The 120180-nt window shown below is 42.2% G+C and overlaps 2 protein-coding genes and 1 long non-coding RNA gene across 4 annotated transcripts; 2 read left to right on the forward strand and 1 right to left on the reverse strand.

Annotated features, from left to right (window-relative positions):
• Positions 1 to 20781: 20781 nt before the first annotated feature.
• Positions 20782 to 37637, reverse strand: LOC142604639 (uncharacterized). Its single transcript, XR_012838492.1, has 3 exons — positions 37562 to 37637; positions 30493 to 30591; positions 20782 to 20951 (listed from the first exon to the last, which is right to left on the reverse strand). It is a non-coding gene; the product is annotated as an uncharacterized LOC142604639 (long non-coding RNA).
• An 86-nt stretch (positions 37638 to 37723) lies between these two features.
• BACE2 (beta-secretase 2) lies at positions 37724 to 86036 on the forward strand. Its single transcript, XM_075772443.1, has 9 exons — positions 37724 to 38233; positions 60198 to 60286; positions 66952 to 67168; positions 68748 to 68876; positions 70108 to 70242; positions 73113 to 73214; positions 76683 to 76832; positions 78015 to 78183; positions 85325 to 86036. Exons 1-9 carry the CDS (start codon positions 37916 to 37918, stop codon positions 85576 to 85578), a joined length of 1563 nt encoding a protein of 520 aa, XP_075628558.1. The 5' UTR covers positions 37724 to 37915; the 3' UTR covers positions 85579 to 86036.
• An 8776-nt stretch (positions 86037 to 94812) lies between these two features.
• FAM3B (FAM3 metabolism regulating signaling molecule B) lies at positions 94813 to 110732 on the forward strand. Of its 2 annotated transcripts, none has more exons than XM_075772366.1 (8): positions 94813 to 94893; positions 101971 to 102114; positions 102921 to 103044; positions 103788 to 103846; positions 106139 to 106189; positions 107397 to 107484; positions 108224 to 108356; positions 109253 to 110732. In XM_075772366.1, the coding sequence occupies exons 1-8, from the start codon at positions 94827 to 94829 to the stop codon at positions 109340 to 109342; spliced, it is 756 nt and encodes a 251-aa protein (XP_075628481.1). In that variant the 5' UTR covers positions 94813 to 94826; the 3' UTR covers positions 109343 to 110732. The 2 variants fall into 2 exon arrangements, with proteins under 2 accessions (XP_075628481.1, XP_075628489.1); XM_075772374.1 differs by lacking the exon at positions 94813 to 94893 and adding an exon at positions 98376 to 98727.
• Positions 110733 to 120180: the final 9448 nt, after the last annotated feature.

Here is a 120180-nt window from a genome sequence, read left to right on the forward strand (position 1 = left end):
GCAAGATTTTAAAGCTGTACTGAACTCCTGTGTCAAATACAGCCAAAAACTTGACATTTTTTCCTTGCCTGGTTGCTTAGTGCTAGGAGGGGAGGAAACACACATTTATTTGTTATTCTGCCATTAAGAAAAATAATTTAATATCCTGACAAAGTATATCTCAGAGATGTTAACTTGGGAACCCTAGCCAAATAATCATTTCCCAAAAATTAGGAATATTCAGATGAAAACTCCAGGCTGGGCAGAGCAGAGAGAAAAGTCTGCAATACCATCAGTCAGATTAGCTTGGAAGACTGGCATAGGAAGCAGATTGCTCTGATGGAACTGGCGCTTGGCTTTTTCAGAAAACAGGTAAGTTCTTCTGTCTAATGGGGCTAAAGATGCACACAGCTAAGGTAAGGACTGCTTGCAGGACGCCACGTGCCTAGGGAGATGCCTTCCCTTTAGCTGAAGAACAGAGGGAGATTCTTCCTGCTTTGGGAGGGAGAGATGGCTTCAAGGTGTGAGACAAAACCAACTTGCTGTTGATATTCCCTGATTCCAAACAAGAATTTCAGAACCCATCAATAAAATTCGTGTTCCTGGCTTCATGTCTAAGCTCCTAAGTAGAAATGCTCTGAGATGCAGAGCATCTGCAAATCTTCCTTATGCTAACAGGAGCTGCAGGAATTCTGTATCTTTTACATAGCCACCTTTCAACAAATTGAAGCAATTAATATTTTAAATGCATTTTTATATTATTATTTTGACTAATATTTGAGAGCTGCAAAGTCCTTCTTCTCTAACTATGGCAAATTGGGCAGACCTCACATGGTTCATCACCTCTAACTTGTCAACATTCTTTTGTTAAAGCGCTGACATCCGAACAGATGGTATTCCCGGAGTGATCTCGCTAATAATCAGCAGTACTGCCCCCTGCCTCCTTTTTTCATTGCTATTTAGCTATGCCGCTGCACTGCAGCTCATGCTTGATTCATTACCTGCTATTGCCTCTGCCTCCTTTGCAGATCTACTGCCTCAGGAACGCACTGCCCCATCTTACAAGTGAGATCTCCTTTCTTTGTCCCTGGATGCGTGCCCTGGCATGTCACATTAGTAAAATGCATGTTGCTCAGATGAACCCAACTCCTCAAGAGATCAAGGCAAGTCTCTATCAGTAACCAGTTCTCTTTCCTGTTTATTCATGTCTGTGTCATCACCTGGGATTTATTGTGATTAGCTCTGAAGATACTAAACAAACAGCACTGAACTAAGAACTGATTCCTGCAGAAACCGTATGTTAACACTCTCATTACCTGCATTACTCCCATGGTCCCTGAGCAAGGCCAATTTTACCCCACCTTACTGCTGCCTTCATATTGTCTTAAATTTTTCTTTTATCAAAGGGGCAGGTGGGAGCCATTCAGATATCTCTAAGAAATCAGAGTAAACCACATCATCAATGACTTCTGGCTTTATTAAAAGCTGTGAGGTTGGAGAATACTTATTCTACCTGGACATAGTGTTGAATGACATCATTATATAACCATACTTTAATTTTTGCCCCACCCAAGGTAAGGCAAAAGGTTTTCCAGGAGTTGTCTTGGAATCAGTATTAAATGAGCCAGTTTGAAATGTCTGGGGTTAAACCAATTACTGTTTCTAAAAATTAGCATATCATTAGCTTCTTCCAGTAGTGTGCAACTTCCTTGCTAAAAGTCAACAGTGAATGTTCATCAAAAGTGTCAGCCAGTTTTTGTTTTGCCAACAAAGCAGAAAACAGTAGCACGCATCATATTTACCAGCTGTTTTCCTTCTCTCTTCATCAATTTGGCCTTTTTTTTATTTTTTTACAACTGGTTTATGAAAAGTTGTCCTTCTTAAATCCCTCCCTGACACCAATCTTTCTTTCTTTCTCTGGCCTCTCTTCCTGTCTGCAGTCTTCCCACTCCAAGTTTTATTTACCCAAATGCCTTAGGGTTGGTTTGTTGGGATTTTTTTCCTCTGATAATTACTTTACAAGCAGGAACTGCCATACTTGATGAGATACAAAGCCCTCCTGTTTCAGCCTCTTGTCTCCAACACCAGTTAGCATCAACCGCTTCGGAGGCAGATATTGGCTAGCCTGCTGCCCAAGGAGTCTTTTTCTGATTCTGATGCTTAAGGGGTGTTTTAAACTCCATACTTTCTCTCTTCTCTTTTTCCAGAATCATATTTTTAAAGCACACTTCAATACAACTAGAGGCAGGATAATGAGAGTAAAATCCAATCACCTGTTTTTCATGGGGATCAACCGTGAATCTTCTGAGCCAAGCCTTTGACAGAGAAATAGGCAGTTTCCATAATGGAACTGTGAATCAAAACATATCCCATTGATGGTGGGTGGGATTATTATTGAGCTACCATCCTATAAACTGGAAATGTATTTTTGAACTATTGCTTTTAGTACCTATTACTTCATATTCACTATACTTAAGCCCAGAGCATTCCTTGGTAACAAGAGACAATTCATTACTGCTGTGTGAAATTTCACTGGTTACTGTTAGAGCAATACCTAACATATGCGACTCTAAAACTTTCTCAATTTGTTATATTAAATGCATACAGTTGAAATGAATAGGATTTATTATACAGATAATGCATTATGCATAATGAATATCATACATGAATGATACACAGCAATAACATATCATGCTCCTGAAAGCATTCCTATATATTCATGCCAGCCTTTCTGACAGATTGAATGGCTACACATACTAAATACTGGACATCTTCTAAGTAATAGTGACCGAAGACATGACACCAAGTTAATTGTTCTAAATGTAGTAGAAAAACAATAACAATAACAGTATGAATGAACAAAAAAATGCAAGGAAATTTTTGAGTATTTTTCTTCATTCAGGAAGGAAACACACCATCTCAGACCTCAAGAAACTGCAGAGAAGATCCAGGAGAAGAACAGGTCACACAGCTGAAATGGTGCCACTGTGCCCTGGCCGTGGGCTGCCCTCCTTGTTAGAAGGCTGTTAACAATGCCAGAGCTACTGCGTAGAGCTGCAGCTGATTTTTTGAGGCACCCAGCATCAGCAGCAGTTTTCAGCTTGTCCTGCTTAGCCTTGGTGTTTTCCATTGCATCTCAAGTCCTGGAGGCAAGCAACCATATCACTACCTTAACTTACTTGTTTTTTCAAAACAATTTCTAGCCTCCAAGTTTGCAGAGAAGCGCCTAACAAATGTGCTGTGAATAACTCAGAAGCTAGAAGGCAAATGTGAAAGATTTTTAACTTATTTTCCCAAGTCTTATGCATTGCTCTTCGATGCCTATTTTAGCCTGACTCGACTAAAAGCTTGGCAATAGCAAAGGTTGCCAGTAACTCTAAACAACACTTGAGTGAGAAACTAGAAGGCTGGCAGAGGTAGCAGAGTTTGCTGGTAAAAAAATAAATCTCCCAATTTATCTGCAGTGTCATGTACGAAGTAGCCTCACCGCTTGAACCCCAGGCATGCTGGATGGCATGGCATGGAGTGGAGGAGCAGAGCAGGGAAGGGAAGCTGCTGGAGTGAGCCCAAGCATCAGGCATCATGCTGCCATGACAGCTCACCTGCCACAGCTCCAGGGAACACACCACTGAAACCTGCAGTTCAGCACACAAGAAGTGATTTGAGCTATAATTTATTCTTTGCTCTGGCCCCAGTTTAGCAAAGCTGCTAAGCGGCTGCCCAACTGCTTGCAGGATCAAGCCACTCCAACCAATGAGTCAGCCTCAACGGGGGCACAACTGAAATGCCTCTATGCAAATGCACAGAGCATGGGGAATAAACAAGAGGAGCTGGAGACGTGTGTGCCTGCAAGGCTATGACCTTATTGGCATTACAGAGACGTGGTGGGATAACTCCTATGACTGGAGTGTTGGGATGGAAGGGTACAGGCTCTTTAGGAAGGACAGGCAGGGCAAATGAGGAGAGGTCATCGCCCTCTACGTCAGTGACCAGCTGGAGTGCATGGAGCTCCCCCTGGGGATGGATGAAGAGCCGACCGAGAGCCTATGGGTCAGGATTAAAGGGAGCGCTGGGACAGGCGACATCATAGCGAGTGTCAGCTACAAGCCACCTGACTAGGGGGACCAAGCAGATGAAGCCCTCTATAGGCAGATAGGAGCAGCCTCACGCTCACAAGCCCTGGTCCTTATGGGGGACTTCAACCACCCCGACATCTGTTGGAGGCACAACGCAGTAGAGCACAAGCAATCTAGGAAGTTCCTGGAATGTGTCGATGACAGCTTTCTCCTCCAAGTGATAGAGGACCCCACGAGGAGAGGTGCCATGCTGGACCTTATTCTCACCAATAAGGAGGGCCTGGTAGGGGATGTCAAGCTCAAGGGCAGCCTTGGCTGCAGTGACCACAAAATGGTGGAATTCAGCATCTTCAGGACAGCGAGGAGGGCACACAGCAAGCTCACTACCCTGGACTTCAGGAGAACAGACTTTGCCCTCTTCAGGGATCTACTTGGTAGAGTACCACGGGACAAAGCCCTGGAAGGAAGAGGGGCCCAAGCTGGCTAATAGTCAAGCATCACCTCCTCCAAGCTCAGGAGCGATGCATCCCAACAAAGAGGAAGTCAAGCAAAAACACCAAGAGGCCCCCATGGATGAACAAGGAGCTCCTGGGCAGAGGGTGTAAGCAAGGGCAGGTAGCCTGGGAGGAATACAGAGAAACTGTCCGAGCAGCCAGGGATCAGGTTAGGAAAGCCAAAGCCCTGATAGAAATTAGTCTGGCCAGGGATGTCAAGGGCAACAAAAAAAGCTTCTATAGGTATGTTAGTGATAAGAGGAGGATGAGGGAAAATATGCGTCCCCTCCGGAATGAAACAGGCAACCTGGTTACCCAGGATATGCAGAAGGCTGAGGTACTCAATGACTTTTTTGCCTCAGTCTTCACCAGCAAGTGCCAAGTCACACTGCCCAAGCCCCAGAAGGCAAAGGCAGGGGCTGGGAGAATGCAGAACCGCCCACGGTAGGAGAAAATCAGGGTCGAGACCATCTAAGGAACCTGAAGGTGCACAAATCCATGGGACCTGATGAGATGCATCCGTGGGTCTTGAGGGAACTGGCAGATGAAGTGGCCAGGCCACTTGCCATCATATTTGAGAAGTCCTGGCAGTCTGGCAAAGTTCTCACCGACTGGAAAAGGGTGAACATAACCCCCATTTTTTAGAAGGCTAAAAAGGAAGACCCAGGGAACTACAGGCCAGTCAGTCTCACCTCCATGCCTGGCAAGATTATGGAGCAACCCTCCTGGAGACTATGCTCAGGCACATGGAAAACAATGAGGTCATTGGTGACAGCCAACATGGCTTCACTAAGGGCAAATCGTGCCTGACAAATCTGTGGGCCTTCTATGATGGGGTTACAGCGTTGGTGGACAAGGGAAGGGCAACTGACATCACCTATCTGGACTTGTGCAAGGCTTTGATACTGTCCCACACAACATCCTTGTCTCTAAATTCGAGAGACATGGATTAGATGGATGAACCTCTCGGTGGATAAGGAATTGGCTGGATGGTTGCACTCAAAGAGTTGTGGTCAACAGCTCAATGTCCAGGTGGAGATCAGTGATGAGTGGCGTTCCTCAAGGGTCAGTACTGGGACCGGCACTGTTCAACATCTTTGTCGGCAACATGGACAGTGGGATCGAGGGCACCCTCAGCAAGTTTGTCAATGACACCAAGCTGTGTGGTGTGGTTGACACACTGGAGGGAAGGGATGCCATCCAGAGGGACCTTGACAGGCTGGAGAGGTGGTGCCATGCAAAATGCATGAAGTTCAACAAGGCCAAGTGCAAGGTCCTGCACGTGGGTCAGGGCAATCCCAAGCACAGGTATAGGCTGGGCAGCAAATGGATTGAGAGCAGCCCTCAGGAGAAGGACTTGGGTGTTGGTCAATAAAAAACTCAACATGATCCGGCAGTGTGCGCTTGCAGCCCAGAAAGCCAACCATGTCCTGGGCTGCATCAAAAGAGGCGTGACCAGCAGGTCGAGGGAGGTGATCCTGCCCCTCTACTCTGCTCTTGTGAGACCCCACCTGGAGTACTGCGTCCAGCTCTGGGGGCCCCAGTACAGGAGAGACATTGAGCTGTTGGAGCGAGTCCAGAGGAGGGCCACGAAGCTGATCAGAGGGCTGGAGCACCTCTGCTATGAGGACAGGCTGGGAGAGTTGGGGTTGTTCAGCCTGGAGAAAAGGTGGCTCCGGGGAGATCTAATTGCGGCTTACCAGTACCTGAAGGGGCCTACAGGAAAGATGGCAAGGGACTGTTTATCAGGGAGTGTAGTGACAGGACAAGGGGTAACGGGTTTAAGCTGAAGGAGGGTCGATTTAGATTAGATGTTAAAAAGAAATTCTTTACTGTTAGAGTGGTGAGGCACTGGAACAGGTTGCCCAGAGAGGTTGTGGAGGCCCCATCCCTGGAAGTGTTCAAGGCCAGGCTGGATGGGGCTTTGGGCAACATGGTCTAGTGGAGAGTGTCCCTGCCCATGGCAGGGGGGTTGGAACTAGAAGATCTTTGAGGTCCCTTCCAACCCAAACCATTCTGTGATTCTATGAATCCTGAGGACTGTTAAACAGGGGTTTTAATAGGTGGCAAGATAAGAGATCTCAAGGATTTGCTCCCGGCATTGACCATGACTTTTCTGCCAAGCGTCCCACCTTTCCTTGGGTTCCCTGAGCACTTTCATTCCCCACTGTGTTCTGGCAGGGAGGGCAGTTGAAGGGGGAGACATTCAGCTGCTCTAGTAAGGGCAGGAGGTCAGACACACATGTGCCAGTAGATGTACAGTACTGATGCACCAGAAATTAAACAGTCCCAAGAAATCCACCCCAATGGCAAAAACTTTCATAAAGGAAAAATAAAGACTTAAAGTCTGTGGAACAGTGTGATCAATTAGCATTTTTTTTGCCTTGTGGATTTGTTTTAGTTTTGCATTTGCAATTACTTAAATGCAGTGTTCTTCACAACAGACATAATTCACAGGCCTTTAATGCTGTGCCTTTCAAAACAAACATGAGTCACAGCCCCTAGGTAAACTTCCCGGGCTGGCAGAGAATATCATTATTGTGTGATAGAGTGCAGCAAGCTGTTTGCCAGATTACTCAAGCTCCTAAAGCTAGCAAAATGCATTGCCATTTATTTATTATGCTCATGATAATTGTAATTATCATCACTGCAGTGCCAATCTGTTTGCGGCAGAATGAAGGCCTCTTCATGATGTCTCCAAGGATTCAATGTTAGGCCTGAGTAGTTAGCCAAATTATGGGGCCTTGCAGGAATTTGTTTTTTTCTGCAGGAATGAGGACTTACTAAGAGGTATCAAGCAGCATACTCCTGTTCATTTAACAACAATATGCAGGAACGCCAGGAAACCCCTGCTACAAACCTCCCCTTCTGTACAAAGTACTGTTCTGGTCTCTGCTTTGGGCCCTAAAAATCTTCCAAGACAATATTGAAGCACAGGTTCCAGCTCCATATCATGTGCACTGAACTTAAAAATCAGTATGTATTTCCATTTCCCCACAAATATGTCATTTTTTGTATATATATAAGGATCCATAGAAATTACATAATGTCTGAGTATGTGTACAAAGTAAACATGAATCTGTCTCTGCCTTTATTTCTAGCCCGTTCTTCAGTACGTCTTGGCACTAAGAAGGAGGAGTCAGAACATACTGAGACATTAGGCCAGTGAGAGTAGCAAAACCCAGATTGTGAGCAGAGGGGGTGGAAACATACAGTGTAGGCAGGTGAGAAATGTGAGATCATTTATCCAACCCTGCAGCAGTCTAAAAGAATACTTAGCCTCATATGGTGCTTTAAATCTTCAAAATCCTCAACTAACATTAGTCAAACTAATGAAATTAGTCATCTAAGGTCATATTCTTTTTATTTTCATTTTAAAGGAATTTTTCTTAGATGATTTTGATGAGTTGCATTCATTTAAAACTCTACAAATGAGTTCTCTTAACTTGCCTTGCATTTCCCTTCAAATGTCTTCTGGCAGAGTATCTCCGGGTTATCTGAGCATTGGTTCCTTGAAAGCTCTTGACATGATCAAACGATATGTTTCCTGGTAACACGTTACAATATCAGGTGACATTTCTCAAACAAGATAGGACTAGATCTTTGGGTTTCACTTTAGCTAATTGGGTTTAGAGTTGTCTTGTCACTGTACCTTCACTTTACTGATGTGCAAGTATGTTCAGTACAAATGCATTAATCTCTTTCATTTTCATACACAATGAGATGCTGAATTACAGCACTTAATAGAAGCCACCACGCTCACCTCAGTGGGAGTTGCAGATAATTGTCATTAGGGTAAAACCATTGCAGATTATCTTACCACACTGAATCTTGGTAGTTCAGCTACGGATCTGAAACTGAACTGCAGATTGAAATCAGGTCTGGGATTGTATTAGTGTTGTTATTAGTCCTTTGTGTTGTCTTAATTACGAACCACTGGATACTATGATATGTGGTACCGATAGCACTTTTGATCTCTCTTCGGACCCGGAGCACTAGCAAGGGTCTATCTCTGCAAGAAGAGTAGACTAAACCATAGGTCACTCTACTTCTAAACATACTGAGGAACTTTTTTATAGGCATTTGTTATTATGAATGTGAGCGGAGAAAATTGAGTCCTGAACATTCACCTTGTCAAATCTCCCAAAATTAGGAATGATATTCTCAGTAACTGACACTTATTGCATGGTAGTAATTTAGGCAAAAATTATCAAGAGCTGAAACTGTTTATCCTTCATTTCACCACCATCCATAATAGACCAATTAAGATACATCATGAGCTGCTCATTGATGTCAGACATAAGACAGAGGAACACAATAGATGAAAACTAAATCAGATTGCCAAGGACAAGTATAAAAGAATAACATAAGCACATAAGGATAAAGGAGAAAGCAATGAGCATGAGACATAGAGGGTAACAAGAATCTTTCCATAAATAAATTAATAGTAAGGGAGAGACTGAGAAAAGCTTTGTTCACTGTAAACAGGGAAAGTGTTACTCTGCTATTTAACAGGCAGGGAAAGTCACTGACAGATGATGCTGAGAAGACCACGATGGTTAATGCCCTTTTTGCATCAAGTCTTCCCTAGAAAAGTGTAACCTGTAAACTAACCTGTTACTATTAGTAACAAAAGGACATAATAAAAGAGAGAACCAAGGATCCTTCCCTTACAGAGAAAGAAGACAGTAATTAGCTCGGCCTGATGGACTTCATTCTAGGATTTCTACAGAACTGTCACAAGCAACCTCAAAAGCACTAGCAGTCATCTCTGAGGACAGGAGGAGGAGAAGTGAGGTGAGTAAAAGACTGCAATAGTACAAACAGTGCCCATCATTAAAAGGAAAAAACAGAAGAAACAGGAAACTGCAGACTGGGCTTTGTAACTACCACCCCTATAAATATTCTGGAGCAAATGCACGTACTCATAAGCTTCCAAATATTTTTATTTCAAATCAGTTTAATTTCTATCTGTAAAAGGATTAGGAGTCTTATTAATATAGGACAGGCAGAAGATGTCCTTTGTTGTGACTTTAATAAGATTTTTTCATATGGTCTGACATACCATTTACACAAGCAAGTTATAAAACCCAGTCTAGAAAGAACTGTCTACATATATATCCTAGATTGATTCCTGTTCAGTGTTTTCATTAATAACTATGACCATGGAATAAGGCTAGAAGAAACCAGAGGCACATAGGGATAGAATGCAAAGTTATATTTGTGAATTAGCAAAATATTGGGGGGAAAAAAACGTTCAACAGATGCAATTGCAATATCCTACACTCAACAGATTGTGCAAATACAGCATGGGGACAAACAGGTTAGGTAACAGCTCTGCAAAGAAGGATGTAGGTGTTACAGTCAATGACAAGCCGAGCATGAGTCAGCAGCGTCACATTGTTGTGAAAATGGCAAGTGTCATACTGAGATACAGAAACAGAAATAAGGTTTTTGAGACATAAATTGATCCTTCTAGTCTGTTCAGCACCGGCAAGAACACAGCTGGGCTAAGGCACTGCACTCCAGGAAAGTGTGGACTGAAAGAAAAGAGTCCGGAGGGGAGGAAACACTCAAATAACTGAGATATTCAGCTGAAAATAAGGAGTAAAGACATACAGGGTAGCCACCTTCAAATAAATAGAAAGATGTCACAAAGAGGAAAGGAATAATCTGTTCTTCATGGAAATAGTAGCTAGGAGAGAAGGTTTAATTCCAGCAAGAGCGAGCTGGATTAGACAGTAGGAAAAACATTTTACTGGAAAGCCTAGTGAAGCAGTGAAGTAGATTTCCTGCTGAGGCTGTCTCTCCATCACTAGAGGTCTAGTAATATGTTAGAAAAACATCTGTCAGAAATCATATAGGTTTACTTGATTGTCTTTAGGGCAATGGACTAGATGACCTCTGGAAGTCCCTTCCAACTATGACTATCCTTCAGTTGACATCTGTGTCATTTACATTGTGTAAGATGACCATAGCAAATGAACCCTAATTTTAATGAGCGATCTTGCTCTGCCTATTGTACATCACTCCCCACTTCACCATCAATACGTTTTCTGAACATAAACAAATTCTGTAGCACATGTTACAGCTCCCTCTTCTAAGTAAGCAACTGCTGATTTTGAATTCTGAGTCCTTTTTTAATCACTTCTCCTTCCATTATTGGCAAAGTTGTGTCTTGTGTTTAAATAGTCTTGTTTCAGAAAATGTCTACATACTTCTCCCTTAAACAACAAATAATCCTCTGTTTTAAATGCATTCCGAATAGATGTAATATTTTACTAGAACTTTCCGTCCCTTTAAGGAACACCACAAAGATCAAAATTTACTGCTAAGTAACTTTAACAGGAAAAAAAAAAAAAACAACCAAGAAAATGCTGGATCATTTAATTCCTAACAAGGATTTATCTGTAAGAAACCTAAATCAATCAAATTAGAAAACCAAGTTACTTTACATCATGTGCAAGTTCCCTCACAATGCTGACTCCTGTTCCTGTGGGAAAGCTATGAACTGAATTCTGCTCCAGCCAACATTTATAACACAACTGCTACAATCAATACTTGCTTAGCGCCTTCCATCAGGGACCCTCACATAACTGATCAAAACCTGATGCTATTCTCATTTTACCAATGGGAAAATACCAGCAGCCCTGCCTTCATCAAATACTGAAAGTGATTTCTCAAGGTCAAAGAGGAAATCAGTGCCAAAGTCAGGAATTTTGCCCTTCAGCCCCTACCCTTCTTAATGGGTCTGGCTCTAACACTGTCGTTTTGTGATGCCATGTTTCTTCTACATTATGCAGATGCCAAATGCCCAGTTTTAGACTGAGTTCCCTTCTATGCATAACTATAGAATCACAACAAGCACCCCCATAGTTTGGGGTTTTTTTCAGAATAAACTGTACAGTGTTAACCATTGATGTTTTATTGTCATTGATTTAGTAGCTGCCAGAGAGTTACAGCAGGAGATAGATTGCTGTTATTTTAGCCTATAAAAGGTCTTATGCCTCTGTCAGCAAACACTTTGGTTCCTTAAAATAAATAAGTAATCTGAAAGAAAATACACAAGATGGAGAAATCTTTTAAAAAAACTTTTTTTTTCTTTCCTCTTTTTTTTTTTAAGAAGCGCTGCATTGACTATTTCTTTCTGGATAACAGAGCTGTGTAAAGCTTTCTGTGTTTTATAAGCACGTGGAGACTAAGCCAGGACATTCTTCGTGCCCCAGTGGGAATACTTGTACTGGGCATAGCTGGCAGGGTTTGGGTAGCAGAGGACTTGCAGGGGTGACCTGTGTGGGAGCAGGCCATGAACTGCCGTGGGCTGATCGCAGCCACATCCAGACAGCTCTGAAACGTGAAAACAACCCATACCTCAAAATTTCAACCAGAGGAACCCATGGCTCCTCTGCTCAGACATATTTAAGAAATAGTGGTAAGCACTGGGGGCAGGAGGCACAGGAGGACACACCAAAGAAGGCCTGTGAAGAGAAAGCAGAGATGGATTTGGAGGAATGGAAGTGGAGAGGGCACATGGAAGATGCTGCTGGGGACACAGCTGGAGATGCACTCCTGGAAGGAGGCACTCCCTGCCAGAAGCAGTTTCCCTCTGAGGGACTGCAGCCCATGGGTGACCCACACTGGGGCAGGGACACCCTGGAGAGACTGTGGCTATGGGTGAGCCATGCTGGAGCAGCAACACTCCAAAGAGACTGTGGCTGCGGGTGACTCACACTACAATGAGGACACTGAAGCGGGCCTGCGGCTACGGGTGACCCACGCCAGGGTAGGGACAACCCTCGGGGACTGCAGCCTGCAGGCAACACACACTGAGGCAGGGACAGCCCCAATGTATGGCAGCTTGCAGGTAAGTCATGCCAGAGCAAGAGCATCCCTGAAGGAACGGTAGCTCATGGAGGATCCCAGGCCAGAGCAGACAGAAGCAAAGAGCAGTAGAGGAAAAGAGCAAGAAGCAAGTATTAGCTGAAAGAAACCATTACACGCTGACCCAACCTCCTGTGCTGCCTGTTGCAGGCACACAGGAGTCAGTGGGGACTGACTGTAGCACGCAGGGACAAGGGACATGGAGACTAGGCAGAAGGGAGGAGAGGTGCTAGACTGAAGTTTATCCTGGGGAAGGGAAGGAAAAGTGTTTTCCTAAGTGTTTCATTCTTTGTCTTCCCATCTGTTCTCAATGTCTGAATCAGTAATTTATAGCTTATATTACATGACAATAAATTAGGTGAAATTCCTTGAGTAGAGACATTTTGCCTCTGACAATACTTTGTGCTCTCAGTACTCTGAACAACTTTCCACACACAGTCATGTAAGCAAATCCGCTTTCAGTTTCCTACTTTCTAACTCGGGTTTTAAATTCAGCCCTGCTACAGCATAGGCCAGGTTTTGGTCTGTGAATCCAAATTGGCCACTGACGTCAGAAGGACACTCAAGAAAAAATACACCCATTCAGAGCATCAGCAAGAAATGCTATTGTGTTGCAACTAGCTGTGTTTTTCCAGCTGTGCTCAAAATGACAACATGCACTTACATTCCTGTTCCTGTACCTCCAACGAATAAGAAAACTCACCAGCACTAGGAATGTCTGCACGGCGTAAGTACACAGAGAGTAGTAGAGTGTTATCGGTGCTTTCATGAGGCATCAACTCTGAACAGTTAGCATTTAGCCAAAAGCTAAGGACTTGGCCAACATACCTCAATTATCTAATTTGTAGGGTTATGTTTCATATATGTTTTAGATTGATTTGATTAGTGTTAATTAACATATCTTTATGTATTATGAGAGACAGCAGATACCCATAAAGATTTTTATATTGAGCCATATGGCAGCCTGCAATACACTAGCCAAAAAAAGTATAATGAGGCATATAAAAAAGTCTGCTGCACAACACTCCTTGGTAATTTTGAAAAATGAATGTCAGAGTTTGCACAATACAAGAGATACCATCCTGTTCCTGTCTTACCCAGTCTGGCTATGGGAGCTGGATCAAGCTCTGGTTAGGATTATGGAAGATGCAGATTCTGTAGTACCGAGGCTGATCTGAGTCAGTTCACATCTCTGGATTTTCCTTTTCTCCACAAAAGAGAGTAGATGAAAGTGCTTCCTTTAAGGTTAGGTAGGCTCCAGATGGAAGATATGCCCTGAAATCCTTCCCTAGGATCAGGAGACAGGCAGTTATCTCTTTTGATCTTTTTTGTGAAGTCTCAAAGGTTTTGCATCATTTGCTGTTATCCAGTTAAGACAGTGACCTTGAGATCCTGCCTGGTCCTTTCCAAGCCTACCTTGCTAAAACAGGGCCAAATGGAGCTTTGTGTGAAGGAGGTGACCAATCTCCACCTCCATCCATGACCTGTCACCTGTCACAGGACAGGAAGGAGCCCAAAGCATGAAGCTGTGAGAAAAGCCAAAGAGGCTGGGGAACAGCAGACACATACTCCCAGATAGCATGAGAAACAAACAAAATGGTAAGGACAGCAATAAACTTTCCTTATGTCCCACAGTAAATGTCCACCCATCAATCCCAGGCACAGTCATCTCTGGACAGGAATCTTGTCCTATGCAGAAAAAAATAGGCCTTCATTCCTGCATGGAATGAATGTCTTTCACATAGACATATCTTCATTTTCAGATTATTTTAAGGCCGATTTCAGAGATGAGGTAGGGGGAAGAGATGTTGGAGTAATATAGGAAAAACTGGAAAATGGGAGCATTGCAAGGACAAAAGGTTCCAATTAACTGTCATTACTGCTCTACAGATATAAGCTTCAAGAGGGTGCTGAAGAGATGAAGAAGCAGAGGGGTTTTTCTCACATTGTGGCCACAGGAATGTATCATGACAAACAGTCAAACCAGAAAACCCAAGATACTCATAAACAAATGCAATCTCCTCCCTGCCACTTGCCTTAATTAGTGAACGTCTCTACACTCCAGACTCTGCCCTGAGTTCAAAATCAGAGACTCGACCTTGGCATTTCGGCATCCTGGGTGAGTGCCAGCACCACCGAGTAAGGGCTGCTCCTTATAGACTCCATTATCCTGGACCTGAGGAGAAATGAATGTGCCTTACAAGACTGCCATGACTAATGAATCCTGGCAGAAAAGCGTTGCAGAGCTGGAATATTTCTTCTTGCACTGGTGCCTCTCTTTATCTATATCATACTGACATCTGGTGGGAACGGGCATGAATTGACCTACATGAGAGGGCTTGGAGTGTTCCTGCTGTAATGCAATGGCGGACAGGAATGCATCCTGAAATGTGAACAAGTTATGTGAGCAGAAGGTGCAAATTCACAATCAGACTTATTTTTAACAATGTAAAGACTTGAAAATGTAGCTTCTTTAGAGAAATCTATGAAAGATTTTTTTTTATCAGGGTTTATTTTGTGACAAAATAGCTAAAAATTTAATGCACACAGTTGACATGGGATGTGTGGTTATTACTCAAATATAATTTTTCACGATGTTTACTATTTTTTATAATGAAACAATGCCAAAATACAAACACTCTTCCACATAGACCTGGTGCTCGGTCTTTTCGATTCCAAATCAAAGATTGGAAATAAGCTTAACAAAAGGCATTCCTACCTTGTCGGTTTGTTCAAATGTGTAAACAGAATTAAATTGCTGTACAGATAAACAGTATTTCTTCTGAAAGAGAAAGCATTCAAGTTACAAGGACAAGATTATACAGTGAGTGTCTGAGCTCTATATCAGCTGCCCCGGTTATCTCATTTACATATCTCAGGACAATGTTCAACTAGAAAGATAATTAGTGGTCAGAAAGACCAGAACTTGAAGAAGTCAACATTCCCAGGGAGAGAGCTCTCAGCATTTATAGATGGTAACTTGTACACAACTGAATGTAACTGCAGTCAAGATCAGAGATATAATCTTCTCAATAAACAATATCACAGTAACTATTCTGGATTGAAATCTTTTGTATTTAACGTGTTTGACAGTAGGATGCCCACTTTCAGTATCACAGACACTTCCCCATCTTGACTGAATTACCAACAGCAGACCATAACAAGTGTGTCAGGTTCCTCACTTGACCTGGTACCAGCAACATCTCTAGTTTTGCTAGGCCTCTGAGGACTCAGCTAGCCCCAAAAGAAAAAGGAAAGCTTTTTCCTCTTCAAAAACAAAGAATGTATGTGACCAGTTATTCCATATAGTTTCTACTAGATCTGATACAGTTGCTGGTCTGGGAGTTTTATGACTGAGACAATTAATGGTCCAGCCTTCTTGTCCTCTGCTACAACAGCATTTTCAAGTTCTGTATCAACACATTGACACCTCATTGGGCTTAAAATCTTTCTCCACAAATCACAGCATATAAAAAAATGCTAACTGGAAAATATTCCAGATAGTACAGAAATGAAATCTTGCTTCATACACATAACATTATCTTCATCAAAGGAAAAGTACTGTTGTAAGTAGTTTCATGATTTGAATGAGGGACTGAGGTGGGTGACTTGATACATCAGCATGCAAGGAGTCTATGTTTCCTACACCATTTTTCACTGAGAATGCCTTAAAATGCAAAGTCCTTCGTAACCTTCATCATTAGTCATTTCACTGACTACAACAGCTATCTTTCACTTTGTTCTCAGATCTGATTCACTCAGTAATATAAATATCTGTAAACTATGCAGCATACATGACTGGTAACCCCTTGAAATTTCATCAGCATACTTTGCACAAGCATGGAGGAACTGACAGACTGAGGAACCCTCTCTCATAGATCACAGAGTTACCCCCGCACAAGTTCAAGCCCAGTTCTCTGCAGCTTTCAGCTATCCTAGCTCTACAATTTATGACTGTCCTCTCAAAGCAGACCCTCCTCACTTTAAATGTGTTGTGATCTGTGCAAGTGGTTAATGATTTATTAATTTCTTTACATGGTCAAAGAACAATGTTGCATATTTTGCAGAACAAAGATTCTCAATTTTCCGAGCTGTTCTCTAAATAAAGTTGATAAAAATGTTCAAGACTGAAGCCAGAGACAACACTACCTTGCATTTAATTTATTCTTTAATGGCAGCGGCTCTACAAGGTAATGTTATGTCTTTATGTGCTGGCCCTAACGAAGACTCTAAATATTACCTTTTCAGCTTTCAGAGTGATCTGGTGACATCTGGCCTGTCACAGCAGAGAATTTATAAAGCCGAGCAAGCACATGACCCGGACAGTCACGAACCACCATCACCCAAATGAATATCCCACTGGATGTGGGGTACAGACTACCCTGTGGTCAGATGGCTGCACTGTTGCAGGGTGATTAGAGGTTACACCAGGGCTCTTCTCCTGTGGCTTCACTTTTACAGCAGCTGAAGCAAATCAAAAGTCCACCATCCCGTATTTCTTTTTCTGTGACAGTTAACTGCTGTCCAGTCATTGCTTAGGTAACCCACTTGGACTTTCCACCTAGTAACCTTTTTTACTTACATAAGAAAGCAGCCAACCATGTATTCTAAATACGCTAAACATATTTTAGTTTCCCTCTAGCCATTGCAGTCTAACCCCCAAAAAGAAAGTTTTTTACTCATCTGCCTCTTTTGTACTCAGAACAAACATTATTAAACTTTTCCCCCTGTGTATGCAGATATAACATCCTCCCAAGCTTTTTGATATCCAGAAGTCCTTTCTGCAAAGAAAGCTTACAGTTTAGGCCAGCACTTCCAAAATTAAATATTATTTATAAAGTAATTTTTGTATGTGTCGTGGTTTTACCCCAGCCGGCAGCTGAGCACCACGCAGCCGCTTGTTCACTTCCCCCCCGCCCCCCGCCCCAGTGGGATGGGGAGGAGAATGGGAAGGAAAAAGACAAGACCTGGTGGGTTGGTATAAGGACAGTTTACTAGGATTGCAAAGGGAGAGGGGAAGACAAGACAAAACAAAACAAAACAGTACTTAACAGAGTATACGAAACTGGTGATACAGAATGCAGTTTCTCACCCGAGGACCGTATAACTCAGACCGCACGCTCAGACCTGCCCCGAAACCGGACTGTCCCCGAGCCACGCGTCCTGAAGCTGCTGCCGCCCCTCCCCGGCTAGCCCCCTTTTATGCTGAGCATGATGTCACATAGTATGGAATACCCCCTTTGGCTCGTTTGGGTCACCTGTACTGTCTTTGTCCCCTCCCAACTCCTTGTGCACCCCCAGCCATCCCGCTGGCAGGGCAGTGCGAGGAGCAGAAAAGGCCTTGGCCCCGCGTAAACACTGCTCAACAACAGGTCCATAGAACAAAAACATCTCTATATTATCAGTGCTGCCTCCAGCACAAATCCAAAACATATCCCCACACTAGCTACTACGAAGAAAAAATCAACCCTCTCAGCTGAAACCAGGACAGTATGCTACTGTGGAAATCATTGGGATGTAAAAAGACTAAAGTTTAATTTATGGTCTGTCCTCTCTAATTGGACTTACAAGAGCTCAGTAGTTTGCAGGCAAGGGATCTTGGATATTTCATACAGTGTTAGTCTTGAGAAGTTGCTCAGACTAGTTTTAAATGACTTAATTCTGCTACAGCCCTTGAAGTCTTGCAATGAAAAGCTTCCATCATCTGTCCTAAACCTTCCTCTTCATTTCATACTGTTGTATCTAATTACACAGTAATTGTCTTCCTAGCCTGATATTTATGTTGTTTAAGAACATGCTAAAAGTGTGTTTAGACAAGACAGATAACATAATACAAAGCAATGTTTCTCTGATAAGAGGAGAAAAAATGTAGAGTAAAATTTCAGTTCCCATGATTTTAGAGATGAGGTAAAGTCTATGAGAGAAAAATCAAGGCTGAATAAAGAAACTGTGCAACGCAGAGATGAGACTCCAGCTATTATGCTCTTTGGAATTCTGCCCTGCAGCCCAAATAGGAAACAGATATTAACCTCATGACTTATGCCCTCTGCTTTTTCCCTGGGGACAACTCTCTCAGCACTTAGAATCATAGAAAGATTTGGATTAGATGGGACTTATGGTCTGCACTACTCCTCAGGGCATGGCCAACTTCACAGAGAGATCAGGTTGCTCCAGGACCCATCCAGAAGAGTTTTGAAATCCCTGAGGATGGAGATATCACAACCCTCTCCAGGCGCCTGTTCCAGTACTGAACCACTCTCCTGCATGGAATATTCCTTCCCAGTTCCAGTATTTCCTGCTTCACCAAAGAATCATGAGATGCGTGATAAGTCTGCATGTAACTTATTAATCAAACTACACCATGCTCCAAGTATGATATTTGCAGTCCAAACTACCCAGTTTGGCCAGCGGCCAGCTTCAAGTTACTTTCTGTTCTTCTCAGTCTCTCCATGGCAGTCTGATGCAACTTGGGAAATTCCACATAAACAAACCAAAAATCAGCACATAGCTCTCCCCAGCCTTCTTTTAGAGTCCCTCAACAGGTGGCAATTTACTTGAACTCTCTGATCCCAGGGTCATTCACCCAGTCAAACAGTTTCAAGATAAGTTTTGTGAAGAGAGAATATGAAAAAAGTTTTGTCTCCTATAAAGGATGGCAGCCATTTTTAAGGTCTGGATTCCCCTTCCCAGTTGCCTGCGGTTCTGAGCAGTCCCCTAGATTACAACCCCTAGCTGACATAAATATTTGAAGAAAAACAGAAACTTAGAACACTTTGCCATCCCAAATGTTCAGTGCATATATCACCAGAATATTAAATAGTAAGCAGAGAGACAGCATTGACACTTGGCCTAAGGCTGGCACAGCCAAGTGATGTTTAAGAATGTCTCTTTGAATTCTGAAGCACTCTTATGCTCTTTTCTGTTCATGTACCCCTGCTTTGAAGTTCATAAACATTCCAGTGAATAGCTTTTTGATTCATGTGAATGCTGGAAAAATATCTATTCTCTGCAAAATGCCTGCACATAATTGAGTTTTTCAATGCAACAGCACAAATATTTACTATTAAATATTCTACTGCCTAAAAGTCTTGTCCTTCAGTCCAGGAAGAACTATATAGCCACGCAACCAGCCAAATAGTCAAACTAAATAGTTTGCACATGTAAATTGAAAATTGTTCATCTATATGATCCACTGAACAGATTTGCAGAATCCAGATACAGTTTATAAACAGTTCATGAACAGCAAAAAGTATTGTCACAGTAATCAGTATTTTCACTTTTTGGACCATTATGCTTTATTACCTTTTGTTTAAAGGTATGAAAACTACCAGATATCTAAGTGCTTTTTTTTTTTTTTTTCATGTGCATTGATGACAATGAATAACGAAAGTCTGCTGCATTTCTCACCTGCAGATGAGTTTGGTACTGCAAATCATCACAACATTGCCTTGGAGCAAATACCCCAGCACACTAATTACCTCACATAGAGCTTGCTAGACATTTATTCAGTCAGGGAAGTCTTAATTATTAAAGAAATCAAAGTGTTTTGCAATCTTCACACACTAGTCTTACACAGACAAAAAAAGAAGAGTTGTGACTCAAGATCCAGCATTTATGACAACTACTAAGCTTCAGGTATTCCCAAGATAAAAATGAAATCCACAGCATACCCAACTGTTAATATAGTCCTGTGGCTGAAAGTACTCCTTGCGAGCTTAATTCTGCATGTTAAACTTGTGTCCTGAAACAACAAGTTATATTCCCAGCTGTATTTTTAGCATGGATACAAACCTTACCTTTTGATGTTGTGAAATGGCAAAAATAGCACAAGGCAGCATTACACAAGGCTCATTTTCCACCAGGAAAAGCTAATACAATGGCCTTTTGTTGGCATTTCTCCCAATCCCTGCTGAAGGACGGTCCATTGAGACGATGCTGGCACGTGGGACACAAAAGGGAGCAGCGTGGCTTGTAGATCCAGCCTCTTCCTCCTTTACACAGCTACAAGGGACCCAGGGACCTTGCAGGTAACTAAAGCTTCCTAGGAGGTCACTAACCACCCCAACTTACGCCAGGCATTGGGTGGATGTTTGCGAGGTTCTGAGGTCAGAAGGCACACAGTCCGGTACGGCTTCCCCAACAGTGTCCAGTTCTGGCGCTATGAGGAAATGAGCCCTTCATCTCTCTTGCCTGCAGCAGGTCAACTGTTACACAAAGCACTTGTGGTTTGACTTGTTATGAATTCACCACCTTTCATTCTTGTAAGGAAACTTCTTGTTCTTTGAAGTGGGAAAGAGGTTTTGGGGAAAAAAAATAAGGCTTGTTTCATAATCTTTTAATCTGAACTCTTTACCAAGTTACACAAGCACTGTGTTTAAGGGTCCCATTGTGCAGAAGCATGCCTTCATCCTGCAGTTCTGGTCGACCTTCATCAAATTCTTCTGATCGCTCAGATAATTTCATTATCTCTTGTTTCAAATGACAGAAGACTAGCCCAGTCAATTCTTGTTTGGATCATTACCTACCAGTAGAAGTCAAACAAGGGAGAATGTCAGTCTCACACGGTTCTGTTGCCCTTGCCCTGGTAGGAACACAAATACACTAAGCATGACAAATTTCCTCAGTGTGAAGACAAGTCTGCCTCCCTCCACATTACTTTTCTGCAGCCCCCTCCAAAGCACTCTGAGGACTACATTGCATTGCAACTTAACAAATTACCATGTACCAGCTGAGCCATGGTCATTATATCGGCATTACTGTGCTCTGAAACCATATAAAACCTCAAGAAAAGCATTTAACACTGATGCACATTCTTTTGCATTAGATGCAGTTGTAGAGCATGATTGTTTCATCAAAATGAAGGCTGCCTGAGACATTTTCAACAGACATTTTCAGACAGAACGCACTGCACCTCAGCTAAGACACAGTTTTGAGTACTACAAACAGGGCCAATCGGCCACAATGCAAAGCTGTTATTTTTTAAATCAGCAGCAGCAGTTTACACTAACAATTCTCTGAGAACATCCCAACAATACCTGCACAGACAGAGTGTACTTCAGCGCAGGCACAGAGATGGACAGTGCAAAAAGTGGCAACATATTAAATGCTTATTTTTTTCCTTAGTCTTCAAAGTTAAAGCCTTGTTCGATTCCTTTGTGCTTACCACAGAGTTTAGGGAGGAGGACAGCCAGCAGTGGGAGAGCAACTGGTTGCAGATTATGCAGAAAAGCTAACCCAGATCTGCAGAATTTACCAAAGAATGCTGAAAAGTCTGCTGATGTGATAGCAGGGATGCTGTCTACTGTCTACACAAAATCATGACAATCAGGGAAGGTGACCTGACTACCAGAAGAAGGGGAGTAGTTGACATGATGAATGGCAGAGCTTTAATCCAAAGGAACCTTGTAGAATAGAAGGATTAGGCCAACAGAAACCTCATGGCATTCAACAAGGAGAAGCACAAAGTTTTGTAGCTGAGAGGAGACAGCTCCGTGCATCAGGACAGACTGGGAAGCAACCGAAAAGGACTCAGAAGGGCTTGGGGTGATGGTGGATACCAGGCTGAATGACAGCCAACACCATATTCACCCTGTGCATGCAGCAAATTCCACACCAGGCCACATTTGGAGGGCCACCAAAGAAGACATTCTCACCATCTGGTCAGCACTGGTGAGACCACACCTGGAATAGACTGTGGCCAGCTGTGGGAATCCAGCTCAACAGGGATCTGGAGAAAGAGAGAGGGACTGGCAGAGGGCTACCAGATAGGTCAGGGTCCACAAACACAGGACCTGCGATGAGAAGCTGAGAGGAGCTAGGCTTCAGTTTTTCAAGAGATCTCACAGCAGCTTACAACAACTTGACAGACAGTTACAAAGATGACACAGCCAAACCTTTCTCTGCAGTGCCAGACAATAACACTAGGGGCAACACTCTGCGAGGTCCAGGTTGGACATTAGGAAGTATTTCCTCCACAGGAGAGTGTGGCGCAGCACTGAAACACTCTGCTCAGAGAGAGCATGGATTCTCCATCCTCAGAGGTTTACAGGAGGAGTTGGCTGGGCAGAGCCACAGTTGACCTAGTGTCAGGAATATTATGACTGCAAGTGGGAGCCTGATCTCTGTAACCTCCAGAAGTCCTTTCCAACCAGCTTTTCCATGATTCTATGATATTGAAGTGATATACTTCAGAGAGATTTTTCTCCTGGAGAGCAGTTCCTTCCAGAGCTATTTTGAGAGTGCAGACAATACAACATCCTGCAGTGCAGGAGACAGAAAAAGGTCCATATGTTGAGTCCAGCATGCAGACCGGTTTCATCAGTCTACATCCATCTCATAGTTTCAGGTCTGTCTACATCTTTCAGAGGACCACTGGACAGATGTTCCCCAGGCCAACTAATCTGCCTGGTTCTGCATAGCAGCACCCACACATACTGGTCAAGGTCCAAAAGCACTATAGCTGTGTTCTGCAATCTGACATTCAAACTGAAGAATTCCCCTACATGGGCTGAACTACTTCTGCATCTAGGCAGTCTCCTGAGGTGTCAAGGAAGCAGTTGGCTATCAGAGCCCCTGAACTAGGCCCACTGTTTTAATAACACACTGAAAGTGGCCACAGGCTGGTCTCACCTTCCAGGATAACGAGCATCATGACATCCTACTGAGAAATCTTCTGACCAGCCCTTATTATTTGACTCCCCAATCTGTCCCTTCCTCCCCCCACAAAAAGCCCAGGGCAGCTCTATACAATGAAGACCAGGATCCTTCAGGCTTCCCTTTCCTGAAGCATATCCTGTCCTTTTCTGAGAAGCACTGTCATTCTCCCCCCTCTTTCTATGCCAGTTCCTATAAGCCAGGCAGGAAATCAAATGCTTGGTCTAAATCCCTGCAGCTGTGCATCACTGAATTGCGCAGCGGAGCCAGCCATCCTTCCAGGTCTTTAAAGAGCCTGTGTGCCCTATTACAGGTCTCCAAGCTTGACACCTCTGAACCAGAGACATAAGCCCACTCCAGACTTAGCTAAAGCTAAGAGCTTTTTAAGAGATCTTTATCCTCTCAGACATGCCTCCACATGAAACAGTTTCTCATAACTCTCTCCTAGCTTCCTCAGTTTGTACGTGACAAGGCCTTTCCTCCAGTAATTATATCACATAAATCCAGCTTCTTCAGTGATTTTCCCATGGATATATGCCTCTCCCCCATTGTTCCTCCTATTACAGAGGCCTGCCAAAAGAAACGATCCTTCCACATTTCCCCACCTCTTGTAGGAATGAGAGGCATTTCCATTCAGTACTGTCAGACTCTGATTGTGATGGCAAATGACAAATCACCTGTCCTCCAAATCAAGAAGATGGATTTAAAAATCATAATATGATTTTAAAAAACATCACAAATTTTAAGATTTCGTACAACACCCACATTTTGGTTTATGAACCTTTTAGACATAGTCACATCAAATGTTCTTTCCTGTAGAGATGTAGAGGATAGAAAAATGGGGGTTTTTTGCTGAAAGGGGAGACTTACACAGAGAGTATCTGTCTGCAGGAGCTGAGTGTTACATCAAATACAGTAAGACTCGAGATGAAATCAGGACCCTGAACAATATGGTGAATCCCCAAACCAGAAGTATTTTACTTTGACTTTCACAGTTGGGTTCTGCCTCCAGGCTTCCAGGCACCCATGAAGCACAATTTTATAGTCCTTTTCTTTCTCCTCATGCCTCATTCAGCACTTCTGAAATCTGTGACCAACTGTATTTGGCACATGGGGTGAAAATGCGTAGAATAAAAAAAGGCCAAGAAACTGTCTGCAGCCCAAGGTGTTACATTTAGCTGGGCCTTGAACCCTCTCCAATGTTTTCGTCTCCCTTCCACAGCTGGATTGCCCAATGTAGTATTTTTTCAGGCACTAAAGAAGATGCTTGTGAGTTCTTAAATCTTTGATCCCTTTCAAAAGAAGTCATCTTGTATTTTTGTCTTTCTGGGAAATATAATCCTAAAATTACCCTGGTTCTGAGCAGAAACAGAATAATGATGAATCTGGAAGTAAAATGCCCATACCCCTTGTAATGGTTTCCAATATGACACTTGGAGGAGGATTACATAAAGAAACAAACAACAAAAACATAGAAACATCAGGCAAGCTCAATACCTTCCAGGGTAGTATAGCTTAGTAAAGAAAACAAGCAATGCTGATCCATGAGAGACAGTATGCTTGGGATTAAGTAGCAAAACACAGAAACTGCTTGAAAGAAGAGATTTAAACTGCGGAAACAAACAAAAAGTGAAAGGAGTTAATGAAAAAATTCCAAAGGACAAGACAAGAAAAGCAAGATGTAGGAAAAGCAAGGAATAAGAAAAGTGTGCTAAAATGAAAACTTTGAATTGGCAGGCGGTGAGGGAGCTAAGAAGAATAAGCAGAATTGCCATAATAAGGATAAGGTAAGAATATTAGACTAACAATAGGTAGTCTTCAGAAAAGACGAGGATCGTGAGGAACAGAGAAAAGTGAAAAAACAGTATGATTTGCTTGAGCTTTAAGGGACTGCAGAGGGCAGGCAGGGAAATGAAGAAACAGGCATAGATAATATGGTTGATGTTGAGGCACAGAACAAGAGACGCATGGAAGGGCTTATCCACTGAACCAAAATTAAGAAGCACAGTGAACTGTGCTTAAAAACATACATGCCTGTTTTGATAGTGTAGGAGAGAAGGGTCCAGAGCAGAGCACCGCTAGTTTTTAAAAAGGTATTTTCTTGGCAATAACAAAAAAAATGACACAAATGTTACGAGTGAGAAAAGAAAGATGAATAGTGAGAATCAGAGGGGAAGAAAAGAATTTCTGTTTTTGTTATCTTTAAAGGAGTTGTATCTCTCCAACAAGAGAGAGAGATAAGGGAAGTAGAAACAGAATTATTGATGAGTACGTGAGCAGACAAGAAAGAAGGAACATACCTGGGTGCTATGAGCATACCAATATCACTGGCCAGGAGCAAAAGTGCTGCTGATAGGGTAAATACAAAGATAGCATAGAGGCCAAAAACAATACACTGGGCACACTGCTAAGAGAAGCACCTCAAAACTGCTAAAAAACTTGAGTCAGTCAGTCAGACTTGGAAGAAAGGTGAACTGAAACCCCAGTACCATGATAATGAAGAAGGAGGAAACAAATCTCTGTGTCAAACACTGCTCTGGCAATTTGATTCCTGAGCAAAGCAAGGATGTCTGGAAGTAGAATGACACGGAGCAAGAGCATTGAAGGGCAAAGTGCTACAAACTGGCTCATCCCTTAATGCTTGAGGATTAAGGCTACATTTCTTTCCCGCAAAATTTCTTTCTAACTTGGTGCGTTCCTAACTTGGTGAATTCCACTAATTTGTGTCTGGGGTTTCTCTTCCCAGAAGGGGCAAAACAGTCACACAGCAGGGTGAAGGAACAAAGTCTGAGGTGCAGAGAAGTATAGCACCACCATTTTCCTCTGCTACGATAGGTATACCATCACTGCCCACTCAAGAAAATGGATATTTTGACCTTACAGACTTCAGCTGTAGCACAAACAGCTCTAGGGAAGACTTTGAAAACAAGAGAATGGAAGTGCTATACTTCCGTTCTACAGCCACAGGACAAGGATGAGACCAAGATGTAAAGACTCCTCTAGTCTGTTGTCCATAGAACAGAAAGATGCTTTAGAAAGCAATGTTATTGCCTTTACCAAAAAAATGTTGATGCCATCTCATATGGTAGGAAATCATTTTAAGCTTACAAAGAAACACATGGAGAAAGAGGAATCAGAGCTAAGGAAAAGGCGGCACTGATAAACTCTCTGTGAGACTGAAGAAAGCATAAAACTGAAATGAACCTGAAAGAGTTAAAGTAACATTAGTTATGTCCTTGTATGTGTCTTAGAGAAACAATCCTTGCAGATGAATGAAAACAATAGGTTAAGTGCATTATAGGTACTTTGATAGTTTCAGTAGCAACATATCTAAATCTGGTTTTGCTGCAGCTTTAAATAAATAAAGCGTTCTTTATTCCTGTTTTAAGCTGACTTATAGAGCCCCTGGACAATGTTCAGCACTCACTCAGAAGTGGTTGCTCTTTATTCATTAGTGAATTCCAGTACGGCAATACTTGTAAGAGTCAGAACTATCCAGATGAGACATTCCACTATAATCTCATGTTTCCACTGACTCAGATCTCCCCAGGGGGAAAAAACTGACAGAATAATTTCATGTTCCTAAGTACAAAGGGAGCTTCCCCCCTGCCCCCCCCCCCCCCTTAAAATTTGAGAATTATTCTTTGGACTACAGGGGTTTGCAAAGAGGCTGTGTGTACATAGATAAACATGGGCATGTGTATGCCAAAACTACTTCAAAAGAACATTAAGGATACATAGTCAAGCACTAAGTTAAAGTCAGAATTAAAGTTGTCAATATAACTTTCTCTCAGGCTTCCTCTCTTTTTACTAATGATTATTTAGCAATATTATCACATTCTTTTTTTTATTCTGCAGGACCTCTTCCTCATTGAGCTCACAAGGTGGGCAGCCATCGTTAAATGGACAGCTCTTCAAGATTACCTTTTATCCTCACTATCCAGTGGGTGCTCCATGAGTTAATTATCACATCACTCAAATTCTGTCTTTGAGCTTTTCTATGATGCCCTTATTGTAGAGCACTAGTTCTTCACAAACAGTAGTAAATGCATTTTCACCAAGCTCCTCACATGATTAACTGGTATTTTATCACTTGAAGATCTTAAAACAAAAAGTCATTTAATACTCTATACCACTCAATACATATGCCCACACCGTCCTAGGAAAAGCCATCCTAAAGACAAGACTCACTGCCCATCCAGACAGCAAGTCTGGAAGCACAAACCTAGGCACGGCCTGATGGTACCTCCACATCACACAGAAAACCACTCGGAGGGTAGGACCTTCTGAAGCAGACTGCTTTAAATAGGACCTGCAAGAGACTTACTGAGCAATTTCACTGGAGTTTTTCACAACAAGGAAAAAAGCAATATTACAATATTCCAAGGACAAGGAATCAATGACATTTTAGGAGGAGTAGTGTGTTGGAGGGGTGTGTCTCTCTCTTTAATTAGAAAGACCTGCTCTATGAGACTTCATCTATCTCAAGTTGATGCGAGGACCCCAGGACTACCTATGCAACACAACCCTTCTTTCAGACACTTCCCTTTGGTAGTCACAGAACCACACAGACCTGGCAACACTGATCTGCAAGGGACAGGTAAGGAGGAAATGGTGTCCATCCATTCTTCTTTCTCCCCACTTCTATTATGTAGAGGAAGCACTGCCGAAATTTTACAGCAGAAACCGGGAGCGAGAGGGTGTATGCAGCAGTGTACAAGGGCACTACAGTACCACACTACTATGAATAATAACTTTCACACCCTCAGAATCATGCTAAGGCTCGCACGTGCACATCACCCATCACCACAGCAATGATGACAGCATTGATTTCTGTATCACCATGTAATGATGCTGCTACGTACCAATTTGGTCTACACTTTTTCTAGCTGTTATTCTGCATTTATTTTGGAAGAACAATGCAAGATGAAACGTAACTTTTATAGAGTTTTCCTAAAGCCACTTTACTCTTATATGGAGCTTTTACCTGGGAAGAAAAGGGAGTATGGAGAGACAAGATATGTCAGATTGTCCCTCACATCCAGACGCATCTACAACAAAGGGTGGAGAGAACGTTCCTCAAAACAGGTAATGGGATTCTTCAGCAGGAAAGAGCAGTACAAGTCTCCCCTTCTGCACATGCTTCACTCTTGGAAAAATTGGTGCTGTAAGTTTAAAACTCTCCTTTTGGCTTGCGTGAGCTGCATTTCCTCAGCAGATTATCCCTGATCTCACTGCCCTTGGCAGCATTAGAGGGGTCACAATTTTACACGGCTGAACTACTTGAACAATTTCTTCAAAGTATGAAATAAAAACATTCTTTCCTTCAAAGCAGCCATGCATGCTTTCTTCTTTATTCTGTTTGTTCAGTTTTTCTTTTTAAGTCAATAAACACTTTGTACTTTGTATTCATTGCAAGAAAAACAAATTCTACTCTATTACTAGTATCTACACTCTGTTTACAGCATCACCTGCTGAAAATAAGTATTTCACATGTGTCTTAAATTCCCTTCTAAGATTTAAGTGCAACCCCTAAATGATTTTCTCCCCAGCAAAAGTTCTAATTGTATTTGGCAGGAATGGAGTGGGTAGTGACATCTCTGATTATCTTCTGCCAAGCCTCAAAGAGCTGCTGTGTCCTCTTTCCCAGCTCCCAGGAGAGAACCAGCACAGTAAACACCATCTTCTTAGGTACTACATGTAGCAGCAGCAGATGCATTTGCAAAGGTCACCTAGCAGAAGGCATTCCTGCCAACTTTCCTACAAATCCAAATGGTTATTATGAACTATTTAAAGCAGGGTCTGCTTACACATGGTGCACTGAAACCAAACTGCATGTTATAGCTCTCCTTTGTTATAAATGGATAAGATTTACCCAGGTGTTAATAGAGTATGGGAGATGGATAAGGGTATTGCTAATATAAGGTAACCAAAAACTTACTCAGTCCTTTTATATGGTCAAAATATGCCACTTCAGCCTATATGAGACCCTAGAAAGATGAAATAGCCATTCTGGTTTTTCTCTTTGTAACATATATTCTCATACAAGTCTAATAAAGGGGATTACCTCCAACATTGAGTCAACTTCTATTTCTTATTTTTTTGTTTCCTAGACAGAGTAATAGGATTATCAGTACTATATCCTGAAATTCATATTCAAAAGCAATAGCAGCTGAACCTTTGCCATGGAGACCAGAGTACCGTGAAGGTTTTTTTGTGTGGTTCTTCAGAAGGTATTAAAATGCAGTCAATAAACTCATCCAGCAGAGAGAGACTATGAAGGAAAAAGCAATGACACGCCTGTAAGAATCTAGAAGGTCTAGCTGCTCTCAAAAAAAAAAAAAAAAAAAAAAAAGCAGAACAGATTCCTTTATGGGAAATCTTAATTAGTTAACAAACCAGTTCATCTGAGGCATATTGGATTCATGCACTCATATCCTCATTTGGTAAAAAGTGTTTTAAAGTTACCATGGGCTCTTCTGCTCTGTAACAATAGCCTGTTCCTGTCATCCCAACATACTTACCTATTTCCCCCTCCAAGTCATGCCACTGTGCAGGTCCATTTCTCCTTGAGCTGTCACAGCTCTCCTATTCACGCCTCTGTGCGTGCCAGGCCAAGTCCTGCTCCATTTCAGTATGGAAGCTGTCTTCTCCTCCTGCACTCTCCTGAGAGATCTATGGTCACTTCTGAGATCTCTGTCCCTGTATCCAGCACTGCAGTGCCCAGGAACAGTAGCTCCAAAGAAAGTCTTACTGAGCCCCACATCAAGACCAAACAGTGCTCTCCAGCCTGGAGGTGAAGACCAAAAAAGACATGGAATATGTTCAGTGAAAAAGGGGCGCTTGGAAGAAATTAGCTGCTCGATGGTGTGCCACTCAGCACAGGTAAACTGATTTTTTTAATAGGATAATAACTCTGATCATGCTTAGATTTGTTTTTATGAAAACAATAGAAGAGATATACGTCATAGATAGGCAACTTTCCTTTGAGTCTTATAATACCTGGATGTTTCGGATCTGCTTCTCACACAGAAATACCCCCAAATGGACTGATTTTTTTTTAAGCTGCAGAACAATATGCTTTTCTCCAGTGTATTTCTCAGAAAGGCCAGGAACAAACTTGCAGAAAATAGGATGAGCCTCTGGCAGACCTGCAGCCTAAAAAACTTCAGCCTCTAAGTTCAGCAAAGTCATAAGTTTCTCTAATTTGAGGTTCTGGGCATTATCAAGGAGAAGTCATGCAATGACCTCCAAGTAATATATTTCTGATGCCCAAGATAAGAAATAGTATAAACTATTAAGAAGGAAAGAAAAATTGATGTTAAATGGCTAGAACTTGCCCTTATAAGCAGCAAATCAATCTAGCTTACTTCAGTGGCCTCTACAATTACAAATGAGGGAAGAATCACCTGAAGTTTTTTAAGCTCCATTTTCAGATTTCTGCCTCTTTTGGCTGGCTGCCTGCGAGAGTCTGCATCTCTGAAACAGCCTCCCTGATGCACTGTTTCCTGAAAACAAAGAATACCAAAAGGCAAGCATAATTATTCTCATTGTTGGATACTTGAAACAAACAGCAGGAGACATAAATTATGAGAAGACCTATAAGCCTGTATCTGATGAGGAATAATGAACTATTGTAAAGACAGAGGAAAATTGAAGTGCAAAGGCATGTAACGTTTCACACATTAATAATGTAATCAAACTTCCTAAGATCACAGATCTTTCTCATTTTTTTTAGAAAGGGATCAGAGTGTTTTGCCTTAGGGCATATTTTACCTGGACCGCTTCATCTACTGTCATTGCCAGGCGACTATAGGATAACAGTCCTTTTACTAAATGACTTATTTAACCTTAAAGCACCTAAATAATTTTTTAGCTATATACTGCAGAAAGTCCAACATTCAAAGCTGAAAACAGTTCATTATCAGTTTTTTTAAGTGTGTGTGAGTTTTACGTAGCATTTGGGGCTTATCGTTAGCACAGACACTCAAAAGGCTAAATATACCTTGGTATATCATGAACTAGCATTGCAGTCACCACTGGAGTTGATTCTGTAAAACATGATTCCATTTCACCTTTCTCTAGCCCCAGTAAAGAATTTCAGGGGTCTCCAGAGGCCCAGAAGGATAACAACAAGACCTTATTTTACAAAGCTGATAGCTGCAAACTTCTTAGATGCACTGGGTTTTCCCCACGGCTTAGATGCCAGGAATATTTCAGTGCTTGTGGACTACTTTGCTAGTAACATATTCATTTTTCATGTACATGTTTATGTACGTGAACAGAAAAACTTTGATCTTTCTAAGAATTTTGGAAAAACATCTCAAGTTTTGGCTTGTTTTTTATTAGAAAGAAATGGGATACAGAATAGGTTATTTAGATCAAGGACCAGTATAATAATTTTGTTTGCAGTGGGATGAAGACTTGACCCACATCCCTGTTACTATTTTGGACCAAAAAAAAGGCAGATTTATAAAAAGTATTATTTCAAGACTAAAAAGAGAAAAACAAAAAATAAAGAGGTCATTGTCAGATTGCAAATAATCTTTTATCAAAACAAAAAATATTTTTAAAAAATCTTTAATTAATCCTACATGTACCTAGACTGTCATTCCAAATTCTCTCTCATCCAAGCGTCGCTCATACAGTTGGCCTGAAGTCTGTGGTTCACACTCAGGCTTCAGCATTTCAGAATTTATTTACTGCAGCAGCACATGTAAGCTAGAATCCAGAAACTTACTGGTCCAGGAGGAGAGGAAAGGAAAGAAGCTCTATGTCCAGCAGGCAGTCACTGAGTTGAGGAATCCAAGTCAAGGAAACTGCAGATCTTCACAGATTATGGTAAAACATACCTGCTGCCTCCAGTCTTCAGAGGCCCTGCCATGATCAGCACCAGGGTAATAAAAACAGGTGGACAAAAAAACCCAAAAAACACCAAAACAGGCTGCAGGAACTGATTTTGCTATGCATGAGATCATTTAGTGCTTGAACTTTCCGGACTGAAGTGGTTACGCAGACTACCGCAAAGAATAGTAAGCCAGCCAGCAATTTCCCAACTTAAGGTTGGCTGGTTAAAGAACATGTTTCATCACAAAATTCTTCCAGTCTCTTCAAGAATGGGCATAAATATAGACCCATGACTCTATTAAATTACAAACTTATTTAAAAACCATGCCTGATTGCAGCTTTTTGAGTGGGTTACAGCATGGAGTATGCCTGTAATCTCCTCGCTGAACATCTGGCTGGCACACAGGTGGACTGGAACAAAAGCATACTCCATGCATTTACCTACCCCCTAGTGTCCAGACTTCCAGAAGGATTCTCTATCCCAGTCCTCCACTGCCCAGTAAACATTGTGGAGGTCTAAGCACTTCTGAAAAGTCTTGACCAAGCTAACTAGTATCCTGAACATTCACTAACAAGCAATTCCTACTACTCTATTAACAATAAATTAATAGTCTACCAGTGCTGGGTGAGTGGATTGCAGCCCCGTATGCTTATGAAAATATCTGAGTAATCTCAGCAGTATGTGCCAACCCTCAATGTGTTGTTTTTAACGTGTTGTTATAGTCCACTGCATGTTTAATTTTTCATACTTTATAAATTTATAACCATTGCTGTTTGTGGTGTAGGAAGGTCTGGAATCAGAAGGTCGATATAAGATCATTTTACGGTCTAACCCACAAATTATTTCTTCCGTGGTGCCAGCTAGAGAATAGAGTTGAGGAAGCCTGCAGAGCTTTCTGAGGAGAAATAACACTTTTCTAAGAGTGGCCAATGCATTCACCAAGAATTCTGAGGGCTGCCTCACCTGTGGGGCAGAAGCTCAAACAGCCACTCTCCCAGATAGCAATGAACTACCCTAGGGCCACCACTAGCAAGATTCAAATAAAAGGTGATAAAAAACAGATAAAACAAATAAATACCAAGTGTATTGACAGTACTGTTGCATCAGGATATTCAAGACCCTAATCTTGACCTCTGCTCTGTGCTCCCTTTGAGCCTATGGGGCCTTACTTTGTGTGAGCCTTACTTTGAGCCACTTGGACCTACAGCTGTGTTTCTGCCTCCCCTTCCTTTGCTCCTACTCCTTTCCACAAAGGAGGGATGGTGGCTTCTGCACAGCCCCTCTGCTGTAGCGCTGGGACAAGCAGAAAACAAGCCAGGTTTTGTATCTCTTCCCTTTGATTGGTGACACACCACTTTGTCAGAGAAAAAGGGATGAGGTGGGACAGAGGAGAGTATTGTGCATGTGGACTTGAAGACCCAACAGAGAGAGAAAACATTTTGGGGCATGGAGATTTCTATAGGAGAAAGGGCTTTATGCTCTGATTGGAGAGAAGCTCACATCCTATGGAATCTTGCTGGGGTGGAGGACCTCACTCCAGGGAAGAAGATGCAAAACAAGGGACCTCAGCACCCAGCTGGCTGACAGCCTCTGCCACAAAACAGTCTTCGGATGACTTTTGAGATCTGCTCAGCCAGGCTCCACCAGTGATTACATGCCTTCAGCAGCAACTAAGGATGATGTTTTGCTTGATTTTTAATGGAAGGTTGACAGAAGACATCTGGATCTTCAACATCTCACATGTTCAACTGTAGCCAAAGGGATATATCATCATTCAGAAAACTAATGGCACAGACAGTGCTCAGAGACCACACCCCTACTGAGATCCTCTACCCACAGTAGAGAGAAGGGCGCTAAACATTTGTGCCTACATCCCCAACCACATATTCTCCAGCCGCAAGATTAATTTTGGATGAGCTCTATAGACAGTGCATATGCTTAGTTCTTAAACAAGCCCCAGAACTGTCCATGCCCTCACTTTGGCACAAGAGATGTTACTAGAGCTCTAGCAGTACAACTGGAATAGCTCTCCTGGGTGGCACATCTCTCATCCCACAGGGCAGCTGGTTTGTTCGTTGCCTTCGAAGACATACTGCCTTGGCAGATGCCCAACACAGCCACATCTTGTGGTCTCTGTTGCCGCTTGACTGTTCACTGCTCTGTCATTTACCAGCAACATTTCACTGGATTAGGCCCAAAACATGAAAAAGCTTATTGCAAGGTGACCACAGACAGAGAAGACATTTCCCAGTCAGGTACAGGAAGAACAAAATTTGCCTCTCTCCTAAGGCTACCGTAGTCTGCAAATTAACCATTTGTATACTGTGGGTCTGGCTGGGTTTCTTTCAGTAGCAGAGTGCAATTAGCGGTAAAGAGCAATCAGTCTTCTTAAAAGTGAAGTATTGATTATGCTAACAGTGGGAACACAGAAAGTAGACAAAGCAATTTTAGAATAAAAGTCTTTATTTTGTGTCCATCTGCCCTTATCATTGCATAACAACAGCAAGGTCAGCCTGACTTCTTCAGATGCACAGCAGAGAACTGCTTCGGTCTGAGCAGTCCCCTAATAGTTTCCTCTTTTGGAAGAAGAGGATCTCTTTTTACCCATCCAGAGTTCCTCTGCTCAGACCAGCTCCAGCACTTCCTCTGCACCTTCAGCTGCCTTCTCCATTCCTGCTTGTTTTCTCAACAGTCCTGATTTAACATCTCTGTATAGCAACTGTCCTTCTGGCTTAGTTAATATACCTCGTCCGTAACACAGAGCAGTTGCATTTTTATGATGCGCTGTATTCTGTAAATACTGGTGGAAGGTTATGTTACAGAGACATACGTTAATTCACTGTCAAGTGGCTCAAAGTTTAAAGCACCACAATACCATCAAATTAAATTAATGCAAAGTTGGATCAAAGTCAAGATAAACCTGCAAATTTTTATGTGGAGAAATTACTTTTTTAAAAAGAACTATTCACAGGGGCTGACATTTAAAGATTTTCTTAAAATTATTTACTCAAAGAATAAATATTTGGAATGATAAAAATACAGAAAACAAGATTCTCCAAATATTCTAGAAAACAAGGCGTACGGACACTTAAACTCGTGTCTATTTCTAGCGTTTCATTTATTTTCTGTATGTGATACACAAAGAAATAAATGTGCATATTGTCTGTAGTGGCATTCATTGCATACAGATGATTTCCCCTCTGAGGAACATTTTGGATATAGTTACGTTCAGCTCTCTGGGAGGACTTTATAATGTCTTCTTTCAAAAGCAGTTGTTTAGATTGCTCTTTTAAGGCCCATTCCTGCCACTGTTCATAAAAGCATGGGGACTACTCACCTGCACATGGCACAGTCTAAGCCTTATCAGATACTTAGGTAAATAAAGGAGCAGACGACGCAAGGCAGAAACCTCACAACAGGCTATTGCATAAAGACAAGCCCTCCTGCGATGACGCAATGGGAGGACAGAAAGGTTACACATATACCAGTTCATATGCAGCAGCTGTCTGATATGCATTTCCTACAAGACCTGTCTGGGTCTGTGGAAAACAGGACAGGAAGAACTTTTAATAAAGAGTATGAAAAAGACAAGTTTTCTCTTAAACACTTGAAGGGTCTGCTATATCTTCTATACTTCGAAAACTACACTTTTGACTGGGATTGCTTTACCCAGAAGTATGGTAACGTATCTTAGCAACAGTGGCAAGGGGGAAGACTTACTGTACTGTAAAAGAATTAAAACAAAATGTATATAGCTGCTGACTGTTATAAATACATCCCTACCACTCTGAGGGGGTGTTCAATTATACTCCTGATTACTTTTCACATTTCCTTTTTCAAAGGGGAGGGGGCATTTCTCTAGTTTTCAGCTCACCCATGAAGAGCCCTAAGCATTTTAATTCCCCTTCAGCTTCAGCTCCGACTAGACAGGCCTTACAGTATAACCTGTCACTGTCCCAGCTACATTAGAAAAAGCCATTACTGTAGCACCCTGGAGATAACCTCTTCGTGTGAGCCACGCTGCCACTCCCTCAGGTGCTGAGCTGCCATCAGTCTCCAGCAGCATTTTCCAGTTCTGTCTAGAGCAGGTGAGACTAGACGTACCGGGACTGCAATATTTCACATTCCTACTTGTCAGGCAAATAGAAAGCTTCCCGCAGCGGGGGAAATTTGCACAATTTCACCTTTTACTAAGATGTGTAGTTTCCTACAAGTAAAATAACCTCCTGAGCACAAGCTTCATCTATGCCCCCTTCCCAAGCCCTCAGCCAGGCCGAGCCCCTTGCAGGCCTCCCAGCTCCCCAGCTGCGGCACAGCGAGGTTAAGAGCACTACAGCACTTTCCTCCTCCCTGCAGAGAGCTCTGTGGGCAGCAGGGACAGGGACCGCATCCACCTCCTGGTGTGGATGCAGGGGAAAGCACTGAGCTGCACCAGAGGCACTGAACTATCTAAGGGATCTCACTACCAAGTGAGAGCAAGGGCTACAGATTTTAAGTGAGAGAGAAAGCCAGGGTACTGAAAGCATCAGTGAAAAAAGTGAAAACACCTTTTTTTTCCTTCAGCAAGGACAGGTGGGTTCAAATTTCTTTTTAAGGATTATCCTCTCCAAGCAACTCTGGCAATGGCTACAAATAACAGCCTCACCTGAGTACTCTTCCAGCAAATAGTTTCCTTAGCCTTCCTGGTGGTGAAAACTAGTACTGTCCACCTCATAGGTGTGAGACACTTGGAAATCTTGCAGATGGTTTTTCCCTCTCGAGGGAGGGAGGGAGTCCTTGCTGTTTACTATGGCAAGGGAGGGATCCCAGTCCATGCAGCTTGGAGATTTACGCACAAGGACAGACCAGGTGGTTGCCCAGGACCGCAAATTACTTGGGGGATCCTGAGAGTATGCATGACTTCAGCTGGACATTTTTCACTTTATCTGCTATGGAGGAGGGAGGAAGGAAGGCTCAGGAACAAACAAACAGAAAGTGACTTTACTTAGACTTGCTCAGTGTTATTTTTCAAGGCTTTTGGGCTATATGCTTCATCTCATGATCTATCTGGCACTGTCATTACTCCAGAGGTGTACAGACTAATTCCATCCTAAGTGTTCCCATCTTTCAAAAGGCCACACTTGACTGCTGTTATTAATTCCGTGCATGATGAAGACATTTAAAGCCTCACAGGCTTTCTAACAAGCGGACGTCTTTCATGCCTCACTCTTATTAGTACAGCAGATGAATTTCCACACGCACATACACATGCCTGCTCCTCACACCAGACGCCGCCGCTGTGAAACACGGTAGTTCCCACCCGCATCACAGGCACACTGCCACGGACACCCGTGCAGGAGACGCACCCGCGTCCCCGAGTGACTTCACACTCCCACCACCTCATCATCATCATCATCATCCTCCTCCTCATCATCCTCCTCCTCCACTACCGCCTGCCCAGCCACTGCCTCCGCTCCTGAGGCGAGCGGTACCCCAAGGAAGCTGCCGGAGCCCCTTCCCGGCGGTGATGGTCGAGCCGCCTCACCAGGAGACCGGAGCCCCGGTCGCCCCCACAACCTCTCCCGACACGGATCCCCGCTCACCCACCCCGCCGCTCTCCCTTTAAGGCTTTCGGAAACTTTTCTCCCCACCGTGTCGTCACGCTCCGTTAGCGGGGCTACGGGCTGGGCTGAGCCGAGCTGGGAAGTTTCTCCCGCGGGCATCAGGCCGGAGCAACTTTCCCGCACGGCCCCCGAGCAGCCGGAGCGGCCGGGGACCCGGCCGCTCCGGCTGCTCGGGGGCCGTGCGGGAGAATAGTGAGGAGGAGCTCGGTTCGGGGGAGGGGGAGATGAAGCCAGGGCGTGGGGAAGCCGCTCCCTTCTTCCTCCTCCTCCTCCTCCTCCACCCCTCCCCGGCTGCTCCAGTCTGGCAGCCAGGCGGCTGCTGCCTCCGGCCGGAGCCTCCGCAGTTGGGAAGTGGCCCCCGGCCCCCGCACGGCCGCCGGGATGAGGACGCCGCTGGCGGCTCCCGGCCTCCTGCTCCTCCTGGCCGGTACCGCGGGGCTCTGCCGGGCTTTTTTCTCCCTCCCGCTCCGTGTGTCCCATCCGGCCGCCCCCGGCGGGTCGCCGCCCGCCCCGGTGGTGCTGCGGCCGGGGAGCGGTAGTCGGCAACAGGATCAACTGGGTGGCGCGGACGGCTTGGCCTTGGCCTCGGCCTCGGATCCCGGAGGCACCCTCAACTTTTTAGCTATGGTGGAGAATCTACAAGGGGACTCCGGCCGCGGCTACTACCTGGAGATGTGGATCGGGACTCCACCGCAGGCGGTAGGAATGGGCCGGGGGCTGCGGGCTAGGCGGGGGGGGGAGGCGGGGGGGGGGCGGGGGGGAGAGTCCGCCAACTTCTCGGTGGGCGAGAATCTGCACACCCCACCCCACCCCCCCCGCCCAAACGCAACTTTCTCCCGCTGCTCTGTGCTGGCGCCTCCCCCCCCACCTCCCCGAAAGACGATGCCGGTGTCGGGAGCAGGAGAAACGGCGGCGGCAACAGCGAGTTTCCGCGGGCCAGGCGGGAGGCGCGTCCCCTCCTGCCCGCCCTCCCGGGGCCCCGGCGGCGTCGCGGAGCGGGGAGCAGCGGCTGTCTGCACCGGGAGAGGCTGCCCTGCCCCGGCCCGGTGACTGCTGGGGAAATCCTGCCGAGCTGGTCCCCGGTTTCACTCTGTCTCATGACATTTTGATTCGAAGCGAGTTGTTCTATTAGTCAAAATGACGGTGTTTTAGAGTCACAGGGTGCTTTTTTTAATTTTTTTTTTTTTTTAAGCTGCTTGGCATTGTGATTGGGTGCTTTGATAGATCTTGCCGGTGTCCCCGGGAGAATCACTCGGAATCTTGCTGCTAAACTAAGTGATGGCTAGACAAAACCTGCCGCCTCTTTCGGGAATTCATGTGTTATTCATTAATAACGCAAAGAACGTGTGTGTTTTGAATATTGTTTTCAAGTACACCGTGTGTTTCCTTAAATCTTCCCCATCTGCCTTCACCAGCATTGCTGAAGGTTTTTTTTGCAATGTAGTTGCTTTCATCTATGTCATGAGATCCCAAGAGGAGCGGTGCTGGGCTGCTGGGGGGGGATGACTAGTCAGCTGAGTGGGGATTAATTTCCTGAAAGCCCTCGGGGCTTTCCCTCAGAACTTCGTGTCTGCTTCGGGAGTTTAGGCCCTTGCGTTCCCAGAGTACACAAAAATCCGTATTCTTCTGCTTTAGCTCCCCTCTGTAATAAAAAGCCAATGAATGCCAAAATGCCTAGCCAACGGGGAGTGTTCAGCTGTTGTTACGTTTTTGGACTTCTATGAGCTCTCTCTTTATTACACCTTGAATGTAAGAAGATTGGTCACATCGTCACTCTAATTGGCAGTAGGATCAATACATGTATTGAGAAAGGGTGGCGTTGTTTTATGATCAATAAGTGGAGGGGTGGGTTGTTTTTTTTTAAAAAAAAAAGCTAACCAGGTCTGATGTATCGAGGTGTGGCCTGATAGCCACAGAGGCCATGAAATAATTTTTCCTCTGTGTTGTGCGCTGCATATTTGACTAGTGCTATTAGTGTGGCATTGTGTGTGCTTCATTACTCCAGGGAATGTTCAGTATTGGTTTCTGCCAGAATCAAGGTACTGGATTTGATTGGACTAATAATCCAATTCAGTATATCTTAAATGAAAAAAATAATTTACGTAGAAAAAGTGACTATCAAGCATATAATCTTCTTACATGTCTGGGGGGATTCTGAAATTGGAAGAAATAGAGAAGGAAAAATATGACAGGCTTTTGCTAATGTGACTGGAGGTCTAAGAGGAAGAAATGTGCTGCCCTCAGTGCACCTGGAGACTTCACTTATGCTTAACAGCTAGTATTACTTGTATTACATATGATGTAAGGTTTCAGATAAACTTGCCTCAATGATTTTTCTATCTGGGGAAAAAAAAAGCAAGCTCCAAATCTGGTTGCAAAGCTTTTACTATTTTGAACTAGTTCTGAGTTCTTGCAAAGTTAATTATTTAAAAGACCGCCACTGGTGTTTAGCACATGTGAAGTTTTATTCACGAGTAGGCCCACCAAGGTTGTAAGTAAGGTTATGAATGCGCTTGTGTTTCCAAAATCAGATCTCAGCATGTAGTGACTCAGTAGAGTGCAGTTAAAATTTATTCTCTACTTTTGATAGAGACGAATTTGTTATCTGGTTCCCTGCCTGAAACTGGAAGACTTAAAGATCACAAATGTACTTGTTTTTCTGCTTTGCAATGAATAGTATAAAGCTGCAAAGCTGCTACAGGCTAGTGCTACTTGAATCTTTCACAGTGCTGATACTAAAGGCAAGTGTCTCGATACTGCCAAGCCTTGGGATTGTGTTAAACTCCTCGCGCAAGTAGTCGCTGGAGTCAGAGTGGGCCATGATCAGGTGGAAAAGGGGAGATGTGTCTCATTGATTTCAGTGCTCCTCCCAACCTGGCCTTGCCTCGTGTTAGGAGCTGCAGTGTGAAGTGATGCTCGGACACTTTCCTTTACTCTTGCACTCCTCCATCATGGGACTTTCCCCCAAGCTAACTCCTTTCCTCACCCAGGCCTCTCCCAGGACTGCCGAGCCCACGCAGGGGGTAGTGCTGCCCTGATGTTTTGCCAGGGAAGAAGAAGGATACTGGCAATGTTGAAGAGCTGCAGAGCAGCCCAGCGTTGTTCCGCACTGTCGGAGCGGAAAGGTGGATGGCAGAGCTGCTGCTCCAGACAGTGTCGCAGAGAGGGACGGGTAAATGCAAACAAGGCAGTGGTGGATCAAGACCAAATAGCAGGTTGTCAAAAGAGGCACAAGACTTAAGGTCATGGTTATGATAGTGTTGGCGCCTGGTAACTTTGAAAGTGTGTGCGTTAAGTGTTGAAAGCTGCTGTGCCAGTATGGGGAATGAGCATTTGTGAAAGATTTCAGCACTACTGAGCTTCTTTTACTGCTCAATTGCATTTTTAGAAATTTTCCTTTTTTAATTTTCGTTCTTGGAAGGAAGCTACTATGAAACAATTTTGGTTTTCAGGTCATTTAAGGCACACTGTTTGGCTTTCATTCCAATTCTGATTTGTCATATAGCAGATAAACACAGCACAGAACTGAGTTTCACAATGGCAGTTCTGAAATACTTGTTCTGACGATATAAAAATAGAGCAGCTGTGTGAAGTCAAATTTCTTTTACTTTCAAGAGAGGAAACTTCAGTGCAGTCAATCCAGTTTTGCAAAGTGTTCCTGATCATTTCCAGTTCTATAATACAGTATCCTTCCTAATCATATCGGATCTCCAGACTAGCTACCAGGTCAGTGTCAACTGTCATTACCCCCATTAATTCTCATTCATTCACATGCAGATCTACTTGAGATCTACAGATCTACTTAAGAATTGTGTGAAAGGTGAAAAAGAAGATCTATTGTATTGAAGAGTGCGATATATTTCTCTCATTTCATGGATGCATTATTATGTATCCAACTTCTGATGGATTATGTGCTTTACACCTGTCTGTATAGGTGCACTTCTTCCATTTCCAGATTTGAATAAGAGGTGACGAGAGCCCAATATGAATTGTGTGCACTGTTATTACTTCTTATTTCTTTAAATAATCTGATGGAATTCCTTTGCTCTATGTTTTATTATTTTGCCTGCCCTGAGATTATAAGCACTGTGAGGAATTGAATCAAAGATCATTTAGGGTTTTTTCACTATCTTCACTGCAGTTCTCTCCATATTAATTTTGTTTCTCCCGCGAGCCTTTGACCAATAGAATAGTCAAACTCTCAAAGCACCCCATGTTCTTCACAGTTTTCTTGAAGTCCATCTGGACTGCATTAAATGTTTGCAAAGAAAATACCATTGCCTCTTGTGCTAGTCTTCACTGTATGAGGTTGTGGTAGTCTTGCATTTCCAAATTGTGTTTTTTATTGAGACCAGGTAAATGTTATTCCTGCGACTTCATTGCAAAGAGAGGCTGGGCATGTGCCTCCTGAGAGCTCAGAGTTACGTAGTTGCGGTCTGATTAATCAGTATTGAAACCAGGATAGGATCTGACTTGTGCTCTGAATGCTACGGCTCATTTTTTGAAATTTCAGTGTCAATTTTTTCACACTCTGCATGAAGAGGTTTTGTCTATGATTTTTCCTAACGGCAGCTTGCTCTGTGCAGGGGGCGAGCAAAAACCTGTCCTGTAAACTTGCTCTGAAGTTTTAAAGTCAATGTGAATGTTGGGTCTAAGGGCCTTCACCATGAAACACAAACTGCTATTTCCATGTAATAGGTGGAAGGTTATCTTTCCTTCAATTTCTTCCAGCTATTAAAGAAAAGAGGATGTAGAAGGATATATATTACACACTTCGAGTATATTATGGACTGTTAAAATTTATAGCTTGGTACTTGGAAGATGATGAACACATACATTAGCAACTTCTGAGCGTGGAGCCATTCTTCCTTAATTTTTGATAGCTCTTATTACTGAGTGTTGGAAGGAATGAAGATTGTGAGAAAAGATTCAACTGCTCTTGTAATTTCATCGCTTCACTAGTCTTGCTATATTAGGTGATAAGGGCCTGATTTCTGGAGCTGTGTTATTCCCTGAGAAGCTAAGCTCTGCTTTCTTAATTTTGATGAAAGGGACTTTACCATCTTTCTAGATACAAGAAGTTTAGAAAATGTGATCCATCCAGATTCAAATACCAGAAGACAAGGTCCAACTCAAGTCTCTCTCTCTTTCTTTTTTTAAATAGTAATTACATGGGTCTTTTGTGTTTGTTTTTGAGCTCTTTATAAAAGCTGAAAAAAGGAAGGGTTGAGGAGCAAAGACGAGTGCTGTGGCATATTGGAGTATTTTGAGGTGGCAGCATCAAAATACCTCCAGATCCCTCTAATGGCAGTATTATTGAAATGCAAAATATTCCCGTTGTTAAATGATGAGTTGGGTAGATTTGGTTGTTGTTGTTGGATGCCTGCTAAATAAAAAGGACAAGGACCTGAAAGTCATAAGAGACAGGACTAATATAGTGACATACTGTGGTGCAGTGGGGTGTAATGTATTTTTGCCTAAAGACAAAGCAAACAAACATGCCAGGTTTCGGTTGACAGAAAGGTCCCTGCATTTACAAATTAGCATTCTGGCACCTCCTTCCGTACAAAATTAGCCCTCGCAAAAGGGACTGCATGGGGGTAGTGGAGCCTGTACTATAAAAATAACCCAAAACACGAGTATTAATTGCAATGCAGTCACCTTGAGTGTAGCACAGTTAGTGTTTTGTAGCAAGGCTTTGCCTTGCTGTGTTTCTAAGTGGGCTGTGATGGCTATGCACTGAGTGACGCTGAATGGAAGAGGCTCATCATAGTCGTTCCTCAGGATGTGCTCCTTTCCCAGGGTCAGCTGGACTAGAGCCCCACTAACTGCTCCTTTGAAGGTGCTTTCTCTCCTTCAGGAAAATGGTGGAAGCTTTATTATCCAGGGTTGCCGATGGTAGCAATCATGCGTTCAGATCTGGTGGGCTGGGGCAAACGATGAGTTGTGAGGAACAGGAGTGGTGGCAGTAGGTGTCAGGTTCATGCTTTTTACCGGTCCTTGCATTTCATCCCTATTGAGGCAAAAGTAATGGTTAAATTTGGAAAGAGCAAAGTAGAGGGTGAACAAATAACTGTTTTGCCTGTTATTAAGGAGTAAATTAGTTTAGATCTGGAGTAGAAATAAGATTAAAACAAGCCCGTGGGCAAACAAAAGCCTGTGTGGAATTCCTTTATGTTTGGATGTTTGGGATTATTAAGGAAGGAGTCTTTTTTTTTCCTTTGCGTGTTTTCTGTTGGTGCTGTTTTGGGTTTTTTTCCTTTTTCTTTTTTTCCCCTTCCTCTAAGCAGAGGGCAGTGAGCTCTAGGGGTAATGTCTGGCAAGACAGATTTAAAAACTACTACACCCTGCAGGGGCCTTTATTTTTGTGAAGAGCACTTAGGACTTTGAGTCTGTGAGGACCCATTAGCTATTGCATTGCCTCCATATTTTATTATTTTTGAAAATTTCTCACTTATTGTAGGTGAAGCGAGTCTGACCTGAAATGTTATCTGGTCATTGTCAAGTATAGCTACACTTGAATAAGGAAGCTGCTACAATAGCATACCATTGCACATGTGCGTCTCCAGTATGAATCAGACATACCTCTCTCCCTTTTCTTGCTGGCTGTAAAATACAGATTTAATCATAATTTGTGTAAGTAAATGAAGGAACTTGTTGCTCCTATTTCTGCCCAGATTGGAACTCGAGATCAAATCTTCAAAGTAAAGGAGGCAGCACTTGGCTGCCCCAGAAGAAGGAAGTGTTTTTTCCTGCCATTGATGGGACTGTCGTACATCGTGCTGCTTTTCAGCCTGGTTTTGCTATGTAGATCTGAGCTCATGAAGCAAATGCAGTACATGTTCTACTGATACCAGGTTGCTGTTAAAATCAAAAGTTTTACACTTTAATTTGTATCTGTTAGTTCAGTGTCCTTTAAAGCACTTGAAATAGCCCAGGACTAAAAATAGATTTTATTTTAGTTAGTTAGTTGAATATCTGTCTTTTTCTCTGCATATGCCCACGTCACAGCCACCTGTGTGATTGGATTGTGGCGTTAAAGAACTGAGCTAGTAGAAACTAGCTAACTCGGGTTGCTGACAGTCTAGTTGTGACGACGGGCACCTCCGCACGAGTGGTCTGCTGTGCTTTCCTGGGTGGCTCCGCGACACGCAGCCAGCTCCGTTACTGCTGGCAGCACCTCCGGTAGCTCGAGCATGTCCGCATCAACTGCGTGTTTTGGTTTTGCTACGGCAGCGTGCTCCAGGCGTGGCTGTCCGATGGGCTTTTGGCCACGCTCGTCCGAGGGCGGGTGTGTAGCAAAGTCAGCTCTCGTGCCTTCAGGCAGCCTTGGGCCAGAGTCAGTGTTTGCTCCCTCTTTTGGCAAAGGTTGATAAAATAGATAAAATAGGTTTTTTCCCCCCCCTTCTCTCTCCTCCAGCAGAGTTGTTCCTCGTTCTTCCTTTTGCCTGTATCTCCTTCTTCTGCTCTTGCTGCCTTTTTATTTCAAAGAGTATTTTATGGGGATGGTGGTGGGAGACGCATGTTCTGGAGCTTGGTTTCGGTTTTGTAAGAGTCCTCCTCGAACAGATGAAACCTGTGGAGTACAGCAGAGAGGGAATTTGAGGAAAATAAGCTAGATGGGAGGGAAAAAAAATTGAGTGAAAATTACAATTCATTGAATACAATTAATGTGTCATAATTAAAAGGCTCTTTTGAAGGGAATCTGTTAAGACAGTAATTGCACTCTACAATCCTTTTTTTCCCTCACCACTGCTTACTAATAATTTGAAATAGCGAAAAATAAATTACTTGTAGATTTTGTCCTCTTTGCTCAGCTTGTGAGTACTAAAATTAGTTGATTTTATTTAGCTTTATGGTTGGTTTATTTTTGTACCTACTTACTAGCAAAAACTGCTGTTAAGCTAGACCGCATGTGTTTAGGGAAAACGCTTGTCTCAAAGTCCTGTTTTATTTTAAAAGAGGGAAGGTATTAACGCTGCAGTAACACTTGGTAAGCTTCTCCTCCTTAAAGACCCAAATGGGTCCATTCCTAGGGTCTAAACCTGCTTGATAGCGCTACTTTTGCCCACTGGTATGTTTGGGTTTTTTTTAAAGAAAAAAAGATGACAACTCAAGAACCAAGTCGCCCATCCGCTTGAGGGAGGGAGTGTAAGCCTTCTTGTATTAAAGGCTAGCTCCTGCCATTTGACAGGGAAAAAGTAATCGCCTCCTTTTGGCAGCTGTCGCTCAGATAATTCCTTGATATTTGTTTGTGGATCTGCCTGTGAGAGGTGTGTAGATGAGCGTCTTGGAGCCCGCCGCGGCATTGCAGTTTGTGCTCAGGCTCACGTCAAGGCCAGATGTGAGAATTTTCTCGCCCACCCAGGCTCACTCTGTTTCTCACTTTGCTACCATAGGAAGCTTCGTACCAGAGTAGATCAACCATTTGGGGCTTCTACAGAAACAAAAGGCTTACGTGCTAAGCCATCGGATGGAAGGTTGGGTGCTGTGTGTCCCACCTTGAAAATTTTATTGTGGTGTTAGGGATGAAAAAAATACATCAGGTTGGCAGAAGGTAAATTTTGAAAATTGTCTTTGGCAGCAATACTTTTGGCACAGAAAATAGTGTACTAGGATGTCTATTTCAACTGCAGGCTTTGGATCTATTTTCAAAATTGTGAATTTGTGAAATCTTGAGGGAGGTTTTTTCTCTCTTTTTTTTTTTTTTTTTCCCCTGCTTATTTGGAAACTTTACTTCCGAAATTCCGTTATGATACCTGTTGATACAGAAACCTTGACTGACAGTGTTTGTGGCATAAGAAATTAATAGTTGTAGCATCTTTTTAAGACAGAGCACGCTATACCAAATTGGAAGGTCTTCAGGGCAATATTGCTATGCTGCTTAAGCGTGGTGTGGAAATGCCTTTGCTTTCATTCACTGTGCTGTCTAGTAGATGTCTGCTATGGGTAAGTGAAATGTGAGGCATGTCAGAAAATGATTCATCAGTCCTACTGATGCTTTTCTGTGACTAAAGAGATTTTTATTTAATTCATTCATTTTTCTTGGTGACTCTCAGGTTGCAAATAAGGCAGAGGAGTCCAAAGGTGGTCACACTTTCAAAAAGTCTGAGAAGTGCTGTAGTAAGATAACATCTGATGCAGTCACACTGCTTCAGTTTATCTGTCACGGAATAATCTTCTCATTACTTCACGGATGCAAAGTCCTTCAGGGAATAACACAAACATTTCACATGATCCAACTTGCCAAATTTTTGCATTTGGACTGCTGAGATAAATAGCGCATGGGAATGGGAAAAAAAAAAGTTCAGAACATTTCTCGGCAGCTGTAGTCACGAATGCTGGCATGTGTTACTTGTTCCAGCTAAAGTGAACTTTCATTTGCACTCTGCTGAGCCTTCAGGTTCACCTTTCTTTGGCAAGTGACCAAATACTGCTGATACTATCTGCACATTTGTGTCCAGGTTTGGAAGCTTTCTGCATAGAAATGTGCATGACGTTTGCTGTTGCTGATGGGTGAACTTCCACAATTCCAGCGGCCTGAGCACCATCAGCTCCAGCATATAGGCAGCAACGTGGCTGCACTTGCTGCCTTCCTTGTAGTGTGTAAAATGTTGGAGCCCTGGGCTGGTGTAGGACCTGAGGTACCCTTGTCACATCATGGGTTGTAACCCCTGGCCAAAGTAGAAGATAGGTTACTCCTACATACAGGTTGATATTTGGAGGAATGGGTAGTGGGAAGCTGTCCTCTGTGTGATGTTGCAGTGCATAGTAGCAGACTTCATCAACCTGAGAGCATAAAAAAAAAGTCTTTTAACTTCCTGCCCTACAAACTCAACCTGGTATCTGGAAATAAAGCTGTGTTCCTGCACGCCTCTGTGTTCTCCTGTGTAATAAAGATTTTTATAGTGGAACTTGGTTAACAATTGTAATGATGTATGAGCCACAGGCGAAGCTAGTTCATTTCCCAGAGCTGCTGCCTCTACAGTATTAGCCAGGGTAAAGAGTAAAGTGTGCATGTTTGAGAAGGAGAGAGAGAGAAATAAATGAGTTCAATAGTAGGGGGAGAAACACCGTTGCTTTTAAAAAAAAAAAAAAAAAAAAAAAGATTTTTTTTAAAAATCATATCTTATTTCACTTGAGAATCAAATCTACCTTTTAAATTGCCCTGCCAAATTTTTAAGTAAAAATGTTAGAATAAATATGAGTAACAAAGATTGTTCTTATTTTTAGTAAATCAAACACATTATTGTGACATTGCTTAACAGCTTTTTTTTTTTTTTTTTTGGCTTTTGCTTTTTTTCCCCCTGATCGAATAGTCTTGTATTATGGAGTGGAAAACTGCTTTCTCTGTGTGTGTGCCTTTGAACTCCCCTGTATAATTCCAAGAAATACCCATGATGACAATCAAACTCTGCTCTTTGGTAATATCCTAAATAGGTCAGGTGCAATGGGGAGTAAAAGCCTTCTGTCTGTTGTATTCCCTTTATTAATTACCAGGGAAATAAAAACACTGGAGTTGCATCACCTTGTTTGTGCTGTGAGACCTGGGGCCGCCTGCACATGTTCCTGTGGCTCCTTAAGATGGCACGGACCAGCAGGCAGCTGTCTGACCATACCCCTTTCCCCAGAGATGCGGCACAGCTTCTCTAGCAGGGAATACAATCAGAATAACCAAATTCCAGTCCTTGTGTTTGACATAGCTGGACTGGTTGGTTGGTTGGTGGGGGTTTTTTTGTGACCTCTTCCCTGCCTCCCTCCCCTTGCCTGCAGCAGCAGATCCAGTCGTGTCCCTTTGCCATCCATTGGTGTGCAAAAGTATGTGATGGTGGCTGTTTCTGGGTAGAGAGGGAGGAACAGAGGTGGGAGATGCTATGGCCGGTGGGGAGGAGGTAGTTCGAGGGAATTAAAGGATGGGACCAGTCTTTTCAGCTTCCCCAGGCTGAAGCATCTCAGTTTGGCAATATGAAATACTGTAACAGCTCTCATATGTTAAACAAAATCTGGTGGTGCTGCAAGTCCAGTCCTGAAGAACAAGTTGTGGCATGTTTACAGCAGAGGTCATGCCTTGAAGTACCGGGAGTTCATAGCTGGTTTTCCAAGGTGTGTGCTAATTTATTTATCTCTCCACGTCCAACAATCTTGGCTAATCCAGGAGTCCCGGTGTGTGAATGTGAGACTGTCAGTAGTTTCCTGGTCTCCAGGAGGGACAGGTTGCTTTCACAGCCATGAACTTGACTTAAGCAGCAAGGTGTGTGTTCCCATGTAATCATCTCCGTTGGCTTTCATATTTTGGGAAGGTTGGTCATTTCACTATTGCAGTGTATGGATAGAGAAAACCCAAGAAAAATGATGCTTACCCACTTTGGTTTTGTTGAAGTGTTTTAGGGGAACAGCTGGAAAATACCATATAAGCATTTGGTGTCCTTCTTGAAGAAAAGCACTAAAAAAACATAAGCAAGCCCTCCCTGAAAGCGCAGCTAGGTGGAGAAGGATGTTATAATGAGCGGCCCCACTGTGTGGGTACAGCAGCGCTGCTGGGAGCAGCCTCTTCTGGGGAGAATGGATAGACCTGATGTGTCAGGAGTGTCCTGCCTTCACCTCTTCTTGCAGCTCTCCAGGTTTTGACAAACCTTTGCTAACAAACACACGTCTCCAAAACTAACATCTCGACAGAGGAGGGGAAAAAACCTGAAAAGAATCATGTCGCTACAAGAGCAAGTTGATGGGGGGGGAGGACAGGGAAGAGATCAGACCCAGCACGCAGCCTTCTTAAAACACTGATTTTTCTCACTGCTGTCCTGCAAACGTCTTTTTCTTCCTACCTGTCTCCAAAATGTAGCCTTTTTCAAAGTTGATAGCTGCCTTCAAAAGCTTCTTATATATTGCAGGAGCAGCTTTGGCACTTGATTTCACATCTCCAGTGCAATTTGAAATCCATGGGTTTATTTAAATTTGAGATTGAAGTTCAGATCTTTGGCGGGAGGGAGAGGCCTTTTAATGGAGGTGGAAATACAGGAGCGAGACTGAATCTGCCCTGAGAGGCTTCTGCCCGCTACTGAAGGGCGAGGGTACTGTGGTGTCTTTGACAAAAGGAGATTTTAAAAAAACCCCAAACAACCAAAAACCAGCACGGGTGAGGTTAGAGATACCTCCTAGCCTACGCTCAAGAGCGTTAGGAATCATAGAATGGTTTGGGTTGGAAGGGACCTTCTAGTTCCAACCCCCTGCCATGGGTAGGGACACCCTCTGCTCGACTGGGTTCCCCAACGCCCCGTGGGTTTGAATGTGTGAGCTTCATAGGCTATGCTGAAGTTTGAAACATGGCCCTTGATTCCAAATGGCACAGTAAACATGGGCAGTGACTCATGGTGTAGAAGCTTGTACAACATGAGGAAGGTTTAAAGATTAGTCAGTTCAAGCCTTCTTGAGTTTACTTAGCATAACTTGGCTCTATGCAAATGTGCAAAACCGTTTCAGTCTTACAGATACTGTGGTTGGAGGGTGTTGCTTTAGTTTCGAAACAAACTTTTTTTTTTTTAGAGTGTAGGACTTCTGAAACTAGGTAGAGAAGAACAACTAAAAATGCCTTTTTATTCAGACAGCAGTTTCTCTGAGTCTAATGAATAATAGAGGTAAAGAAAAGGGTGACCTGACAAAATAAATTGGAAGCTAATTTTGGAGAGCAAAAGCCTCAGAAAATTGAAATTCTGAAATGTATGCAGCTTCTAACTGTAATCATTCATTGGGTATAATACATTAACGTAGGCTTACTGATTTCATTTCCTTAAAAGGCAAAAAAAAAAAGCCCTCCTTGGATATTGTATTCTGAAAGGTGGTGTATAAGCATGATGAGTCTTTCTGCTTTGTTTTTCCCTAAAAAAAACCCAAAAAACCTCTAAAATTGTTTGACATAAGACTATGTTTTTCAGATGTATCATGCCCTAAGTAGTACTGATAAACACAACAGACATAGCAGACATTTAACCTTGAGGTGGATGGTTTGTTGTTTTTCAGTGAGGTGGTTGTCTTTTTTTTACAGAGAAAGTTTAGCTTGAGGTCAACTGAAATAATCTGACAGTGATTTCCTTCAGGAGTGAAGTGAGACAGGCTGTGGTTAAGCTCAAAGGTCCAAGTGCACAGAGGCTTGCTGAGGGAGCTGTCTGGGGACAGCGAAACCCTTTTTCTCTGGCTGGTGGTGTCTGTGCCCCTGTATTGTGAAATACAGTCGTGCAGCCCTTCAGTCATCTCCGTCACCCTCCTATTTCCGTGGACTAGTAGCCATCTGATGTGGCCGGCCATTGCTCTGAAGATTTCAAAATCCCGCCGAGCAGTGCCCGGCAGGTCTGCTCTGCAGTGGCTATACTCTGTGGTTTGAGAGTGAGAAGGAGATTTAGGCTGAGAAGGTGGCTCTAAAATTGGTAGTGGCATTCACTAGCCTGTTTCCATGAGTCAGGTTGGTGGTAGAGACGGACTTCAGGCATTTCTTCAGCTTCTTTTTAGCTGTTGAATTATTGAATTAATAGCTGTTTCTCCAACTCCTTTGGCCACCATGGAGTGGTGGGGATGGAGGAGCGAGCTGTGGATGAGGCGCTTACTAATTTAGATGTGACACAGAGCTTAGACGTAGCCTGTCTCTAAACCAAGGCTGCGTGGGGACTGGGATTCCTCCTGAGTCTTGCAGTTAGACATGAGAGTTGGTCCCAGTGGCATTCAGCTTACAGTCTCCCTGTCTCATCAGTGCTGTAATGTAATTAGCAGAAAATTGATTAATTTAATTCCTACACACCTACTAACAGGTGGAAACATGCTTTCAGATTTAACAAGAGCTCTGTGTGTACTTAAGTGCAAATAGCTGATGTCTCCTGCATTCATTCTTGAATTTCAGGCTGTGTTTGTGGGGCTTTTTTTAATCTTCCATTTATCTAGGCACTCATTAATCTTTCAGTTCAAGAACGTGTTTAGTATAAATATAGAGAACATATAGATTTTCCTCACTCAAATTTGTGAGCACTTGGGTGCCTTACTGCTTTAGTAAGAGCTAATAGTCTGCTCGATGTTAATGTGACATCAACGTGCTGGCTGCACTGGGTAAGCCTGATGAAGATACCAGTCAGATCACACACAACCCCTTTTTTCTGAAAGGTGCGGCTCCCAGAGGGTCTCTGCAGCAATCATACATCTGTTAAAAGACTATCACAGTTTTCCTCAGTCTTCCTAAGCCTCGTCAAGCGTTTCAATGGTTAGGTGAGATTTTTGTAAACCTCTAGATTAATGTTGTTACTGAACTTTCTCTAACTAGTTCAGATTTTCCTTAACACCCAATGCTTAGAGCAGGGTGCGACTTCAACTGTAGCTGTTTTATGTGAACTAGAGGGTTGCTTCACACACCTAGGTTTTTTGTCAGCTATAGGGTGTGATATGGGAGAGGGACTTGTATTTGGAAAAAAGAAAGAGAGGGAAAAAAGGTTAATCTTTTCTGAAAAGGCAATGAGACAAAATTGCTGTGATTCACACAGCTCTAAGATAAGCAAGTAATAGCTCATGTTCAACAGCAAAGCATGTTCATATAGCATGAATAGGATGGATGTGTTGTATGATAAATCTAGACACAGCAAATAAATTTCAGCCTGAAAAATAAGATACCACATGAGACGGCATGTGCAGAGAGAATGCTAATGTTTAGGGAACCGAAGGCATTGGCAGAAAGGAGAGCGCAGAAATGAAGAATAGATATTTTGTTTTGTTACCAGGATTGATTGGCTGACTATTTTTTTTGTCTTTAAACCATAATAGCCTTCCCTTATTGTCAAAATGATAATATATATAAAGCACTTCCTGTAATATTTCTCTTCAAAATGACTATTCATCAGTCCCACAGTCAGATGCTCATATTTCAACTCACAATTTAGTTTAGCAAGTTTATACTTCAGCGCAATCAGTCATTTTAGCATTTGTGTTTTTAATACAAATCTCAACTACAGAAGCACAGAGTACTCTTAAGCACGGATAGATTGGCTAATCCAGATAGTACTTTGTAATCTTCTGGCAAAGAAAGAGATTATTGCTTTTCAGAGAGAGGAAAAAAAAAAAAGTATTCCTCCCAGTCTAGCAGTGCAGATCATGAAAAGATTGAGAGTGAACGACTTTTGGTCTTCTGCTGGGCCCAGTGCAGGTATGAGAGTGTCCAGCTGAGTGTTTTAGGTAGCTGGGGGAGAGAGTGAATGTAAAGGTAGTATAGATATGGCGTCACATCCCAGGTCCTCACACCAGCAGGGAATGTGGTGAGAGGAATGACAACGAACGCCGAATATGCTCTGCTGGCCTTGATCTGCTGCTGCCCTGAAGAGCCTCCATTTGCCACTTGTTCTCCTGCTTACTCTACAACCTACAAACACACCACAGTATCTGTGACAAACTTTTGCCATTGCAAAAGCAGGAATTATCTTTGGTGATACACCTGACCTCCTGGTTTGGCCAAGTTTTCATGCTGCAATAAATCACCTTCCTCTGTCTCCCCAGTGTGACGTTGCAGTGAAACGTGGGCACCACCTGCTGAACAAACAGCATTAGAAAATCATTAATCTCTGTTCCATTTTTCTTTCCTATAACACCTCTCTTATCTTGGCTGCATGGTTAAACCCTTCTTACGACTACAGGAGGATTATTTTTTGGAGGTAGTGGCAGATAGGTCTGTGTTCTCTGGTGAGGTGACCTCCTTCAGGGCACCACAGGAAACGCTTCTTCTCCCGTACTCAGCATAACGTGGGCTTGCCCCCTTCCTCCTCCTCCTCAAAGGTGAAGCATGATACCGTCCAAGCTGCAGGGAGTCATTTTGCTCTGGGTGGGGCATTTCTCCATCGCCACCAGTGGCCGTGCAGCTGTCAGCCAAAAAGCTGAGTGTTTTTCTGCATTCCTCTATTCGGTGCTGGTGACGCCTCACCTGGTGTGCTGTGTCCAGCTCGGGCTCCCCAGCACAGGAGAGATGTGGACATACTGGAGAGAGTCCAGTGAAGGGCCGTGAAGACTTATAAGGGACTGGAGCATCTGTCACATGAGGAAAGGCTGAGGGAGCTGGGACTGCTCAGCCTGGAGAAGAGAAGGCTCAGAGGGGGAATCTCATCAATGTATGTAAATACCTCAAGGGACAGTGTGAGGAGAACAGAGCCACGCTCTTCTCACAGGTGCCCAGTGAAAAGACCAGAGGCAGTGGGCACAAACTGAAACACAGGAGGTTCCCTCTAAACATAAGGAAAATCCTTTTTTATTGTGAGGGTGACCAAGCACTAGCACAGGTTGCCCAGGGAGGTTGTGGAGGCCCCATCCTTGGAGACACTAAAAAGCCATCTGGGCATGGTCCTGGGCAGCTGGCTGTAGGTGGCCCTGCATGAGCAGGGGGTTGGACCAGGTGACCTCCAGAGGTCCTTTCCAACCTCAGCCATTCTGTGAAGTGCTGCAGAGCGATGAGGACTGGGCTGCTCCAGCCCAAGGGCCGCTTACGAGCAATGAAAAATGGAAGAGTCCCATCCCTGCCCCAGTGTTCAGGGGCAGGTGCCTGTCTGTCATACAGATTGACAAACTTAACCCTTTTTGGTTTCAGCCTTACCTGTTCCGCAAAATACGTATTATTCTGCAAGCAGAAATATGTCATTGTGGAGGCTTTTTCCATTTATGTCTGACTTTGCAGGCCTCAACATCTAGAAACGCTTCCAAAGATTCCTCTTAAGTCATCTTTTAATTAGGTTTTATTTCTGTATCTTAAGAGGAACAGATGAAGAATCTAAATGAAAGCCTAGTCTTCTGAATTTCTTTATTAGAAAGTAGGCTGTAAATGCTAATTCCACGTAACACAGAAAAAAGCGTACGGTATCTCTGTGCTTAAAAGGCCGCTCTATATTGTAACATTATTAATTTGTAGAAACAAATTGCTGAAATAACCTGACTGACAGTCTGTGCCAATAATAACACGTAATAAATGTGGGCAAACACAGCGTATAGTTGCTAGTGTGTTTTCTTTTTCGCATGATGGTTGTAAGCAATTCTTGCCAGATGGGCTGATAATGTAATTAGGAATCGTTGTGTTAAATGAGGCAGTATTTAAATTGGCAACTAATTTTCCTATCTATTAACCAGCTTGAAAAAGAAGAGCGATTACCCAAATGACTTCTAGCTGCTAATCCCTAACAAGAAATGTAGCACTTCTTTGCACCTTTTTTTTAAGCACTGTCTAGCAAATTATTTTCTGTAGGTTTTATTATGTGTCGGACAAAGTAAGAAAGAGGGAGTTAAGAGATGTTACACATTCAGGGGTTGTTAGATGGGGTGGACTTCTACTAAGCCAGTCCATCGTGATGTGTGGTAACAGCTCATGAGCCTGTAATGGGATGCTTCCTATTTATAGTCTCTACACGTGGACAGAAAAACATTTTTACTGTGTGATAGTTCACTGTGTGGCATACTCCGTCAAGCAGAGTAGGACTATAAGCCCTATTTTAAGTGTGTGCGTGGGAGAAATCATGAAAGCACAGCAGGACAAGATTTTGAACGGCATATGAATGTTACTAGTGTGGAATGGTCGCTCTCTTTATTGGGGACGGGAGAGAAGGGAAGAGAAAGGGGCGCCCTTGGGTCAAGTTAAAATCCTGGAAAAGGCATGATCACTTAGCGTTTTCATCATGAACTCCTACGGAGTCAGCTTCTTTGGTCTGCTGGCTTGTGCGGTGGAAACTATCAATTGCCTATCATTAAGACTTTGACTGAACCCCAGAGTAAATGTAAGTAAATGTAAGCTGAATGAGATTATTATATTTATGGCTCTGTCTGTGCAAATCTTATTCTTCCCCCTGCTCCATGCTTCAGCTGAAGCAGGAGTGAAGAGCCAAATACATTTTTGCAGTTTGGTTACTTCTGTCCAGTGGTGAAACTTTATTGCTTGGCCTAAAAGGATCAGACCTGTTAACTTGAAAAAAAAAAAAAAACCACAAACCTGCAGTGGATTTTTCCATGGGCCAATATTTTAATGGGGATGAAGGTTATCACTAGCTCGGTGATACCCAGGGAATCACATCAAAAGCAACAGCGCGACAGGGTTGGATGCAAGCCCTAGGATTCCACACCTGGAGAAGGCTGTGTATGCTAAATCATGCAGAGCGCTGCTTCAAAGAAATGCATTATGCACTTGTAGCCCGTGGGATTTGTTCTATTTTTCTGAAAGTTACCACAAATCTCAAACTAAAACAGGAAAGAGAAACTTAGACCAAGTCTGAGTAGGGTGTGGATGTAGAGGCAACATCTGCCCCTGCTAGAGGATACTAGCAACCTCTGTGCAACAGAAATTGTCATATTGTATCGCTCTTCCTTGAAAAGGTGAACTAAGTCACTTTCTGAATGCATGGTGGGATAACTGCAAATTGCTGTTCACCAGGCAGTGAAATGAGGCATAGATAATGCCTAGTGTTGATGACGTCGTATTGACGCCACTTGCTGTAATAAATAGGGCAGATGCCTGAACCACAGGCAGATGAAGCTTTGTTGAATGAAAAAAAGATGACAGATCAATAGGCAAATTTTTTTCTGATATCAAAATACACCAATATTCAGCAATGCAAAGCTTAAAAATATTAAGGACATAGCGGTAAGTTAAATTATTGAAGGAGGATAGCATACGGTAAGTGCTATTTATTGTTGGCGCTAAATCAAGCACTGGAAAGTTTGTGAGGGATCCTTGAAGTATTGACAATGTGTTTGACTTCCAGTTGAAATAAATCATTACGACTGGGGGTTTTTTCAGTGTCTCTACCCCTTCAGAGTGGAAAATGTATAAAATGGATGGCCTAAGGAGGCTTCTGGTTTCAGTGCTCATGACTTTCAGGAAACAGATTTGGATTTGTTTCTTTTTACAAGCACAACTTAATGACATATAGAAAGGATGTCAGATTTCCTCTGTAAGTTTGTCACGGCAGAGATGGATGTTACTATCTTGCTTACTCTATAGCTAGGGATATTTATGAATCTTTTATTAATAATAATGCTTTTTCCATAGTCCAGCAAAATAATCTCCACATACGATATGAGGTGCAGATTTTATGTCCCACAGCTGTTGTAAAGGTGATCTTCAGGGGGAAAAAAAAACCCAACAGCCTTTTGCATTTGCTGTCTGCTTTCTGCTATATAGGTCTGAAAGTGAACTCAGATATCACAATTTAAAAAAACCCAAGGCTTTCCTTCTGTGCCTCCAGAAGTCAACGGAAAGTAGTCTTTCATTGTTTTTAATGCTGGGCACGTGATCAGTCAGCAGTCCTTGGGCAGTTTTTCCTTCATAGCCTCATTTGGCCGTGTCTCTCCGACCTTGGTTTTCGCAAAATCTGACTTCATTTGACAATCTCTGACAACACAGGCTGATTGTTAAATAATCAGCTGTCAGTGACAGGAAGTGATTCACTCGTGGTGGCTGTAATAAACCCAAGGAACCTGCTCCACCTGCCCGCAAGAGCTCTGATTCACCATCGTTGGGGCTTCGCGAGGAAGCGCTGGAGAGGATGCTGCCACCGCTGTTGGCTCTGCCTCGGCATCAGGATCTTCTGTCCCTGTGGCAGAAAGGTAAAGGCACAGAGGCATGACCGCTCTCCAGCTGTCACAGCGTGTAGCTCAGTGAATCAAGTTGAGGTGCTGTGGATTTCATAAGCTGGGTGGCAAGATGCGGCGGCTGGGGAGTGAGTGCACAGTGCATTTGACTTCAATTTTTGGGAGAGGGCAGGGCTGACCTCTGGAGATGGGGCAGGGCAGGCAGCCCTGGACCATAGCTCCTTCAGTTGCCACCCTGTGACTCACCAGAGTTTGCCTGAAGCTGCCCCAGCAGCACCATTAAACTGGCAGCGGGCAGTATGGAATAACGTAGGCTCCAGTGGTGACAACATGAAAAGTGGTTCTTAATGAGATGTGAAGGCACTAAAGAAAATTCAGATCCAAAGGGTAGCCAGGAGAGAAGGAGAACTCAGTAAGTTATACCCACCCCGAAATGAGCTGCTAATCACTGGCGCTATTGTGAGGACTACAATAAATCAGTGTCTGCCCTGGCCGCCTGCATCTCATTATGCACAAACATGCAGATAGAGAATGTCAGCCTCAATAGTGATCTGTCATGTGAATGCTGCTGTGTCCGAGTGGGCTGGCACTTGCATGGTTAGCCGGCTTTGTATTTTCTTTTTTTTTTCTTTTTTTTCGGTGGGCGATATCTATTTTCTTTTGGAAATGTTGATTTGCTCTGTACTGTGGGTAGTAAATTTGCCCTTTTCTTCAGTGATTTGTGAATTCTGTGATGATAACATTGTATTTAAGATGTGGGGGTAAAATATCCTTCATATATGTCATATTTAGTGGTTGGGGTTTGCTTGGGGTTTTTTGTTGTTAGGGTGGTTTATTTTTTTTCTCAAGTCCTCTGTGTATGGTGTCATGCATATTACTGAAGCTAGGGCAACACCTACATGTATTTATGCAGCTGATCTGTAGTGCCGATTACTCAAGCATCACAGACTGCCTCGGAAAGGCTAATTAATTTAAGCCCTGTAGCACCCCTTTGAGGCAACTTTTGTTAGTCCTGATAGATGCACACATTGTAGCTGCTCTTTGTTATTTATTTTTAATATGATTTTTATCCCAGAGAGGGAGAAAAATGAATAGTTCTTACTTTGTTAGGTAGTTGACAAAATGTTAGGCTTTTGATATCAGTGATACCAAGTATGTAGCAAAATTTGGATTTTATTGCAAGTCATGCCTCAGTTTCTTATTTACTTTCAAAGCCTCAGCTCCTGGAGCCAGGTGAACTTACAGATGTCCTTTTGTTTTTAAACGTCTGTGTCTAGCTCATGTAGTTGCACAATAAATTTTAATGTATTGTCTCCGCCTAATCTAAAATCTCGGATGCACAGAGGCAGGGAAATAACTTGACTAACGTTGTGAGTTTGTTTCTTGTTAGTCTTAAAATTTTTGCATGATTAGGACTGGGAATACCAATAACAGAGCGTGCGTGCAGCTCAAAAGAGAGTCCCATGGATTGCTAGTTGGTTTCGTGTTCATGTTTTAATTTCAGAGGTCCTCAGTCGCATACCGCATTAACTAGGTAAAACAGGGGCAACCATCTCCTCCCTCCCCCTTCATGTGCAAACCAAAGATGTTTTTGCACATTTACTCACACTTTTTTTTTGTCTGTGCTCGGTCTTAAACCTGTTAAAGAAGGATTCAGCATGTCTTCTCCAAATGCTTTATCCTCCTTTGTCTTTTCTCTCCTTTCTGAGCTCAGCCATTTCTCCACTTCCTTTGTCAATACTAAACTCATTTCCACTATCATTCTCTCTTACCACATCCACTTTCAGTGCTAGATCTCTAGCTACCTCACACCTTAAGGAGTGATGAGGACTACCAAAGTGGCTGCCTCAAGCTAGAGTCAAACCATGGGCAACCCAGTCCTGATGTCTCACTACCTCCTACAGGAATCTTAATTCCTTAATATTTGGGGAGCAGGTGTCCCCTACTGCCTAGGGCATAATTTCACAATCATTTTAGGCCAATCAGAGACCACACTGTCACCAAAAGAGGCAATCACCCTTCTTTAGTATCTGCTCTACCATCTCTTTTCAAGTAGCTGTCTGATGTGGCAGATGGCTAATTTTTTATTTTTTATTTTGTAACTGCAAGTGGGGAACCTGATCTGATTTGCGGCACAGCCCCATGGGTGCTAGTGCTTATGCCAAGAAGCCATGGGAACCATCCAGCCAAGAGCAGGGAAAAAGTGTGACCACTGCTTTTGGTAGTAGTATTGTCTCTGACTGACTTAAATTATCATTTAATGACACCTGTAGTTTCAAGGTCTTGCTGAAAGAGGTGATCCTGTATCCGGCTGCTTGTGCCTGTGCTGTTACCTCCTGATTCGTGCTAGCACGAGCCATCGTGCAGCTGTGGTGAGCAACCAACCTGCTCACCTGAGCCAAATGGGGGAAAGGAGGCGTCTCGTTTTGTCCGTGTGGTTTCGTTGGGCAATTTTTGGCCTAAATCATCCTCCCAGTTAACCAAACAAGTGGTCCACTATTAGGCCACCTTTCAGTCCACGCTTTTCACAGTGTTTATAAATCTGCCATCCTCCTATTTAAAGGTGGTGAAAGCTGTGGTAGGTTGCTGCTGCTCAGGACGAACTGGACAATGTTCCTGTGCTCTCCAAGCCACGAGGCAGCTTCGTGCTTCTGCTTATTTCTGCTCAGACTTGTGCTCAGCCCCTACCTAGAAACCTCATAAGCTCTAAGGCAAACAGTGCTTTAAACAGTATACAATTCAGCCTCTGTCCTGGACGAGCCAGATTGCTGAGACACATGGGTTGGGCCAAAAAGAAATTTCAGATGGTTGTGAATTCATCTGCTGTGCAAATACGGGCTTGGCGGGTTTTCCCTCTTCCAGGAACATGACTATTTTAAAGGACTTCAGCATGATCAGCTGTTTTGAAGGGGCTACAGCAGTATATCTTTCCCAAAAGTGACGCTTTGTGGTTTTTTTTCAGGGCAACTTTCATCATCATTTTAAAACTGGAAGTAGTTTAGACAAAAACTTTAATGATTTTTTGTTTGTTTGTTTAGTTGGATATGAAAACCACCTCTCCTTTCTTCTGTTTCGGCAGTTAAATATTCTGGTTGACACTGGGAGCAGTAATTTTGCTGTAGCAGGTGTGCCTGATCCTGATGTCACCTCCTACTTCAATACCAAGCTGTAAGTACCTGTTCTGCACGCCGTGATGGGTTAGGATGTCTTTTAGATTCTGACTCCTCTATGCGAAAGAGAATGATCAGGCAGTTTGTGGGGCTCCTGTGACATCCCATGAGAGTGGGGTGTTTGTTGCCTGAATGGGGAGATTGGCCTTGCGTGATGCAAAGTCCTGCCCGACACCATGAACGGTCCCACTGATGGCAGCGCAACTGAGCTCTGAGCGCAGCGCTGATTAGAGCTGGAGAAAAGGGAAGAAGATTACAGCATAAAAATCGTTTGCAAAATCACACCAATTGCAGCCAATTTTTTATCTGACTAGTCTTGGAAGGAATTAAAAGTTTAAATAATACTTTCCCTTTGTTTAAAAACAAAAATTAAAATCCAGTACTTGTATCTGTTACTTGACATTTCATCCAAAACCAAAATTAGTTAGTCAAAAGCTGATTCGTTGTTTAGTTTGGCCAAGGACCTCGATCAGTTAGTGATCTGGACAGACCCTGCTGAATATGGTTGTTTATAAGATATGACTTGGTAGTTTTGGTGCTTGTTATGCACTAACTTTGCTGTATTTAGTATGAGCTGACAATAGTCACAGCCAAGAACAGCTCTGTCTGTCTAAATCACTCTCGCTCCTTCCTTTCTGCCCTTCTCTAGTTTCAATTATTTCAGGTAAACTTCTCCAAAACACAAGTGTCTATCATTAGCTGAAGCATATGGATAAAAATACTTAGGGAACTGGGAGGCTGGAGAATATCAGCATTCTTATTACCTCTTTATGTAATTTATGTATTTTAACATGGAGTTTTGCACTTTTTTTTTTTCCAATAAGATGCATGGGAAATGGAGGGAAAGCTGGTATTTCCATGCTGCTTACTAGAATAGCCTTACCTCCTGTCACATATTCAGGTGTTAATGGAGATATTTCACATCTCACTCTGATATGACACAGGTCTGGAAAGTCCAGAATTTGCTCTTGAAAGCCATTTCTGCACTACTGGAGAGTTTTATATGCCAGCTATACCCTTCCGTAGATAGTGGCTAGAGGAAACTTAATTGCAAGGAATTAAAAGCACAAACATTCCTTCTCACTTTTCTCTTAAGTGATTTTATTTTGTCTGGAAAGGCAAGGCCTCTCTCATAAGAACCATAAACCATTAGAAACAGCAACAAGAGCAGAGGTTGTGTGTTGAGAGAGGCTGTGAAATCACTTGAAGGTTACAGTCTCTTATCAGTGTTCTCAGTGTACACTGTGTTTTGAGAACTTTGATATAAAGTTAATAATGAAACCTTGAAATTTAGGCCCGGAAGAGTCAAGGGTGCTTTGTAAAATGATTCAAACTCAAGTCGTTACAGTCCAGAGCAATTGCAGTAGCAATTTCTGGTTTGCGTTGGATTGATGGAGTACTACAATATGCTCAGAATAAAGTACAACCATTAGCATGCTTGAACCTGGCTACACAATGCTTCTTTCATTTAAAATACTTTGAACACAATAAATGTCATCTGGGAGGGATCCTGGCCCCACTGAAATCAGTTAGATGTTTCAAAAATGTTGTTTGCAAGAAACCTCTGTAACCCACTTAGCCATGCTTCATTTAGGATATGTACTGTCACCAGATCAGGTCAGCCATGGCTGAGTCCAGCCAAGTCCTGTAAACCTCTGAGGATGGAGAATCCATGCTCTCTCTGAGCAGAGTGTTTCAGTGCTGCGCCACACTCTCCTGTGGAGGAAATACTTCCTAATGTCCAACCTGGACCTCGCAGAGTGTTGCCCCTAGTGTTATTGTCTGGCACTGCAGAGAAAGGTTTGGCTGTGTCATCTTTGTAACTGTCTGTCAAGTTGTTGTAAGCTGCTGTGAGATCTCTTGAAAAACTGAAGCCTAGCTCCTCTCAGCTTCTCATCGCAGGTCCTGTGTTTGTGGACCCTGACCTATCTGGTAGCCCTCTGCCAGTCCCTCTCTCTTTCTCCAGATCCCTGTTGAGCTGGATTCCCACAGCTGGCCACAGTCTATTCCAGGTGTGGTCTCACCAGTGCTGACCAGATGGTGAGAATGTCTTCTTTGGTGGCCCTCCAAATGTGGCCTGGTGTGGAATTTGCTATATGCACAGGGCAAGTACGCTGTTGGCTCTCACTCAGTCTAGCGTCCACCGTCACCCCAAATCCTTTTCAGTTGCTTCCCAGTCTGTCCTGATGCATGGAGCTGTCTCCTCTCAGCTACAAAACTTTGTGCTTCTCCTTATTGAATGCCATGAAGTTTCTGTTGGCTCAATCTTCCTGTTTTCCAAGGTTCCTTTGGATTAAAGCTCTGTCATTCAGCATATCAGCAACTCCCCTTAATGTCGTGTCCTGTGCAAATCTGCTGAGGGTACAGTCTGTCCATCGTGCAGGTTCTTGATGAAGATGTTGAACAGTTTTTCCTCTGCTCACAACCCCTGGGGCACTATGCTTCTCACGAGCCTGACGTCAAGCCAATGGTCGCTGCCGTTTGGGCCCAGCAGCCTAGCGCATCTTCAGTCCACATAGTGGTCTGTTCAGCCCCATATCCTCAGCTTCCAAATGGGAATGCCATGAGAGATGGCGTCAAAAGCCCGACTGAAGTCAAGATGTGCTGCAGCCACTGTGCTCTCCTCATCTGCGTGGCCAATCATCTTCTTGTAGAAGGCAATGAGGTTGGTCAGGTATGATAAGCCTGTGAAATTCCTCGGTGAGTGTCCATGATTACCTTCTTGTCCTTCATGTGCTTGGGAACAGATTCCAGGAGGTTGTTCTCGGAGACTTTTCCTGACTTGAGGTGAAGCCCAGTGGCCTATAGTTCCTTGGGCCTTGCTGCTTGTCTCTTTTCGAGACTTGCCTTATGATAGCCTTTTCCCAGTGGGCGGGTTATCTTCCTTGGTTGCCATGATTTTGCATACATGGTACGCAGGAGCCTTGATATCACATCTGCTGGATCTGTACAATTACCTGAGAGTGACCTTTATCCATGTGTAAAGGAGACAAATGACCTATGGGCACTTTTCTTCCACGCTATGTGGAACACTTCAAAATTAGATAAAGATGTTTTCTCTCATCTGGTAATCATTCCTGCAGTTTTTCCCTATATTGTCATGAAGTGCCTCCATATCAAAGTCATAAACTGCAAATTGAAGACGAGGAGAAAGAAGGATCAGTAATTTGTTAAGTTAATGGGACCGAGTTATAGATGTGTGCTTATTAGAATATTAATATTGTGTTGGAGAAAGAGAGTGATGGGTCTGAATTTCCCGATTGTCACACTCTTAGTTTAATTTTATTCAAATGATCAAAATCTGAAATTAAATGCATGATTGTTTTTTAACTAAAATTGAGAAGGGTGCATAGGAAAGGCATTATCCTTGTTTCAAAGGACTCAGAGGGCATGTTGTTCAGGAAGAGCCCTTCTTGAGCAATTTTAGAACTAGCTTGTTAAATGTTGTTGTGTGTCATACAATCCGTGTCGTCTAATTCTACTGTTTAATTATCTGGTTCTTTCTGTACAAAACGAATAGAACTGTTATTATGCACTCTTTCATGACTTGGGCTTTTGAGTGGCTCTGACAAAACTTTGCTGTGAAAAGTTCTGAGTCTGCTGTGGTGATCATGCTGTATAAGTTACCATTATGTATAAGATTTTGGGAAATGGCCTAATGTGTCCAGAACAGAAAAGAAATCACAGTGTTTTTCTCATGCTGTTCAAAATAATAAGTAGTTTTTGTTGAGTATGCTACTTGTGATAAAAGAACTACTTAAACAGGTGTATAAAGGGATTTTTATACTTGAAACTAAATTATCAGTGATGGCTCTGTAGTGATATGTGAGAGACAGACATATTCAGGGCTGTCAGTATTCAGTTTTATTTCAGTGTGAGTACTGCTGCCTCACCATCTGAGTTTCAAGAGTTGATCATTTCAAGAGATAGGGAGGTAAGAAAATTATGGGCAATAAATTGAGGTAATACAATAAGTTATATACCAGCAAGCAAAAGTAAGCTAGTGCTTTGCAGTATGATCCTGCAAGTTTGGTTGCGTGCGCTGTACAGTTTATGGTTTGAGGGAAATTCTAAACTTGTTCCATAACCCCTGCAAATTAGATTGGACTTCTTAGTTAAAAATCAATAATTTATGTTGTGGAATAGTCTTTAGACAACTAGGTTGGTTGTTGGGTTTTCATGTTTGCTTTATCTTAAAGTCATTGGCCCTGAATCACTTAACCTTGTGCTATCCATCTTCACTGGAGAAGGGATCAAAACTTCTGCTTAGATTTTTTTTGGTCTGTTGCTGTTTTCTGTCCCTTCTTTGCCATTGCTGTTCATGAAGACATTGATTTGGTGCTTAGGAAAAAGTGAATGGGTAAGTAGGAAAATCTGAAGTCCTGATTTGTTGCAGAGTGGCAAGTGAGCTGGGAGACCATAGGATTAAGAAGGAATTGCATGTGTTTGGTGAGGTTGGTGTTAATTAAGCAGGGATTCTGTGCAGTGGATTTGCTGTTACCGTGTTGAGCATAATATTTTGTCAATGCTTTGTTCAGTGCTGTAGGCTGGTAATGTGGAGTAACTCTGCGTGAGAAAATGAACCCATTGCTAGTTTTCTAAGCTGAGGTTTGAGGACCGCGTTTCTGTTGGCTGCTTTAGAGAGAAGACTAACCAGAAAGGAGAGGGAGAAGGGAGTAGTGACACTATAACATTATAATCTAGGAGGCCTTTTTCCTTACCTCTAGCAAAGATACACTCTGTCCTGGCAGAAAAGTTGAATTTCTTATTTTTCTCATCATAGCCACAAAAGCTTGTTTGGAATTTTTTTTGCTGTGTGTTTGTTTAAAACACTCAGCCCATGAATTAGAATAAGTCTCTAGTTTTCACCTTTAAAGAAGTTTTCTTCCTTTGGATCAGTGACGTAGAAAAACACAGGCTGATTACATTCATGAAGATGGAGCAGGAAGTAGTTTTGCAGAACAGAATATAATTTACTGCCACAAGGATCACGTGAGATCCCTTCCCACACTGGGTATTTTGCTCCTTGAAGGAAATAAGGCCTTTTCTTCAATACAACAATTTTGCGCTTTACAAATGAGATGAGTATCCTCACACCCATTTCTACAGGTGGGGTAGCTGAGGCACAGAGGGTGAGGAAGTGACTTGACGTGCCTTTCCACAGGAAAGTTCACCAGCAGTGCAGGGAAATGAATGCAGTCTTTCTGTGTCCTGGTCCGCAGCTCAATCCATCATGCTGCTGCTGCTTATGGAGGAAGAGCTATGTGCTGCTGCCATTGCTAGTCATGCAGAGTCTGTATTTGCAGATTCGCTTCGCTTTATTCTCCCAGCACTCACTTTTCTCTGATTTCAGATGTTTCCTCTTCTGTTGCACAGCCAGACACTTTCCTACATGAAGAGCCCTGTATTTTCCCTTCCTTTTCCTGCCTCCCCCAGCTTCTCTTATGTGACTAATTATTCAGACTTTGTTTTGATTTATAAAATGTACTGCCAGTATCACAGTGGTGCTCTGAAGACCCTGCCGGAGCAGAGATATCCCTTTGTCTAAGTGTCATACAAATGCAGAATTACGTGGAAAGGTAAAACAGCAGTAGCAGTAACCAGATACAGGTAGTAACGGTATCTCTGGAATTCATGATTTTGAAATAGAATCTGTGGGGTCTGTTACCTCATTTATTTCTGCTCTCTTGGATGTTACAAGCTACTGGGCTGTGAAGGTTAGGTGTTGGGAGTATCAGGAGCTGCTTAGGGTTACAGCCTGGCCTCTTATTGCTCCCCACCCTCCCTTAGCTAGGAACGGGATCGGTTGTATGGTCCATATGGCCAAATTGTCCCTCAAGATAGAGTTTTGTACCTCTTCAGTGCTGATGAAGTTGGATGATGATTACTATGTTTATACTATGGGATTTTAAAATGAAAAGAAATCTATTGATGTTTTTTCTCATGTTTTTGTTAAGCCTTCTAAACAAGATTCTTTTCCTTTCTTTGCTTGCTGTACTTAACTGCTCCTTTGCCTTTGCTGCCTTGGTCTAGAAGGAACTCCTTCCTTTCCTCCTCCAAGTCAGTGAATCATTTGTTAATAATATCCAAATCTACTTACTTCCTGATAGATGGACCAAACTGCAGATTTAGAAAACCTGTGTCTTATTGCTGATACTCACAATAATATTCCAATTTCCCAAAAATGGATTTTTAATTTTTTAATAATATTGATGAGGCATTAGTCTACAGCTATTTGGTTAGCCTGGCATTTCAATTTTAGATTTGAATTCTGAAGCTTTTCATTTCCTAGCACCACTTAATACATTCCATCTGCAGCTAAAGAGTATTGCTCCTGTTGTGATAGACCAGTCTGAGTCAGGAACATACTGCACTAGATAGCATAATACCTTAAATTTAAAAAAAAAAAAAAAAACCCACAACATATTGTGAAGATGTGAGTGTCTGATGGCTTCAGGATGAAAACAGAGCCCCAAGACTTTTTTAACTTTTTTTTTTTCCACTACTTTTATAGTCCATCCCCCTTCTTCTGTGAGTATATGTGATTGACTTTGCAGACTTCACTTTTGTTTCCTCTCTGGGAAAAATTAAGATTGAATATATTGTGTTGTCTTGCATTGTAAATGAACAGGTCATGCATAAGTGTATCTTTTCCTTTTAAAGGTCAAGTACATACAAATCTCAAGGGATTGATGTCACAGTTAAATACAGTCAAGGAAGCTGGACTGGAGTGCTGGGTACAGATGTCATTACTATCCCAAAAGGAATCTATGGCAGCTACATCATCAACATTGCTACCATTCTTGAATCAGAGAATTTCTTCTTACCAGGAGTTAAATGGCATGGGATTCTTGGTCTTGCCTACGATGCCTTAGCCAAGGTAAGTCACCCTTTCACCAGCTATTAAAATAAAGAGGGCAGATGATCTGTCAGCATTAGGCTCCACCCTTCCACCCACTCTAAAGGATCCTATGGATCCTTTGTGTTTGTTACATTCCAGAAAGAATAAACTGGGTCATGATGGTACCACAGTCCAATAAGATCATTTAGGCTTTTCTAGTGATGAAGACTCTGATTTTAGCTCCTCTGGAACAAATAAGCTTTAACAGAGTTTGTAGTACTAGAGAATGGGAGTAAAGGCTTCTGGCATGTTTGTGGAGGGCATTTATGAAGGTTGTGATGATCTCCCTCAAGACTTGTCAATGGACTGATGGACTCACTTGGCAAAGCCCTTGGCAGTTCATTTTAAGACATTCTCCATTCATACAGTAAAATTTGAGATGGAGGGCATATATGGATAATTTCAGAACAAATATTAGCTACGGCATTTTCAGGAACATATAGCCAAGCACATCCTGTTCTTATGGAGGTAGGAAATTCAAGTAGAAGTTTAAATTAAAACCTAAAAAGTATAGTCTAAAATTTGTAACCTTATAATCTAAAACTGAAAACATGATTGGAATAGTATATAGTCATAGTTTTCAACCTACACGTAACTGTCTGAGAAATTCACAAACAGATATATCCCGTTAGAACAAATGATTCAATACTGCCTGCTGACTCTGGAATTAAAATGCTTTATTCAAGAGTTGTATGATCATTGTATTGACTCCTGCTGTACTTGCTGTCATATACTGTCAACAGACAGACAGAGAAGAGCTGCTTCTCAAACTCTGGTTTGGGCAAATAGTGTATTCAGGGCATTTATTTTTCCCTTCTTCCAAAGGCCTAAGTGTCGTTGGCTTCTGAGACTGCTGTGTGCTTTGTGTAGTAAGGGCACTTTGCACCTCGCTAGCTAGCCAGGGTCCCTGCCTGTCATGAGATGTACCGGCACGGAAATCTGAATTACAATGAAATTGCAGTGCTCTAATAATGGCAAAGACAAGCATGATATGCAGTGTAGAAAAGAACCTGTTGGCCAGTAATCAGTTGAAGTGAGCGTGCTTGGATATGAAGTTCTTTAAAAGAAAGAAAAGGAAATAAGGGCCACTGAATTCAAAGTTCATTAGAATTAAACTACATTTAAAACCTGAAAATCCTCCCTTTAAAATTGTGCCTTTTAACTGTGGAAAGGTGGGAAGGGCAAGTTACATTTGACTATTCTAATAACCCAAAGCCTTTTCCAAACAGAAAGCATTGGTGAGAGTTTCTGCCTGAAACTGAAACGAGTATTTGAGTTTGAAAACTGCAATTGAAAAATACTCTCGTGCTTTAGGGATTTCTGTGACAGTGGTCAAGAGTAAAAATGTCTTTAAAAACAACAGAAACAGAAAAATGACAGTTGTTGGGTTTTTAATGACTTATTATATCTAGAATTTTCATCACCTCGTTGTCAGAAATTCAATTTACTTGTGAAAAGTAGCCTTGTTTGAATGATTGGCTCATTTCTGCAAAGAAACTTTTTAATTAATACTTCTGTAATTCTTTTGTTTTTTGTTTTATTTTTCAACACCTTCAAGCCTTCCAGTTCTGTGGAGACGTTCTTTGACTCTCTTGTGAGGCAGGCAAAGATCCCCAACATTTTCTCCTTGCAGATGTGCGGTGCTGGACTGCCTGTTTCTGGAAGTGGTACCAACGGAGGTAGTCTTGTGGGTATCTGTCAATCTAAGAGGGAAGATGTATCTTTGTTAATCTCTCTCCCTCTTTTCTACGACTATCCTACTTCTTCCAAATTTAGTGTTTAAATATATGAAATGTTTTATATTTTTTTTAAGGAAAAGTTAAGGACTTAGGCAAAACTCAAGTGTCTATTTATTTTCATTCTCCATTCTTTTTTTTTTTCTCTCTCAAGTTTGAGTAAACTTCTGCATTTCAAGTTTAATTTTAATAAAGAAAAACATAAATGTTGTGTGTTTCCTCAGGGCAGATTCCGCTACCTTTCCTAAACTGAGTAGTCCCTCACTCAGCTGCTAAGCTTGTTCAATCTCATCAAAATGCTACAGTATTTTTTTTAATATGATGTGAAAAGGGGGAGAGGAATCAAGGCTCTTATCTTTTTTTGTAGCAACATATTAAAGAAAAAAAATCTGAAGACCAGATCTTCTGTTCGTTGTTACTCTGGAAAGTCTTTCCATCAGTTTTAGTGGGACCAAGAATTGGCCATAATTTATCTGGATTCAGGAGTTGGAATGACTGTTCCCAAATTATGCTGAAATAAGCATACATACCACCACAGGGGTTGATCACAAATAGTTATTTTGCTGTGAGTTCACATACTGTAAATGTTAACGCACTTGAGATAGATGACACCCAAGAGAGAACTTGCTGTGTTAGTTCAGTTCAAAGTCTAATGGTCTAGTATGCTCCCAGTCAGCTTCAACGTAAGTTTTGATGGAAACTAATAGTGATAGCAATGATAGGATGGTCATATTCCATTTTGAATGTGTGTAAGAAAAATGAAGTGGTCTTGAACAGTTAAGGCTTTTCTGATCTGATAAAGTGAATTTGTGATGTGCAAGTTTAATATTCTGTCCCATTTTTATACATTGCCTAGAATAAAGCACTCAGAATGCTGGTTTGATTTTAAACAGTGGAGCTTTCATAAGAGAATCAGTGTGAGCTTGTAGATGAAGATGCTGGTAATTTGGCCCAATATGGGAATTCTTGTTGACTGAAGCACGATCTGCTTAATGTCTAGATGTTTCATATGGCTTTACAATTGACAGAGATCTTGTCAATAAAATCTTTACAAATGGTCCTAAATTAAAATTTTGTTGCTCTGTGTATCACAATTAAATATTCCCCTTTTTTCCTGTACTTGCCCCCAAACTGAACATCCGTGATTTTAAAGTATGTGAATTCCTTTCGCTTTTCCCTCAGGTTCTGGGTGGAATTGAACCAAGTCTGTACAAGGGTGATATTTGGTACACACCTATCAAAGAGGAGTGGTATTACCAGGTCGAAATTCTCAAACTGGAGGTTGGAGGACAGAACCTCGAATTGGACTGCAGAGAGGTATTTGCGATAATGTGTTTCTGTCTATATAAAATGCAAGTTTGGTTAAGGAAAGCACTTAATTGATCAGTTTTGTCTATACCAGCAGATCTGTATTGCAGTTTCCTCTGAGAATTAAGGCTGCATGGTAACTTTGAAAAAAGATGAACAAGCCATGTGAAATGTGGTGTGTTATACAGTAAAATCAAAATAAAGGGGTTTAAGACAAATCTGGTCAAAAAAAAGAAAAGGGAATATTTTGGATTGACCCCTGCGGAGATGTCTAAGCATGTAATTCATGATGGCAGTGGGTAGGTGTCATCCTGGGAAGCTTCCCAATGTATCTCATCCTATGCCTCCTATTATATGATATCCTATTATTCCTGATGCATATGTTTTCTGTTTTTATTAGGAATAATGCTCCACTATCTCTGGATCAGTGTAATGAGACTGTGTTGTTGCCATTTTTATTTCAAAGCTGTTTCTTTTTTTTTTTCTGGAGGATATGTATGTATGTGCGTGCTTCATTTGTTTCTTACTGTAGCTTGTTGCTGTTCATGTTTTCATTTTAGTTTTATAATTTTCATGTCCTGTTTTCACTAGACATCTTAATTTTATCTTATGTTTGTTCTCTTAGTTGGAAATCATTGGGACATACATGATAAATCTAAAGTTTTTATCGTTCATACAAATTAAGTTAAATTTATGTTAAAATTCTTACATGTGCACAAATACTATATTTCTGTACAAAATATGGAAATCATATTGCCATATAAAATATTTAAAATTAGTTATATCATCTTTCAGCTCAATAAGCAACAGAAGATCTATTTTAAATGTCTGTCTCTGTTACATTGTTAGGAAGGCAAAACTGCTGCTCCTCTAACATAAGTGTTTGTGTTGCTTTTTTTCTCCTTGCCTTAAAAAACGATCAACATGTTTTTGAAGAGGAGCCCTTGCACTAATGGTTTAATACGTGCTGTTTCCAGAAAACAGCTCACTTAAAAACCTAGCAGTGTTACAGAAGTTTCCTGTTATTGCTGCTCTTTTCTGAGCCAGGACTTGCTTTTACGTTATATGTACTAGCACAGGAGGCTGGTCACCAGGACAGAAGGCATCATGCCTTTCTTGATCAAAGGAGATCTTCCCGCAAAAATTAGGGCTAGTATGATTAAAGTTTGGCTAGTTAGGGGCTTGCAGAGGATGCATAATTCACCACATAGTACAATGAACTATGTGCCCTCTCTCCTCCTAGTTATTTTCTAGGAAATGGAACATTTTTTGTAACTGTCACCAGAGACTTGCAAGGGAAAAGCAGTCCCCCGCTGCAGTGCCGGGAATCTGTCCGGCGTGACGCTGCAGCTGTGGCCTTGAGCCTGGCAGAGCAGGGCTGAGCGAAGTACCGAGCTGCTGGCAGCGCACGGGCTGCGCTGTTAAAGATCAGCCAGGAGGACTAAGAAAGCAAGAAGTTACTGTGCACTGAAAGTACACTGTACACAGCAAGAACACCCAGGTCCTTGGTCCCTGGCGAGCAATCCTGCTGCTCCAGGCATTTTGCATGGGTTTATGTTAGTGGTTGACCCTTTCGGCTGCGCCTCCTACCTACTTTTTTTCCAAGGGTTGCTCTCCAGGATGCTGGCAGTTGCGTATTTGTGGTACAAATCTGTTAAAATGGACTCCACGGTGCCTTGATAGTTCTCTCCACTCTTTAGAAGTATTTCTGAGTGTATAATAGTTTCCTGTTTGCTTTTCTTTCAGCTCTGTTTGGCAGCCTATAGCAGCTCTCCTTTCAAAAAGAAAATAACTGAGAGTTACTTTTTTTACTTTTTGGTGGGTTTTATTATTCCATGTGACTTGATAACATCTAAGCCACTGAATCTTAAATTCACTTGCTGTTTGATCTCTACCTAAAAAGCTTATGCTGTATGTTTCCTCATGTCTTATGATTATGTCATAAACATGTCACTGTTCAGTTATATTGATCCTGCTGCCTAAGCTGGTAACAAAAGTAGTTAATGCGAACAGCTGCCACTGCTACTTGCCTTTTTTTTTTTTTTTTTACAAGTAATCATAGTTTTTAGGGAGTTCATGAAAAAATATGTACCTTTTAAAACATTTATTCTTTGCTTACTGTGTCTGAAGTTTAATGAAATTCCTTAATCTGAGGGTTGAAGTTTTAATAACAAAGAGAAATGTTTGCTTAGGTTTTTTTAGTGCAGATTTTGAGGCAGCAAGATTGAAATTTCAAGTTTCTTTGTACTTGTTTTTGTCTGTGTTTTAGTGGGTTTCAGCAGTTGAGAGAAAGGTGTGGCATTTGGCACTTGTACTCTTGAGCTGGTACCGAACATGACATGTCATGAGGCCTAACGTTCCCTGACTATTCTCAAGTTAGATACTCTAGCTGTTGAAAGTAGGCTGCTGTATTGTGTTTAAACTAGAGCGAGTTGTTTCCATGATAGCAGAGACCTTGATTTAGGGCTTGGCCATGAGGTGTAAGCTACATCAGCATGCTTAGTGTCCGTCTGTACTGACCATGAGAGTGCTTTTGCCCAAGGCACGTGGGAGATAAAATGGATTAGCTCACACCTCTGAGAGGGGCCGGGCTTTACTTCTCCTTACTGCATGTCACCACAGCTGGCCAAACCACTGTAATTTCTTGAGTGGCGCAGGTAAACGCATTCCTGTGTCTAGGCTGACCGTATCTTGCTTTTGCTCTCAGACTTCATTTGAATTCAAGCTATCAACTAGAGAGAGCTGCTGACAGGTATGACATGCAGGTTTGGGAAGACGACTACCAAAAAAGAACAGCTTTGTCAGTGTTATGAAACAATGAAATCTGCTTTACATTAACTACAGTGCGTAACTTCTCTCCTTGTTTTCCCTCTCCCTAGTATAATGCCGATAAAGCGATAGTAGACAGTGGAACCACACTTCTCCGTCTGCCCCAGAAAGTCTTCAGTGCTGTTGTGCAAGCAATAGCTCGCACATCCCTGGTAAGCTAATGTTATTAAATCCGCTTGAAATGTTAAATTCCTATTAAATGATCACATGACCTTGCAAAGGAGTGTCATCTTTGCTGTCTACTTTCTAAGTCATAGGGTTTTAACCTGAGGGGAGCAGAATCTTTCCTGGTCTGCTCCTGCTAATAAGTGAGAAATGACTGATAGTCTTTGATGGAAACAGAAAAGGGAAAGGAAGAGGTGAAAATGGAAAGGGAGGAGGGAAAAGGGGGGTCTAAGTACAGACAAGAAGTATGGAAATGAATCAGAAATAGTGCAGAGATGGAATATTTTGTTGTAAGCATTTCAAAAACATGGATGTAATCCCTGTTGCTCTGACTCAAAGTATTAAGAGTGCAAAAATCAGTCCTTTCATTCAAAATGGTGTGTTTATAAAGTAGAAGAACGTGCTACTGCAAGCAGTTCCTTTCCAAGTGTAATGCTTATTGTTGTATAGACTGGATGCCATTCACGAGGCTTATTCATATCAATAAAGCTGCTTTTGACCTTCATTATTGAGTTATTTATGTTTAAAAGCATCTTTCTTTGGAAATAAGAGTGGGCTTTAGAAGTAGAGCATGGGGTAGATTTCTCTGAGTGTAGAGTAACTGAAGTAGCATTTTCTGGTTAATAAAAACTATTCATAAATTTTGGTTGAATACAATGAACAGCACCAAGAAAGTTAAAGATGAAGAATAAATCCCAGATACTTCAATGTGAACAATTTTAATATTTTTGTCATGGATTCACAGTCAGACAGCGGTAGTCGTTGCAAATCACAGGAAGTATAGTAACTGGACTATTGGGCAGCTACCCAAAAGACAGAGTGTTTGCCTGTATGCTGATAATTCAAGATTGAGATGCTTTTCCTACCTGATCAAGAGCTGAGATTTGGCATGAAGTGTTCTTCACTGCCTGCAGGTGTTCAGTATCTGAAATGAATGTACCAGTTTATCTTATGTAGCTCAGCTTCCCTGGTTGAAAACTTCTCTTTGCAAAGCACTTAAGTACTGACTGGAACAATTTCAGTCAATGGGGGTGGGATTGAATGAAGCTTACCCAAGAGCTCTTGAAATGGCACCTTGTGGATAGGCCATCCTCCTGTGAAGTGGGTCACAGCAGTCCACACTCCTCTCTGATGCTGGGCAGTAGATTTGAAGTAGGGCCTTCCACATGACAAGTAAAATAGTCAACTGATCAATAAAGTATTAGAGAGGAACCACTTACTCTGCTTAATGGGTTTTGTTCTTCCTATTAAAAATGCATAAACTAACTCTTCTCTTTTAGAGTGACTTTTCAACCTCAAAGGCCTTGCTGCTGTACCCGTTTCCCTCCACGCACATCAAAACTTTTGCAGCTGTAAACAAAGGAGATAATTAAATAAGAAAATAGTTACAAGATGTAAGGATCAGATTCCAGCTGTATAGGAGCAATGCCAGGAAAAGGCGTATTTTCAGCAATTGTACCATGGCATCGCAGCCGTACTCAGCGCTCTGTGCTTCTGGCACCACTGAAACATAAAATTATCTGCTGTAGTCAGATATACTTCTCTGACCACAGGTGAACCAGGTTAACAAGTTCCTGCTCTTAGCAGATTGTTATGAGCTGCCCAGCAAGATGTTATTGCCCCCTCAGGTATGCTGGGATAACTGCATGTGAAGCGTTCCTTTATTCAGCTCCATTAAAAGCCAAGGCTGTAAGCTTTATGCTCTTTATTTGGTGCAGATTGTTTTTTAAACCTTACTTATTTGGACTGAAGTCTTTCAGGAAGCAGCTGTAGATGCAGTTTGATGTTGGCAGGTCTGAAGGAGAGTGGTTTTGGCAGATGGGCAGAGATGAGCCACAAAGGGGTAGCAACTACTACACCTCACTGAGCTAAAGTCAGAACAGCATGTCTATTCACAGCATTAATATAATGCTAAGTTAATAAGCTGAAGAAAGGAAGGCTCAAATAAACCTAAAATCTTTATTTTAATAACCTCTTAGGTATCATACAGCCAAATCCCACCCCATGCATTTCTTCAGCATGTAGAAGTAAAGCAAAGAAATGCAATGTAATAAGCAGTCTTGCTGGGAAGTGAAAGTAGGCACTTAAAATAGAGCACTTCATAGACTTGGTCTGTCCAGTCTGGGTGCTATCTTGCAGTTTTTCTCAGATCACAAGCTCTGCCTTCCAAGAGAAAATGGAAAGAGAGGAGAACTGTATTTTTCAGTCTGGCCTGGGACTCTGGGCAGAGTGTTCTGTCCTGTGCCAAGAGATGTAGTTAGCATGCACAGAGAGTTAAGGGTAAATGCCATCTGTTTGTGACAGTAACTCCCACTGTGTGTCTACATGAGTGTATGCTTGTTGGCCCAAGAACAGAGGTGAGCACCTGGAAGTATTAAGTCTCTAATACTGTGCAGCCTTAACAAATATTTCATTGGCAGGTATGGGGGGTGTGAATAATTGTCGCCTGTAAAATGCCAGATAACTAATGTATGAGCTGATGTTTACAAAGTAATCAAGCTATACAAATGAAGGGATTAGAGAAGCTGGATTCCATCTTTCTTCTTCACCCAAATGGGAGGCTTTGGCTGTGCAGCATCAGAACAAGATGCTGCCTTGGATGTTGCTTCACATGGGAATAAGAACCAGTGCAAAATAATACACTGAAATAAGGAAGTTTTCCTCTGATCTGGCAGCAGATCAGCTTTGTGTGCTTCAGGAAGCATGAACATTAGACATGTTTGTCTTAGGCAAACAAGCTCTGTAGGGGTTTGCTTTTTGCTTTGTTAGTGCCATGGATATATTAAGTACTGCTAATCAACCTTATTTCAAAAGCATGTCAAGTCGTATTGGTAGTGAGTGGCAGGGCAGCAAAAGAGACAGAGGGACGCGTTTCTTCCCATTGATTGTAGCAGACCTTGATTCTCTTAGACGCTAGGAGACTTTGGCTTAGCTGTTGGCTTCAAAATCCTAAAGTTGAGTAAGAAGCTATAGGTTTGTAAGGAAGGGAGATGACTCCATTGCATAGTCATGTGGTTTGTATTTTGTTTCGTGTTTTTTAAAAAATGCTGCTTCAAAACGTTGGCATTTGGTCAGAGCTGTTCAGAGAAGAGGTGGGTAGGTAGTAAAAGCCCATTGATACTTTGCCTCTTTGCAGCAGTGATTGCTCAGGGAGGTCATACATGTTCATTGCAGAAGTGGAAGTAATGAGACACAAATGGGGAGGGAAGGGAGACCTAAACTTGCTTTTGCCTCTTCTCCCTTCTTCCAAGCCATAATGGGTTATGACACATCTCAATTTGTGTGTTGGGTTTTTGCTTTGATCCTTCAGGAAAAAACTGTGTCAGATTTGTGTTCATGCTTGAATTTCTCCATGGGAATGGAAGAAGTATCAAATAGTGATAGTGATCATTTATAAAATTCTATCAAAATGTACGCAGTCTGTATGTATCACTTTTTTTTTTTTTTTTTAATAGATACAAGAATTCTCTTCTGGTTTCTGGACTGGTTCACAGCTTGCATGCTGGGATAAAACTGAAAGACCCTGGTCTATATTTCCCAAACTCTCCATTTACCTGAGGGATGAAAACTCCAGTAGGTCGTTTCGGATCTCTATCCTACCACAGGTCTCAGCCTTCCTTGTTTATTTAGTTATGCATTTATTTTTACTATTATAAAGCACATGCTTTTAAAAAATAGGAGCTATTTTTGGCAGTAATAGAGAACTGGCTTATTTCATGCAAGGGAAATCTTTTAAAATGAAATTTTAAAAATCAAATATTATGTGGGGAAAATAACAAACTTGTCAAACCTAAAACCACAAAAGAAAAACAGTTTCCCTCTGAGTGCAGTCCATGTAGTTGGGAATGTGGGGTTTTTTTCAAATTGTCAGGAAAAATAGGCAAGTTTTTGTTTTGTTTCCATGAGTTTTAGCCATACTAGATGTCAATACAGAACGTCTCTGCTCATTTTGATCTTCTCATTTTGGGAAGGAAATTGATTTAGTTTTCATAGCATTCTGAGTTGGAGCACTTCTGAATGTGGTAGTCTTGGCAATGAGCCTACGTGATCTCTTCACCAGTTTCTGTAACTTTGTTGGTTTATCTTTTATTAATATTCCATCCCAGCTTTTAGAATATGATGTGCCACTTTTATTTTTCTTCTCTGGCTTTCCCTCCCAGTATAGGTTGCAATACAGGTTAGTATCCTCAGACATTACTAATACAGCCTTTTACCTCGGGGGATGGTCAGGAGCAAAGGGGAGAATGAACCTATTAAGTACATTTTAACTTGAAATAAAGTAAAGCCTTATGATAAGCTTTTTCTGTATTGATCATGTAGCTTGGCAATCTTTCATCTTCCCTGAGGAGGCAAGGGGTAAAATGTGACTTGAATTTATGAATCTAGACCCTTGAAGCTGACACTGAATTCACTCTGAATCAATTCCATCATGATAATTTTTTAAATAATAAAATTATTCTCTAATTTGAGTTCATATCCCAAGTTCTTTCGCAGCTATCCTTCTCTTAGGGAAAATACAATAAAAAGTGGCTGTCATGAATTTGCTGTTGACCTTCACATAGTGACTGACTGTTCAAATTTAAGCATAGAATCCAAGAGCTTTACCTCTTACCTGCATGTAAGCTTTGGCTAGTTTTAAATCATGTACAGAAATCTCTTTGCTGCTATTCATTCTCTATTTCCAGTGGAGTTTGAGTGCTTGAATGTAAAAATCAAAAGGTCTGAACTTCTAAGTACTGTGTGATGTTGCTTCTTACGCTTTGGCTTTTTTGTTGTTGTTTTAATAGCTTTATATTCAACCCATCCTTGGAATAGGAGAGAATTTACAGTGCTACCGATTTGGCATCTCTTCCTCCACAAATGCTTTAGTTATTGGTGCTACAGTCATGGAAGGCTTCTACGTAATATTTGATAGAGCCCAGAGGAGAGTGGGCTTTGCAGTGAGTCCATGTGCAGGTAAGAGAAATATTGTTCGGGGCTTGGTGAGTGAGGAAACACCTGCTCTCTCAGAGAAACACCTTTGCCTCTTACCTGATGGGGAAAAGTGTGGTTACTCATGAAGTGTGAAGAGTGTATTTTTGAGCAATCACAAGCTATTCAGATTTCAAGGGGAGGGGGAAAAAAAGAAAAAGCTGTATTGCACGCAGCAGTCTTTTGGCATGAAGTAAACCAACCTCAGCCTTGCATATCTTAGCTGCATTCTTCCCTCTGAGAGAAGATCTTCTTTCTGAGACATCTGTCTGTTTGTGTAGTTTCCCCAACAGTTACATGAGACAAGTCCCTGTTCTTAATCCAGCTTCATTTTTGTGTAGTTCCTGTTCTAATTTGTGGATAAATGGATTCTTCAGCTAACTTTTGCAATGTGCAATGAAGTACCTCACTCATGCTTTTCTCTTAATGTAAATTGGGCCTTTTCAGCCTCTCGGAAATACTCAAAGAGCGAGCTAAGATGAAAATGGGACTCAAATTTAAACTTTTAGGGTTTGTGTTGGTTCTAAACAAATAGTTTTCTCAATGTAAGTAGAAAGCCATTAATGTTTTAATTAGCTGCTAAGGAAATGGGGAAAAGCTCATAATTTTTGGCTGATTTCAGGGTGCTGGTTAACTTTCTTGCCTTTTCATGAGTTATCTCACTAAGGGTAGCTGAAAACAAAAGTGTTGGGGTTTCATCCCATTGTTGAGACATTGCTTTGGCACCACAAGAACATACAAGTGGGAGAGGAGGGAAAGGACGTGCATCTATATGCAAGTCTCTGTCCCAAACAGAAGTGGTCTATGCCCTGGAAAACATCATAGCATCTGAGATTTGCATGAGATAAGGACTACGACTGACAGTGCTTCTTTAATCCCCAGTATTTATGTTAGAGAGGGTAAGGGCAGTAAGTACTTGAGTGCTTAATGCAACCAGGTAATTGAGAGGAAAAAAAGAGATGCTAGCTAGCTGAGTTGTAGCTCCAGGGCATTTGAAAAGCTTTTTTTTTTTTTTTTTTTTTAATCTCTCCATTGTTAATGGGTTCAAAATTGTCATCTATGAGCTTGCTATGAAAGAAAATCTGGATATTGATGTGGGTTGTTTAATGAAGACCTGTATGAGGTACCATGCAGTGATGAAAGACACATTTTGAATGCATCTGGAAGGAGAGTGTAACTAGACAAATACTGCAGACCAGGTTTTTCTGCCTTTCATTCTTCCTTGTGCTTCCTGGCTGCAATTTTAGCAAGCGTAGAGCTGCCTCCTGTCCCTGCCATGCTGCAGCTGTTAATGGAGAGGGGAGGGGGCATTTTGACAGAACATACTGACCGACGTGTGGTCAGCAGGGGACGCGAGCCAGCTGGTGCTTGTAAGAACTGCTTTGACAGCACATCTTTGTTGAGAAAAAGAATCAGGAAACCATAATAACACCTTAATGTTAATATTGCTGCATAGAAGCATAGAGTTTGGCCACTTCGTGTAGTTCTGCCAACCTCGTCTAGAGAGGAAGAACTGAGCTTGCTGAATAGAAATGAAATCTGAATTTACATGAGCTTGGACACATGATGATACCCAGCTGGTGCTAGAAGGCATTTCCTCCTCGTTTCTTTGTCCATGTTTCGTGCATATGTCTAACCTAGCATCATAGGAACTTAGCTTCTTGAGAAATCAGATGACACAAGCCACTGACTGAGACAAGATATACTGATTTATCAGATTCCACTGACACGGGCAGATGATATTTTGCTGGATGTGCCAGTTATTCTGAATTCACTTCTTCACAGCTTGTGGTTTCCGTATTTAACACTACTTTAATCAGAAAACCACAACTGTGAGTGGCTAGCAGTCAGTGCAGTGTGAGGGATTAAGCTGCCTAACTGGCCTCCTGTGGAGGCCAGCCATGTCCTCCATAGCAACTATATTAATGTAATATATTTGGAGCTTTTTAGTCTGTATGTGGGCATAAATTGAATTGAATTACTAGTGGCATAAATCTTCAGAAACAGAGAAATATAAAAGGCCATTTGGTGTGGCTTTGCAGTGACCTATGCTTTCTTGTTTACAATACAGTGTTAATGCTAAATTTAAGCCCATGTTTTTATAAGACGTTAAACTGGTGTGTGCTGAATACAACAGTGAGGGGAACAGGACTAAAAGCCTTAACTTCATTGAACTCCAAAGTTTCTTTTGAGACTTGGCTAGAGATGAGAACTGGCTTTATCCCACAATACTTGCACCATTTTCATTCTCCAGGATGTACCAAGAGTGAGGAGAATTAGACGGCTGCAGGAAGCTATTCCATTGTAGCAGGAAAATAAATTTACTTTTTCCTCAATATGTGAAACCCTTTAAGACTTACTCTGCCTGTTACTAATTTCAAATTGTTTCAAGCTGCCCGTTGATAATTTCAGGGATAACCTACTGTTTACAGGATGACTAGGAAGGGCTTTGGATCAGATCCCTTCTTGAGACAAGATGTTCAGATCGACTAGTTAGTATTAGCGAAGCAGCCTGATGGTACCTTGGCATCGAGCAGAGTTAGACCCCTAGTATTTTTGTAGTAAGCGAGAAGATTATAGGAACAAGACTTGGGTATTTTTTTAGGGAAGAAATGCACCAAGCACTGTAATCATAAATTACTTCTACACTAAACTGTGATGAGACAGAATGCACCCGAGTTTGTGGGCACTAAACTGGGAAGAATGGATGGCATGATGAATAGCAGAGTTTCAGTTCAGAAGGACCTTTGTAACCTGGAGGACAGGGCAGCAGAAACCTCAAGAGTTTCAGTGAACAGAAGTGCAAAGTTTTGCACCTCGAGCAGAAAACCACCATGTGTGGGTACAGTCTGGGAGGGGACTGGCTGAATAGGAAAAAGAACTGGGGATTATGGTGGTCCCTAAGTTGAATGCAAGCCAAGGGTGAGTGCAAGTGAAACTACCTAAGAAATGGCAACACCCACCAGTTACATTCAGGAAGGTTGAAATTGGGCATGAGGAATTTCTTCTTTACCAGGTGGGTGGTACAGCACTAAAACAGGCTGCCCAGAGGGATCACGGGGTCTCCATCCTCAGGGTTTTACAAGACCTGGCTGGATAAAGCTGCAGCTGACCTGATCTATTGATGGTGATTGTCCTGCTCTGAGTAGGAGGCAGGACTAGGTGACTTCCAGGGGCCCCTTCCAAGCAGCATTTTACAATTTCATGATAAATTTGATCTATCTTCAGGTTTGCTTCCTTTCCAAACCACCCGAGATGGTGAGTGAGTGTGTTTGAGTTCTACACAAATGTTATGAAACAGCATTTTTCCAGAGGTGCCATTTTTTGTCCTGTAATCATCAAAAATGAAGAAAATCTCATTTATTCAAGGTCAAGAATTTATTGTAGGTATCTATGACCAGATGTTCTAAAAAATATATGCCAAAATATCCTAATTCAGCTAATGTGTAATATGCTAAGTGTGTGTGTCTGTTAGTTTCTGTTAAGGGCTTGTTTGAACAATTTCATCTCTTGATTTCCTCTCAATTTCTCTGGAGGTGGAAGAGGGTGAGGGAAAACTTATTTTTGGAGGGAAGAAAGCAGAGGCTGTGCTGCTATCAAGCATTCTCAAAATGTAATTTAAAATGTCAGCCACTATGGCAACAGTTTTGTATTGCCTTTTTTAATAGGAGTAATTATTGTACTGAAGCCAAATAATGAGTAATTAGGGACTGTTTATTTTCAAAGCTATCTCCAAGGTGGAAAACTGTGCTGCCTTTCCCCCCGCCCCCCCTTCTTCAAAATACTAAATTCCAAAGTAGTAGTACTTATGTCTTGCATTTCACATTAGCATTAAATGTACTTTAGTTTGGTTTTGCTGCAGGACTTCATAGAGAGAGATGAAATGATGTGAGGGGGTGAGATGTCCAGAAGAAACAATTGCGTGGTGGACAAAGCGCAATACTGGGACTCTGAACAAAACTGATTTTTGCCACAGACGTTCTAGGTAGCCTTTTACAAGTCTGTCCACTACTGTGCAGCCCCCTTACCATATCTATGTAACAGCAATGTCTTGGGAAAAATATGCTGATGATATAGGGTGCACAGGCCAGTCTTTTACCACCTGATGAGTTGAGAGAGTACGTGTTTGGTCTTCACCAGTTAGGGTGCTCATGGGTGTAGCCTCAGATTTCACCCAATCCACTCTAACAGCTTATTGCTGCTAAAGGAGTCTTCCCACACTTGCAGCTGGAGAAGGCATTGGTTCAGTTGTGTAATCCTACAGAAAATTCCTCATTTGGGCATTTTGTTTGTTATGACAGGTTGGTTTTCCATCAGATGAGCGAGTTGCCCTGACTCTCCTTGCAAGCCTACCAGTCACTAGCACCAATACAAGAGGCAGCGAGGGACAGGAGCGAGGGCAAGCATGACTGTCCCTTTCAGCAGCAGCCCACGATTAAGTTGAATTAAGTCTAATGAGACTTAAACCTTAAAATAATATGAGGTATTGGGAGGCCAGGGACGGAATGCCAACTAAAATCTCTCCCAATAAATGGCAGATAAAGCAGCCCACCTATTCTGCATCTGTTTCTCCAAAAAGAACCTTAAAGGCCACCTTCTTGCCTTTCCAAAACCCAGGGTCCCCTCTTCCTTCCAAGGGGTATTTTATGTTAATTTCTTTAAACATGCTTTCAGAGTTGTGTCTAAGATATGTGTACATAAGAGATACTGCTTTCAGTAGGCAGAATCACTTAGAATTTGGCAAGAGTGTGTCTGCGTATAAAATGAACAGGAAATTAAGGAGGAAGGTTAAAACTGAGGCCTTTATAAGAAATACACAAATCTGTCTTGAAGTATCTGACTAGAGAAGTGAATTACAACCATTTGGAAGACTTGTTAAAATGCACAGACAGTAGTAACTGCAGGCTCCTAGTTGCCCCCAGCAAGCTAAAAGGTATCCATCCTTCCCTGGCCACGCACCTGCAGATGTGAAATGCTCTGAGTATTTTGTTGCCCTGGGCAACTCACTTGCTCTGCCTTTACATACGCGTAGCCCTGTCCACAACTCAGGGGAACTTTGCTGCGCTCGCCATGGTTACTGTGACAACCACGGGCAGCATAACGCTTTTTAGCAAATACTGGTTTAACAAGTAGGGGTTTGTGATGGTAATGAAACAAGTCACACAGTCTGTGATGTTACGGAGATGGATGGCCACTCAAAAACGGAGCTGCCAAGGCACCCCTTCGTACTTCTTGCCTTAGCTTTGTCATCTCCATTTTCCGAGCTGCTAGGTTAGCTTCTCCCTGCCGGCCCAACAGCACTGCTCCTTCATGTCCCAGCTCCTCGCTCCTGACATTGACCTTCTGTGGTGGGTTGACCCTGGCTGGGGGCCAGGTGCCCACCGGAGCCACTCTATCACTCCCCCTCGTTCACTAGACAGGGGAGAAAAGGTGTAATGAAAAGCTTGTGGGTTGAGATAAGGACAGGGAGAGATCACTCACTAATTATCATCACGAGCAAAAGAGACTGAACTTAGAGAAAAATTCATCTAATTTATTACTAGGCAAAACAGAGTAGAGGAATGAGAAATAAAACCAAATCTTAAAACACCTCCCCCCACCCCTCCCATCTTCCCAGGCTCAACTTCACTCCCGGCTTCAACCTCCTCCCCCCTCAGTGGCACAAGGGGGACAGGGAATGGGGGTTGTGGTCAGTTGATCACACGTTGTTTCTGCTGCTTCTTCCTCTCAGGGGGAGGACTCTTCTCATCGTTCCCCTGCTCCAACATGGAGTCCCTCTCACAGGAGACAGTCCTTCACGAACTTCTCCAATGTGAGTCCTTCCCACGGGCTACAGGCCTTCACGAACTGCTCCAGCGTGGTCTCTTCCATGGGGTGCAGACCTTCAGGAGCAGACTGTTCCAGTGTGGGTCCCCCACGGGGTCACAAGTCTGTCAGCAAACCTGCTCTGGCGTGGGCTCCTCTCTCCACAGGTCCTGCCAGGAGCTTGCTCCAGCGCGGGCTTCCCACAGGCCACAGCCTCCTTCAGGTGCCTCCACCTGCTCCGGCGTGGGGTCCTCCACGGGCTGCAGGTGGAATCTCTACACCCCCTCATCCTCCCTCCATGGGCTGCAGGGGGACAGCCTGCCCCACCATGGTCTTCTCCATGGGCTGCAGGGGGATCTCTGCTCCGGTGCCTGGAGCACCTCCTGCCCCTCCTTCTGCACTGACCTTGGTGTCTGCAGAGTTTCTTACATCTTCTCACTCCTCTTTCTGGCTGCAAAAGCTCTCCCTAACTGTTTTTTTCCTTCTTAAATATGTTATCACAGAGGCGCTGATTGGCTTGGCCTTGGCCAGCGGCAGGTCTGTCTTGGAGCCGGCTGGCATTGGCTCTGTCAGACACAGGGGAAGCTTCTAGCAACTTCTTGCCCCCCCCCCCCCCCCCCGCTACCAAAACCTTGCCACACAAACCAAATACATCTTCCTCTCCACCGTTGCCCTTTTCTGTACAGCTGTCACCCAGCTCTCCTGCCTCACCTCCTCTTCCTTCTGAATTTTCTCCTCCACTCACAAGAGTATCTCTGCTGCTTTCCACCCTTCATCTCGTGTTTAGGATACAGTCCTTTAAGGTATCTATGAAGCTAACGATCCTGCATGCTGTTCCCTAAGACCCTGGAAGATAGCAAACACAGAAGATGTAAGAATCATCTGAGGTACCTTGCAGTTGTTGCGAATGCCAGAGACAAACAAAAACTGTCCAGACCCTGACCTACTCCAGTGTAGGTGTTGAGGGATTCTTAAGCTTTGTTAAATTGACATTTCTGAAAGGTTAGTCCAGAGAGAAGAGGTGATCCAGTGGCTTGCGGGTTAATTTGGGCTGTGGGAAACCTGATTTAAATGTCTGCTTTCTTGTTGACAGCCTGTGTAGATGTGGGAGTATCATGGTCTCCTTATGCTTCAGGTTCCCATTTTATAAACATGGAATACAAGTATTTTTATTGCAGTGAGAAATACAATAAAACACAAGTATGCTGAGATGTATGATGATGGAGAAAGAGGGATATCTAGGTATTTAAATGAGATTTTTTGTTATTTGCTTTTAAATGGAGTCTATAGGCTTAATGTTTTTTGTTTTGTAATTTCTCAGAAGTTGATGGCTCTCCAGTATCTGAGATTGAAGGCCCTTTCACAACAGCAGATGTTGCAAGCAACTGTGTTTCTAGTGTTTCTTTCCATGAACCAGTGTTGTGGATTGCCTCCTATGCTCTCATGAGCCTGTGTGGAATTATCCTCCTTGTACTGATCATCCTGCTGCTTATTCCACCACGGTGTCCGCATCGCTACACTGACAATGACGTGGTCAATGACGAATCCTCCTTAGTGCGTCATCGATGGAAATGAGAAACTTGATTGTGAAACCTGGAACTTAAACAGAATGAAGAACAAAGTACTCTGCCAAGGGGAAGAAGCCAATGCCTCAATCCTTTCTACGTTCATGACAAATTGCTGTTGAAATCTCGCCAAATACCCTGCATCGTAACTTTTTAAGCTTTATTTTCTAACACTGATTCTGAACCAAAGCACTGTTAACCACCTCTTAAGTGCTACGGTACTGGATTTGCTACTGCAGTAATGAGCCTTTATGCTCTCAATAGTACCTTCTTTTAAAAAAAGAGGAAAAAAAACCATACCATGATGTTCTTCCACTGTCTGAACAATTGTCCATCCCTCTTTCACAAAAAAAGGAGCTGTCAGTATTTTCTAACTAATCAAGCCTTGACTGTAGAAAAAGAGAAAAAAAACTTAATAATATTTCTTATTAATTGCATTAAATGAATACTGCTTTCTGTTTACATCAATTCATTTTGAAACTGTGCTTATGGTGAGGGGGAGGGAGAAAGGTCAGACTTAAGCAGCAGAGAAAAGCAAGTGAAGTCAAGAAGAAATGTTGGTTTGTGGGGTTTTTTCCTCAAGATCACTGCTGCCACTTGAGAGGGTCGCCCTTCCTGAGTGTCATTACAAAATAGTTTGAGGAGGTGAAAACTGGGAAACAGACTTGTTCAGCCTTAGTGTAAAACAAGACTACCTCTCTTAATTTACAAGGATGCTACCACTGGTAAGCTTGTGGCTTAGAACTGGTCTTGAACCACAAGACGCTCCATACAACCAAATGCAACTCCTTGGCTTTGAAGTAGTGGATTTTATAAAAATTAATACTTCATGACTTTCCACTTTGGTGCACAAAAAAAGCCTTTCAGTTTTCCCTCTATTGTGGGGTTTGTTGGGTTTTTTGAGTTGAGGATGACTGATATTTAGAAAAGGCTGGTCTGCGTATGTATGTCCATGTCCTGCCATTTCTTTTGGTATTCTTTGTGAGCATGTTAAAAAGAAAAAAAAAAAAAAAAAGAAAAAAAAAGAAAAAAGGAAACAACAAAATAAGAAAGACAACCCTCTTTTTGACTGAACTCAGCAACCTAGAAGTTCAAGAAAAAAGTATCTGTCTTCATGGACAGACTGTGAAGTGAAAGCCTTAATGCTGACTTGTTTTTCAACTTGCCCAGCAGCTGGAGGTGTTTAGTTTAGCTTCAATCAAATGAAAAGTGTATGTAATGACTAGCTGAAAACAAACATATGGTAAGAATGAAAACATTAGTGGAAGAGAGCACGGAAAAATATATTTGACCAGACCTCTGTTGTGCAAGCGTAGATTTTAAGGCTGAGGTCAGAACATGGTATTTTCTTTGCAGATAGGACAATGTTTCTTCTATCTAGTCAGTGAGCATTGCAGGACCTCCATTGCTTCTCTATGACACTGGCATAGTGGATTTGAAAAATAAACAATGCAAGGTTGAGGAATCCGGTGATAACTATTAGTTATCTGGGGTTTTGTGTTTGTTTTTTTAAGGAAAAAAAAATTCCTTTGCATTTCGATAGCAGAGCAGTTTGCATATCTATGTGGAAAACAGGGAGACAAAAAAAAAAGGAAACTTAGCTCTGAGTCTCCCAATCCTTTGCCTAGAAAATTTTCTGCCTATAATCCCTTCATATAGTTTTCTGATTCACACTGCCTCTGCATCCGACTCTGCATGGAATAAGCAAAGATTGCTTTTTTTCAGGAATGGTGCTTTTACAGAGGTGCACGTAATATGTGTGAAAATAAAGCACTGTTTCTTTTAAACTAACTTGTGTATTTCACTTCATAACTGGAAGTGCCTGTGGTTTTCTTTCCTTTTTAATTCTTGCATTTTGAGATTGCTTGGCTGAATAGAGTTAAATAATTGGTGTTGTGATTCAATGTCTGAAAATTATTTCTCTGGGAATTAGGAGTTGGAAATAGGAAGAAATTTTGAGTTTGCTTCCTTCTTCCTCTGCCTCTTAGTTTTTAAGGAGAGAAAAATGATTAATTATAAGGAATGTAAGAAACTGTAGAGCTTAGATGTTTTCTCCCTATTCTGTTTTCCATATGTCTCTCTCAGTGTCTTATAATTAGAATTTTTAGTACACATTATAACAAGAAATTCCCTTGAGGTTTTTCTTAAAGCAATAGACTTTGCTCTGAAAAGAGAGAGAGTGATGTTTCCAATTCTGTGATTCAGTTCCATATCGTCCTCCTGGGTTTGGTTTGACACATAACAAATAATTTCAAAGTTGCATTCCTTCTTCTACAGTGTAGTAATATCAGTAATGTTTCTGTCACCTGTTTCAAACAGAAACACGGTGTGGATGTTTGGATTGATACAGCAGTAAACAATGAGCCCTTTTTCAATTCAGAAAGTAGTAATGCTTGTATGCTTTTAAAATGTTTCTTAGCTGCTTCCCTCTCCCTGCCCCCTCATATCTCCTTACAACAAAAAGTTTTAGGAAGGAATTTATTGGGAAAGGTTCCTAGTATGCTTTCTAATGAGAAGCGAGATTTCTTCTGAGTTGCTTAATGAAGTATTTTCAGTGTGCTAGATTTCATATAAAAAACTTTCTGTTTTACGCTTTCACTTTGAATATCATTGGTCAAGACATTTTAATAGAAACGCTTGAATTATATGAGCAATAGTCAAGTAGCACAAATGAAATAGTAATATATTCTTGAGTTTTTGTGGCATTCCTTGCCACTAAAATTTGGCCTATAGTAAAAATGCTGTTAGCGACATCTGCTAGCAGCACAAACTTCATCTCAGCTTGTAAATTGGTACTTACACTGGCAGATATTCAGGTGAGTATTGCTTTGTTGCTCTGGCAACAAGAAGAGCAATAGAAACCCTTGAGGGTTCATTTTTAGCCTACAGCACATTAAGAAAAATAATGCTCTTGAGCATTTTTCTATGAAAGATGAAATACAATGATAGACTACCGTGTTACCAAGTGTGTCTTCCTAGTGGTCTCTTTCCCTGATACATTTTCTTTTAAAGGAGAGCACTGTGAGGTATTTTATACTCCTGTTAACTAACTTCAGAGATAAGATTAAACCATACCTTTAAAAAAGGGGGGGGTGGGGGCAAAAAAAACAGCTTTGAGTAAAGACGGTGCTGGAGAATATTCTCTATTTATTATGGAAGACAGGATGCTCCACATCACAGCACTCCAAATCATTCTTTGTACACATATCAATATTTCTTGTAGAACCAGTGTTTTCCTAATGTGAATGCAATATCGTGTACCATGAAAATGCCAGAAAACTGTGTTTTATTGGATGCAGCCTTTTAGATAATTGACACTATCAGTTCAATCATTAGGGATTTGAAGATGTGTGATTTGAGTTCAAGTAGTTAAACCTGAGTTCAGGCATGGGAATATGTTAGTTCTATCCTACTGCATTCACCAGTTTTAGAAATATTATCACGGGCTTTTTGGCTCAATTTAAATGCCGAAGAAAATAGATGAAGAATTTTAATAAACCTTTTTTTCAGGTTCTGTAAAAGAAGTTGGATAGAGTAGATACACCCCTGTAGCCCCCCCGCTACCAAAACCTTGCCACGCAAAACCAACACAAGGGGATTGCTCTGTTTTTAAGGTGAAAGAGCTTGTATTTAGGATTTGTATGTTGGATGAACCTAAATGCAATATATCAAGGCAGCATACCGTTCCAGTTCTCAGCTTTGATGCTGTGCAGGTTAACTAGTGGTAATCACAGAGCTATCAGTTTTGGTATCTCTTGTTGATGTATCGGTTGTTTAACAACAGTTAACTCTTTATCAGCTAAAGTCAACCTACGAGTATTCTGCCCAATTACTTGCTGTGTATTGGCTGGCTGTGTTTCACTGAAGGACGAGCTATTTGTATACTAAACTTTTTCTTTTAAATATGAAAAGGCTTATGAGAGTTGCTTAACACAGCATGTTTTCAGAGAGAGTGGTCCTTAAATTTTCTGATAATCCAGAATGATTGCGCTGCTGAAAGCTTCTTTGATTTCTGTAGAGGTTTCCAACAACTAGGTTGGTTGGTTGGTTGTCATAACCTGATCTCAGACATGAGCCTCATATGTATAAGTAGTAATATGAGCTGCATAATGAAGGGGGCTGGTACAGTGACCTATGGAGATGAAAGTAAAGGAAATACGGAAAGAGAAATAAGTAAGCTGCCATTCACTTCATTAAAAATTGTAAGAGCATAACAGATTGATCCTTTTAAGAAAGGTCTGCACAATTTACCAAGACATTAGTTCCTGTCAAACTTGACTCCCTGATTGATAAATTGTTCTGGTCACTGAAGTTCTCGCTGCTGTTCAAAGAAGTGAAGACAGATTGGTAGTGGGATACAAGCAATCTTCTGAGCCAGTCTGATTTTCTGGCTTCTGGGGCCTAATTAGATGTTAGGCCAGGCTTGTGCGTAATCCAGAGTCCTGGTAATGGCTCCTTGGGAACGTTATTTGAAATGTAATTGTTGGCTTCAGCCGAACCCCTGGATGAGATAGATCTGTATGGCAAAAGCTACCACTTTTACTAACTTGATGGGCTACGGTGAGCTGAAGCTGGCTGGTGGTATGAAATGTGGAGATGCTAAATAATTGAATCTTCTACCAGACTTCCAGATCAAGGCTGGGGCACCTCGGTAGAGCAGAATGGGAGACTGACTGCAGTTGCTGACAAGCTGCTGTAAGTGTAATGTCAATTGCTCGCCCGGCTGCTTTGGTAAGGGGTCACTTGTCTGAGTATCTTGGTGTGCTCTAAGGTGCCTGTTGCTGCTACTGAGAATTACCCACTCACAGGTGAATAAGGGGGACAATCATCTTTAAGTAGAATCATTGGCCAGTTACTGAATATTCCTCTCTCCGTATAACAAAGTGCACAGTGATAGGTCTTACTCCTAGGAATAGTCTGTTTGTGAGCAACAAAATGTGTTATTTTAAAACATGTTGACATCAGCGACTGTACAGTATAAAAATGTTTTGTGTTTGCCTTTTTTTTTTTCCTTTTCTCTGTATCTAGGCTTTGCCTGGATCTTTGTGGTCAGGTAGTTTTTGAAATACTGGGAATTTTAGATTAGAGTACGAAGGCATGTGCAGAATTGCTTTTAAGCTAGCCAAAAAGTAAAACACAGAAGGTAATTTTCAGCATTTAAAAGGAAGTAGACCTCAATAAGTGTTCTCTCTTTTTTTTTCTTTATGATAATAATTTAAATAAATGTATTTTAGTATAGCTGCTGTCCTACTAATTCACTGGCTGTACATTTTCTGATTTTTCTGATTGTCTTCTGGCCCACTCATTCCTGCCCTCAAAAAAAAGTTCCTAAAAGCTTGAAGACCTCTGTATCCAAAATTCAGCCTTCTAACAAAAGATATGTTTTTCTTGGTGACCATTCACAGACCTGTTTTAAAGTAGTTTGTAAGGCTTTAGAAATGAACTCTAGGTTGAAAATACTTGCATTAGTATTAGGAGGAGAATTAGAGCCAAAACTTAATCTATGTCAGCGGTCCCTGAATTTGTCTGTGTGCAAAGAACTCCTCTGTCCGTTTGACTACATTTCCTAGACCTCTTTCACTTCCCACTTGGAAATACTTAACTGCTTGTTCTTCCTCGGTGGTCTTATACGTTTTCATTTTTCTCTGTCCTTACAAAATAAGGGGAGGACCACAAGGAGCTATGAGAGTTAGTGCCATTCCTTCCTTGAAGGCCTTGGGCTTTTTTTGTCCTATCACCAACTGTAGTGGACCCTTACTATCTGTTGGCCTTTTTTCCTGTCTGAGGCACTCCTGCTTTTGCCATTTGAGCAACTCAGCCTGCTCTGATTTTACAGTGATGTGTACTTAGAAAAAATACTTGAATAAACTACATTGTTTGTAACCATCCTCTCATGACATCCCTTTTTGAAGAGGGGAAAATTTCACAGTCATGTCAAACCTGCAAAAGGGTATGTTTATTCCTGTGTTGTTAGAGAGGAAGTGTATAACTGAATGTTTAAATGGATGTATTTGCAACACAGTTGGTTTCCCCCTTTGCAAAATTCAGCGGGGGCAAAAACCTGAACTTAAGCAAGTCGTGTTGAAGTGGTACTGAAAAGACAACAGACAATTTCTTGATAGCACTGAGGCATGGATTACTGCGGTATGTACTGGAAAAAAATGCTTTGCTAGCCAATACTCTATATGTGCATAAACTCCACAAGGTTGACGTGTTTAAATAAGATTTATCTGAAACAGGCAGTTCACATTTTTTATTGGAAATTTTATATGGAGATGCAGAAATCTTTTAAGACTTTAACACCACAACAACTGTTATTTGATAGTTCTTTAGGAAGCATGGAAAGGATTTCACTTTAATTAAATGATTCCATCTTGTAGAGGCATTTGTTCACCGGATTTTTTAATTTTTTTTAAAATACGGCATTGCTAGCCGGTCTAGGAAAGTGATTGTCCCACTCTACACCGCGCTGGTGCGGCCCCACCTCGAGTACTACGTGCAGTTTTGGGCGCCACAGTACAAAAAAGGACATAAAACTATTGGAGAGTGTCCAAAGGAGGGCAACAAAGATGGTGAAGGGTCTAGAGGGGAAGACGTATGAGGAGAGGCTGAAGTCCCTTGGTTTGTTCAGCCTAGAGAAGAGGAGACTGAGGGGAGACCTCATCATGGCCTACAGCTTCCTCTCGAGGGGGAGCGAAGGGGCAGGTGCTGATCTCCTCCCTCTGGTGACCAGCGGTAGAACCCAAGGGAATGGCATGAAGCTGTGTCGGGGGAGGTTTAGGTTGGATATCAGGAGAAGGCTCTTCACCGAGAGGGTGGTTGGGCACTGGAACAGGCTCCCCAGGGAAGCGGTCACAGCACCGAGCTTGACTGAGTTCGAGAAGTGTCTGGATAACGCTCTCAGCCATATGCTCTGATTCGGCCGGTCCTGTGTGGAGCCAGGAGTTGGACTCGATGATCCTTGTGGGTCCCTTCCAACTCAGGATATTCTATGATTCTAAATAGGTGAGATGTAACATTGAAAGGAAAATGGGATCAAAACATTGAAAAAAGGGGTACAGTCTTTTTAATTCAGTCTTTGGGTGATGTTAGGATGTCTGTCCCACTTACTGTCAAGCCTCATTACTGAATTTTCTAAAAGTTGATATTTTGTATTTTCAGGTCTTGCCATTTTCAGATAAATACTATGTAAAAAAATCAATTTTTCTGCTGCTTAAAATAAATGATTAATTCTTTCAATCTATTCAGTGTGTCTTTTTAAATCCTGTTAAAATGAACTTTCAAGCCGATAAATTATATCCATGCAAATTCTTCCTAGGCCTTTGTGACTTCCAATTCTAACCTCTGGCTTTAGCTCTGAAAAGAAAGCAGAACTGCTCTAGATGCCCTCTGAACCTTGAGGGGAAGGGAGGAGGCAAGTTCAGGTCCTGGGTGATGTTTCCTGCTTACACCCAAATAACTGCAATGACCTTGCTTCAACTTTTCATCGGTTCCTTTCAGTATTGGACAGAAATCGGGCACAGAAAACATTAAATTGAAAAGATGAAGCTTCTGATCATCTGGAATGGATTCAAGTAATATTTTGGACTGTTGCTGTCTACTGTCCTCAACTGTAAAACAAGAAGGCATACAAATCTAATGTCCCCGTCCCCAAGGCAGCCAGCCACCCTCCGAGTGGTGGTTTCTTACCTTGGGAGAGCCCCGAGGAGGAGGAGGGTGGTTGCTGCGCTCTGTGTTCTGTACCCCGGGAGGTGGCGCACGCGGTCTGCTTTTCAAGTTTTGAGCCCTTTCAGAGCAAATTCTATCGTCTTGCTTGAATTCTATTAAAAGTACTTTCCATTTTTCTCTTTTTTTAAATATCAAACCTAAAAAGGTCCTTAACTTGGGGGGTTTCCTGATCATTTGGCAATATCCCTCTTCCCTCCCCCCTAAAAGCCTCTTTTAAGAAGTCCATTATTTTTAGCCCTGACCTTTTACCATTAAAGGTGGCATGGTGTATGCGTGTTGATAAACTTAGGGGGATTGGTCAAGCAAGACAGATTAGCACCAACTGTTTAATATGGTGTTTTTATTCCACACTTTGAAAGATGGCTGGGTTTGCTTATTGCTGTCCTGATATTCAGTGAAGCCTACCTATTATTACACAAAACTAAAATGGTCTGTTCACTCACACTTCTCTTGGTCATCTTTCCCCATTAAAGCTGGCCCAACTAGACAAAACACCTTTTTAGGTTTCTCTATGAAACACAAAAGTAAGAATTTATTGCAAGAATACGGCTTTTTTTGGTAACCACAATGCAGTATAGGCAAATAAGGGAAGGTTTACAATTCAAGTGCCTGACATAATTTTTCAGAACGACATGAAATTCTGATGGCCGCTTAAACTGCAAACATATTCTTCCCTTTTTGCACCAAAGAAAACTCTTTTTAAAAATAAATGGGTTGGATTTTTTTTTCCTTCCAGAGGCTTACAAGTAACACCTGCCTATACCTTGGCTTGTCATTTGTTTTTCTAGGAAATTCAATAGCATTTCCTAAGAAATACAGATTATTGTAAAGACTACAATAATCTATGCTGCCAGTGTATACATAAATATTAGCATATTCAATTTTTATAGTTGTTAGCTAGATACAGCTACTTTTTATGAATAAATAACGTATTGTACTATCCAATTTATTTATTTCCATGCACCCAGCACTGTTCTGAAGTACTGTGCGTAAGAGTGCTGCTTACTTTTCCTTTGGTTCAGTTTCTTTTAATCATAAGGTTAACAATAACTTCAGCTTTCCATATCGTTACTGTGTGAGGGTTTTTTTCTTGTTGTACATCTTGGATGTTCTCTAGGCTGGTGTTCTGTACTGACTTCTAACTGCTGACATATTTTTACACAGTTTTCTAGTTTGCTCATACATTTCCTTTCACTGACTAACTTGTACCACCTTTTTCCACACACTGTCCTGCAGTATCCACCCACTGTGACTGCCCAACATTTGTTGCCATCCTGGCCCACAGGTAAGGTGACACCTTTTTTCTCTCTTCCACCTGTCTAGAAGACAGGTCTGAAAGAAATCCAGCTCCCTCACCAAGTGTGCAAATTTGGCTTCAAAAGTGGATTACTGTGGTTTTTTGCTCTTTTAGAACTCCAGCATCACCTTTGGGTGACCCGAGCCTGTCACGGTGTTGTCAGCCTGGATCCCTGTTGAGAAACCCAGTGTTGGCAGAATGGATCAGGGAAGAGCTCCAGGACATACCACTGGATGTCATCAAGCTACAAGTGCTTTCAGATTGCTGATAGCAGGGACCTTGCCAATCCAGCTCCCTCAGGTAAATCTCTACTTCATTGAGTGTGCTTGCAGGAGATTTTACATCCAGACTTGGCTATAGACCATGTGGGATTGCACAGGGTCTGTGCTAATAGGGACCTGTAGGCTTAATGACTGTGCTGACAGTAGCATTTCAAGAAAGCAAACAACAGAGATCCTGTAGGATTGTGCAAAGCCATGTCAAAGTATCCAGCATTTAATAGAAGGGTTTTCCTCTCCCTGCCCTTGCCTTCCTCTTCCAAAAAGTTTGGGCCGCTATGTATTAAAGATAACTAGATTTGGGCCCGTAATATATTAAGCTACTGCTGCTAATATTGAGGAAACTTTGCTGGCCAACATCGTGTATCTGGATGAAGTGCAATTGAATACATTTTCCTTGTGTACCTCTGGATTAACAAAGCATAAGAAAAACATACAAATATGTCCCACCTCTTTGTTGTTTAACAGGCCAGCAACATCCTGGAAGCTAGACTCACTAGCTTGACAGATTTTCTAGCTTATCAGCTGAAAGTAATCATTACTTGCCTTTTGCCTTTTGTTATATGATGTGGTTTTGCATATCTGGGGGGAAGGTATTAAGATTTTGATATATCCACAGAAGAAGTCAGAAAAAAGCTGTCATCTTGTTCTAAGCATTTGCTCCTGGGTTTCATAAAGATGTTCAATGTATACCAGAAAAAAAATAATCATTGTGCTAAAATATACATTTAAATCCTCATTTCTCCACATTACCCTTCATGCTACCACAATTCAGGATGCTGAGGTTCTACCTGAATTATGGGCACAGGCATATGGTGAAGCATGGCTGAATTATGGCAGCTTAAAGAACTGCTCTTCCCCATTGCCACCCTTATTGTCCATGTGTATGCTCTTATCTGTTCCAAGTCTTAGGTAAAATTAGTTAACATTGTAGGCCATTTGTGGATGAGCAGAAAGTATGTATATTACATACCTACAAGGACTGGAATGAGACTTTTGCTAATTTGTTAGCCAAGTGGAGCAGATGCAGAAACTACCTCTGGAGGTACAGCAGCTCAAAGGGCAAGTAGGAACTTGCTCTGTTGTAACTTTACAGTGTTAGCAAATGCCCATAAACTTTCTCTAAGGGCTGGGGCTTTTGTGGTGATAAGACAAGACTAACACATAAGTACTGCGTGCATGCATTCACCTGTTCCATTTAGTGTTTGCAAGAGTCATTTGTTTCCTGTGCCGTTTATCACCAAAGGGTCTTACAGCCTCACAAGCATGGAGAGTGAAGAAGTAAAACATTTTAAAGTTTCCTAGTCCTTTGGTATGTAAAATCCCCTCAGCTAGAGATCAGTGGATCCCAGGGTTTTGGCAGGCAAGCACACCAGTTCCTGTGTTGCCTGGGTTTGTAGCAAATGCCTGGGAGTAGTTCAATGTAGTTTAGGCAGGAATGACAAAGTAGTAACCTGCTATGTTTTTCTTGTGGGTAAAAGCAGGTAAACTGGCAGTTACACAATAGATACTGATCGCTAACGATGGAGGCTTTTCACAGTAAGGTGTTAAGGTGGTGACAAAGTTCCTAGGGGTTTAAAGTTTTTATCCATGGAGTCTGTGACCCACCAATGCTCATACAATAAATTTATTTCAAAATTACGTTATCCTGAGTTCTAGTTAATTTTCCTTGCTTTAGTAAAATCAGCAGAATTTTTCATTTGGCTACCATAAACTGTAGCATTTTGGGCTTAAAGACACATTATTTTTACTTTAAAGGCTAGAAATGCATTTTTCAATAGTTTCAATTATTTATTAGCAGACATCATTTTCTGATGTTCCGTCTTGCAGGATAACAGTTCCTGCAGAAATAACTGTTTATTTAGAAAAGTAACCCAGAACAATGTTGTCCTTAACTTTCTCTTGCCCGCTCATTACTCCTTTTCCTTTTCGTCCTATACTTTTAATTTCTTAAGTTTATTTATCCCATGCTGTCGCTTTAATTATTCGCACACCTAGGTTTTATTGGATGTTGCTTTTCATTTGCAAGCTCCAGTATGTTTGACAATCACCAGCAGCAATTACTGCCTCAGGTTTTACCTGCCATTTATAGGACACTGTAATACCGCACTTGCAGACGAGGACAAGAAATGCCTCTTCTCCAGGGTCTGGAAACATCTATGGCTGTCCTAAGTTTCCTGGAAAGAAAGCAAAAGCCCCAGTCTGGCTGATGCCCTGGTATGTTCCCTCCTGCAGGATTTTATTCATCTGTTTGCTGAACTAAACATAATTTCTGTGCATCATGAGAGGCAGAAGGAACTAAGAAGCTTAAGGGCAACTAAATCAGAGAGTTTTAAGGGCAAATACTAATTTCCAGTGTAGTTTGAACAATTTTCCAGTAAAATCACTAGCTTCCTTGTTTGGGTTTTGCCCAACTTTGGGGTCTTCAGCTCAGTTTTCTGAACATGTTTGTGTGGCTACTTCAGTCCTTAGAAGTTGTCTTTGATGTGAGCTGTAATTTCTTCAGTTCAGGGTCAGAGCTGACCGGTGCTGGTGGGGCTCAGCACCCACACAGGCCTACAAACACCCATCAACCACAGCATGTCAGATACTGGACCTCTTAAAAAGAGAAAAGCAAGCCCATGATGTGGGGCTCCTGATGGGCAATGCCTTTATCTCACTTCATCTGCTGCAGACTAGAAATCAGGCACTACCAGCTCCATGCTGTAGTTTTGTGCTCCTTACATCTGCCCTGGGAGGCTGGGGAGCGGTAGAGAAGTGGGGCGGCTGCTCCACATCGCAAGCGGTGCCAGGTTTTTTCACAGGGTGATAGGACCCGGGGAACTGACTAAGCTACCCCAGAGGGAAGGAAACATCCAGGCGAGTGTGCGCACTACCTTGCTCGCAGCACTGGCAGGGCTCATCGCAAGAAAAGCTGAACTGAGGGTTCAGCCCAGCGGGCTGGTGCCCACAGTAGAGCTTGTGTCAGCCTGGGGCTGTGGCGGTGGTTGGAGGAAGGAGGAGGGGGCTCCAATGGGCCCTGACCCATGGCCTCGACAGCTAAAACACCAGGCAGACCCTGGCCATTGCCAGGAAAAAGCCCTTCCTCGCTCGGTTTGCTTTCTGGGTTGGGGTCAACAGACTTAAAAATAACTGGTTCATTCTGAGATTTGGGAGAAACAGCTTTTCGAACAGGCTGCCAGATGGAGTGTGAGCTTTCCTTTTGATCCTGCCGGCCAGGTGGGTTGGTTTCTGCGGAAAATACCTTTTAGCGCTACCTCTCATGTTTTGAGTTATTAAGTGGCGCATATGGTTGTATTTCCTTGGCTCAAACGGGGTTGGTTTGGCAGATGAATCCTCTTTCCCTAAGGCCGCATGCCCTCTCCTCCCGCAGGGCAGCCGCGGCCGTTAGGGGACCGGGCCCTTCACCGCCTTTGCCAAGAAGATAACATAAACCCTCGATGCCGCCCAGTCCTCCCCGGCACCACCAAAGGGTAAACTGGCGGAGAAGGCGAGGGAGTCGTCGCACCTCCCCGGCCGCACCCTGCGCCGCGACTGTGGCCGTCCTCCGACCTCTGCTCCGCTCCACCGAGGTGATCCGCGGTTCCCTCGCCTCCCGCAGCGGCTCTCCGCGCAATCCCCGTCAGAGGAAATAGCCTGAGGCAGCGGGGTGCGGGGCTCAGATGACGGTGCCCTGCCGTGACCGGCCGCCAGCGGCGTCGGGGCAGGGCGGTGCTGACAGGTGTCCGCCCTTCTTCCTGCATCGTCCCGGTGGCTGCGGGACAACGAGGGGGGTCGGCCCTGCCCGTCCCGAAAGGAGGAGGAGGAGGGGCGGGCAGCCTGCCCCCGTCCTGAATAATGTGGCTGAACCGGCAATGTGAGTAGCAGCCCCGGCTGTGTGAGGAGGGAGGCACGGAGCGCGCCGTGGCCGCCGTCCGGTGCTCTTGGCGAGGGAGCCGGAGCCTCGTTGTGGGTTTGCGCCCTCCTTCGCAGCCGGGCGAGCCGAGGCTCCTCTCGCAGCGGGGAAGGGGCGGGCGGGCTGTTCCCGACGGCGTCCCCTGAGGCGAGCGGGGGCCGAGCCCCCGGCCCGGCGCGGAGGGGCCGGAGCCGGGGCTTGGCCTCGCCGCTGCGCCCCTGGCCAACATCTGAAAACGGATGGGCACCCAGATTTTTAGATTGGAATAATTTAGGCTTGAGTCGATTCGTTTTCCCCCTCGTTAAAGTCCTGCTGCGTACGGGTCGGTGTGTGTCAGTGAGGTGTGGCAGTGTGGGCATTTTAAGCCAGCTAAGCACACAAAAAAATACTGTGCTTACATGTAGTGCCAAGGGGCATGCGAGTACCTGAGGGAGAAAGGAAATTGAGAGTTGCTGTAAGGTGGGACTACTAATTGTCTTCTTTTACTTATGCTTTACTGTCTTACACGTCCTACTGCACCGCCAGCCGGACTGTCTGCACGGTTTCTTCCTCCCTGCTCCTCTCTGCCCTCTTACCTGTCTGGCACCGTGAGTATCGCTGAGGGTCTCTGGCAGAAAGGGAGTGAGGGAGGTTTGTGCCACCTGTCTCAGCACAGCGAGCGCCTCTGCGGCACGCAGTCCCTGTGCTGCTCCTTGATGCTGAGCCAAGTGGTGGGCTCAGGAGCCACGGCCTCTAAAATCGGCAGAAGTGCAGTCTGTGGATAGCAAATCTTAAGCTCTCTTAACTGTCTTGAGTTTGTCTGAGCTTGTCATTTAGCTGCTGTTGTGTAGGGGTTTACGTGTGTCTACGCAGGTACTCAAAAAAAGAGTATACGTGTGCAGGATATGTAACCTCAGTAAATCCAAGATATCAGGTGGACCCAGCAGATAGCTTCAATGCAGTCTCCCAGTGCCTTCTGAATCCAAGAAAGCAAAAACAGAAGTTGATTGACAGTGAAAACGTTTTCTGACAATTTTGAGAACTAAGTACAAACTGTGCAGGAGAGTTGGTAAATGTATTCCTTAAACCTATTTTAGAAACATTTAAGAAGCTTGCAGTTTAAGTAAAATACAGAAACTAATAACAGAAGATGGACATTCTGTACTTGCTCTTCTACTTAATAAATGCTATGCTGTTGAGCCTATTCTGTAACAGACTTGCTCCATAGTTTTGATGAAAACCAGTATAAAATAATTGTAAAGATAAACCTGCTAAGCCAACAACAGAAAAAGCAAAACAAAACCTGACTGATGGTCTCATAGATTTTTAACAATGCACCCCACCCACTGAAAAAATAATCACTGAAATCTTTAAACTTCTTGTAGTTTTCACTTAGTTCTTCCTGGGTTTTGTCTTTGAAACTTGTGGCTTTGTCTCCTTTACAACTTAAATATATTTTGTGTATAAATCTGATAATATTTTTTATATTGAAAAAGAGAAAAAGTGAGTAAGTTTCATTCTACATGGTTCCTGCATCTTCCTTTTTTTGCATGCATGAACTTTGTGAGTGTTCATGTTCACCATATGAATTAAATATTGGAGTAATTTTCAGTATTATTTTAGTGCAGGTTTGCTCCACTACTAGTCACAGAGTGAGACAGGTTTTTTTTCGACTGAGGTACTTACAGGAAATTTGTTGTATCTCTGAATATTCATTATATTACTTTCTCAATCCTTTGGTGAAAATACAGTAACTTTCTCACAGTCACACAAATGCACACACGACTTCTAAATACAGTGACACAGAACATTTTAAGAACTCAGATCAGTATCTTGAAAGGGTTTGCTGTCCTCTTTTTTTCTCTTTTTTCTCTCCTTTCTTCTGATGCAGGAAGTGAGAAAGATTATTTACAGGAGAACTTTGAATGTTCATAATGATCTGCATTCTTCCTCACTGAGGTTCAAGGGCTGGAGTATAGTTTTGCTTCGGTTGCTAAGGATGACTGGGTCAGAGAGGACCACTTAGTACTTCCCTTGCTATTAAAAAGAAGGGGCAGTTCAGGTGATAGTGCTGTTCAGTGTTAGCATTACCAATCTGCATTTTCTACAGTTAGGCTTTTTGTTTCTAAAGCTAGGTACAATGCAGGAATAACCACATACGCAAAATATGGGATAGGGGGTAAAATCTTTACAGGAAAAAAGATCTAGTGTTTATGGTGGATTATAAACAGAACCTGAGTCAATGAAGTCTACTCTTAAGAAAAAAAAAAAAGTCAAACTTCCTTCTGGCACGAATTACCAGAATTAGAGCCTCAAAATGTGCATGTTGAACTGCAGTAAAAAACGCAGACCAATTGGTCAGATTTCACAGGAGAGTGGTAGGACCTGCAAAACGAGACTTGAGGAGACCAAGTGAACCATTTGGTCTTATTCTAGAGAAGGGGTAGGGCAAAAATCTTAACATTTATAAAAGGCAGTTCCAAGAAGAAAAGGAGTATCTTCTTGAGTGTAAACTGTTACGAGGAAAATTTAGGCTAGATAATACACAATATTTTCTAGCAGGTTAGCAAAGTGAACATATTGGATGTTTTGGGTTCTGCTGAACTTGATTTTCAGGACTATGAAACAAAATTTTTTCCTTTTTCACTTTAAGGGACCATTATGTTCAAAGACATTTATTTACTGATCAGGAAGTATCTTGTGACATCAAAACATCAGTGTTTCACAGTTGCAATGTGATATTTCTTTGTTTAACATCATAAATTAGGTGGTGCATTTCTTCTAGATCAGCATGTTAGCTTTTCTGATGAGGAGGAAGAGGAGATAACCAATATGGAATTGATTTATATTTCTTCATACTCAGGAAAATCGTGAATCATGTTGTTTTCGTTGTGTGTAGATGCACTGCTAATATAGTCCATGGAAACTGTTATATAACTGAGAGAAGGTGAAACAGTCACTCTAATCATGTTTGAATGCAGTCAGAGCTCATTGCGTGAATGAGATTATTTGGGCCTTCAGTTATTTTTACCCCGTGTATCAAAAGGCAACAGATATTCTATTGCTGCATCTCCGAAGGCTGTATTTAACGCAGTGTATCAGAAGTAAAATAGCCAGTTTGTGTAGCAATGCCAGAGAAGTACAAGATTTTGTGTGTTGTTATGAAAACATCTTTATATCTCTGTAGTTTTCTTTTTCTTTTTTTTTTTTTTTTCTCCTTGGCAGATCTTGTGAAATTAGCAGGGCTCCTGTTGATATCGTTGGCTGCTTGGTACTTGGGATACTTATTTGCTGCTCTTGTATCGGAAGAGACAATAACAACTTCTATTGCTCATCTTAAAGACATTGGAAAGAAACCAGTGTTGAGGGGTGTGTAGTTGTATTTCTTTTTTCCTTATACTATATCTAATGTTGTGTATTTACATGGTAAATGATAAACAGCTTGTTAGCTAATAAATGATTTGGCATCTCCTATTGTAAGAATTAAGTTGGCTGTGTAAATTAATTAGTGCAAGTCTGAACTATTTCTTAAACACTGTCTTTGAAAAAACACAATGTCAGCCTGTATTTACTAGTATGCAAGTATAATTAATTGAATAGTAATGTAAGAACACCTTACTTGTTTGCTGGCATATAGGCACAAAGCTGCAGTTTTGGTTCTCTCACATGTATTTTACAATTATGGTAAAATGTTGAATCACTAACCAAACTTTGTGATTAAATTCTCATTACATTTTCCCTCTAATCTGACTGGGTGACTTAATGTGCACATTTTTCTCATTCTGTGACTATGTTATTGTGTGAAAAGGCCTTAAAATGAGAATGATGACTATTAACTTCAAGCTATTGGTAGGAATCCTTCAAGCCTCTAGCTCTTGCTTCCTGTTAAATGAAATAGCACAAAATAATTACTCTAGATTCAAATCAGATCATATGATATGGGGCATTTTTCCCTAGATAAGCTTGCTTTTGGTCCGAGCAGCTGTTTGAAAGTCAGTGATAATTTAAAGCCCAGGGAAATCTGTGATAATGTTGCTATGATACTGGAAAACTGGCAGGATTGAGTTCTGTGTTTATATGTTTGAGCTTAGCATGTTGACATTAAGATATTCTTTCCGTGTAGAAATTGTTTATGCAGCATCCAAGAAAATATTTTCTCATCTTTGTTGTTGTAGCCCCAGTCCCAAAAAGGCAGAAGTGTGATCACTGGTCTCCCTGCTCACCTGGGAACTACGCCTATCGGATTCTTAGTGGTGGTGGCAAAGGAAAGCTAGCTAAAATTTGTTTTGAGGATGAGCTGTGAGTACCAGTCTAACTTTAAATCTAAGCAAGTGCTTTGTAGTGTGGAAGAAGGGTGTTTCATTTTGGTTCACCAGCAGTAAGTAAGCTCCTACCAGGGGACTCCTATTCTGGTGATAAAACTCAGAATTTATCTGACAGTATTTAATTCTTCTTTTTTCCCCCCCCCCTTTTTTTTTAATATCTAATCTTAGGTTATTTTCTTTGTTCCTCTACATAAGCTGCATTCACTGTTAGTTTCAAGTATGATTTTTAATTTTCATGGTTTGGGATGCCCAGTTTACAGTCTGTTGAACGGTCAACACCTTCTGAAAGTCAGGTTCTTTCATGGCTTTTCAAACTGGTAGATATAGTCCACACAGAGTACTGCCACAAAACTACATTTTATCTTGGGGGGGGGCGGGGTTTATCTTTCTGGCTGCATTTGTACAAAGTACTTTCTTGATCTGGCTCATTTTGAAAGACTCATTGTGCATTGTTGAAGGAAATTGACTGATATAATGAGCAAGATTTTTAAGCCATAGCTCTTGTTTACTACAAAGTCAAATTAAATTGTCCCTGCTCATGGCAGGGGGGTGGAACTATATGATCTTTAAGGTCCCTTCCAACCCAAACCATTGTATGATTCTACAGCTGAAGAAAACATGAACGTCAGAAAGTGACTTAACATTGGTGAATATAACTTTGGATCAGAGCTTCTGGACAGATGCGTTCTACTGATACTGTATTTATTTCAATTCCAGGCTTATTAGTGAAGAGAAGGGTAATGTTGGAAGAGGTATAAACATTGCCATTGTGAATTGTAAGTAAGAGAAACAATGTTAGAGGCATACCTTTGCACTGCAATAATTTATAGTTATTGGGGTGGGGGTTTTTGTTGTTGTTTTGGGTGGGGTTTTTTTTACTAGCTAGTATGGAAGGAAAGGGAAAGGAAAACATAGCAAACTTGATTCATGATAAATGTAAGAAAAACAAATCTGTGTTTAAGAGAAATAGTCTTCTGGATAAACAAGAGAAACATGTTCATAATCAGTATAAGACAATAGAAAATGTGTACATAGAAGCAATATATGAAGAACTGCTTCTTATGTATCGTAGCAAAAATATCTGTAATGTCCAGCAGTAAGACTCAACTTTCAGGTTCAGTCCTTGATAAAAGGTATCTACTGCTCCACTGATAAGGGGTGAGCAGTAACTGAGAGTTGCATTTCTGCCCCAAGGTACAACCAAGGTCTTGGTCAATGGACAGAAAAATAAACTCAAAGCTTGATTAATATTAAACTGTCATCATATGTCTTTGCTTACAGTAGGAACTACTGTAAAGCAGAAGGTGCTGTTTATTCCAGATCTGGAAGCATTGTTTTAATTTAGATGAATGGGAATGGTGATGAAGAGCAGTGTATTCAATAATGAATCCTGAGAAAAGTGAATGCCTAAATGTTGTGGGAGAGGGGAAGAAAAGGAGTTCAGATGCACAGTCAAGTTGTCTTTGAACATAGAACACTTAGGTTATTTTTTTTTTTTTGTCTCAGTATTGCTAAGCAAGATCTTGACCTTATCTAAACTTGAATGATTTTATTGAAGTCACTGGGTTAAATTACCATAGATGAGAATCTGTTCCAAATTTTTTTTTTTTACCAGTTAACTACTGCAATTTTTTTTCCAATAAGGAATCAGAAAAACTTTACTGGTTATGATAGGTAAACAGTTAGAAATGAGTTTTCAGCATACAGCTGTAGAGTAAGAGGGCAAATACTCATCTTGAATGCATAAGCAAGATTATAGCAAATAGGAGTAGGGAGCTAGCATTGTCTTTGCATCTGACATTAGCGTGGAAAAACGAAGCGATGTATCAAATTTTACACATTTTTAAATAGCCATTTCCTTCATTGCACATACAGTCATTTTAGCTGCACTTTCATTTCCATCTGCAGGTAAAACTGTCCATTATCTCAAACCAATTTGTAGTGAGACATATTTTCTACATGTCCTCTAATTAGATCAGTCAAGCTAATGACTGTGCTCACTAAGCTTCCTATGGTGTCACACTTGTATTTTATTCCCAAATGATAACTCTTTCTTCTCTGAATGAATATGGTCTTTTGTAAGAAGGAAGACAAAACTATTAAGCCCAAGCTAACCACACAGAGGGAGAGAGAAAGAATTTTGTGGATTTCTGCTGTCCTCACTACAGCCTTTTCCATTTTTTGTGATTTCTGCTCAGAAGCAGTCCAGTTCTAGAATGTTGTTTTACCACTGACAGATTTTTGCCACCTTTTCCCCTCATCGGCATGATAAAGCTGCCATTTAGAGTCCTCTGTTCAGAAGAATTTGCCTTTATGATTTTACCACATATGGATCAAACATAAGCCGGAAGGGAATCAGGAACTGCTGGATCTTTGTACTAGAAATGAGCTGATGCTAGAAAAGACCCTCTGACATAGCAGGGATCCAAACAGGGTCTTGGATAACAAAAATTGGTTAAGTCAATTGCAATAGATTTAGAAATATGAGAAATATTTCCAATTGTACATGTCTTGTTTCAACAAAGATAACCATCTAAACAGCAGCATAATTAATGATGAATATTGACCAAAATGTTTTGGAATTAGTAATTGTTTGCATGCTTAATTTCTGATATGGTAATGACGAGCATTGAGTTTCTGTCCGCTAAGATTCAAATTGTATGAAAGCTTGCATATCCGAAACACTGCACAGAATAGTATTAAGCTTATTCAAATAGTCTTAGGCTTAACCAAGGCTTAACCAATTTTCCTATTTATGGTTGTGACCTAGTATAGTATACATAGATATAAAAACATGAAAGCACACAGTAGACTCAATTCTTTAAAATAAAAAGTAATAAAAATGGTTTAGTCACATTTGATGATTCAGAAACTACATGAAACGAAATATTCTCCATAAATCTTAGTCTTACATTATTCCATATTCCTTCCAATTTAAAAACTGAAACAAAAGAAAACTCAGAAGCCAAATAATACACAAAATTAGAGATGCCTAGCTGTAAACACTGCATATGCTGATTGAGTTTAATAATTTTTGTTCATATTTACACACCTCTTTTTTATTACAGATAAAACAGGAAAAGTTACATCGGCAAATTTTTTTGACATGTGGGAAGGAGGTAGGAAAAAGAGTGCAATAGAGCTTTTGTTAGTGTTTCAGCTTTAAGAAAGGACTTACATTTATGTAATTATCCTGCTCTTTCGAATTACTATGATTGTATTATTGACAGGCATCAGCTAGAAACAAACAGCTGTTGTCTTCATAAAATATGCTCTGGCCAGATCTGATGACAAATTTTGCCTGAAAAGCTGAATTTCTTCTGTTGGTTGAGATAGTTCATTGTCTTTTTTTTACATTGTCTTGCTTTTTTTTTCTTCTTAATTGTCACATTGCAATTTTATAATTGTCTTCTTTTTTTTCTCCATTATTTCAGTCTGGTAGGAATAGCACTTCACCAGGTACACATCCAGATACTTCACTCAGCAAAATTCCTTTTCCTGATGCATTTTGTTCTATTTTAGTTGTAAAATCATCATTGGAAGTATGCTATTCTGTCTCTTAACATCCCTTCAAGTAGCTGGAAAGATGATGATCTTTAAGAATAGCTTTTAACACACTTTCCAAACTTTGAACGATATCGGTTTCCTTACCTATTAGTAAGGAGAAACAGAATGCTATGAGGCACTGGAAGCTGATTGTCTGACCACTTAAGAATGCTTGTGACCTTACGTGCATGAATAGAAATCTCATTGGGACTAATCATGGGGCTACAATTTTATATACAGTGTGTAGACTGTAATGTCTCCAGGGCTCCTGTTACATTTTTTTTGTATGGAAAACAAGTGTCTTGTGTATGTTTAGCAATTGCAAAACCAATAAATAGCTTAGTGCTGCAAATAGGCTGCCACTTAATGAAAGTGGGTGGTACAGTGGGGTGTGTAACTCAGCTCTGCAGTTAGCATGGTCGTAGGAAGCTCACAGAATAGCAATGAATTCTCCTGGGCTATTCCAAGCTTTGCTTGCATGTGTAATATTATGTGAGGTAAATATAAGAAATCATCTATATACTTAGCCTGGGTGTAAATGGCTTTTGTAGAAGTTCAGATACTACTGGGAAATGCAGATCCGTCTGTGCTCGCCTAGCCTTCAGTGAGAGCTGGCAGCCTCCTGCACCTTTCAGGATGAGGCCCTCTGCCTGTAAACAGAAAAATTGCCTGATTAGGTCTCATTTTGAATAGACAAAGCCAAAAATTGAAAACAAGGTGAAAGTAGTTGGAATGTGATATGTGTTTAATAGATAATTGGTTCTGTAATTGCTTCAACAGAGCACTCTGAAGAGATGATGGCTTTCATTAAAAACGCACCAGAAGGGTCCCTCCTTTTGATGGTGACTCATGATGATGGAAGCACGCGGTGAGCAAGTTATTTATGACAGGCTGAGGACCAGAGCGCTGAATAGCTTGAAAATCACTATTGCATAGTGGTATAAAGGAATGGTAAATTTCACTCTGCAGTCAGGGTTGTTCTCTCAATTCCTGCCTAAAAGGTTTAGATTCCATGTCCATTCAGTACTTGCCCATATCATGCTTGTTGATGCTTCCAAAGATGGATAGACAGTGTTATATCTGTTTTAAAGCACCAGTTGTCCTCATGAAGGGCATTGCTGTTACCTCTGGGTCACAACCTTCTATTAAGAAGGTTTCCACGCCTCCAATTATAATGTACCTAGTCTGCATTCCTTCTTTACATCTTAACCTGATTCTTCAAGTGCTTTCAAATCTTAGGGGTTTTTTATTTGAATTCATGATAAGGTAATTATAAAGGGAAAGACTTAATCATTTGGTTGATAAACATTTGATGCCCTTGTTCTTATTTAAGAAGGCTTGAAACATGAAATAGTATTTTAGATACATTTTTCTTTCTGCTGTGCTGTTACAAACAGGTTGTGTTAACATCAGGAATGTAGAGAGGAGGAAGAAAAAGAATTTTGCTCTCTGAGTTTAATGGCATGCTGCTAAGCTCTCAGAATATTTTAAACTTCTCTTTGTTGCTTCTGCTGACCTACTAATGTGAAGCATGAATGAGGTGTGTTCTTTTTCAGCATTTTTCACGTCCTGAATTTTTAATGCTTTTTTTCACTAAATTTTCCTAGGTTGAAAAATGATGCCAAAAAATTAGTAGAAGAGCTGGGAAGTAAAGAAATACAGAATATGAAGTTCAGGTCAAGCTGGGCCTTTATAGCTGCCAAAGGCTTCAAGCTGCCAGATGATATTGAAAAAGAAAAGGTCAGGTTCATTTTATTTTCCCTTTGTCTGTATATCAGGTATAACCTTCAGGTGCAGATTTTGTGGGTCAGCTGTAATAACGGTAGTCTGTTCAGCAAGCCTCAGTTGTACAAAGCAAGTTCTCTCATGTGTCATCATTCTTTGCTTTGGACCTGGGCCATGTGCAGTGCTGACTTCCACCACACCAGCACTAAATCATATGTAGATAAATTTCAGAAGGGACTAGTGATTCTAGAGAATCTCAGTTTTGAAACGTCCAACCTGACATGCTGTACAGAGACTCATACTTTCTCCTGGAAGGACAAATCCCAAGGACTTACTAAAAATAAAGACTTCTTTTATATGAAAATTGGGCTGTCTCAAATTAGCTGTGCAAATACAGCAATGCTTGCTTCACAGAACTTTCCTGAGTAACTTGCCCTCAGGCTTCAGGAGGACTAAAGACGCCATTTTTATATCAGATTTCTATTTGCATCTGTGACCTTGTATTCGCTTTCTATAAGCCCAGTTGTGCTCATCTGTATGACAGACAGAAACGAGAAAACCCAATACAGAGGTCAGTTCCCTTGCTGATACTGACTCCCTCCAAAGGCATGTGAAGCTTCCATAGTTATTTTTTTCCCTGAATATTGTTGCCATCTTTTTCACATTACAAAGCTTCTGCAGGTAACAGGTATTCAATTTAGTGTAGATTATGACAGCCATCTGGGAAATAAATAAAGCACTCTGTATAAGAGAGAAACCGGTGGAATCTTCACCCATTATGTTGAGCAAGATGTGCAACATGCTACTTAGCTTCCCAGTCCTACTCCATTACCCCCTTCTGTTATATGAGGTTTGACAAACCAGTTTGTAAATGGTGAACCAAATGTTGATCATTTATTTATTTTTAACAGATAAACTACTCTGACAAGAAGAACAACAGATATGGTGGCTGGCCAGCTGAAATCCAAATAGAAGGCTGTATCCCAAGAAACTTGATCTGAACAAATGCTTACCTCATTAATAAAGATGATTCTATATTTTTGTATTTATGACTGTAGTAAATTGCCTCCAGAACCTAATAAGCACCTGGACACTAATTGTGAAATAAGTCATATGCACAGTTTTTAACCTTTCTTTCCTCTCTGAGGTTTTACTCTAATCTGAAAACAAGTAAGTATTTTGATGACAAGTGGAAATAAAATACTCTGGTTTGGAATTACAGTGTTCAGGAAGTCAGTCATAAAATGCCAGGATTTTTGAAAGTGATTTTTCATTGTCATTAATAATTTTACTGTTTTGGGTTTGTTTGTTTACTTGGTTTTAGAATGTGTTTTCTTTTAGTTCCCTTTAAAGGCTAATACACAAATAGAACTTTGTCTAACTTCTAATATAAAATCACTAGCAATAAAGAAAATTATTTTGATGTTAGTTTATTAGTAACTGCTTCTCTTCAGAAAAAGTATGGAAGTAGCATTTACATTTGTTGAGCTGGTTTTGGTGATGTTGACAACATGGAATAGCAATGTTAACATGTAAAGATCGAGTTACTTGAATTATTTTACCGAATTTAAGCTGCAAATTGACATAGTTTGTTTTAATTACTTTTTTCTTCCTGTAAGTTACTTTAAAAAGTGTTGTGACCTTATGCAAGCTTAAGTGTTATTCATGTTAACTGTAGAATCAAACAGATGATTGTAAGGAAATGGTAGAAGCCATTTATTTGATTTCCCTTTTTCTGAAGCACATCACATATGTCTGGACCTGCCTTTGGTGTTTGTCCCCCCTGTTGTTCAGAAGCCACCCATATAGCAGATTCCACAGCTTAAGTTACTCCCTGTAGCATTTCACTGTTAGTCTACTTATTCCCCAAAGATACTGAATTAACCTAAAAGGACCAAGGCAATTACATGGAGAATAACTCATCACCGTTCTTTTTATACAAATGCCTGGTGGAAGCCCTTGCAGCGATGCTCCAAATCTCTACCCTTGTCACAGCTGCCGCTGCGTACTTGTAGTCACTGCTGTGTGCCCAGCAGCTTTCTGGTATCGTGTCCACCACCGGTCTCTAAAGCTACCGGTCCCTAAAGTTTCCTGCTGCCAGTCTGTGAACTGTTCCATAGCCCAGGGAAGCTGCCAAAGCAAGCAGCTAAATTAGTTTGACTCAATTTGACTTTGGCAAACTCACAATGGTTGCTCTTTATCACCTTGCTACCGATGAGGTGGTTACAAATTGAGTACTTAAATAGCTGTTTCAATGCTTTTCCACATCTAAGTCATTCTTCTTTTGTTCTTTTTGCTTGTTCATCCTACAAGTTGTGTAGGGTGGTATTTTACACATCTAATAGTAAATGCACATGAACTGTTGTAACATGCTGAACTTGGCCTCGTTCTTGAAACCTACTTGGTTTGGATGGGAGACACAACGTTTGCTAGTAGTTGCAGGCTAATTCACAGTTAAGAAAACTTGTCTACACCTGCTGCTGTTCCTTACACATGTTTTAGCAAGAGGGGAGAGCTGTCATAGGCGTATAGCTTCCGTGTGAGCCTGTGGTGGGACAGAGCTTCTGTGCTTATTCCTCGGGAGGTTTGAAGCATGGGTTCCAGGTGCCTTGTATGCGCTTCCTAGGGACGGTATAGCATTGCAGTGAGATCAGACCTCTCCTGTGCTTTGGATAAAGTGACCTAATCAACTGAACGTTAGCATTCCTGTCATCCAGGTCAATGCCCAGGTGTATGGATTGTCTTTATTTTCTTAGGTGTTCAGCTTCATGTTGCCAATAATTGATTCAGGCAGTTTTCATGTTACTGGCAGAACATTTATTCCTTTACATTGTGATCGCTCTTTGTTACATGCCTGAATTATAAAAATAACATAATTACAGTCCTAACGGCCAGCAATCTGCGGAGTGCCAAGCTCCAAGGCAGTCCTTGAACTCTGTGCAGTCTGACAGTCATTGCCTTCCACTCCAGGCCACAATTAATCTTACATCAATTACAATTAAATTTTACATCAATTTCTATTTAGCAGTTACCATGAAGTGTGCAAGTACTCCAAGTACTCCATTCTTTACATTCACTCCATTCTTCACACTCTGTGCAAGTACTCCATTCTTTACAAATGGTCAATAGTAAAAGGTGCATACCTGTAATCTGAATAACACATCAAATCGCGGAGAACCTTTCACAGCACGAGTCCCTGCAAAATGTTCTTTAACTCCACTGCGTTTTCACTTTTTCAGAGGTACCATTGAGTCATCTAGACAAGAGTGTTAAAAATCTGCAGTGCTGAGTAGCTACCAGCTTTGGTTTTCTTTGCTCATGCCACAGTGTTTAAGTATGGTAGGTAGAGGAGCCTCAAGGACTTTGATAACTCTCTGATCTCAAAAAATCATGGAAAAGTGGTCACCTGGGCGAAAAAGGTGCCACTTTTTCAATCACTTTTTAGAATGGAAGCAATCTTACAGAAAGTTGGTTTGAAAGTGGGATTTTGACTTTGCACACACAATTTGAGCACTTTTAAATGAAGTGCCTTCTAAGTAGGAGTGAAAAGCTTTTTCATGGACCTGCAAAAATTCTGAAAAATTAACCTGAGGAAATGTTAAATAGCTTTGGATTTAAAAATAATCAAAAGACCAGCAAGTTAAACATTTAATTTTATTTGAGGGTGAGGCCCTAGGGTGTAGGATCCCTAATGCAGATCTCTTTCCTTACCTTCTCTGTCATGTGCTCTAGACCACAGGCAAACTTGAGCGGTGGAGGTCAGTGCTGTCAACACCAGGTGATGCTGCCAGTCACAAGCAGCGGGCAGGAAGCGATCTCCTGGGCCAGGTAGGTGCTGTGGTCTTCACACCACCTTGTGAAATACTTCTGGGTGATTAGCACAGCATGTGGGGCCACCACCACAAAATGAGGTTAATACCTGCAGGGCAATTAATCTTTTTCTAAACCCTAGTAGGCAAATCCAATGGGAGAACGTGAGCTTCAGGCAGTAGCGTTACTCAGGGCTTGGGTTTGTGTATTTAAAAGCAAACCGGCGCAGCAGGTGGCAGCAATGTCTTTCCAGATCCTCTGCATCTCTGCAACCACTATGCCGTTACCTGTCCTGGACAGGTGGAAGCCACAGACACGGGTGGAGGTCACCCTGCCTTTCGCTTGTGGCCAGGAGGGAAGCCGGCAGCTTGTCCTCTAACGTGCCAGACCTTCCTTTCCTCAGCTTAGCCAGTGGCAGGCTCCCATTTCAAATAGCCCCACCAGCACCAGCTTGCCGGTCGGCATTCCTCACAAGAACATCTCTCATACCCCCTGACCATTTAAGTAGACATTTTAGATAGAACCAATTAGAAAAAGTAGCTATCATTCCCGCTTTTTCCCTCCAGTGCGAACATGACAACCAATCCCATAAAGAACAAAGTACCCGGACAGAGACCCTTTTTTATCTCTCCATTTAAGAGAATGTGAAGCGTTTCAGGGTCTTGGCATGCCTCTTAAAAATCCCTGGATCGCTGTCAGTCCAATTTGATGGCAGCGGTAGGAAATATTGACCAAATAATAGGCAACATTTTCAGTTTCTCAGTGAAACCTGTTTCTTTAAGTTCTTTGTGTAATATTATCTACCTCAAAGTGGGAAGTTTCCACTAGATTTAAAAGAAAAATATAAGAAAGGAAAAGTTCTTCAGTGAAAGATGCCCTTTTACAGGCAGGCTGTGCTTAAAGCAAAACTCCCACTGACTGCAATCTGCTCAGAAGAGCAAAGGGAAGCTGCTGCTTTTGCGTACACATAACGCCTGGTGGGAAGTAATATATGAGTGTCGTATCTTTGATCTGACCTTAGCTGCAAACGAAATGCTGAGCAATGACTGGAAGTCGGGGATTAAGGTGGGTGGTTTTAAATAATGTTTGAGTAACGGCAGCTCCTCATTTCCTGGGACTCTGAAGTTTCGATTTCACTTCTTTGCTGGTTTTTTGTGTTGTTTTTTTTCCTTTCGAGGGGTGATTTTCAGCAGCATAGAAAATGTAAATTCTCCCCCTTCAAATACAAATTTTACACTAGCAGCTCTATCATGACTTTTTCCCTCTTCCAAAGATGAGAGCATATAGATAGATGCTTTAGGCTGGCCCAGTCTCCATTGCAGGTCTTTTTAAAAACAAAAAAAATACTTTTTAAATAGTCATAATTCAACCAAAAGCAACAGACATTTCAACCTTGTACTTCTGAGATAAATCTAGTGTGGTTATGCTTTATATAGCTGCTTTCTCTCTCCTGGACATTCCCGACCGGAGTTCTCGGGAACGAGACTGATCTTCTACCCTCTCCCCCAGACCAGGAGGTCTATGACAACCTGGACTTGGAAAAGAGGAATGAGGTCTTGAAGTAAGACTTTCCAAAGGGTTATTAGTTATAAGTTATAGTTTGAGGTCACCTCTGACTATAAATTCCAGTTTTGCTCCCATCCTGGTTCACTGAATAGCATTGTGCTACTTGATCAGATATTATTGCCTGCAAGGACTAGAAGTGGAAGAATTGGAGCTTACGTATCTCTGGATTTTGCAGCCAGAGCAGAAAACACCATGTACAGCTAGTTTCTGATTTTCCTTCTGTTAACTTACAGGATAGAATTGGAGCCCAGGAGCAAAGCTCTGCTTTCTGTGAGACTTGTGTCCATCCCAGTGATCCGTATCTCTGGATGTTTAGTTAACTGCTGAAGTCTCTACTTGCCACACTGCCACTCACCAGCTAAGGAAGCATTCCTTGCAGCAGATGAACAGGAGCTCAATGGTCCCAAATCTTTTGACTGAAAATCCCCATCGTAACAAAAATAGAAGAGAAAGACCACTCCTCCTCCACCCTCACCTCCTCCACATTCATGAGGGAGATTTCTATGCGATGTGAGGTACTTCTGCCTGCTGCAGGCACAAGGCAGCTTGAATGGATTTATTCCTTCCACAAGAAACCTTCAGGCCTAAGGGTAAGTCACTTCTGCAGTGAATTATTGCCTGCTTTGCTGGGAACTCAGTACTTGAGAAGGACATCTAGAAACACAATAATTTTCAAGTAAAAGGAAAGGGATATATAATAAATAGGATTCTACAATTCACAAATTAGATTCCACTTACAAACTTCTCAAACCATTGGGTGGCTTGAGAATAAAAGCATAGTTAACAAAGATAAAACACTGCTATCCATTTAGTTTCAGCTTTAAGCTAGCCTATTTGGGTAGGTCACAGGAACTAGCCGTAGAAGTATGGAGCTCGGCAGACTAATGTAGGCAGTGCTGAACCTCACGCTGCTCCAGCTCAACTGCTGCCAAAGTTGGTTTCCAGTCAGCCCCTGAACTTTCTCATCTGCTAATGGCTTCCTGGCGTCGCAGCACAGCAAAGCTCGCAGCAATCGCACTTACCACAACACTATTCAATTAGCTCTGCAGTTTACTGAAGAACTTGAGCCTTAATCAGTCCTGGAGAAGCATGGTTCTTGAGAACACAAAAAACAACAGGTTTTTCCCTCATTTATTTTGCTAGTTCTTGGTAAGCATTGTCCTAGCAGTAAATAATATCTTCTAGTTTGAATTGTTCATTGATCATAATTTTAGTCATTTCCTCATTTTCTTTTTATACCTATAATTATGCTCTGTCATTTTAAAAGAAAGAAAAATTGGAAATATACCAGTCCTAATATTACTCCATCTGAAAAAAGCATTTAAGCACAGAGAAGCACTGCTGCCCCAGCTGGTACAAGTGTTAGCCCTGATTATCATCTGCTGCAGGAATGGTACAGTGATATGAAAGGTAACATTTATATAGATCCTCTGAGATCTGAATTGTGCTATTTACTAAAGGCTGTGGCATTTTATTTTATGTCGTCAGCTTTCCTAGTGTTCCCTACAGTTCTTCACGTTTCACTGTGTTCTGATTAACACAGTAATTATTTTTTTCCAGGTTACTTGCAAATAGTCAAGGTTTTAACAAAAAGTGCTGAGAATCCCACAGTTTATAACCACTACCAGCACCAGCATTACCATCTGCTGAGTGTGCCTGGCTCCATAGCAGAGGTGGCGAACAAGAACGTGCTCCCCAACCAACCCACTAATGGTCAGTTAAAAAACAAAATGATACAAAACAAACAAAAACCTCCCAACCTGCAGACCTGGAGCTGGACAAAACTGGTTTTAGGGGGAGCAAAGAGAGCAAGGAAATAGTATCTAAGGTGCACATTGCACTGTGTATAGTAAATTCAGATGTAACCTGGAGCTGCAGACCAATGAAGAAAGAGAAAAGTGTAAATATGTGTGAAAACAAATATATATATGTGACCTTAAGGGAAGGAGGAAGAGAGGGGAAAAAAAAAAAAGAAAAGAAAGGAAAGAAAGAAGACAGGAAGAAAAAACATCGACATGAACATCGTATGCCTCCCAGTGAAGGACTCCAGGTGCTGACAACTCACTGTAATATCCCACCACCACCACCAGCATGAAACCACTGACCTCAGGACCCAGAGGAGCAGTAGAGGAGTGAGCTAAGAAGTGTACGTTACAATTTTAATTGTATTATTGCTATTACTGTGACTTTTTCTGTATATAAGCACACTACCTGCATTATTGTTCTTTGTTTCTGTGTAATAATTAGATCATGTAATAATGACTCTTGAGTTAGTCTGTAAAAATTTCCATTATACTAGCAATCAATGGATGGCTTTACCTTATATATATATATGTGTGTGTATATATAAGGTGTGCTTCCTTTTTGCCCATAAACAAGAGTTTGAACAGTGCTCCAGCTCCTGCTTGCAGTGCACTTTCTCCCTGGTGATCCAGCACGTGGAAGTTTATGCCTCTTCTACCGCCAGCTAAGAGCTGCAAGAGACAGCTTCTCAGGCCCTTTTATCGTGTCTCCCTTTCCGCTTCCTGACTGAGGTATTCTTCCCCCTGCTCTACACTATACACTCCAGTATATCATATAGGAGAAGATCACGATATTCAATTGTCGTGGTTTTACCCCAGCCGGCAGCTGAGTACCACGCAGCCGCTCGTTCACTCCCCCCCATCGGGATGGGAAAGAGAATCAGAAGAGTTAAAGTGAGAAAACTCGTGGGTTGAGATAAAGACAGTTTAATAGGTAAAGCAAAAGCCGCGTGCACAAGCAAAGCAAAGCAAGGAATTCATTCACCACTTCCCATGGGCAGGCAGGTGTTCAGCCATCCCCAGGAAAGCAGGGCTCTGTCACGCATAACGGTTACTTGGGAAGACAAACGCCATTGCTCCGAACGCCGCTGCCCCCCCCCCTCCTCTTCCTCCAAGCTCCTTATAAACTGAGCATGACGTCATATAGTATGGAATATCCCTTTGGTCAGTTTGGGTCACCTGTCCTGTCTGTGTCTCCTCCCAACTTCTTGTCCACCCCCAGCCATCCCGCTGGCAGGGCAGTGCAAGAAGCAGAAAAGGCCTTGGCCTCGTGTAAACACTGCTCAACAATAAGTCCATAGAACAAAAACATCTCTATATTATCAGTGCTGTCTCCACCACAAATCCAAAACATATCCCCACACTAGCTACTATGAAGAAAAATCAATCCTCTCAGCTGAAACCAGGACATTATCCACCCCTTATTCCATACTATTTACGTCATGCCCAGGTCCCACACAATTCAATACATCCTCATTAAGCACCACCACCCTTCTCATCCCTTGATATAATATGCTGATATCATTCCCTTAGTCTGTGGACCACCCTTTTAAAATGTCCATAAACGTCCGCAAAATGTCCATTGGGTTCACTTGGTCCACAACCTTGGGCTCCATCCACCATGGTGGTCACTCAGGACAGGAGAGGTGGTTGACATGTGGAGTTACTGGGCACCAAAACCAGCTCAGGTCAGGTCCACTGCTGCACTTGCGCTGCCCCCTGTAAGGCTTGTTCTCCATTGGTTCAGGTGATTTCTGCTACAGTAATTCCTGTAACATGCAACTCAAATCATGGGTTACAACAATTTAAAGGTATTTCCATTACAATCTCCACCCCTGGTCCCTTTGAGTCAGACCATCAAGTTTACCATTGCAATGAACGCCTCCCCTTGCCCCTGCTCCGGCTTGAACTTATCCTCAGACTGCAGTCCCTTAGGGGTGTACCTGCTCCAAGTGGAGCCTTATCCATGAGCCGCAGTTTCTCCAGGGGTACACCTGCTGTGGCATAGACTTATCCACAGCCACAGTCACTTCGAGGTGCACCTGTTCCAGCATGGCCTTCTCCATGAGCCACAATGCCTTCATAGATACACTTGCTCCAGTGTGGCCTTGCCCACAGTCACAGTCGCTTCAGTCCTCTCAGAAATAAACCTGTCCTACCATGGGCTCGTCCATGGCCACACACTTTGAAATGTTCCAGCATGACCCATGCACAGCCACTGATGCTCCAAGGTGTACCTGCTGTAGCATGGACTTATCCTTGCCACAGATGCTCCGAGGTGTACCCTCTCCAGCATGGACTCATCCTTGGCTCACAGTCCTTCCAGAGGTATACCTGCTGCGGCACAGACGCAACCACGGCTCCAGACACTTCGAGATATACCTGCTGCGGCACAGACGCAACCACGGCCCCAGATACTTCGAGATATACCTGCTGCGGCACAGACACAACCACGGCCCCAGACACCTCGAGATGTACCTGCTGCGGCACAGATGCAACCACAGCCACAGACGCTTTGGGGTGTCCTGCTCCGACGTGGAATCATCCACAGGTCACAGTCCCTTCGACTCGAGTGCACACAGGAGTTCCAGCCTGTCCAGGACAGCAGCACAAAAACAGCAGCGATGCCCTGGCCACTTGCCAGCCCAGGCGCATCGCCATTGCTGTTATCAAAATGTTCCCAGGCACAGCACAGTAAAATGATAAGAAGTACAGCAGTACAGCGAGCAGCGAAAGCACAATGCAGCCACTAACGAGCACTAGACTCTAACAGATAGTAAGGCAAGCAAGCCCCATGGCAAGCACAGGAGCCTGACAATTAATAGCTAAACAGCTAATACTAAATAGCTAATAACAGCTATAAATTCAATCATCTAGCACATTCCGATCAAATCTGTCATTATCTCGAACCCTTCGAGCCCCACGTTGGGCGCCAAAAAGACTGTCGTGGTTTTACCCCAGCCGGCAGCTGAGTACCACGCAGCCGCTCGTTCACTTCCCCCCCATCGGGATGGGAAAGAGAATCAGAAGAGTTAAAGTGAGAAAACTCGTGGGTTGAGACAAAGACAGTTTAATAGGTAAAGCAAAAGCCGCGTGCACAAGCAAAGCAAAGCAAGGAATTCATTCACCACTTCCCATGGGCAGGCAGGTGTTCAGCCATCCCCAGGAAAGCAGGGCTCTGTCACGCATAACGGTTACTTGGGAAGACAAACGCCATTGCTCCGAATGCCGCCGCCCCCCCCCCCCTCCTCTTCCTCCAAGCTCCTTATAAACTGAGCATGACGTCATATAGTATGGAATACCCCTTTGGTCAGTTTGGGTCACCTGTCCTGTCTGTGTCTCCTCCCAACTTCTTGTCCACCCCCAGGCATCCCGCTGACAGGGCAGTGCAAGAAGCAGAAAAGGCCTTGGCCTCGTGTAAACACTGCTCAACAATAAGTCCATAGAACAAAAATATCTCTATATTATCAATGCTGTCTCCACCACAAATCCAAAACATATCCCCACACTAGCTACTATGAAGAAAAATCAATCCTCTCAGCTGAAACCAGGACATCAATTCACAGGTGATGGCTCAAATGTGTGGAAGCAGCAGATGCATCCAGCTGGGGCAGAAAAGGGTTAAACTGCAGGGCTTCTTCTGAAGGCCACTTCTCTGGGCACTGCACACGTTTGATCTAAAATTAGGGCTAATTATTGATCTTTTGAGCGTGGTGAAAGGCTCGCTGTTGCAGAAGAAAGGACCTCTTGCAGGGGTCATACCTATGCCGAATGAGGAGTTCCTCCTGAGCTACTCTCTGAGGTAGCTTTCTGTATCACGCACACGCACTAAGCTGTTCTCTCCTCATGACACGAGGGTTGCAAAGGCTCAGTTGGGTACGTGTGGTGATTTCACCAGCTGAAAAGTCCTGCGGACTCAAAGCTGCTTCTGCACAAATAAACTAGTGATGATTTTGAGAGACATGTAAAGTGTCTGGACCTCAAAATTTACCAGGGCTCCACAGGTCCCTGTTCACTTCAGTGACTACAGTGCTGGCCTGAGGGCACCTCTGCACGTACCCAGCAACTGCTTTAGCTTGATCTCTTCTGCTTTACTGACAGTCCCACCTTTGATGGCTCATAGGAACAAACCGTGAGGGCTTTTTCATCCCTTTTCTCTAGGGTCCTGGGGTCCTGTTTCATGTCATTTCTGAGAAATGGACTGGGAGCACAAAAAGTTGAGGTCCCAATGGGCTTCCCTGTCACAAAACCCGTGTCCCCGTACAGCTCCAAACAATGCTGCTGAGAACCATCCCTGGAAGAGGGGCTGAGGGCTGGCGGGACTTTGATGCAGAAGAACCTTGTTCTGGGAGACTGCACTTCCCCAAACACCCAGGGTACTTCAGCAAAGAAGTGAAGGAAAATCCCCTCGCTGCTGCCCGCAGCCCTCCCGATCTGGATCGAAGTGTAACATTCCCCTGAGATGGGAGCCCAGCCCAGCGGCACACCATACGCCCTGCTCCTCCCCTCCTTTGGCTAACAAACCCACAGACAAAAAAGGGTGGGTTTATTTTGCTGCTGTTCTCTTAACACTTCCATAGCACTGTGCTAAAAACAAGGGCTCGAGGGTTTTCTATGATATAATTTCCCACAGTTTTTCTTGCAGGGCACCTCGGCAGAGA

The sequence above is a fragment of the Balearica regulorum genome, chromosome 1 (genome assembly GCF_011004875.1).
Source record: "Balearica regulorum gibbericeps isolate bBalReg1 chromosome 1, bBalReg1.pri, whole genome shotgun sequence".
Lineage (NCBI taxonomy): Eukaryota > Metazoa > Chordata > Aves > Gruiformes > Gruidae > Balearica > Balearica regulorum.

Bases quoted from the DNA above. Each gene is read 5' to 3' on its own strand.
- BACE2 (XM_075772443.1), top strand. From the start codon at position 37,916: ATGAGGACGCCGCTGGCGGCTCCCGGCCTCCTGCTCCTCCTGGCCGGT. The intron at 38,234-60,197 runs GTAGGAATGGGC...CTGTTTCGGCAG, and splicing joins TCGGGACTCCACCGCAGGCG to TTAAATATTCTGGTTGACAC. The intron at 70,243-73,112 runs GTATTTGCGATA...CCCTCTCCCTAG, and splicing joins TCGAATTGGACTGCAGAGAG to TATAATGCCGATAAAGCGAT.
- FAM3B (XM_075772366.1), top strand. From the start codon at position 94,827: ATGTCATCAAGCTACAAGTGCTTTCAGATTGCTGATAGCAGGGACCTT. The intron at 103,847-106,138 runs GTAAGTAAGAGA...TTTTTATTACAG, and splicing joins AAACATTGCCATTGTGAATT to ATAAAACAGGAAAAGTTACA. The intron at 107,485-108,223 runs GTGAGCAAGTTA...AAATTTTCCTAG, and splicing joins CATGATGATGGAAGCACGCG to GTTGAAAAATGATGCCAAAA.